The 126,194-nt window shown below is 42.5% G+C and overlaps 10 protein-coding genes across 17 annotated transcripts; 6 read left to right on the top strand and 4 right to left on the bottom strand.

The window, feature by feature from the left end:
- Positions 1 to 8,563: 8,563 nt before the first annotated feature.
- On the top strand, positions 8,564 to 21,393 carry clint1a (clathrin interactor 1a). 4 transcript variants are annotated; one of them, XR_004610027.1, is made up of 13 exons: positions 8,564 to 8,763; positions 12,100 to 12,204; positions 13,404 to 13,500; positions 13,855 to 13,963; positions 14,367 to 14,531; positions 14,660 to 14,843; positions 15,292 to 15,508; positions 15,602 to 15,683; positions 16,293 to 16,358; positions 16,851 to 17,131; positions 18,628 to 18,820; positions 18,950 to 19,373; positions 19,404 to 21,393. XR_004610027.1 is itself a non-coding variant. In XM_034543069.1 (12 exons), exons 1-12 carry the CDS (start codon positions 8,723 to 8,725, stop codon positions 19,309 to 19,311), a joined length of 1,902 nt encoding a protein of 633 aa, XP_034398960.1. In that variant the 5' UTR covers positions 8,564 to 8,722; the 3' UTR covers positions 19,312 to 21,393. The 4 variants fall into 4 exon arrangements, 3 of the variants coding, with proteins under 3 accessions (XP_034398960.1, XP_034398962.1, XP_034398961.1); XM_034543069.1 differs by having other exon boundaries at positions 18,950 to 21,393; XM_034543071.1 differs by having other exon boundaries at positions 14,660 to 14,669; positions 18,950 to 21,393.
- Positions 21,394 to 22,697: 1,304 nt separating this feature from the next.
- On the bottom strand, positions 22,698 to 24,835 carry lsm11 (LSM11, U7 small nuclear RNA associated). The gene is made up of 4 exons (XM_034544024.1): positions 24,363 to 24,835; positions 23,773 to 23,912; positions 23,607 to 23,690; positions 22,698 to 23,296 (listed from the first exon to the last, which is right to left on the bottom strand). Exons 1-4 carry the CDS (start codon positions 24,814 to 24,816, stop codon positions 22,943 to 22,945), a joined length of 1,032 nt encoding a protein of 343 aa, XP_034399915.1. The 5' UTR covers positions 24,817 to 24,835; the 3' UTR covers positions 22,698 to 22,942.
- Positions 24,767 to 31,147, top strand: thg1l (tRNA-histidine guanylyltransferase 1-like). Of its 5 annotated transcripts, XM_034544027.1 has the most exons (8): positions 25,261 to 25,465; positions 25,564 to 25,644; positions 26,132 to 26,335; positions 26,438 to 26,614; positions 26,708 to 26,877; positions 26,983 to 27,071; positions 28,156 to 28,263; positions 30,512 to 31,147. In XM_034544027.1, the coding sequence occupies exons 3-8, from the start codon at positions 26,142 to 26,144 to the stop codon at positions 30,671 to 30,673; spliced, it is 900 nt and encodes a 299-aa protein (XP_034399918.1). In that variant the 5' UTR covers positions 25,261 to 25,465; positions 25,564 to 25,644; positions 26,132 to 26,141; the 3' UTR covers positions 30,674 to 31,147. The 5 variants fall into 5 exon arrangements, with proteins under 5 accessions (XP_034399919.1, XP_034399918.1, XP_034399917.1 ...); XM_034544028.1 differs by lacking the exons at positions 25,261 to 25,465; positions 25,564 to 25,644 and adding an exon at positions 24,767 to 24,872; XM_034544026.1 differs by having other exon boundaries at positions 25,261 to 25,644.
- A 1,461-nt stretch (positions 31,148 to 32,608) lies between these two features.
- Positions 32,609 to 55,387, top strand: adam19b (ADAM metallopeptidase domain 19b). Its single transcript, XM_034543629.1, has 23 exons — positions 32,609 to 32,968; positions 33,216 to 33,328; positions 33,431 to 33,501; positions 40,291 to 40,369; positions 40,598 to 40,674; positions 42,159 to 42,360; positions 42,469 to 42,534; positions 42,971 to 43,042; positions 43,156 to 43,322; positions 43,543 to 43,627; positions 50,402 to 50,541; positions 50,686 to 50,863; positions 50,949 to 51,038; positions 51,237 to 51,432; positions 52,273 to 52,381; positions 52,501 to 52,717; positions 52,914 to 52,991; positions 53,244 to 53,352; positions 53,464 to 53,593; positions 53,687 to 53,786; positions 53,888 to 54,235; positions 54,322 to 54,419; positions 54,496 to 55,387. Exons 1-23 carry the CDS (start codon positions 32,848 to 32,850, stop codon positions 54,500 to 54,502), a joined length of 2,853 nt encoding a protein of 950 aa, XP_034399520.1. The 5' UTR covers positions 32,609 to 32,847; the 3' UTR covers positions 54,503 to 55,387.
- Positions 55,388 to 61,805: 6,418 nt separating this feature from the next.
- gpr151 (G protein-coupled receptor 151) lies at positions 61,806 to 63,095 on the bottom strand. Its single transcript, XM_034544304.1, has one exon. The coding sequence runs from the start codon at positions 63,093 to 63,095 to the stop codon at positions 61,806 to 61,808; it is 1,290 nt and encodes a 429-aa protein (XP_034400195.1).
- A 1,739-nt stretch (positions 63,096 to 64,834) lies between these two features.
- On the bottom strand, positions 64,835 to 102,233 carry ppp2r2ba (protein phosphatase 2, regulatory subunit B, beta a). The gene is given in 13 exon segments (XM_034543263.1): positions 64,835 to 65,757; positions 65,759 to 65,794; positions 66,521 to 66,644; positions 66,727 to 66,818; positions 67,374 to 67,543; positions 69,670 to 69,834; positions 70,003 to 70,108; positions 70,110 to 70,181; positions 72,438 to 72,550; positions 73,444 to 73,525; positions 73,527 to 73,610; positions 74,509 to 74,606; positions 101,851 to 102,233. Coding segments are annotated over 13 exon segments (1,341 nt in total). The 5' UTR covers positions 101,930 to 102,233; the 3' UTR covers positions 64,835 to 65,637.
- Positions 102,234 to 102,941: 708 nt separating this feature from the next.
- rpl26 (ribosomal protein L26) lies at positions 102,942 to 105,985 on the top strand. The gene is made up of 4 exons (XM_034543909.1): positions 102,942 to 103,010; positions 103,672 to 103,843; positions 103,933 to 104,076; positions 105,820 to 105,985. Exons 2-4 carry the CDS (start codon positions 103,676 to 103,678, stop codon positions 105,889 to 105,891), a joined length of 384 nt encoding a protein of 127 aa, XP_034399800.1. The 5' UTR covers positions 102,942 to 103,010; positions 103,672 to 103,675; the 3' UTR covers positions 105,892 to 105,985.
- A 4,278-nt stretch (positions 105,986 to 110,263) lies between these two features.
- atp6v0e1 (ATPase H+ transporting V0 subunit e1) lies at positions 110,264 to 112,443 on the top strand. The gene is given in 5 exon segments (XM_034544287.1): positions 110,264 to 110,506; positions 110,973 to 111,003; positions 111,005 to 111,021; positions 111,764 to 111,887; positions 112,135 to 112,443. Coding segments are annotated over 4 exon segments (246 nt in total). The 5' UTR covers positions 110,264 to 110,402; the 3' UTR covers positions 111,858 to 111,887; positions 112,135 to 112,443.
- A 374-nt stretch (positions 112,444 to 112,817) lies between these two features.
- On the top strand, positions 112,818 to 116,730 carry LOC117737414 (vesicle transport protein SEC20-like). Its single transcript, XM_034543369.1, has 6 exons — positions 112,818 to 112,907; positions 113,891 to 113,983; positions 114,086 to 114,177; positions 114,365 to 114,469; positions 114,668 to 114,786; positions 115,106 to 116,730. Exons 1-6 carry the CDS (start codon positions 112,827 to 112,829, stop codon positions 115,300 to 115,302), a joined length of 687 nt encoding a protein of 228 aa, XP_034399260.1. The 5' UTR covers positions 112,818 to 112,826; the 3' UTR covers positions 115,303 to 116,730.
- A 1,719-nt stretch (positions 116,731 to 118,449) lies between these two features.
- On the bottom strand, positions 118,450 to 119,935 carry nkx2.5 (NK2 homeobox 5). Its single transcript, XM_034543832.1, has 2 exons — positions 119,563 to 119,935; positions 118,450 to 119,060 (listed from the first exon to the last, which is right to left on the bottom strand). The coding sequence occupies exons 1-2, from the start codon at positions 119,933 to 119,935 to the stop codon at positions 118,450 to 118,452; spliced, it is 984 nt and encodes a 327-aa protein (XP_034399723.1).
- Between the last annotated feature and the right edge of the window lie 6,259 nt (positions 119,936 to 126,194).

Consider the following 126,194-nt stretch of genomic DNA (forward strand, 5'->3'; position numbering starts at 1 on the left):
CATTATTTACTTTCATCGTTAGCCAAGGAAGAGGACACTAAAAATCTGTCAGCAGCCTGAAACGCCTGCTCGAGTGTCTGAGCACTGTTTAATTGTGCCATTTATCAGCCAAAAAAGCCTACACACACATAAATAAACACAATGCCTGTGCAAAGGAATTATAAAAATGTCACGGCAAGCCCCCAGTAAGGCCAGTGTTGATGCATATTAAGCGATTTAGTCAGTGAAGGAGTAGACCAAAAAATATGATGGTTAATTTAAGAGTCATTAAAATTGTATGAATGTGCATTGGGCTTGCTTGGAGTGGGATTTTCTCTGATCGGTAACGAAGAGGGAGAAAGAGCAATACAAGCTGCCACACATTGTGGTCCATAAACTCACTGATTGATCATGGTAGAGGCGAGCAGACCTGAGAGGGAGGCCCAATCAATGTTTCTGAGACTGTGTGTGTGTGTGTGTGTGTGTGTGTGGTGTGTGGGCATGTGTGGGTGCAAGTATGTGTGCACTTATGTGCATTTACATGCAAGTGTGCACTATTTTGTCTGTATATGTTTACAACCTTGTGAGTTTCATGCATACTGAAGTAAGTGTGTGTGTGTGTGTGTGTGTGTGTGTGTGTGTGTGTGTGTGTGTGTGTGTGTGTGTGTGTGTGTGTGTGTGTGTCCGTGTGTGTCCGTGTGTGTCTGTGTGTTTCTGTGATTGTGTGCTTCCCTCATTTGAGGAAAGACAATGTTCTACATTCCACAGGGGAACAGAGTCATTACCGAAGCAGGAACTCGAGCCTGGAGGCCACGGCTCTGCATGTAGCGTGAATAGATCGAGCTCGTTTCTTCGCAGAGACGTGCTGTAGAACACACACTCCGCCATTACCAGTGCCCTGCAGTTCAAGCCTCACTCCCACCGCATTTCAGCTGGGAAAAATAGGTAATGTCGACAAAAACAAACAAGTATCTCACCGTGTGGCAGCTCCGAGATGGAGCCATCATTGGTTAAGGGACAAGCACTGGAACATCATTCCATAATTTTAAATATCAAATATAAAGTGATACTTGAGTGGACATTTGTGAGGTGACATGTAGATCTAGACAGTTCTCTGTGAGTCTGATGATGAGCTATTTAGGCCTCTGAGGGACAAACGGCGGCACTGAAGCCCTCTGCTGCCCTCTGTTGGTGGCAGAACCTCACCCACCATTCCCACGCAGTGCCAGTACGGACCCATGACAGCTGTCTATCACTCCATAACAGGTGTGTGAGTGATTCCTCCGTCTCCCACTCTGGCCCTCTGCTTTTGTCAATTTCCCTGCTGGCATAAAGCAGACAAAGTAGGCCTAGGGCTCCGGTTAATTTCCCCTGTTGCTGACAAACACAGGTCGTTAGCATGACCCACAGGAAACTATTGTTCCGTCATAATAGATGGCAATCAGAGGTGAGGTCTGATAACGCCTGCTGTCACCTGACGCTCCGTCTGTTCGCCGCTCCCTCATTCTCTCCCACTGTAGCTCTCTCTCCTTCTCAGCTTCCCCATGTGTTCCAAGTGCAGTTGCTGTGTGATGTACTCATACGTACAGATATATTGCACATTTCACAGTAATTTGTACTTTCTTCTCCCCCTTTTCTTTTTTACTCTTAGCCACTAAATTAAGCATGACATATCTGGGTTGCGATAGCCCTATAACACAATAGTTAATGCCTCCATACTGCACTGAGTCTCTTTTGATAACACAAATACACACATATTGCACCAACACCCACACACACCCACACCCACACACACACACACACACACACACACACACACACCAGCCCTAACGCACACACAAAGCTACTTTCTTTATAACCTCCATCTGTGCCTGTGTAAAAATAATGTTCTCTTTCTTTCTCCATACGTACATGAACTTACTTCATTCCTTTCTGCCATTTTGAGACTTTAATGCCCAAAAAAATGTTATGTCACAGTCCAGATTTCTTTCTGCATTTTCTGGCATCCTTCTAGTACCAACAATGGATTTCCAGGACCTGCATTCATAAACATTCTTATAGACTTCCCGGGTGCCCACGGTTTGACACAATAGTGTTGATTCTGATTGACACCGCTGGTGGTGTGTAAAAAAAAAGATATATATGAATATTTACAGTATAAGTATTAGTCATGGTAAAAATTCCAGTCACATCACATACATACGCTTAAACCAGCCTTGATCTATAAACAGACTGAGAATGAAGGGTCTTGATTGGCTGAGAGAATGATTGACAGGTGAACGAGTGGAACCTTTGAATGTGAAACTCAAAGGAGAGATGGGAAGCGTGTTTGTGCAGGTCCCAGGGGGGGAAAAGCCTGGGTTTCGCACATGCACACACACACACACACAGACACACACACACACTCACACACACACACACACACACACATTGTGATCTTGCTCTACTTTGGGCTGTGCTCCACATGAAAGTGCCGAAGCTTCCTGCTGTTTGAGACGAGCTGTGTGTCGCGCTGCAAAGGAACATGCAGGTCTGTATATACATGTAGACGGACAGGTCTGTGTGGACACCAGAGCAGGTGAGCTTGTATCCATCTTCAGTGCCTTGGCCTTTGTGGAATATCTTTATCTCTATTTCTCCCTCGCTAACGCGTTTCCTCTTCCTCTCATCTGCTCTTTCTTTTTATATTTCTTTTTCCTCCTCTTCTCCTTTCTCTTTCCTTTTTGTCTTCTTCTTGTCCCCAGAGGGGGAAAAATGAATGAGGTTCATTCACATCTTCAGATAAACTCAGGTGACACACACAACAGCAAAATAACATTTTCTATTCAGTTTTCAACACGCATTTTGTCCATTTATATCTGTGACATTCCAGATCATTGATCGGCCATTTAAATTACACACACAACTACAAGTGTAATTACAATCATATTTCTTTCTGTCAGCCTGCTACTGACTCATCATTCCTTCAAAATAATATTTAATATGGAAAGTGAATGTATCGCCGTGTTCTACAAATGGCACTCCACAAATGTGGAGGCACTGTGCCCTTGACTATCCCCCTGCTGAAAGTAAATCTTAGCCAATTAACAACGTCTTCCACTAGGTCCACGTGCACACACGCAAACACACATGCGCGTACACTCACACACGCCCAAACCTTACAGCTCATGGGACTAAACCTCATTAACTGCTCTGAGACAGACACTCTCTCTTTAATCAATCCTTTTCTAAGACTTGCATGCACATGGAGAACCAGTGACAATACAACACAAGCACACACACACACACACACACACACACACACACACACACACACACGCGTACTGTATGGAGAGAGAGAGAGGCTCAGATACATTCACACACAGATCTCCCAGAGAGAAAAAACATGGTCATTTGCCAGGGTGATTCAACTCTAAAACACCCTAATTACATCGACAAAGCCACTTTGTTTTGGTGCAGGATAAAATGTGAATGATTTAGCATATTATTATTATGCTTCTGAAATATTAACCAACCCCAAGGGACTTTATCTGCTCTTTTAAATATATGCAAATTATTTTATTTTGGTTTGGTTTGTTTCCAGTAACTTTTGTGAATTGTGTTTGGATAATTAAATGAGTGCGTGCAGATGTAGAATCGCAGGCATTGCCTACACGATATGATGATCTGCCAGATTAGCATACAAAGTAGGAGCGTTGCACCTCGACTGCTAATCGACTAACTTTTGTTTTCACTCCAACCTTGACCTATTTGAAACATCCACCCAGTGTCTGGCCTTGGAGTGGGAATGTAAACTGACTTTTAATTGATGAGACTCATCTGTTATTGTCCTTCGTTCCGAACATTTTGCCTGTGTCAGGCTCTTTCAATTATGACTCTCACTCTGTGCTGCTTCACACGGCTCCACTGGATTGATGCTGTGCTGCAGATCTACAACAGCAGGCCACTGTGGCTCTACACACTGACTTAGCACTCTTGGCATTGCCAGATTAGTGGGCGAAAACAGCCTACTTCAGGTACAATCATGTCTTATCCAAGGTTGGGAAGTCCTCTCAGATGACGTAGTGGACCTGGAACGGTTGATGTGCAGAGCGCCAACATTTCAGCTCTGTCTTACTTCACTGATTGCCTTGTGAATCCCTGATGGGTTCCGCTTCGTACAAAATAATTTCCCTAACACGGGATAATTTGATTCTATTACTCTAACAACAGCGCAAACAAATTGACTATGTAATTTATTGTGCCAATAATAGCAAAAACAGATGCGGTAATGGTGCTGCGGCTCTCCAAGCTCACGTTTATATGGACTTAAACCAAACTGAATATACTCATTAAAATACATGTATGAACACCCAGCCTCCCGTTTACTTGAGACATGTCCTGTGTCCAAACATACATAATTAAGGTTTGACAATGTGGCGTTACTGTGCCTTTGTACAGCTACAGGGCTTTTTTTCACGACTTCCCTTCAGCTTTTCCATGGATTTCTCTTATCGGGGTGATTTCCTGTGTGGAGGTTCAAGACTCAAACAACATTCATGTATCTCCTCAGTTGTATTATCTTTGCCAATACTGACTGCATTTCCTTTCCCCACAGTATCTCACAGGAACCTCTGCTGTGCTCTCCCCTGTACGCTCTACCTCTCCATTCGCTGGTGTTCCATACGCCCTCTAAAGCCCTCTGCTCTGTCCCATTTCTCCCATAGCCTCGGGTCCTTTTTGACACCCCTGGCATGTTAATGGACCAATCGGAGACACTGTCCTTGAGAATCTCACTTTGGCTCATTTTCATATCCCCCCCCCCCCTCCCGCCCCACCCCTTCTCTCAGATTTATAACCTCTGCTGCTTACAGCTCCAGATGTTTTGTTCTGTTTTTTACTCTCTGTAATTGCTAATTCAATCTGGTTGTAAAGGAGCAGATGCTCTCAGGACTTGAGCATACCTGTGTGGGTTTCTCTGCGTGTATGTGGGCTTTCTGGCCCTTGTATAAAGCAACAGGATTTACTATAACACCCTGACTCATAAACATAAGCCTTCACAATTACAACAAGCTCATTTCCTCATGTAGGGGAATACGAAAACAGCAGTTTTAACTTGCAGAGCAATCGCACACTTGCATCAACTTCCATTATGCATTGAATTACTGTCACCCTTAAATCACAGCCGCTGCTGTTTGCCGGTTAAGCAGGTCTGACACTTGGCTTTGGAGCTCCAAAGTGTGGTGGGAGCCTCTCTCATCAGCCGCCCTGTATTTTTCTGTCCTTTTTCTCACCAGGAAAAAGTGGCTATCCAGTCCAGTTAAGAGAGTACAATAAACAGACTGGTTATCCACAGGAATGTGAATGCTACTTTAGTCCCATTAGGAACATCTGTGTATGTGGTTTGAGATCACAGCGGGTTGTCTTTGCGACTTTGAACATGTGACAAGTGGCCTCATTGTTTTAGCATAATTCCAATACCTACATACTGTGACAGATATGCTCTGTGCACTTGCACACACATCCATGCCGTGCACGCACATATTTACTGCACATTTACATGAAAGCATATGCACACTCAAACATCGGTCCTTGCTCACATGCCCACACACAGTCCACCACAGTGGACCTGTCATGTGTCATGGAGACAGGGGTCAGATACTGTGTGATGTGTGTGGGGGTTATATCGCTTGGGAAAAGGACTAAAGATCTTACCGGGGCTGCAAGAGGGCCAACAATAACAGCCTGAAATATAACAGCAGTGAAAGAACCCTCGCTCTGACAGGAGGAAAGCTGGGCCCCATGCAAGTGACTCCACAGATCAGAACCTCTTCTACGGGCACATAAATGGGCTGGGTCGTTGATTCATAGCTAATGTGCAAAACAAAGAACATTGTTTTCTAATGACATTATACAACTACAAGCAAGAGAAGAAAAAGAGCACAGAGTGGTTCAAAAGATTGGAAGCACATGTTTGCAGAGAAAGCATAATAGCGGAGTTGTAGAGCACATTCCCAAGTCCAGATGATGTTCTGACCACATTGGTCATGGGAACTTCAGCCATGTAAACACACAGCCTCGACCCCCAGTGGTCACACTGACTGACACACACTCACGGCATGCACGGACCCTAAACACATTCACCCTCTGTGCAATTCTCCGGCACCAGAAAAGTCAGAGTGCCCCCTAGTGCTGCTTGTGTTACAATTACATTCTGTTTATGCGGCTTACTTTTTCATCTCCTTCGACTCCAAAGTTGTTAGTGACAACTTGGTCTCGGTAGACCAAATTGACGATCAACCGAAGAGCAAGATGATGAATGGAACGTGGTTATAAAATATGAAATATCAAGGAAGGGCTTTTTTCCCCATATCTAAGGAGAGAAAGTGGGTCTACAAGATTTCTTGCAGAGGATGTTTTTGCCTCTCTCTTTCTTTAAAAAGTAACTGCATAGATATTGTTTGATATTGGGTTTCTGCAATTAAACCTTCTGCTAACTCAATTTTTCCCTGCATTCCATAACTTACTGTATTTAAAACATACACATACATGTGTACAGTCTCATATTTGATCACACACACACACACAGACACACACACACACACACACACACACACATCCTACACACCAGTGTACAGAATTCTGATCTTTAAGGACACAGGAGTTTTTCAATCAAAGCTTTGATTGAATACTTTGCCATCCTCAGCACACACACTCACAGATACACACACATTGTTGACAGAAAGTGTCTTGAGCAACATCATTTACCACTTAGGCTCCTCCCAGAGGACCGTGCCATTCCTAATGTGTGGCAGATAGGTTGATAGCTCTGGTTTCTGTCGAGAAGTGCATGTCAATCAACAGCTCGCGTCAACGTCACCGAGGCAAAGTGTTTCTGAAAGATCTTTTCAGTGAGTGCCTTTCTATCCATCCTCCTCCGACCCACACACTCGTACAAAAACACACTCACACATGCACAAACACACACAGGGCCATTTCCATCTCGGCAATCACTTCTCCTGGAGTTCTCCTCTTCGGACGTGTAACAGTAATTGAGGTTGCTCCCTCGGGTGCAGTGCATTCTGGGCTGTTAAGTGCTGTTTCTTGTTGGGTTTTTTTCTCAAATGGGCTGTATTTTGGCTATTGTGTTGTTTCCTTCTGCTCTCCTATGGAAGTGTAAGCCGTGGGCCATATTTACACGTATCATTAGAGAATTGAGAGTAGGGCATCCGAGGGCTTATTTTGCCCACTGGAATATAAATCAATACGACAAACAGTCTTAATACTTTTTGTATACGCCCAGTCACAGGAGAATTAAAAAAAGACTACTGCCAGTCGATTTCTTTTTCCTCATAAATCGACTCTTGTCTATTGAAGATGATGCTCAGTCAGTCAAGGGTGTTCACTTGCTACGCTGACCTCCCTGCTCTCCACACTGGGACTGGCTTGAGTACACTCTGTGACCTTTCTGCGCGTTGATGACGTTGTCCGTCCAGAAGAGGGAGTGATTGATCTGGATTGACACAAACAGCCAGTGCCCTGCCTGGCCTGTCACACAGCATCACTGGGTCATTGTAGCATGCCTGAATGCCAGATGAGGAGAGATGGAGAACACACAGGGTGGTGACCTGCAGACGAGGATGTAGGCTGTAGTTTTGAGGAAGATGGAACACATTTAGACAGAAAAACAAACAGGTTTTACGATGGAGAACAGTTGGTAGTGTGAAGTGAAAGCCAAAGAATATCAGTTCAAAATGGAAACAAATAATAAATTGGGGATAAAACATTAGAAATAGTCCGTTCTGGATAATAGAGCACGACCAGTACTAGATTGTAATATATATATATATATATATATATATATATATATATATATATATATATATATATATATGTAGCTATTGTGGTTTCTATTCATGTTGGAAGTCACCATATATCCATATATGTATATACACACATATATATAAATGGATATATGGTATATATATACACACATATATATATATGTATATATATATACATATATATACATATATATATGGATATACATATATGTATATGTATATATATAAACACATAACACACATTTTTTATAAAGATTTAAAACAAGACACTTTGAAACATAAACGTTTCAGTGCTCTCTGATAAAAAAAACTGTAATGTAATTACAGTTTTGCAAATGACCTCAAACATATTTGAGCATTTCTGTGCTGTAATTGCTTGTTTCTTATTTACATTTACAGTGCTACCAATATACAACATTATTAATGTCAGTCATACTCAACTAGATATATGGTGACTTCATACATCACCAACATGAATAGAAACCACAATAGCTACCTTTGTAAAACCACATTTTGATTGTCTCAGGTAATGCTGATGAACTACTTTTCCTAACCAATGGCATTATACATTATAATAGGATTTTTGTACTGGGGCTTGATTTTTTAATCATCAACGACTGACAGCTGTGTGCGTGTTTTACTCCATTTAAAAGGGTTAATGTACTTCCAGTACCAGTGGTGGAGACTGGGGCCCGGTCGCTAATTAGGAACTACAACTCCAATGCTGCTTTACGCAAGTTTGATGACGTTACATCGGCATTTCCCGTAGTAACCTTTCCTGCCTGTTGGTGCGTTTGCGCCTCCTGTCTTGAAAGAGAGGTGAAGAAGAGTTTACTTTACAGAGTTCAGGGTTTGGTTGCGGTGTTCGTGTGGAGTAAAGGGTTTTGTCGAGGCAGAAAGCCCATTTTCACGGAGCCAAGATGCTGAACATGTGGAAGGTTAGGGAGTTGGTGGACAAAGCGTAAGTATCTCCCGACTACATGGCGTCCGTGTTGTAGTTTACCTGTTTGCAAGAGACACGTACCCAAAACTTTGACGTCACTCGAACAAGTTAGCTAGCATGTATGCTACTAGCACATAGTGAGTTGGCTGACTTTGACAAACACTATTCGTCTTTAAATATGAGTATCCTTTCTTTGTCACGGTCGGTTTGCCCGATCCTTCGGTTCGTGTGGGATAACATCTATAAGACCACTTTAGCTTTTTGTTTGTGCATTGTGTCCGACAGTTGAAGCTAACTCACTTAGCCGACAAGCTAGCTAATGATCTAACAGCTAGCCTGCTGGTAGCTAACCGACCAGGATATCCAGCTCGGCTAGTTTGGCAGCTCGTGGGCTCAATCATCTATTTAACGTCAATACGTTAGTGCACTCAATAGTACCACCTTTCTGTCTGGAAGTATGTTTTAAAGCTTCATTGAGCTTCACTTTCATGTACGATTGTTATGGCACTTGTAGCTAACTTAACGTTATATCGCTCTTTTTAAAAAGGTGTTTATGTCACTAACTTACCTGCGGTTCAGCTACTGTATATTAGCTTTATTATTTATGTTGCGCCACAACAGAGCACTTATCAATCAGTGGCCAGTGATCCTGCAGTGTTTTGCAACTTGTTGGTGGATGTCCAGCTGCTAACTTAAGTTCAAGGATTTTATGATATGAGCTCCACACAGTAATTTATGTACTTTCCACCAGATTTTGATTGGAATTAATATGGAGTTTGGCTGGCTAAATGTAAAGACATGGCAAAAAGCGTGTAACATATGCTCATTGAATCCCTGGTGCTTGTGTCCTCATGAGTCATAGTTTGATGGCCTTGACAGTCTAAGCCTGCATGGCTAATAGCAGTAATGTAGTACCTGAAAGTATACCAGTCAAGCCTGAACTTGGGCAACACGGTGGGGGTAACATGTCTTTTGTTCTGCTTTGGACTTTACTTTTAGTTGTTGACTAAACGTGAGCATGTTCTCCTGTACAGGTTATTGCACAATCTTTACTCCCTTCAAAGTCGTAATGTCTCATTTTGCAGACCCAGGGAGACAATAGGGTGTTCTTAAGTCCATCCAAGAAGGCATTCCTGCTCAATGCACTTGTCTCCCTGGAATGTGACCTCCTGGAACATGTGTTACTGGGAGAGAGACCGAGAGGTGGCCAGACTAACACAGGGAGAAAGGGAAAGGTGCATGTTTTAAAGATTTGAGGGATGGGCGTTTCCATGTTCAATTTCCTCTAGTTTCTTAAAAATCAATGGTGTTGAAAGTGCTTGTGTTTTGTAACATTCAACAACAATTGTCTCTTTTTAGTATTGACTCAAATTCTAAATAATTTTCATATAGTGTCACCAAGCTGGGAGTCATTCACAATAACAGTGGTGCATAATTCAACATTTCCTGTTGTATGGTTAAGGTGAAGTCTTTGCTAAGGCAGGACATGCAAGCAAAAGTTGTATCCTGTTGCAAGTAGGTCTTGTAATGGAAGCAACATGTATTAGATGAAGAATACGGTACAATTGGATTAATGAGTAACAGCAAAGGGATTTTTTTTTTTTTTGACCTACAGCACTAGAGCGGTCTAACGGAAATCTTTTTGAGTGTCAGAGTATCACAACTTCCGTTTTTATTTGGCTGATATCTAGGACAGGGCCCACAACTACGAAGAGATAAGATGTTGCATTACTTTATCATATCCTCTTGTGTTGTCATTCATGCAAACATGTAGCTTTGTGCAGTGTCGGTAACATGGCTAGAAAGACCCAGGATATGTGCTGTTAGTAACATAGTACACAATGTAATCAGAAAGACTCCTCAAACTAAATAAAACCTGAATAAATGCATGATTGAAACTAAAAATGAAGTCTTGTCCCAGGCTGAAGTGAGTGTAATGTGAAGAACAATGCCATCAGAATTAAGTTTGATACAGGATATTACTTTATGTCTGACTACATGAAGTTACTGTCACCCGAGGTCCTCATCGTCATCTTAAAAACACCTGGCATGGTCATTTGCAAATCATTTTGTCATAGACGAAATTTTACAAACTAGTGCATGTTTGAGTGGTAACATACCATGAGGCTTGCAGAGTAATGCAACCTTTTTCTATAACCACAGAGTGTTTTTCTCCACATCAATTAAATGCTGCTCTCTCAGGCCCTGTGCATTGTATTGCTGATGTGGCAGTTGTGAGGAAGGAGGAATGTGAGGCGCAGTATTCAAATGGTTTGCCTCGCAATGCTTATGACAGGGCTTACTCAAATAATTGGAATAAAGTTCCTGTTTTTTGTTTGTATAGATTATGTCTGCAGTGCTGAAAAACTATTCTAATTTAAAGATAATAGAATAAAAATGTGATGCTCCAAGGCCACTAGCCATGGAGAATGTCTTGGCTATACATACTTTTAGGCCAATGTATTGGCTGTTGATGCACTGCTCCCCATGCAGCACGCATTTTAGTTTGACAGACATTTTATCCAGTCATTGCTTAAAATATATCAAAGAACACATTTATTTAATCTTTTCATTGCAATACACATTTGTCAACATTTCAGCTTCCACCTCAATCTAAATGCGAGTCGCTTTGGATAAAAGCGTCAGCTAAATGACATGTGATGTAAATGTGCCAAAGTTGGCTAGAGAGCAAGTCTTTGTCTACAGTCCCTCGGAAGGGTTAAATTAATGGCTTAATATTATATATATTAATTAATTATAGGGCTTAATATTATCAATACAATCCTACAGTACATACTATTGTCCAGCATGATACAACACAATTTGAGACTATAAAATACAAATCATGATTCTGAATATGTTAATAGGCTGCCAAACCGCCAACTGAGTATGTAATTTAGAAAACAAGTTCTCTATTTACCTGAGATCATAAGTGAGACACCATTTCATACTGTCTGTTTCCGCACTTTTATTTCTTAGTTACTTTCCTTGAATGTCAACCAGCAAGAGCTCACCCACAGTGAGCAGAGCCCTGTTTTACTCGTTTCCATTTGAGGTCTCATTTATGTGTTTTATTTTGAACACCGATTAGCATTTGCTTGTTTAGCCCTCTATTTTTGTTTTTGACAAGTAGTTAGATTCAGAGTGCACACACAATCACTCCCTATTGTGCTTTTAGCCTCTAAAAGGACAAGTGTATGGGCGTGGCTCCAATAGGAGAACCTTTCACCTACTATCATCCATGTTGTGGTTATATAGGAGGCCACATATTTTAAACTGTAATAAATGTCATTCAGAATACTTGCATAGGCATGATTTAAGGAAGTAATGTTTCTCTCTTACCATACTGCACAGAACCAACGTAGTGATGAACTACTCAGAGGTGGAGTCTAAAGTCAGAGAGGCCACCAATGACGACTCATGGGGACCATCAGGACAACTGATGAGTGAAATCTCCAGGTAAGGACTCGTCGTGTTGTACAATATGTCCTGCTGAAAAGCACCAAGGTTATTTGTTCATAAAATCAAATTGCAGAAAGATGTTGTTCAAAGAATACTCAACTACACAATCCATGTTGGCTTGAATTTGTGAAGAAAACTTAGTATCTCTTGAATGCCTCAACAGTGAACGAAGAATCCCAAACTGAGACAATTTTTGAAGTAAATGTGTTGGGGGGGGGGGGCGCACATTTAACAACAGCAAAACCTTCAAGTAAAAAAACATCAACTCTCGCAGAACTCCTGCAATATAATTCAAGTCTCATTTATACAAGTGTGTGTCTGTCTTCCCAAAGACATGCATTTTTGCTGAAAGGTCAGACTAGTAGTATGCAAGCATGAAATTGTTTATCCAGGAGTGTTTTCGAAAGTAAGTGTAAATGCATGCTTGGACAGTAGTGAGCATACAACTGTATAAACGAGGCTTGGATTGTATTTACTTAAGTCTAATTCAATCAAGACCTTTCTCTGTGTTTGCATTCTTCTTTTACCGTAGAGGCGTGCAAGAAAAATAAAGTTTTTCTTCACGAATTCAAGATATCACAAGGTGAGCAATTGATATACAAATGGTCATTTTGGCGTTAATATACTCCTTTTTTGGCCGGTAGTATTCTTCTGCCGGCCAGAAACTACTGTACCACTGTCGTTACTGAACAAGGCTCACAACTGCTACAACAATTACAGCATTCATTCAAGCTGCTGCTATCAGTACTCAGGCAGAGATAGGAATTTTTAGGGTGTTCTGTTATTAACATTAAGTGCTAATTATGTAGCTGACTAGGGATGTGTGAAACTAAAACGTTACTTTGTAATTGTGGATACATACTTAAGCAGAACATTGACCAGATAAAACACTGAAGGTCTCTTTTCTTACATGAATTTAGACATTACAGTATCGGTGAATTGCAAACAACACTGTAAATTATGGTTCGACACTTAGTTCTTTTAGTCTAAATTTCCCAATCCTTTAAGCGATACACAAATGTCCTGAAGAAACCTGTAGCTTCTGAAATGCGTCAGTTCCTTTGGCTCCGTAGTACAAGGGAGTGTTTCTTCAAACGCTGTAAACTGTCATTTGTTTGCCATGCATTGGAAATTAAAACATTTTAACTGAAAGTACAATGTCTGCCTCTTTCTTCTGTCAATGTCTATGTAATCAGAGCCACCTTCATGTATGAGCAGTTCCCAGAGGTGATGAACATGCTGTGGGCCCGCATGCTGAGGGATAACAAGAAGAACTGGCGGAGAGTCTACAAGGTCTGCCACAGTGCTGTTGCGACATTCCACAGACATACTTGATTAGGACTCAAGGCTTGAAGGCCTAAGCACCAAATACTGTTTTTACCTAAAACTTTGGACCACACCCAAATCGGAGCCATCTGTTAACTTTGACGTCCTATTATCTCCATTACATACAGGCAGGAATAATAGATTTATACCAATTCACAAAACAAAAACATTTGACCTTGAAGAGAAACAGCTGATGCGTCACATTGTTAACATTCTATGAATATACTGTTGTGATGAAACAAAGCATTCCCATAACTGAACCAGTTCAAAGGTCCAAAGTTAAGACCTAACACTTTTTGCTTTGTTGTGTCTGATTCTCAGTCCCTGCTACTGCTGGCCCATCTAATCAGGAATGGATCGGAGAGGGTTGTTACCAGTACCAGAGAACACTTGTATGACCTTAGATCATTAGAAAGCTACCACTTTGTAGGTAAGGCACTGTTCTGTGTTATTTGTCTTATTTACACTGTTTTATGTGCATGTTGGATGAGTAGTATCTACAAAAATGGCTTTTAAAAAAATGTTGCTTTGATTTGGAGAGACACTCCACGCCTCAGCATTGTAGAGTTTAATGTTTATTAACAATAGCTTCAGTGTGAGCTGTAATGAATGGAGAGAGGCTTAGTCCACAAACCCTTAACACACACACACACACCTCTAAAGCTGCTTTCACTCTTCCCAACCATGTGTGTATTTGAGGTGCAGTTTACAAACAAGAACATTTCCCTATACGGTGATATTCTTATTTATTTCCCGTTAAGTTAACACAAAGATTTTCTAATTCATTAATGATATTACTGTCAATGTGTCTGTATCTACACATCTGTCTCTAGATGAGAATGGGAAGGACCAAGGTGTGAATGTGCGTCAGAAGGTGAAGGAGATGGTAGATTTTGTCCAGGATGACGAAAGGCTAAGGGAAGAACGGAAAAAGTCCAAAAAGAACAAAGACAAATACATCGGGGTGTCCTCGGACAGTATGGGATACCGAAGATACTGTAAGTTCTCAGGTCAATCTTATAAGTGGATTTATGATCAACAAAAACTTTTGGGTTTTAATTAAATTAATGTCCTGTTTTTCTTGCTTCTATCTCCTTTTCTACCTACTTGAATCCCTTCCCTCCAGCGGGGGACAGGTATGACACCAGCGATAGCCGGGGAAAGTGGGACGACGACTGGGAGAGGAATAAAGGGCAATTCCCCTTCAGCGAGAAATTGGGGGAGATCAGCGACAAAATCGGCAGCACCATTGATGATACCATAAGCAGATTTAGGAAGCAGGATAGAGACGACTCACCAGATCGATTTAGGTTGGAGACAGACAAGTTATCATATATATATATATATATATATATATATATATACATATATAAAAAAATATGTCATTTGGAGCTGAAGGGCACAAACCATGTTCCAAATATGAACAAATGAGAAACCACCAAAATTCAAAATAGAAACACTATTACACTTGGTTTCTCTCTCAAGCTGGTTTCAATAGGTCTTCATTTTCACATCAAACAAGTCAAACCCTTCAAATACATTGTGAATATACCTGTAATTTAAATGGTAACGGTACTGATCGTGCCACAAAGAGGAAAGTACAAATAACAGATTTACTTAAGTGCATACTGTACATAACAGTAAGGCCACATCCAGAACATGGGTTGTGTCTTGGTTCTTCTTATTCCTTTATGGAAATGGAGACAATCTGTATCCTCGCACTAACTGGTTGTTTTACCTGGGCCGTTGTTTCCATAGTGACAATGAGGAGGACCGTAGTCGCTCGTCTCACAATGGCCAGTCAGGAAAAGAATTCAAAGACGAAGAGGAGACTGTAACCACCAAGAGTGTACACATAGTCCAAGCAACAGAGACTACAGCAACACGGAAGAGAGGGGTCCCGTCTAAGGTCGTAGACTTGGGAGCCGCAGCCCACTATGTGGGCGATAAGAGCCCAGTCACCACCACCAAACAGGTAGCAAGAGCACATGTGAACATATAAGACATTATTGATATGTGTGTAGTTGTGCATGGACCCTGATATTTTTGTAAATATTCTTTATTCCAGCCAGCCGCCCCCCAGCCCTCCAGCACTATCCTAGCTGACCTATTTATGGTGGACTCTACACCGAGCCAGCCTGCTGCCACAGGTATAATGTCACTAACTTCAAGTAATACCCTGACATTTTGTGGAATGTGCTTGTTGTTGCTGTATCACCAGCAGTTGGCTGAGAAGATTTGGATCAATTCATATGCTTAAACTACAGAAATGCAACTGATTCATGACATTTTAAGCATAATTTAGCACCTTTAGAAAAACGGTTGGTCTCTTCCCAAAAGCAAAACTACACCTTCCAGTAGTTTTATTTACATGTTTATTCCAACCAGTAAATCCAGGAATAACCTTTTTGTTCAGCGTTACAACATTGTACTAAACAGGAAACCCCACATTGACTGCAGGACTAGACTCTGCAGTCATGTGCCCAGCTGCTGATGCTAGCTTCAGATTTGGGGACAGCAAGGGGAGGAAGTTGATGTATCGTAACTAAGTGCGCCAGATGTTTTTGGAGCAGTCCCTGGTGAATGAAGAGGGCGGGAGCACTGAACAGATGTTTGGTCTTCTCAACCTATCGTCTGCCACGACCCCTCCCTTCCCTCCTACACTTCTGACACTAAAGGAATGCTAACTATGGTAGAATGACACCTGGAGCACCTGGAGCGTTTGAAATTGATGTGTTTCTGTCGATACCTCAATGCAGACCTGATCAGTGGATTTGCTGACTTCGCCTCACCTGCTGCCTCCGTCGGCATCTCCTCAGTATCTGGTTGGTTTCAAGACTTTTTTTGTGTTAGTGTGTGCATGCGTGTGCTGTGCTGTTGCAGCCATACTGCTAGAATATTCAGAGAGAAGCCCTGGCCATATGGAGCCTGCTACCTGCTCTGCATAACAAGAACAGACACACATCAACTCCTGTTATGGATGACAAGGAGACGGGGACAGAGGAAGAAGTTGGTGGGGGTGGAGGGAGCTAAAAGAGATTGAGAGGAGGGATAGAGACAACAAGCAGGGCCAGTTCATTGAAAATTTAAAATGTGGCACCAGTGGTCACTGCCAATGCCCTGGATAAAGCAAGACTGACCTTTTTGTGGAAGACTCAATTGTTCATGCTTAATTGATATGACGGGTCCAAATGCTTTAGTGACTTTTGTTTGCAGTATCTTGCAATAATTTACACGGCTCATAATACAAACATCACTGTTTAGATGGCAAATATAGACTTTCATTCAACTGTCTTTATTTATCTTTCTTGTTGCAGCCGCACCTTCCTCTAGCAGTAATGGAGACTTTGGAGAGTGGAACGCCTTCCCTGGAGGTCAGATGCCAGCATCTGCTCAGACTGACACCGGTGGAAATTACCTTTTTGGAGGCATGACAGGTCCTGCCCCCACCCCAGCTTCAGGCTCTGGTCCTGCCTCAGCCGACCTGTTTGACTTGATGGGGCCAACACAGTCCCTCAGCTCCTCCCAGAGCCTCAACTTTAGCATGAGCAGCGCACAGAGCATGAGCGCCGCAGTCCTGCACCAGTCTAGTTCAGAGGTATGCATGATTGCACTCGTACAAACACGCGCATCAGGCACACACTTTTTAAATAATTTATTTACATACATATCATTACAAGACTCATGATGGGTGCTTAAATTATACAGGTGGAAACAAAATATCATCAGGAAAATAACAATGCACTTTATGATTTTAGTTTTAATGAATGCAGAGCTAGACTGATACATTTTAGGATTATGTATTTTTTATCATAGCTATGTGTTGGTGTATATTTTAGACTAAATATGGCATACTGTTAATAATTTTTATTATTTTTTAATTAATGATTTAAATCTCTTAACATCAGTATAGAAAATAACTCTAAATACCACTTGTACTGTCATCTATTTTGAACATTGTTAAAGGTGCTAAATTTGAATTTCCGAGCATATCTTTTGCCTCTCAGCGGCGTTCAACGTGGCGACAGGTGAGCCAGCGGCTTGCAGCTAACAGTCCAGTAACTGGCAACAGTGCTGACAGGTCTAGCTGTGTAACCTGAGAGAGAACTGAAATGTGTGCTACGGGTCTGCGCTGGTTGGGACTACGTTATCAACTGAAACCAGAGCAACATCCGTGAGCTAACCAGCAGGCACACAAGCGCTTGCATGCACTAAAAGGCACGTGCGGCCTGTTTGATTCTATATCAATTCTATATTGATTCTCTGAATATATTTTAGAGAACCTTTTAAAGCTTTACTAGTTTACAGTTTAAATTTACCCGGTTTATATATATATATTTTTTTTTTTTAATAGAGTTGGTGTTTTGTAATCTTCTGACCTTGTCGATTTGGCCTTGGCCATCAACTATGAGTAATATTGTGGGACCAACAAAGAACCTTTTTACCATGTTGTGCCATTGTATGAAGCAGGAAATAAATTGACGTCAAACAGTTCAAGAAATTCTACATTTATTGTGGCGTTCCACTGCAAATATTAGACTATTTAAACCCTTTACTCGCGGTTTTCACTGATGTGAACCACATTAGTCACTATGCTGTTTTTATAATAAAGACATACCTTCAGTGACTGAAAGATGGCGGACAAGCATGATGGTAGAGGGTTAACATGCAGCCTCACCAGATGCTCATCGCCCCCAGAGACCGCCCACTAACCACCCACTCCTCCTGTTACTGACACACAGAATGAGAAGAATCAGTTTTGAGTTACAAAAACATTAAAAACCCAAGGAAAGCCTGTGGATGTCAGCTGTATTTCCAAGTTAAAATGTTGTTGACCTAAAAAAAAAAAACTTCTTTGTTTCACTAAGAAGACGCCCACCACTCCTTTCCCCTTCGTTACTTTAGATGGTATGTTTTAATGAGCGCAGATCGACAGTCGCTGATTGAGGTTAAGTGGGAGTTGGCAGGCCTTGAATTTTGGCTGTAGCTTGTCATGTATTTCAGTGTTGGGAGTCTTTATCCCTGTATACATCTTTGACTTTTAGCTTTGATTAGCTCTTCCTCTAACGTTGTGTTTGTGTGCGTCCCTGCCAGCACCTACAGAATATGGGGGGTCCTCTTCAACCGCAGTCTGTGCACCAGGAGGTGGCCTCTCAAGGTGCCGGAGCCAAAGCAGCCCTCCCTTCCACCTGGTCAGACCCCACAGTTAACATCAGCCTGGACTTCCTGGGCCCAGGTGTGCACCCACCCAAGCAGAGCCAGCCCACCCTCAACACCCTCCAACACGGTGAGAGGAATGGTAGATCTGGCATAAATGGTGACACTGTAACCAGGCTCTCCTTCAATGCACCTCATCAGTCAAAAGAGATTTTAAAATGCGGTCCTCTTATTAATTGCTCTGTTCTGTCATTTGCAGGCATCCAGACACCTGCCAACCTGCTCTCCCAGGGATTTTCCGGTATGAGCCTTGGACCTACACCAGTCAGATCGCCTGTAAATCCTATGATGCACCCTAGTGCTGGCATGGGGATGGCAACCAACCAGGGCATGATGGGGATGGCAACCAACCAGGGCATGATGGGGATGGCAACCAACCAGGGCATGATGGGGATGGCAGCCAACCAGGGCATGATGGGGATGGCAACCAACCAGGGCATGATGGCGATGGGCATGAACATGGGGATGCCACAGGGAGGTATGGGGATGGGGATGAACCCTGCAATGGTCCAACAGCCCAAACACGATGCCTTTGCTGACTTTGGCAACTTTGGAAAGTGAACTGGAGAAAAAAGATTATCTGGTGGAGTGGTGTCTCTCTTTTTTTATATATATATATATATATATATATATATATATATATATATCTCTATATATATATCTCACTCTCCCCGTCCATTGGTAAAGGATTGTTATGAGCTGCAAACAAAGAGTACTTTAATAATGTCAACCATCACAATATCCTGCAATCTCCTTAATAATTTTTTTTGAAATGCTGTGTTGTGATATGGATCTAAATGAATGAGTTAGTGTTGTGTTTGAACCAATGATCTGTCTGGTCTTGGGTGATAGTCAGACACACACTGATGGCAGTGTGCCTTGTTGGTTACTGAAGAGTCGGTGAGAAGAAGGAAGAGTGCCAGAATGTCAGGGGCTTTGCTTTATAACCTCACTCAAGTGAAATTACCAGAAGAGCGAAACAATATCCCTAGCCGCATAATTTTCTCAGTAACTTTACGGAGTGATACGTTTTGAATAACTTGATCAGCCATTTTAACTTTCTAATGTACATTTAAGAATATCAAGTTACCTCTTTTTATGTCATTGCTCTTCCTTTGACCTGTAAATAGAAATCTGGAGCCCTCGCAAATAAGTTATGATGTTCCTAATATAGGAGGCAGTGGCGGTGTGAAGAGTTGTATCATGCAGACCAAATCTGATATGAATCAAGACCCATAACAAAGCACATTGGCACCTTGTCTTTGTACATAAGTGTCCACACTCCAGATGTGGCCTGTCAGTGCTGCAGTTAAAGTAATGAAGGAGTGTTTGGAGTGAAGGTTATCGATTTAATTTAAAGAGTTTCTCCTTCAACAGACCATCAATTGTGGCCTTTCTTATTGCTATATATATATATCTATATATTTTACTTACGAAGACTATTATAATCAGTTTGCATCCAAATGAGATAATCAGTAGGTAGAGAAGGCCTCATACAGGGGTTGTGGGTTCTTAATTACAGCACAGAGTGCCTGAAAGACATTTGCCTTTGCTCTTCGGTTAACCTCTTAGAAGGAAACGATGTGACTGCAGCGCTGAGGCGACCAGACCGGAGCTTCTGTACTATGTACAAACATCTGTGTTTGTACTAATGCCTCAAGCCACGCATACGTCTGTACAGATATCAGATGCAATCGTAGAATAATTTCGCTCACTGTTTTGATCGTCCCACGCACACTTAAGTGGTTCCACTTCATTCAGGTCAGCGATAAGTTCAGAGCTAAAAAACAATCTGCCAAGTTGAAAATGTATTCGGCTCAACTTGAATCGGCACCTCAAGGGCACGGACTGTTAGATTGCGTCGCGCATCCATCTGTTAAATGTTCCACCAGTTCGTCTCGGCTGCCCTTCTCACCTTCCATCCCGATTTAATGTTGCACATAAAAACAAAAATAAACAGCAATCTTAGAAACTGCGTAGCCGTCTGCATGTTTTGCATCTTATTTATGAGAGGAAGAGCTTTTACCAGTGGGGAAGCCGTTTGTACTCTCCCAGTACGTCATGTGCTGTGGGGGAGCTCATAATGAACGAGCCCATTCAGCGGTACACCAGCTACCTGATGTTAGACGTACAACACATTGGTCTTCAGCGGTTCAAGTGCCTGCCGGTGGTTGCCTCCTGACCCTTGTAATGAGTGATAAGTAAATCTTGGCTGCCTAACGTTTTTAGTACGTCAACGATTACATAAATAATTCACTGACCAGAGAAGGCAGTGGGTTCTGCAGCCCCGAGAGCGTTGGAGTTGTTGAAGCTTGCCTCCTCTCCCGAGGGCTCGAGGGGCGGAGCACACTAACACGTAGTAGCCTTGCGTCGGAGTCTCAAGCATTAAAATGACCAAAATCTGTTTGCTGTTTTTTCTATAAAATATATATATCAGTAGAGGTTGTTTTATTCATTTTGTACTTCAAATTGATTTGATCTTCTCTAAAGTGGGATTGTTACTGAAACACTAGCATATGCAAATGTAAAAAAAAAAGAAAATTAAAAAAAAATCCTTTGAGAAAATGACATTTTGCATTGTTCCCATTTCGATTTGATTTACACATTGATTCTTTATCTACAACATTAAACAGTTGATTGAGATTTGTTAATGGCGTGTGTTATTTGGTGTGCTGTGTCATTAGCCTCATTCAAAAGAGCTTCAAGCAGCAAAAGTGGAGCCACGGCGCTCGACTTTGAAATTACATTTAGTTAATGTGAGTTTGTTAACTTAGTTGTTGGAGGTAATAAAGAAAGGTCAACGATAAATATGCACATTAACACATATCAATAAGGCAGAAAGCCAGGAGAACGAATGTAGACTAACAATAGATGCAAATCAGACGATAAACGATAAGGCAGGATACCACATTCATCGGTTGCCACCGCAAAGTGAACATTCAAGAGCAGAAAGTAGATTCCACTCGGGCATTATGGGATGTAACGGCAAACGCGTCCACTGGAATGAGGCTTATTGACACATTTAATGTAAAGAACTGTTGTTACTTTGTGTCCTTCAATATCATTCAACTGGTGAAATGTACAGTTTGCCCTGCCGGGTGGATGGCCTGATTACGGTGATGGAATACACTCAGGAGAAATATTGTGGCGTCTAATTGTGGCCCGTCTCCTCAGCACCAGGGCCGTGCCCTTCTCATATTGTATCACGGTTTGTTGGAACACTGGTGACAAACACGACTGAAACACAGCTTGCATTAAACAATTGACCCCATTTTTACTCTCTGGAGAGGAAGCCTATTAAATGGGCTACACTAATAATATATAAATGAAAAGTAACAGCATATATATATATGAACAATAAACCACTGCTAGAATGTGTCCCATTTATGGTATGAAAATATATAAAAAGAGGGTCAATTAAACTCTGCAGCCAAATTATGAAAAACTAAAATAAGACATTCAGACCCAGAAACAGCAACACGCAATCATTGTGCCACTCGTCATCCAAAAGTAACCTCTGCCGTTTCGAAACCGAAAAAAAAAGCAACATCTTTACAACTTCCATGAGATGCAGTAAATTGTGCTTTTATGGGTAATGTGCCCATTAAAGAGTAAAAGCAATCTGAGACGTCAAGACAAATGACAGCTTTTGAGTGCCATCTGCAATCTCGAGCTTCACAAACTCAATTATTCATAATGCATTTATGAAGTCCGCTGAGACTGCGCTGTCATTCCTGTTCAAGCTAACGGGGAAAAGCAACATAAAGGGACAAGCTCCGTGAGACGACAATGGCCTCACAGACGGCACTAATGTGTTTATGCTGCCACCTGCTGGCCAATAACCAGAACACAAGCGCACTTATTGACGCCGTTGCACAACGGTGTCAAAATAAATTTCCTTTAGTGGCTGTCAGACAAAAAAAAGAAAGAAAGACAAGACATGCCTATAATTAGAACTGAGAAGCTTTTATTCCTCAAAAATAAAGATAATTTCTCTGGTGGGCGGAGGAAAAAACCTCCATATCAATATGATATAACATTAGTCCTTGTTTTGATTCCCCCGAATCTAATTAAATCAAATCTCTGGCAGTTCATCGACGGTATTTCACGCCTATAATTTCAGATGATCGGCGTAAAATGAAACTTAAATTTAATTGGCTGTAGCCCACTTTTCTTTAATCCAGGGGAAATGTCAGACTGCAGGCAATAAGCAGAGCGGCTGTGGGTTCACCAGGAGAACGTTCTCCCCCCGGATGAACAGCTGGTTGATGTGGCGTGTGTGGACCTTGCCGTACGTCTGGGAGTCTTTCTTCCGACGGCCCTCTGGGCCCGAGACTTTGTGTTTATCCCATTTGACTCCAACAGCGTCGGACAGTTTGGACTCCGCCCCGCTGTCCCCTCTCTTGCTAGTCGGGTGAGCAGACTGGTTTTTCGGGGTACTTCCTGGGTTTGCAGGCTGATGCTTGCTGGCTGTTTCCTGGGCTTCGTGCTTTTTTGCTGGCTCATCACCTCCCGGGTTCTCCTGGAGCTTTAGCTTCTCGAAGAGCTGCACAGAGATTTCAGTCACATTAACAGGAAATTAAACCCCATTTGAATATTTATGGACGTCATTTTTCAGCAATAGCCCACATTCTTTAATTGCCTCTCTATATAACAATAGTATTTACAGAACCAGTGCATGCAGCACCACTGCTAATGAAAACAATACTTCTTACTGCTGGTTCAAATTAAAAGTGGGCCAGCTTTTATTGCTGTGCAGGCGAGAACTTGTTTTGCTGTGCTGGCGTCACCAAATCAACGGGGACCAAGATCGTACAGATATGTCAGTCCGATAGGCATTGAAAAGCAGGGCCTACCCGGGAGATGGTGAGGGCCTTTTCATGGTAGAAGGCCTCTCCAAGCAGAGGCTCTCGGTACGTCTCATCTACATCGACCATTGCCTGAAAAGGAAAAAACAAGTAAGGCAAGGCCAACTTTAAGACATCATCGCATGGTCACAAGTACACAAGTGCGAGAGCTCACCATGTTCCAGAACTTGTCGAAGGCCACGACAAAGCCGGAGCACACTCCCCTCAGCCCCTTGAAGGTCCTGATGTGAACTTTGACCCTTATCCTCTCCTCGACACATCTGTACAGCTCCCCCAATGGACTGCCTTTACACACTGAAGACACATGACCAACAGGTTGAACTTTTAAACTGGATTTGAACAGATAATCTCTGGGTCCAGCTTCTGAGTTATGAGGATTCGCTTCAAAACACTGTCAGTCTTTGAGTCGGGGACTGTTGTTTGAACTAAATGAGAAATTCAAAAGCATCCCATCATGGCCTCAGATTAACATACGTATCGATATTCACAACACGCCTGTGTATTCGGTTGTGCCTTCAGCTTCACGGTAATAATGTGTGGGTGTCCTATTTGAAGAGCAGGACAATGCAAGCTGTAAAGTGGTGACCAGGTATTAGTCTGACATGACCTTATTAAGAACGAGTCATAACCATAGACTGTGACATAATTCATCATTTGAGTGGCCCTGTGCATTGTGTGCAACGTTTAACGACACAAGTATGGTGAAGTGCTGATGTTGCCATTCGCGGTGGTCGATGGACCTACAGGGCATCCTGGTCAGGACGTTTTTCTGGAGCTCCTGCCTCCTCCTCCGCGCCGTGCCGCTGCTCTGCGCCTTCTCCGACACCGGGTTGTTCACGATGAGCTTCTTCAGCCTCTCGATGCGTTCAGGGTCCGCCACCCCTTTCATCGCCTTGAGCCGTCTCTTCTCCACATTCTCCGGCTTGGCTCTGCCCCGGCCGCCCTTCATGAAGCTCTCGTACGCCGCCACATTGTTGAAGCCCTTGATATTTGGGAAAGGCAGCGGTACAGTCGGCGAGTACAAGGCCAGGAGCGGGTCAAAGTGATCGGAGCAGACGTCTACTCTTTCTGCGTCATCGTCTCCGGACCGACTGCCCGCCGCTGCTTGGTGCTCCGGGGCTGATGGCGCTCTTGAACAGCTTGGAGCGGCCGTGTCTTTAGTGTCGGACTTCACACTCCTCCTCTCTCTCTCCTCCATGTTTGAAACAACCGCAGATGAGCAACACGAGCACACGTAAAAGCAGAGAATCCTGGGTAAGTTTCTGCCGTGGTCCGAGGCGGAGCTTACACTCTGCGCCTTTTTCAAGAGACACGAGTTTTTCAATCCCGGAAGCGTTTTTTTATGTTGTTGTTGTTGTATGTGTTTTTTCCCCTGTAATGATTTGATAGTAATAAGCTAATTAAGTATTCGTCCATAACACAATATCAACGAATTTCCCCAGAAAACAGCCGAGCCTTCATCTTAACCACCAGCTCCGTACAACTTGTTTCCTCTTATACATACACGATCTTTGGCATCCCCCTTCCCTCCATAACCACACGATGGTGCTAAAACACAGATTGTATATTTGCTTGCTTCTACATAAGTATGGTACATCTGATTGCTTTGAAATGCATATATACATAAACTCCAAAGCAGAAACACAATAATACATTCATGGACTTTTAAAGAGGGTGAACAAGCAACTGAGAGCAATGCGCTATTTTATTTTGATTAAGTGTTTGTTAATTTAAGGCTTGTGCTCCGGAACCTTTGTTCGGTGGTTTGTGGCTTCACTACGACATATGTCGTTGATGGACTATACACAAACCAACGTGTGTGACCCGACAACTGTCTCAGGATAAATGTAATTATTAGTCGACGACATTGCTTAATTACCCTTCTATATTGAATATTGGTGTTTGTGTAACTTACGAAATAGTAAGATATTAACGCATGAAACAGACAGGTTTCCTCGGAGCAACGTTAGCTAACGTGCTGCTCACTGTGGGTGCACGAGACTAGCACAACACATGACATCCAAGTGTAAGTAATGACTAACGTTATAGATGGCCAGATTATTAGTCATGAGTTGGATCTGTGAATTGACTTCGATTTCAAAATGTAACGTTAGTTGTTGTGGGTCGTGGGCGATAGCACCAACACTACCGTTTCAATATTAAAGTTAATGTGTTATTATATAATGCAGTGAAATAGAATATGCCATGATTAATGAAGTGAATGTAATAGTATCATCATTATTTTTTATTGTCCTAGTCACCATAAATTACTTCTAATCACATGCATGTCTTCCAGGATACATTAACGGATGTCACCGCTGCGCACATAACAGCAGCAGATATATGAATATTGCAGAATTAAGAAGAGTGTTCATATGACCTTACATGTGAAGGGTTCATTTAAAAACTATATATATATATATGTTAATCCTGCTGTAAATCTGTTACGTGTATGTATATTTGTTAATTTGTTAAAGTATATTATATGTGTGCTTATTGCTTTGTCTTTTCAGGAGCACCCTCATGCTGATCGGAAAGGCCTGGAGATTCGGTGGACGCGTCAGGTCTTGTGTCGTCAAACCTCTGGCCTGTCTCTTTACCGCTTCCGGCAACATGGCCAAGAGCAAGTTTGATTACGTCCGCAACTTTGAAACGGATGACACTTGTCTCCGAAACTGCTACATTGTTGTGAGACTGGATGGGCGCAACTTCCACAAGTGAGTTTCCTCTTCACGCTGTGAGGACATGAGTACTGTTGCAAATCAGGAGGATGATGCATCACTCTCTCGTTCTAAGTCGCTTCATGTATTTTGTTTCAGGTTCGCAGAGCAGCACACGTTTATAAAGCCCAATGACAACAGGGCTTTGGGCCTGATGACCCGGAGTGCACGCTCCGTCATGGAAGAATTAGAGGATATCGTTATTGCTTATGGTCAAAGTGATGAGTTCAGCTTTGTTTTCAAGAGGACCTCTACTTGGTTTAAGAGGAGAGCCAGGTACCAATGTTTTGCCACGCTGTCGTCCAATGTCATTCCCACACAAGCTTTGCACGCCTTTGACTTAACTTCTTCCTCTCTCTCTTCTGGCAGTAAGCTCATGACTCATGTGGCCTCCCAGTTCTCCTCCTCATATGTGTTTTACTGGAAGGAGTTTTTTGGGGAGCAGCCCCTCTTGTACCCCCCAGGCTTTGATGGGCGTGTGGTCCTGTATCCCAGCAACCGCAACCTCAGAGACTACCTCAGCTGGAGGCAAGCAGATTGTAAGTGCACAATGTGCTCCAACTATTGTACAGATCATGCATTAGACCTCCAGTTTAATCTGTTCATTAGGCTGACGAATGCACACGTGTCCTTGTGTCTTTCAGGTCACATAAATAATATGTACAACACAGTGTTTTGGACTTTAGTTCAAAATGGAGGACTCACCACAACCCAGGCAGAGGATCGCTTAAAAGTGAGAGACAATCTCAAGTTGATTAATATGTGTTTGTGTGAACATGTACAGATGCATGTGTTTGAACATATATACCGTGTGTTATGATAATATCAAAAGAGAATACCTCTTTTCGTCCCTTTGAATATCTTTAAAGAACCGGATAAGATCAAGAGAAGAACAATGACATCTCCAAACCACGATAAAAAGAAATCTGAAGGACAAAACATCTTCCTATTTAAAGTCTATAAAACATGAATACATTTATTAAGACATAACACTGTCTACTCACAATTAATGTTTCAGTCTTGCTACAGATGAGATGCACATTTATTTTGAGTTTTTTTTTAACTGAAAGACACTTCAAAGACACATTTCCATTACTTTGTGATTCACACTAACAATTGCAAATGGCTAAATATAGTTCAACACAGCTGCTCCCCTTATTAATAACTATGTATTAAACAACTCAATATACACTGTGTGTGCGTGTGTGTGATAATGATAGTAATTTGCCGGTTTCTTACCCATGTTCCACCTGAAATGCCTCTGCGGCCTCTGAATGCATTATTTAGTATTTGTGATTAAAAGTAAGTGAACTTTGATCATATAAATATTTTATATGTGTTATGTTACCAAGAAGCCGTGGTTCTGGATGCCAGGGGAATGCATTTGAAGGTCACCACAATATTTACTCCTGGTTTATTCTTGTTGGAGATGAACACAGCTGTCCTCTTGAAGCCACTTCATTCACTGGTGGGCTCTGCGGGGAGGGACGAGTTGTGGAAATGTTGGCGAGTCATCCCATCAAACTGTTTTCCATGCCGCTTCCTCGTTCCTTTCATCATTTCATAAACATTTCTTTGGAAAGAAACCTGTCCAAATCAAAGAAGTCAATGATAATCTTCCTTATAAGTCACAGATGGAAATCCTTATTCAAACAACAAAACAACAGAGCCGGTGGGTGGTGTGGTCATTTTAATGATTTTAATGGTGGTCTGGATGATGAGATGACTTTTCCCTCGTATGAGAATATTTTTGTTTCCGCATATGTTTGTAATATTTGCATCCATAATACGTCTAACTTTGTGACATTTCCCTCCAGGGAACATTGGCTGCAGACAAAAACGAGATCCTGTTCTCTGAGTTTAATATCAACTACAACACTGAGTCTGCCATCCACAGGAAAGGCACCACTCTCATCTGGGAAAAGGTGAGCGGCTGCAAAGAGTTTGGAAGTCTGCACAATTATTGCAGAGAAATTCACTTGGATATCTTTGCTTTTCAACGTGCGATGATGGGTTTAAAATCCTTACTGCAGCCACATGACAACATTTTCACTCTGTAGGAATACACAAAAACTCAAGCAGCTTACAATACTTTATTAGTAGATCTTAATACATATTGAAAGAAAAAAATATGTCATGCTACAAAAAGTGGTTAGCATCATCGTGCACAATACAGGATGCTACAGTGCTGCAGAGCCTTTACCTCCACATATTATGCATTGTGGCTTATTAACGAGAATTACAAAAATACAGTAACACACCAAACTCAGAAATGCAAGATGTATCACCATTTATTTATATATATATATATATATATATATATATATATATATATATATATATATATATATATATATATCTTAACACCTAGCAGTCTTAACACATTATTTATTGCTTATTAATCTGTACAAAAACAGAAGTGTGAAAACAGAAGTTGTGGTTTTACTGGGGGTTATGTGCTGGACTGTTTCTTGGCCTTGTGCATGGACTTCCTGTAGTAAGGTGGTACCTTCCCCCAAAGATATGGTGGAAATATCACACTTGATATATCATGAAGCCTTTCATTTGAATGAATAATTTGAAAATGTAACTGATAATAGAGTTGTCTGGCCATAAAAGAAATGACCAGTTGATCTTTACATATCCAGACTCCAACAGTGGCATCGCTGCTAGGTCTCTGTGACCTTGTTTTAGACAAAAGACATGCAGCTTCTCTACTGTACTTTTATGTAATCAGGATCCAACTCTCAACTCTCAACTCTCGAGCAATTTTGATCAAATTAGTTTAGCTGAAGCCCGTTTTGTTTTAATAATACCTCTATAATAAGTTAGTGAACAATCACACACTGCACTTACGTACATTAGCTCTGGTGTAGTTGCTCTTTTCTTAATGACATTAACTGACTGCTTCGATCAGCTCACTTGAGCCAGTGCCAACACTTAGTGACTCGACATATGGAAGGTATCGAAGTAACCAGAACATGTTGAGGCAAGTGGTGCGGTTATTTAAAGACGGCATGTTTACATGCAGGGCCTAAACTTAATCCTGTTGGAAAAAAAACACGGAGGAAAGAGTCGACACAGCCTCAATAATATAGTCCTTAAATAGCTTTAAAATATGTCCTGTACTCGGTTCTGATTCGTCACGTAGCTCCTGAGAAGTAAGCTGCTTGTACATCATATTATTGAGACTGCAATTGTGAGCAAACAAATGGGGGGGGGGGAATGTTGATGTAGTCATCACCCACTTGTTGAAAAGAACCACAGAACAACATGGCTGCAAAGCCACAATCATTGGCAGAAACAGCTCAGTCAAATTCATTCAACAATATAATCGATTCCGCGCATTCAAAAGGTGATTTCACTTGTTAAGAAACCGCTCCAAATATTTGAGGCAATTTAGATGGTGGGACTACAAGGCTATCGGTTGGGATAACCATCGTTGAATAATGCATCAACACTCCCAATAGGAAATTTGTCTTATAAACTGGAGATTGGATCAAATGTGGGAATGAACCAGGATAGGATAGACCTACCCCTTTAAGAAATAATGATGAACAAATGCAGATGGTCCTTAAACAACCCCTTTAGATATTTGAATCTTAATATCTTAAGGATCTTAACACCTAGCAGTCTTAACACGTTATTTATTACTTATTAATCTGTACAAAAACAGAAGTTGTGGTTTTACTGGGGGTTATGTGCTGGACTTTTTCTTGGCCTCGTGCATGGACTTCCTGTAGTATGGAAACTGTGTCTGATTCCTTTTAATAGGGCCGTCCTCGTCATTTCTGTTCTACAACAGAACTGGAAACTCGTTTGTTTTCACGTCACAGTTCCCAAATGACAATAAGTGAAATAAGTTGCCGTTAAATAGATCATTTAAATTTGACCACATGGCATTAAGGTGGTACCTTCCCCCAAAGATATGGTGGAAACATCACACTTGATATATCATGAAGCCTTTCATTTTAATGAATAATTGGAAAATGTAACTGACAACAGAGTTGTCTGGCCATAAAAGCAATGACCAGTTGATCTTTACATATCCAGACTCCAACAGTGGCATCGCTGCTAGTGCTGAACAGAAAATGTTTAACATTAATCGTAACACTCCTTCCCTTCAAGTTGACTTTCATTGTACAACCAATATTCCTCATTCTGTGTGTCCAGCGGGATGAAACTGCCACCAAGCGCACAAAGCTACCAAACGGGGAAGAGACGGACGTGGCCGTGACTCGCAGCCGGAGGAGGGTGCACGCCCACCACTGCGACATCATAGGGGAGCCATTCTGGGCGGAGCATCCAGACATCCTGGAGGAAGACAACTGCTGACGGCTCCTGAGCTGCTGCAGAGGAAAACGTACTGAACTGAGTGGAGCCATACAAGCAGTGGACATATGATAGAGCAGCTCGATGTTGACTGATGGAGATGAACAACGGTGTCAAACAGCATGCTACCCGTGAAGCTTAGTGCTCCATGAATCAGTCGTAGGAGTGTTTTCTGAGACTGAAGCCTTTGATTGACAGCCGGAACATATGCCTACATTTACATATTAAACTTCAATCATAATGTTCCCTTAACGTAGGATGTCTTTTGCTTAAATTGATGATGATGCCTGTCGAGCTCAAAGGGAAGCGAGATGATTTCATAATCTTTTAGCAGCGGGTGTTGAGGACGTACACAGCCGGCTGATTCTGCCCCGGACATCTTCCCACTCCTAGTCGAGTGAATGCTCTACTCGGGTTGCTTTTTTCAAAAATATATCCTCATTTGATACCATGAATAACATTTAAATACTACCATCACTTGATCTTTCAGCATGTCTAACACGATACCTCTTGACCCACTGTCCTCTTTTTATCTTTGCTGAGGGTTTTTATCTCTGTGTGGGCTTTTAGAATCTATCCTTTTTGTTCAGGTTCCTAATCTTTGAATTGTAATGCGTCTGCTGAGGCCAATATGCAAAGTGTTCAATATCACTTAGTCTGGAGTAAGAAAGAGCATATCTGAGGTATAGCAGAGTAGAGCAGAAACCAATACCTTAGCAGGAGCAAGTGGCCTTGTCTTGCAGCCAGGACGGCATTGAGAGATGGCTGTGGATTTGGCAGCCTGCACTGTCATCGGTGCTAAGAATATACCTCACACACCCTCTGACATGTGCTCTGTGGCATATTTATCATTGCACTCAGAAATGACCGGCTAAGTATGAATGGCTGCTGGAAGCCTGAAGTGGGACAAGCCAACTGTATTTTGATACTGTGTAGTAGGCTCGGTTACTGTCAGGTATTAGAGCTGTATTTTTGGTCTCCGAGACCTTGTTTTAGAAAAAAGACATGCAGCTTCTCTACTGTACTCTTATGTAATCAACTCAAATTAGTTTTGCTGAAGCCCGTTTTGTTTTAATAATACCTCTATAATAAGTTGGTGAACAATCACACACTGCACGTACGTTCATTAGCTCTGGTGTACAAACAAATGGGAGGGGGGGGGGGGGGGGTTGATGTAGGCATTGCCCACTTGTTGAAAAGAACCACAGAACAACATTTGGCAGAAACAGCTCAGTCAAATTCATTCAACAATATAATCGATTCAGCGCATTCAAAAGGTGATTTCACTTGTTAAGAAACCGCTCCAAATATTTGAGGCAATTTAGATGGTGGGACTACAAGGCTATCGGTGGGGATAACCATCGTTGAATAATGCTCCACACTCCCAATTCAGAACAAAAGGAAGTGTTCCTGTTTTTCTCATTCTGCCGACATTGTGTGAATGCAGCAGGACAACAAATAATTCAACGCTGGACTCAATTCCACACGTAGAAATGTGTTTAATTGTCATGAGGAGCACTCGGGTGGTGAAAACCGTTGTATAATGTCTTCGGTGGTCTGAGAAGGGTTATCTCGACTTGGACTTGGTGACCAAAAACTTATACAATAGGAAGTTTGTGTTGTAAACTGGAGATTGGATAACATGTGGGAATGAACCAGGATAGGATAGACCTACCCCTTTAAGAAATAATGATGAACAAATGCAGATGGTCCTTAAACAACCCCTTCAGCTATTACACTGTCTCGTTGTAGCATCGTTTAATAGAGCTTTCTTTTATCATTATTATAGATTTTAAGAATATAAAAAAATATAGACAACAAGAATATCGGCGTGGTTTTCTTTGTTTAATGCCTCAGAATGCAAAAAAAGAAGAAGACAAGTGGTCCACATTGCCTCTTCTCAATCTAACATCAGGCTGCTGTAATCAGGAAGTCAGTGTCGCTCACTCGCATCTTTTCATCATCTTGCCTCACCTCAGCCGCGAGATCACCGTCCCGTGTGTGTGCGTGGGTAATAATAATAATGGAGGGGAGGGGTCGAGAATGAGAGAGATGTGCGCCCCGCAGGCATCTCATTCAGACGGAGCGGCAGCGGCTCAGCGCGATGTCACAGCGAGGCGCGCTCACCGCACATTGATGTCTCAGCTAAGCAGATTCAGGAGCCGCCGGTCGTTAGAATGCGTCCAGGAGCGCGTCCTTCTCCTGCCGGTGCCGTGCAGCCCTCCCGGTGTCTGTGCCTCGTAGTGTTGCTCCACTGTGCCGGGGCTGCTGCTCTCTCTGAAGGCGGTGTTTACAACGGTGAGTCGGATGGTAATGTGTAGCCTCCGTGTCTTGATCTGTATTGCATTGCGTTGGAATGTCAGTTTGAAATGCAACGTGCTCGTTAGGCATCCATAATTATGTCAATGTTTTTTTTTAATTTTATTAAGAGTGACTCATCCAATGCATAAGTGGGAGGAAACAAAAATCAATAGGTCATTTAAGTACATATGCTGCAAAGCCACCCACGATATTGTCATTTTAAATGTGTTCTTTTTCTCAACAGGAGAAAATAAGCATGGTTCCCTGAGGAGCATCCTTGATCACGTACAGAGTTATGAGATTACTTATCCCACATGGCTGCATCCTCACAGACACGGGAGGTCTGCCGACAAAGAGGTTAGTTTGTAATGATAAAAAAGAAAATGGATATACAAATCTTGGAATATGTAAGTACGCTTTTGTTTGACCACTTCCTGCAATCTCTGTTTCCCCCTCCAGCATCCTGCAGAGACTCAGGTTCTGGTGTCAGCTGAGGGCCGGGAGCTCAAACTACACCTGGAGAGAAACGAGTGAGTGATTTAAATTCTCCTCTGTGTTTCATACAAAGGATTTAAGTTGTCTCTGGTAACTTTTGGTGCATGTTGAGCTCTCCCAGGAGCAGGTACCAAAATGAAACAAAAGCCTCAAAAAACCCAATTCAAATAGACTCCTCTATCAAACTGTTTGAATTAAGTTTTCGAGAATATTCAACACTGAGCTGTGTACAGTATTCTTAGACGCCCACGAGACGCCCCGACTAGTCCTGTATTTGACCAGATGTTAGCTGTCACATAGTACATTTATAAGGTCAGCGCCCTTGTGGGTGCCGAGAGGGGGGACGAAGGGAGGAAAGGAGGGTGATGGGTTTTTTTGACGACAGACGGATGACACCCGATCCGTGTGCCTTGGGCAAACAGGAAGTACGACTCTGCGTCTGCATCTAACATCCTGTAATCTGATGGAGCTGTTCCTGCCCGGCAAAAAACCATCAACTATATTCTCTCTATGTCACTCATTCACTCACAGGCACACACATTAACAAACCGTGACTCCACTGTGTCTGACTGACCGCCCCTGAGGGATTTGCCCCCCCTGCTCTCCCACCCAGCAGGTGGTCACACTGTCAGATTTCCTCCTGGGCAAGGAATTTTAATCAATCACACACACTGTGTGTGTGTGTGTGTGTGTGTGTGGGGGTGTGTGTGTGTGTGTGTGTGTGTGTGTGTGTGTGTGTGTGAGTGTGTATGCTAAGAGAGAGGAAATACAATGCAGAAGAATGAGCAAGACAAATATATTTTGAAACCATTTTGTGCAACTTCTCAACGTTTCCTGAAACAAGAAGCTGTTCAAAAGTGCCAATCACTTCTGCTTCAGGTACATTTGAATAAGAAGATGTGAAATAGGATGTCAAATATAGTACTGTGGTAGAAAAGTACTACAAAAAGGAAAATAGCTGTAGAAACTAAACTGTTAATTGTCATAAAGCATACAAAAGGAGTCACAAAGAAAGTTCAAACAAATTCACGTCCAAGAAACAGACATTTCCTTGGCATTGATCCTTTAATGCACTGTGTCTGAGAGCTTTATTGATGTAGGGAAAAAATCATGTGAATATTCTATACTGCTTCTTTCACTTATGCAAATACTTGTACGCTTGTGTGCCACAATTCACTTCGGGACTGTACAAAAGTCATTGTGAGGGGGTCAGGAAAGGGGGAGGGGCATGTGTTGTTTCTCTTCTAAAGGGAGAGTCGTCTGGATTTATTTAGAAGTGCAGTTCTTTCAACATTCTCTCACCAGATTTATATTTCATGTCAGCCGTCCCACAAAGCTGTCGCTGTGCTCCTTCATTCATTCAGTTAAAGTTGTGTCTGTAATGTTTGCTCAACAAAATGCGCAATTTGGTGGTCCACTAAGAACTTTTTTTATTTTTATTGTACACCCTTTTAAATTTGGTAACATATCTTATGTTTATATGATTGATCGATTTCGAAAGATTAAGGGAGAACGTGTTTTATAAGTCGAGACTTTAATTAAAGATTTTAGTAACTCTTTGGATGACCTCTTTTTTTTGGGTTTAAACATTGAACTAAGTTCAGCACCCCTGTCCACCCCAATAATTTTCACACAGCTCCTCACAAAAAACTACATGTTTTACAGCATGCAAAGAAAGAAGCTCTCTCTGAGGACACATTATTAAGTCTGTGTATTCAACCCGCCATCAGACAGTGTTCTTCAAGACTAAAGAACCAATCCCAGACTGGGTTACTGTTTTTTTTTATTTTAAATGTATCCTCTTCTGGCCTAACAGCAGTTTGTGTCACTGAAGATCGATGTCAGATTGTGGAGAGAAGCCAGAGCAAAAGCTGCCAGGGTGCATCTCTTGTGTCCTGACTACTCCCTCTTGTCCTCGTTGCCCCTGCAACTGTAACTCTGACACTCAGCAGATAAGGGAGGACCCAAACGAGCTGTGAGATGGTCTCGATCCATCTTGTCTTTCTGTTTATTCTCCTGCATTTTACATCCATTTTTTTGCCCTCTCCCTTTTAATTCCAGTCCACCTCATGTACACTTCACTTAATGTATCACTTCATCAAAACCTGTAGAAAGACTTGTTTGTGGCCATCAGTACTCCCAGTGGCTGGAGCACAGACTAAATCATGTTATGTCCTCCCCTACCATGCTTTTCAACGTGCATATGTGTGCGTGGGTCTTTATTTCCGGTTCGTACGAGCACCGCTGTTACTGTCTATGTGTGTCTGCCTGAGCTTTTATCTTAATGAAAGGCCACGGTGCTCCCGTAGAGGGTTGATTTGGTTAAGAGCCAGGCAGCGGCTAGTGTGCTGACTCAGAAGTGCAGGAAAAGGGATGTAAAAACAGGGAGCGAGTGGGGGAGGAAACAGTGTAACAAAGTGAGTGATGGACCGGAGGAGAAGGGTTGAGGTGAGAAAAGTCATGGAAAGTGGCGACAGTTGGGGTCAGTTTGGGTCTGAGTAATGTGCGTATGGTTCAGATATGAATCGTGTGGATGCTCCTGCTTCCTCCTCTGGATGACTTTCTCTGTTCTTCTGTTTGATGGCCTTCCTGCACACCCTTAAGAGCATGAACCTGAATTGAGCACTCCCTTGTGAAATGCACACGTCATTGTTCCTAGTCTCCCCTTCGTCCACACCTCGTACGTCTTCCACTGTCCACTCTGAAAGCGAGCACCCCATTCTTTCTCATTTCTTTCCTCACCTCGTCTGATATTCCCCAGGGCTCCAGTGCAAATATGCATCTCCCACGCGCTCTCCGCGGTCAGGGTTTGTGGAGACTTAGGCCACACGCAGACAGACGACACACATACAAAAATGCTTGTACACACACACAGACACACACACACACAGCCGTCGCCCGAAGGAACACAAACAAGGTTGAAAGCTCAGACCTGATGGATCACAGGTCTGGGGAGGAGAGAGCAGGGATGCATTCGCCTTGTCCTTGTTTCTATGTTTAGACTCACAGTGGCTCAGTCCTGTCTGCTTTGATGTCTTAATGTAGGCCAGTGTGTTAGCCTGTGTGTTGGGGAAACACTAACACACGCACACACCGGGCTTCACACCACAGCACATTGGCCTCCCTGTGCAATAATAGCCTCTTCATCATCTGTTGCAGAGTGGTATTTTGACTTTGCGTCAGCTTTCTCCCTCCCTCCACCCGCTTTCGGTGATGTCATCTGATCCTATGAGAGAATGCGACCCACTGACCCTAATGCATTACCCAACGCCCCCCTCACTATCTCCCAAATGCATTAGCATAACTCCCCCATCCTCATGAGGCTGAACCAAGCCTTTGTCTCAGCCTCACTGCCAGACAGTCCTGATTCGGCCAGTATTGCGCTCCTCAATCACAGCATCTGTCTGAACACTGGACGATGTCCAAACTCTGTTGGGCTCTCCCACCATCGCACAGAGCTGTTTGCACTCTTGATTTGAAAGCTCTCATGGCATTTAACAGAATGCAATTAGACTCAAGGGTTGACTTTTTTTGTTGAGAGTTAGATGGGACAGACTTTTAAGTCTGTACGGTAAATATGAAACTACAGCCAGCAGCAGCTGCTTAGCTTAGCATTAAGACTGGAAACAGGGGAACTCGGCCAGCTCCTCCTAACAGCACCTCTAAAGTGGATGAACACTATATATTCTTTGTTAAAGCCTTGAAAAACATAGTGTAAAACCAATAATTTGTGGGTTAAACGGGGTTGTGCGCGTGACTATGTCTTAGCCATGCTAAGTGACTTTCGGAAGTCTTAGCTGGTTGACGGCAGTCTCACTGTGACAGCAAGATACTCTGAGGTGACTCCATCCGGACAAGAAATAGTCCTCTGCGTAACCCGCATAAAACCGAATTACAGGGTTTGTTAGATCTTTTTTTTTTGTACAGGTAGGCAAATGAGATTTAGGGTGTTGGGCAGTGAGCTGCTAGACACATTTCGTTATCATTTGCAAGAGCCAGGATAGCTGTTTCCACTTGTTTAATGCCTTTCTGCTAAGCTAGCTGACTGTTGCTTCATATGTCTGCGACAGACATGAAAGTGATATAAATTATCTCAACCAACTCACATTGAACAAGCGAACATGTGAATATTGGAAAATCTCAAACAATTCATTTTAGACTTGGCAAGTGATGGTTAAAATAGGTGAAAAACACAGAAGACAACAACCCATGCAAATGACACAAAGCAACAACACACAGCTAAGCAAAACACAATTTTTCCGTCATGTGATCTTGATCAAAGGTAATATGCATTGTGTCAAGTTTTTTTTCAATATTACTCTTATTCTTACATCCATAAAAACAGTTTGTAGCAATGAATCAATGACATCGTGCCTTACTGCATGTGCATTGCAGTTGTCCTCATATTTCTAGCACACAGTTAATGATCAATTTACCTGAACTATATCTTTTTTTACTATTGGAGACACTGAAGAGTCAAATTGAAACTACGTTTTGACTGCACCTGCAGGTTATTTTGGGTGGTTCCTGCGGTTGTTTCTTCATGCCGGATGACAGATGCATTGTTTCATCTTTCATCCAGTTCTTAACGGTTTAAATAAACCACCAGTTGGCACAAGCACAGTGACTGGCAATTTCAAAGGGGTTATTGTCAATGGCATTAACTTTATTTAACCTTGCACAGCATTTTTAGTAATGGGGAAAAAGACAAAGAAGACAAATCTCAGCTGGCATTATGCTTTCAGTAGTGACAATGGCTTTGTTAATAGCATGTTGTGTCTATATGTCACACATGTCATACAGTCTATGAGTGTACTCAGCTGCTGACTGGGAGAATTGGGGAGAATGGAGGACGTCTCATGGAAGGAGGGATCCTTCCTGTATAGCAACCGGGCAAAGCTCAATCAATCATCAGCCACTCTGCCATTAATTCTGCCTGTTAAAGCGACAGAGAGGGTGACACAGATGAGGAGTGCATGATGGGAATATCCGGAGAGTGGAAGAAGCAGGAAAACTGGAGGAAGGCCAGATATAAATGCGGTTAGAAGGTCAAATCCCAATACGGGGGGTTACCCTGTTTAGGGTGACATCAGCCGGATACGTTACCACTGACTGATCCTTTTTAAGTCTCCCCACCCCAGGGTGGTAATCTGTGAAAGGATGAAGCAGACGTTTTCTGTCTTTGTATTGCTTTGTGGCTGATTGCATCAACAGGCTGTCATTGTTTCAAGAGGCTTGTCTCCTTCAGGGCATCTGACGGAAGAGAAAAGAAAAATCCCCATCTTCCCTTCATTTGTCTTCATCTTCCTTCAAAGGAATGGTTTGACATTTTGGGAAACGCACTTATACTCATTTCCATGCCGAGAGTTAGATGATAAGATCGATAATTCTCACATGTCTGTGTGCTAAATGTAAAGCTACAGCAGCTGATTAGCCTAGCTCAGCATACAGACTTGAAACAGGGGGAAATAGGTAGCCTGGCTCTGTCCAACAATAACAACATCCAGCTATCCTCTCTTAAGCTCATTGATTAACACATTATATGTAACTTCTTTAATATGGACAACAAGTTGCAGTCACTGAAAACAGAGCCAGGCCTGATGGTTTCCCCTGTCTTTATGCTAAGCTAAGCTATCCAGCTCCTGGCTGTAGTCTTATATTTAATGTGGAGATAATGAGAATGGTATTGATCTTCCCATCTAACTCGCTGCAAAAAGAAAGCAAATTAGTGTTTTTTTTCCAAAATATTGAACTATTAATTTGCTCCAATTATATCCCACAAAGATGAGAAATAAATAACAGAATACACCGCTATTACCCTGAGGTGAAACCACAAGCTGGCTAAAATGGAAAATAGGTGAAGATACATGATGAATAATACAATCTTGGCTCTGTCTCGTGTTTATTTGAGACTAAAGTGAAGTCCAGTCTTTCGATCAGTAGTACAGACTCGTAGATTTCTCTAAAGCTTGATTCTACAGCAGTTACTGTCTGTTTGATGGATCTGAGTTTGACCGGAGGGGGAGATTTAGCGAGATTGGAGCCAAAGAAAACCAGCTGTGAGGCAGGCAGAGTTTATGAACGAAAACAGGAAGAAAGGATTGAGACAGAGCTGGAAGGAGAAAGACAGGAAAACAAGCATCTGTACGAGATGTAAATATTGGGCCGGTAGGTTGACAGAAGTTTGACAGAAATGGCCTGAGCCTGAAGACACTCACTCAATCACATACTGAGACGGAGAGTAAGAGGAATGTAATGTTTGTCCACAATGAAATTGACGTTTCTCTCGGTATATGTATGTTTCCCTGATTTATCAGCCTCTTCTGCTTAGTCTGTATTGTATACTAATGGGGACATTCCACTAATGGAGAAAAGAATAAGAGGACATTTGTAAAATAATAGCCCTGTCAAACAAATGCAGTCTGGACATACAGTACCAACAAATGTATACTGTCAGCCTCTGGAAGTTACTATCCCTTACTTTAGCTATACTCTCCAGAAAGTAAAAAGGGTCATTTGGGAAAGGTACATATGGATTACAGTCCCAAAACTTTTCCACATTCTTCCTTGCATTTCCTCTTATCCTCTGTGAGGATCTTTGTCTAAATCTTTAAAGCAGTCTGGTTTTGTCTCTTTCAGAGTAAATGTTTTATGAGCTGTGTGCTGCTGGAAAAAAAGTGTCTTCTTCTATCTCCTCTGTTTCAACCAGCTTTTACTATGTATATATTTCTTTTACCATTGTTCCACCATATTGCTGCTAGAACATTTGACAATAGATATATTCTCTTGCAAATTGCCTCTGAGTTTGTGCCATCTTCCACCAGGCAGCTGTTGGCCCCTGGATACCAGGAAATATGGTACACTCCCGATGGAGTCCGCAGGTCATCCTCTCCGGCCAGCACTGTAAGTCTATGAGACAGTTTGATACTCTTGAAATGCAGTGGGGGGCTGTAAGTGAGCATCAAGTAGAAGAGAAATGGATATAAATGCAGTTTATCAAGTCCTGTAGCAGGAGGATAACAGGCATTATGGTCATAAAATATGTCATAATGTTTACATAACAAGGTCCTCTGAATGACCGTCACTCTTATCCCTATGCATGTGTTGAGCTTTAATTGTTTTGTGTTGCAGAGACACTGTTTCTACCATGGGGAGGTTCTGGGCATGAAAGGCTCAAGTGTTGCTGTGAGCACATGCTCAGGACTCAAGTAAGTCAAACTCCACCACGGGCTGTTTTCATCAAGTTTTCAAATATTTAGAGCTGGTCCCAATGGTGAAAGACATTTTTTTTGATGCAATTCTAAGAAGTGTCCCATAAGACTAAATCCCTCTAAAAGTAAAATGCTGTTCTTCAAGAGCAGATAGGAGGACTTTCTGTGAGTTACTTCAGCAAAGAAGTACAGAGCTGCAAGAAACAGAGCCAGGAGAAAAGTTTTCCCAATACTCAAAAGCAGTGAGTTAGTGCTGCAGAATAAATCGTGGAGGGAAGGTATTTGTGATTGATCTTACTAATAATGTGTCAGCAGCGCACGCTCAATGAATTAAAGCCTTCAGCTTCATTAATGCTAATTTTACTACTAAGTTAGCGCCATTTTCACAGCTCTGAACATCACTACTTTCCCTGTTCATGAATGTAAAAAGCTGAGTAGAATCCCCCGATTACAGCAACCAGGTTTCTCCTAAACACACCCTTTAAGAAAACAGATTATTGCAGATTGCCATATTAAGCTCAATACAATACAAATGCATACATCAGAGTCCATGCAGAACTCTATCCCTCAGCTGGGAATGCTCACTATGAATTTTTGAGCTCTTGGAGAGAATCCTCAGATTGTTTGTGAACATGATTTTGTAGATGAAAAGAACCAAAGCGGCACAACGGTTCAGCCTGTGATCAAGCCGTGGCTGAGTAGATAAGGTGACAGGAAACAGTTGTGTGCAGTGTCTTGTGCAAGCCAGTAGGTTAATAGGTCATTGGCTCGGGTTCATTGAGTAGAGCTCAGTATGGAGATCCTGTGTTTTCTCCTGTGTCGATCCAAGGCAGCTGAGCCTTCCTGAGAAAGAAACACCGGCAGCCGTGGAGGAACTGGAAAGCACTGACAGAAATCGTAGCCATATGTGTGTTTTTGTGGCTTCAGAGCTCTGCATCTGGAGGACGACTGAATGAATACATCTTCCTACTAATGTAGATTCTCTGGAGAAATGCAAACGCAGCATAGAGACATTGACATGCGGGCGTCTGACCTCTCCAGATGTTTGCTACAGCTGCTTGACCTGCTGCTGCGTGCATGCTCACGTGTTTGTGTGTAGACATCTGCGTTTATGAGGGGTTTTGTGAAGAAGCCAAAAGATTGTGTACCGCTCTGTCTGCCCCAGCTGATTTTCATTTATAAACAGCAGTAAATGGCTTTATACACTTTGCTCTGCTCCACCCATCCATGAAACCACCACAGCCAAATAAAAAAAGAATCCCACTGCCGTGCAGCCGTGTGTAAATTACCCACGCTTCAGTTTGACAATGCAGGGAAGGATTACTGTTGGGTATTACATTTAATCTGATGTTTTCAAGATGTATTTACAATATCTGCTCTGGATACCACAGTGTGGAAACAGACAGACGGGATCATTGATCCACATTGATTTCCTCGAGCTATGATTGGATGGAACCATAAACAATGTCTTGTTTCCCCAGGGGACTGATTTCTCTGAACACAAGCGTCAGCTACCTGATAGAGCCGCTTCCTGTTTCCATGGGTGCACAGCAGCACGCTGTGTTCAGAGCTGAGAGTCTCCATCTACCCGGAGGTAGCTGCCTGCATCACTATGGCAACGAGGAGCATGAGGAGGGGCTTAACGACTTCCTCCATGGAATGACGTCACCGCAGAGCGTGAGGGTGAGCTGGGACAGGACAATGGACGAAATCACATCCCCACGAAATCCTTTGCAAGTTTTACACAAATCGTGACATTATTGTCACCACAAATTCTGTCTCTGTTTTTAGGAAAAAAGGGACCTGAGCCAGAATATGAAGTACGTGGAGCTGCTGATGGTGGCAGACAAGGCTGAGGTGAGCTCACAGTTGTGGACAAGGAATAACAAACAATCACACGTGGGAGGACAGGTTTCATGAGGTCATGATAGAAGCATGCTGTAGGTCAGTGTGAATCTAAGTGTGAAGGTTGTCTGTCTCTATATGTGTTGGCCCTTCGGTGTACCCCCCTTGTGACCCCCGGGGATAAGTCGGTATAGCTGGATGGATAGATGTGGAAATGTTATGAGCAATTTCATATGCAGTGTAAATTGTATACTTCAGTATTATAATATACTTAAATATCGAATACATTAGTAAATTGCCCCCAATCACTCTATTTAGAGCAAGTTGTGGTACATATAAAGATCTGAATCACATCCTGTTTGTCGTCTAAAGTGTTCTCTTGAGGTTTGTGAAGAAAAAGTGTGGGTGTGTCTATTTCTGTGTACTATGCGTTTCTTGTCGTTTGCAGTTTGAGAAGCATGGGAGTAGTCTCCAGAAGACCAAACAGAAATTACTGGAGGCGGCCAACTTGGTTGACAAGGTAGCATCTGATGCAAAACATGACAACCACAAACGCACTCATCCGATTCATCTGACCCATGTCGAGTAGTGACGAGTCAAATTCTCTGAGACTTTTCCTGTCCACACCCACAGTACTACAAGGCCTTGAGCATCCGCGTGGCGTTGATCGGCCTGGAGGTGTGGACCAGCCAGGACATGATCAGCGTTTCAGACAACCCTCACAGCACTCTGGCAGCGTTCCTGTCCTGGAGAGGCAAACAGCTCCGCACGCTCCCCAATGACAACGCTCAGCTCATCACGTCAGTGTTCCTCTCTCCCACTAATCTTCCCATTTGTCCTTCTACACCCTCTCCAATGTTAGTGTCCCACCTATGTCCTCTTGGACTCCTGTTCCGAGGTGTAGATCTCGCAATTGATTCTATTTTCATTGTGTCAGACAATAGCTATCACCAGTTGTATCCCAGTGGGCCGTTCATTGTCCAGCTGGAACTAATCACCAGTGGCGTTTTGTGTCTCCAGGGGGAGGGGCTTCCAAGGCACCACCATTGGGCTGGCACCTCTCAAAGCCATGTGCTCTGACTACCAGTCCGGTGGAGTGAACACGGTGAGAGACAAGAGTCTAAACAAACGTTATGCCCCCGCACTTGAGTAGATATCCAGATGGGGTGGCTGTAACTCAGGTGGCTCAAGGGGTCAGACAGTGATTGTCCGGTTGGTAGTTTGAGCTCCAGCTCTTCCTGTCCGTGTGTTGATGTGTTCTTGAGCAAGACATGAACCCCAAATTGTGTGCCCAATGTACTTGTGTGGAAACCATTTAAGAACCAATAATGTACCCCAGATAGATGTTTTCATCTAAATAGCCGTGTATATTAGGTTAGTATTGTGGAACGCCAGCATGTATCAATTGTAAGAGTTCAGAGAGTCTCGAGCTACCTTGTGCTTGGAAGAAGAAGCTCCGAAGCCAGAGATATATAATAATCATTATTTAATCATAACAAACAAGAGTCATCTGTATACATACATGGTCCAGGCCCGGACGCGCTCACATGGCTTCGCTTCCACAGTCTCCTGACGTAGCCAACAGTTTCTGTCTGGCGTCACCACGTAAGAGACCAAATTCACGTCTCACAATTAGTTTTATTCGCAGTCCATTCGCTGAGCTAAGCTCCCATTGGTTAGTGGAGGTATTCATGCAAATACCTTTCAGAGACACAGCATGCTACGCTGACCAGCGAATAAGACATAAGGTTCACACCTGAGGGTTAGTTCCATTGGCCACTTCAAAGAATGCCTCAAATCGATAAACTAGCGGGGGTCAAAGCTCACACTTCCGGTCAAGGACAGGAAGTTCCCCTTCAGAATAAAACCCTATTATCCTGCCTACAGAATAAAAGCAACATCTCAGGTTTCAATCGGCATCCCTTTAACTATTGTCTAAACAATAAAACATCCATTCATTCCCATGCATCATACAATGAATCTTTACATTTGTCATTAACAAACAGAATAATAAAACAGTGATCCTCTCTTATGCTTCATAATACATTCCTCAGAATATTCCTCAAATTAATGATCATATCTTTCTTTATGTATTAATTTAAAACATAACCTCTCTTATCTACATGTGCAAGTGTATATAAAATCCACTACAACTCAACAGTCCCTCCTTTTATACTATTCCATAGTATAAACAACTTGTATTGGATTTTATTTCACCGCACTGTAAACATCACTGTAATACAATCTCTATTATCAATACCTGTGGAAGAAAAAACAATATCACTCCCTCCTTTTGACCCTGCTCTGCAAAGTAACTAAAGTCTAGGAGTGTTGTGATCAGATATGTGTCTATCTGTGCATATGTCTATGTGCATCTTCTTCCTCTGCACTCTCATCTTCTTGATGGTCTTCTTTCTCTGCACTCTCATCTCCTTGATGGTCTCCTTTCTCTGCATGCTCATCTTCTCCATGGTCTCCTTTCTCTGCATGCTCATCTCCTCCATGGTCTCCTCTCTCTGCATGCTCCAATCCTCGATTTCCTCGGGTAAAAGGAAAACAGCAAGTTCAAACACTATATTTATTTTATTATCATCATACTTCTGTGTTTTGTTATTTGAATCAATGTGTTAAAGGTGCACGATACTCCTCTGTGGGCAGCTCATCTGTTGGTGAGGTCCATCACAGCAGGCAGTCAGGTACACGATGAAGGTCGACGATGGAGACAAGTGTAGCTGTGGAAGAGAATTAAAAACACACAGAGCGGCTTTCTGCGCCGGCTCTAACTAAAGTTGGATATCTGAAATATATTTGGAAATAATTTTCATATTTCCCGAACCAATTCTCCAACATGTCTGAGAAGTAGTCATTCTATTTCTATGTTTTCTTTTAATCTTCTCAAAAATGATCTCTTAAGGAACTGAATTATCCAGGTTCGGACTAGCAATCTCAAACTAAATTATCAAGGATCAGCTTCTCACCCGTGGGAGGAATCAACTATTAAATGCGCTTCTGTTGTCCAACGGAGTCTTAATTACTCGTCCAATCCCTCTCTCTTAAATTTATTTCTCTCTTAATTTATTCATCTCTGCGGATTATATTAAATGTAATTGATCAACTCTATGTTCTTTTAACTATTTCAAATCCTGCTAGGATCTGATTGCGAGCTGGTATTCGTTCGGCTCTCCTCTCTTGCTCGAACACCTAGATCTATTTCTGGGGGGAACAAAACTCTTGCCCCTGGGGGTGCAGTTAATGGCAAGTCTAGTGTAGTGAGCAGTGCGATTCAGTGTCGTTTGTGAACATCTTTCTGTGTTGCGGTCCTAACTCTTGTGCCAATGTTTCACTGCTGCACCTACCACAAAAATAAAAAGTAATACCAATATAATTTCCAAAACTATTGCGCCTAGGCAGAAATGTGGAAGTAACCTCACATCTTCTCCTAGTTCTACTTCTCTCTGGGTCTTCCATTCTACTCAGAATTACCCTCCTGATTCTGCAACTCTTCAGCAGCTCGTTGTGATTCTTTGGCCTGCGGATCTGCAAATACACAATATGTTATAATGGTGCCATTTTGTTTTCATGAGGCCTCTTACCTGGAGGGCGTGTGACGTTTTATCAACGACTTCAAACAGCCCTGTCCACCTTCTTTCGTGAAGCTAGGACTTTCTCCTAGCTCTCTGTAGAGTCCACATGGGTCTCCTTGACAACTCTCATGGCGAGAGAAATGTTCTCCCTCCTTTTGGAAGATATTTAGCCATTTTAGAATTAATTGTTTAACTAGCTCTCTTGACTAGGTGATAGACTGCTCTATGTGAATGTGTTCCATCTATATATATTTCTTAACTTCTTGTCGGTGTTTGTTTGCACAAAAATGTGTGTGTGTGTCATTGTCAGACCTAATTCTCCTTAGAACACCATATCTCAGTATCAATTCTCCTTCCTCCCTCCTTTTCTGAATCAAATCCAATTGATTCAGAAATCTGAAGGAAGGGATCGGTGTCGTCGTCATTGGCTGGTGCCACATTTCTCCATGGCTCCTGCAGGCATGTGATGCTAGTTGGGGACATCCTCTCCACGTCGTCTTGTTCCATAAGGTCGACTGTGGCAGTCCCTAACCCAGTGTCCAAGCTTCCCACAATTATGACAGGTTAGCCGATCTGTGCTAACTCTGTTGTTTCCTCGTCCGTCTTGACAAGGCTGGTCTCTGTGATTTTGTTCCCTTTTCTTCTCTTGCTCCAGAGCATTGGCCACTGCTTCTTGGATCTGGGTGGCTATGTCACTCACAACAGTCATCTGGTTCTGTGTTCTCAGTCCTCTCCTAGTAGCTTCCGCATCTTCTTTTGCTATCTGTAGCTTCAGCAGTCTTAGCGACAACTTCTCCTTGTTCACTCTGTCTTCTTCCTCATCCTCATGGTGCAGAGCGATGTGGTGTGTGACGTGTTCCTTCCACACCTCATAGGTGGCATTTTTTATGCCCACTGTCCGTTGCATCTCTCGCTTCAACTTTGCAGGGAGACCTGACACCACTGCAGCCTTCCACATGTTCAGGTAGGTCTGGTCCCTGTCATGTCTGGTGCCTGTAGCAGATTCCCAGGCGTCAGCAGCTCGCTTCAGATACACCATGGCTTCTTTACATGGCTTGAGTCTGATGCTGGCCAGATTGTCCATATCTGGAGTATAGGGCCACTTGGTTCTGATGGCTCCAAACAGATGAATGCTAACAGTGTCTATGTCCTGGCTGTCCAAGGCGGCTGAACAGCCAGCAGTTCTCTCCAACTCCTGCAGTTCACTCAGGCAGGAGCACTTTGCCAGGATGGCTCTTAGGTCACCCACTGCTAATGGAGTCCCACTGGTGGCCGTGTTGAGTGCCTTGATCCAGGGGGATCCTCCACTCGTCAGGGAAGGCAGCTGGTCGACGAGGTACTGCACATCCCTGGGATTATATGGCTTGTATTGTGTTAAGCCATTGCTCAAGGTTATGATAGGGGCCTGAATCTGGTAGCCCTCTTCTTCACTGTCCTCTTGGGCAGCTCTTCCTACTGACAGCATTTGTTTACGTGGACCTGTAGTCCTGTAGTTAATGTTGGATCTTACTTGGCTCTTGAGTCTACTTGGCGTGAGGTCAAGGCGGGGGAAGGGTTCCGCTACGGGTAAAGCGGGAGGTGACACAGGATGCTGGGTCTGTGGTGTGACTCCACCACATGGTGATGGAGGTGGGGGTGAGGGGCTGCTATGGCTCTGTCTATATGCACCCATCCCCCGTTCTTCGGTTGGTGTTTCTTCCTCCAGCAGGGTCTTCACCTCTATGCATTTCCGGGCATCGATGGCTTTACTCTTTGAAATTCCATATAGCAGCAGTCTTGCCGACACAATGGCTTTACCAGTTCTGGTGATGTCCGCTGAGCGGGACGTGAACCATCCTTTCCCCTTCTGTTTCTCCCTTGCCACGTCGTGCCTCAGCTTGAGCACTGTCATCAGCTGCAACTTCTGGTCTTCTGTGGGCCCCTCCAGGGTTGTTACATCCAGTAAACCCTCGGCATTCCATTTCTGGATATTTCCCATCAGCTTCATGTGTGTCTTCTCCCTCCTTCCTGGATTCATCATGTCCATGGCGGCATGGCATGCTGCTTCAACCCATGTGAGTGGGGTCGTGGTTGAAGAAGGCTCTGACATTGTTAAAGGAATCAGGTCCTGACTCTGGCGCTATATAAGAAAATGTAAATGTAGGAAAAAAAAAATCCTAAAAGTAAAATAAGTGTCTAGACGTGCAAGTGTGGTGCAATTGGAATAAATTGTTAGTTAGGGGAAAACAGAAAAAGTTACACACTTCACAGACAGTAACTGCACTGCAGTTCCATTGGCATTTATCATACAAATCAATATATTGACAATAAAACTGGAAAAAAAAGGTTATGTCATTACTATCATCAACATACTAATGAATACATCAACAACAGTAATGCTCTGGCCAAATGTTCCAGCGAGTCAATGAGTTAGTTGGTTAAAGGCTGCAGCACTCTGGCTGGGGGATTTTCACACCTGGTGGCTATTCAGCACTCCCCACCCCTATTCAAATGAGTGAGTTTTAATGGCTGCAGCACCCTTTGTCTGAAAACTCATTTTCCTCTATTTTAACAAACATTTCTAACGTAGTATTTACAAGACATTAGCACACTGTACTCTATTTACAACGCGTTTGCAGTAATACAGAATGGCAGTTCAGCGACTCCATCTGGCTCTTACTGTGTTATATCAACTGGTTATCCAATATTTAATTGTCCGCAAATTTCGTTGTCTAGCCCGGAGCTTTGGGCCCTCAACCGCAGGCGTCGTCATAAGCAATTTAAATTTCGGTTTCTAGCCATGAATTCCTTGCCTAGTAATTCATGCGTCGTCTTTTCCAGACCATAATTTATCCGTGCATCCAAACAGAACCTGAGAATTAGTATATAGACACAACAGAGCACCCGTCGGTATAACTCAGCGAACTTCCAACCGTTTCCCACTGCAGACCGCTAACATCTTAGCTCCTACAGGCATATCAGACTTCAGTTCTGTTGGAACTCAAAACGCACAAGTGTATGGAAAACCAGTATCTAACATATGGAATATTTTCGCTTCCCAGCGAGGACAACCGGCATGCACAAAACTTCCAGTCAACATATATTCATCCATTCAACAAACAAATATACTGATGACCCCTTCACCTCTTAGGTAATAGTTTAGAATCTATGTCGTGTTTCACGCTAAATTTAAAACCTCGCACAACCAGCTCTGACATCCCCACACCTAAATGTTTCCTGTATAATCTACACAGACTTCGGTCAAACGGGCTCTGCAGACCGTGATTAATCAGCGCTGTGTGTGGGAAAGTTCAGAGAGGCCGTCCGAGAGGCCCAAACAAAGTTCAGCCTTCTCTAAATCATGCTACTCTGTAGCCTCGAGCCACTCCTCAAAACACAAGGCTCACTCAGAGGCCCCACGTTGGGCTCCAAATTGTAAGAGTTCAGAGAGTCTCGAGCTACCTTGTGCTTGGAAGAAGAAGCTCCGAAGCCAGAGATATATAATAATCATTATTTAATCATAACAAACAAGAGTCATCTGTATACATACATGGTCCAGGCCCGGACGCGCTCACATGGCTTCGCTTCCACAGTCTCCTGACGTAGCCAACAGTTTCTGTCTGGCGTCACCACGTAAGAGACCAAATTCACGTCTCACAATTAGTTTTATTCGCAGTCCATTCGCTGAGCTAAGCTCCCATTGGTTAGTGGAGGTATTCATGCAAATACCTTTCAGAGACACAGCATGCTACGCTGACCAGCGAATAAGACATAAGGTTCACACCTGAGGGTTAGTTCCATTGGCCACTTCAAAGAATGCCTCAAATCGATAAACTAGCGGGGGTCAAAGCTCACACTTCCGGTCAAGGACAGGAAGTTCCCCTTCAGAATAAAACCCTATTATCCTGCCTACAGAATAAAAGCAACATCTCAGGTTTCAATCGGCATCCCTTTAACTATTGTCTAAACAATAAAACATCCATTCATTCCCATGCATCATACAATGAATCTTTACATTTGTCATTAACAAACAGAATAATAAAACAGTGATCCTCTCTTATGCTTCATAATACATTCCTCAGAATATTCCTCAAATTAATGATCATATCTTTCTTTATGTATTAATTTAAAACATAACCTCTCTTATCTACATGTGCAAGTGTATATAAAATCCACTACAACTCAACACCAGCGATATGACACTGTCTCCAAATTGCAATGAGAAAGGAATAACTTAATATATTTTTAACCACCTCCCTAAAGAATTGAAGTTTTCTACAGATCTTTAAATAACATTTGACTCTTCTCTTGAATAGGACCACTCAGAGTCAGCTGTGGGTGTAGCTGCCACCATGGCACATGAGATGGGCCACAACTTCGGCATGAGCCACGACAGCACAGGCTGCTGCCAGGCGAAGGCCGAAGACGGAGGTTGTATCATGGCGGCTGCTACCGGGTACGATACGCAAGTGTCCTCCAACCAAACCAATGGCCGCTATTAAGCTAAGAAGGAACCGAAAAACTGATGATTTGAAAGATGACATTTGATTTCAATAAAGTTTGCATAATGTGTTTGTGCGTCTTCCCCGTCACACACCAGGCATCCATTTCCACGTCTATTCAATGGCTGCAACCTGAAGGAGCTGAAGAGCTACCTGAGCTCTGGAGGAGGGAAGTGTCTCTTCAACCTGCCGAACACCAGATCCATGTATGGAGGGCAGCGCTGCGGCAACGGTTACCTGGAGGATGGAGAAGAATGTGACTGTGGCGAGGAAGAGGTGTGTTTGCGTTTCCTGAATGTTGCCATACATGCTTCCCTTGTATGTTTTTGCCAGGACTCCTGACTCTCCACTCTTTGTGCAGGAGTGTACAAGTCCCTGCTGCAACGCCAACAACTGCACTCTGAAAGCTGAAGCTGAGTGTGCTCATGGCGTCTGCTGTCATAACTGCAAGGTACTAACATCATCTACCGTTCACAACGATCTAAATCGGATGATCATCCCATGATGGATGTGTCCCCTGGGTTAATTCTCACTATACAATGAACATTTTAGCAATTGAATTATAGCTGTCTTCTGTCTTCATATCTCTTGTCATCCTCCTCTTCAGTGTGTTTCCTAACCGTTCTTCCTCCTCTTCGTCTCTGTCCAGTTGAAAAGCCCAGGTGTGCTGTGCCGTGCTCCCTCGGGCTCGTGCGACCTGCCAGAGTACTGCGATGGGAAGGAAGAGTCTTGTCCCGCTAATTTCTACTTCGTGGACGGTACGTCGTGTGCAGGCGGGCGGGCCTACTGTTACACCGGCATGTGTCTGACCCTGGAGCAGCAGTGTCGCTCCCTCTGGGGACGAGGTGGGTAAACTGAATGCTTATAATCTGTAAATATTTTGTGCCAAGAGGGCTATATATATTATATTTTGATCACACGCAAGCGTATACAGTATTGTACATGTAGCATATTTCATACATGCGTATACACTCAATTTCCACTTTATTGGATACACCTAGCTAAAACTAATGCAGTCTAATTTCAAATTAAGACAAATTCTTGATGCAATATTCCTAAAATACACATTGACAGTTTCCAAGAATGTTTGGATTCCAAATCTTTTTTTCAAAGATACCTTGTGCCACCTACTGTCCTGACAGCATGTGACATCTACACAAGTTGTGTATTTGTATGTACTGTGTGTGGTAAAAGATTAAGTTAGATTTTGAATATGTAATACTGACACCAAACATGTTCTTTGAGTTGAATTAAATCAAGAACCCTGTTCTCCTTCTTCAGTGTTCATGGCATGATGGAATGGTAAAGGTTTCAAAGAGATAATCAGTTAATATGTGAGTAAATAAATATCTCAAAAGAACATTCACACAATTTTAAACATCAAGCAATCTCATACTTTATCTTCAGAGCAAATACATTGAGTTTGAAGTGGATGTGCCGGGTAGAGTTAGAGATGATGCCTCAGTGGGTCACAGGATCAGGGTTTGTTATTGGACAGTGTTCATATTCACGTTGCGACACAGCCTCCCTGGAGAGCCTTTGTAGTACCACAGGAGTAAGGGATGCCATCTGTTCTCCATTAGGTGGTCGCATTACACACTGTGCACACATTTGTGTGTGTGTGTGTGTGTGTGTGTATAGACTCATTCATATGTTTCTGTGCACTTTCTCCCCTCCGACCGCAGATGGCCGCCCAGCTCCTGACCTGTGTTTTAAGAAGGTAAACGAAGCTGGAGACATGTACGGGAACTGTGGCAAAGATCTGTTTGGGAAGTACAGGAGCTGTAAAGAAAGGTGAAAAACTAAACAATTTGCTTCATATACTCCATCTATCACATTTGTGTTCATCTATATTTCCTGAGAATGACCAGTCTCACCAAACTGATAGTAGCCTTTTGTATTATCTCTGCCAGGGATGCTCAATGTGGGAAAATCCAGTGTTTAACATCAGCATCGAAGCCCATTGAGAACAGCGCTGTGCGCATAGAAACCACTGTCAACGCGGGCAACAAGAAGATCCAGTGTATGGGAACACATGTGTACAAGCCTGGGCAGGGGGACGAGGAGGGGCAGGGGGACACTCTGGACCCAGGCCTGGTTATGACGGGCACCATGTGTGGTGTTGACTCGGTGAGATTTACTCAAAGGAATCTATTGTTGTGGCACTGTTTGAGATGATGGTTTGTCTATCACCTGTCAGAAAGCCACATGTTATTTAGTAACTTTGTGGCTCCAGTCTTTATGATGTGCATAAAGAAAAATGGTACCACTTATAGGAACCACTTGATTCTTCTCTGACTCATCTTCACACCTCTTCTTTTAATAGATTTGCTTTAATGGAGAATGCCGCAATGCATCTTTCCTCAAAGCTGATGAGTGCAATGCCAAGTGCCATGGACACGGGGTAAGTGTGTGTGCGTGTAGGTGAATGAGTGAGTGAGTGAAGACTATTTTCCAAAGCGTTTTGGGGGAAGATTTGGCTGCCATCCCAATAATATGAAAAAGCTTGGCAGTCGTACAAGAAGCGTTTAGATCTTTAACTTAATCAATAGCAATATATATATATATTTTTTTAATGTACTTCTCTAGTGTACTTTAGTGTCATTCATTCTGCATGTCAATGTAATGAATACAAAATGTTTTGTTCTTTTATCAGCTGTGCAACAACAATCATAACTGCCACTGTGACGCTGGCTGGGCTCCTCCTCTGTGTGACCAGAAGGGGTCGGGTGGGAGTGTAAACAGTGGACCTGTCATCAGCCACAGTGAGACACTTCATATCATTCATACATATCTTTTCTTCTACTGACAGTTTAGAATATGTCTTTAAAATTATGCAATTTTCTGACTAGTGTCTGATGTTCTGTGGCCAACAGGCAATCTCCTTCCAGTCCTGGTGGTCCTTCCCCTGGTTCTCTTTGTGGTTTTGTGTGCTGTTGGACTCTGGTGCTGCTACAGACATAAACTCCACCCACTGAAAACCTCTGCTCCATCTCAAATGTCAAGGTATGGCATCTGGGGGGTAAAGTACTAATGACAATTTACTTTCTATGTTGTGTGGCTGTGTAAATACTTTTGTATTCATGTCTTAACCCTCAGTTGTTCAGTCCCGGTCGAGGGCAAGCCTCTGGCAGACGGCCATGTGAGCGGTCATGCAAACCCGATATTCTTGCTAAAGAAACAAGACTCAGACCACCTGGTAACGAAGCCCACTATGACCCAAACAATACTGCCATTCTCTATTGTTTGTGAATATTAGAAGAAACCACTGAACTTTGTTACGGTTGCTTTCTTCCACAGGGGAAGCCCTCTCCTCGTCCAAGCCCGTCCAGACATGCTTTTGTGCGTCCGGCAGTGAAGCCGCCTCCCGTACCCGCGTATGCTGCAGAGCAGAAAGATCAAACACCTCAGCCACAGATCCATCCCATAGACAGACGATGCTCTCCTCAGGGTTACACTCCACCTTCGGTTAAATCAGCGCAGCTCACCGAGCAGAGACGAAACCAGGCCCCTCCACCACCTTCAGGACGCCCACCTTTACCTTCCTTGGATGCCAAAACCCACCCGCAGCAGTCAGTGGAACCCAAGCCCCGACCAGACCCACCAAACAGACCTCCACCACCTTGCCCTGCCAACAGACTATCAGGGGTGAGTAGGTTTGTATGTGTTTAAATAAAGCCAAGTTTGCTCTAGTTTACTGGCTGTGAAATGTCTGATTTGTTATTTTGATGCAGGAACAGCAACAAATGAAAGGCCTGCAGGTTACCACTAATGCCCTGCAGAGAGGGAAAGCTGCTTTGGCTCCATCTGCTGGACAGAAAAAGACAAACAGGTAATTTATCTGCTGGCGTTTTCTCATGTAAATCTGTACAAACCCCTTGTTAACTCCTCTATTTTTAATCTTATAGAAACTAAGAGCTCAAGGAGACGTTGGGGACCACCACTTACATCCAATAATGGACTGCGTCAAACTGTCTTTTTCAATATTCGCAGCTGACAAGGAAACTGTAGGATATGATGTATACTTAACACTCTGTGGTTTACAGTGTACTTACACTCATGTATTGAAGGAAAAGTCACAGTACATATCACAATGAGTACATTTTAAGACTTACATTTTTTAAGATTCATGCTTAATATGTGTTTTGTAAATTAGCGCTATGTGTCTGCTTTCACAACATGAAACAGCAAACCGTGTGAATTATTTTCCCAAAAGTTAAAGGAAATGTGAAGTTGTTCCACGTGGGCAGCAGTGTTGAAAACCCGTTCCAGGAGTATTTATTTGCAAAAGGAAAATGCCTGTTTACAATGTAGCCTGTGTACTAGACATGGTGTCTCTTTAAGAGCATCAGCTGTAAAGGGATATCTTATATTAAGAACAGATGCCTATATTGAAGTGCTTATGCTTCTTATCTGTGAAAAAGAATGGGATTGCAACTGGACTAAATGGGACCAGTGAAAGCCCTTCATGCATGCTGTAATATTTGCTTATGATAAGAGAGATATATCTGATATGTAGCAGGAAACGGTAGGGTTTGTCAGTTTATTAGTTTTGTTTTAGTGATTTTATAATGATGTGGTCTTGCACTTTGAGCAATCATTTTAGTGTAAAATACTCTGAAAGCCTGCAGAAGGTGAGTATTTGATGAAGATGGTGGGTGATGTATCACTTTAAGGTGACCATTTGAACACACACTGATTCTTAGTTATGTCACTGACTTCCTCTTTGTCCATGGCATCATTTAAAATAATTTCACGTTGGTAAACAAATGTCAGGTAAACATAAAAATTAAATTTGAATCATTTTGCATGTTTGTCCTACAATGTTACTGATACTGTTCAGTGGGAGTTCCCTTGTGACCAAAATGCTATAAAGTTCCTCTATCGGAGAAGACTACGTCATGTATTCCATGCTGTGTTACAGGGATAACTTTGTAATTACTGTGAGGTTCTGTTAAAAATCGTGGTCCATTTGACTACTTGGGGGATGACCTGGTTTTATCCGTAATATGTAAAAACAGCTGCCATGTTGTACCTTCTTATCAGATCTATGCAAACCCTGACACTGTGCAACACTGTGTCCTCAACTTGAATTCAAATGAACACACAGGGAAATAAAAAAAAAAAAAGTTATACATTTGAACTGGTTGTGTGTTGTCAATGCTTGTTGTTCAAACACTGGTGGAAATAAGTCCTCGCAGGACTGTATGAATGTTAAACTAGTTTTTTACAGGACATGTGAATATGAATTTGTGTGTATGAATGTTAGCTACTCCTGATGGGCAGGTGGAACCTTAGCCTCTCCCATCAGAGTCGTCGGAAGACTAGAAAAGTGCTGTAACTACAGGTCCATTTACCATTTAAAAAAAATGTAAAATGAAACACAGTGTCTCTCACTGTACGTTTTTCCTCTGTTTTCTGCTAACCTTGTTTGGTTAAAATATGTACATTGTTTGACTATAATAATTCCCGAACAGCTGAATATTGCATGGACTTTGTGGTTTGTGTTATTGGGAGAAGGGAAAAAAAGGTTAGGTGTAATCCACGTTCTGGCCACTTGGGGGCAGCGCAACAACCTGGAAGCACAACATGGAGACATCACATTATAGTGTTGGTATGGCGAACATGCTAGCAAACTGTTGCTCATGTGCACTTACAGTCTATGATGTGCACACAAGGCAGAAGCAGAGCAGCATTAACACCCACTTGGAGTCGTGTCTTTAGCCCCCTGAAGAGTGTAAGTCTCTCATTGACTCAATGTTTAGTTCACGTTGAGAGTCCCCCCACTATGGGGAATGTCTGACCCTTTAGCCGCTAAATGGTGACCAACTGTTCACCTGCTGGTTGCTAACTTTGTCCTGTCTGCCGGTTGGTGCCAGATAACATGTCATGTGCAGTGGGTTTATCAGAGCTTTTCCACTTAGACGTTAACCTTAAGACTGATCTAAAGTAACTACCTTGTTGGCACAAACTAAAACAAGAGGCTAAAACGGTCTGTACAGTTTAAGGGAACAGCAGAGTTGGATGTCACTCGTGGGCTTCAAGTGATCGGTCTTTATTTGTTATACCGATTTATACCAAATGAAAGTGGCACATTCAAATCACTTCCTGGTTTCCCCTTATGGGGAATTGTTATTGTTGGTTGTGTATGAGGCCTTTGATGTCATAGCGCATTTCATCTGCTTATTAAACTATCGATTATAGATCGTATAATGTAAACTAAATAATGTACACTCGTAGTATGTGTAAATGACATCCCCTCCTAGCACTGCTGGAAATGTCGAAAGGAGCCTGCCCTTTAGATCTCCACATCCTTCACTGAGATGAAAGCTGTCTGATTTATTCTAATCAAAAGGCTGTTAAATACCAAGGCCAGACCCCGTGAACCAACCTGCCCCCAACACACACACACACACACACACACACACACACACACGCACACACACACACACACCACACACACACACAGCAGTCGAAAAGTCAAAAAATGTACTTTTCCTTGACGCCATCAAGGAAAGATGTGAAGGAAAATGCATGAGGAATTAGAAAGAGCCAACCGTTGGTGCTTGGAGAATCCGGCCCAATCCCAAACTTCGCATTCACGGACATTGAGGGAGCGCCCCGCAAAGTCTGTGAGGGTTTAGGGCTCTTTCTCTCAGACATTTTTAGCCCTTTATGTTACCTTTTTCCATAAATAAGCATTTCTGTCGACTTTGCCTACAAGTTTATAGATAGGCATGTGTCGTCAAACAAGCGGTTTACTCATGAACATTAAGGATTAAAGATGGAACATAAAAACACATGATATAAAAAGAATAGAAGCAGAGATTATATTACACTGATTTATTCATTCACTCATTTCATTTGGTCATTGAAGCCAATTTGGACAAAAACGAGTAAAGACATATTTTAGCCTGGAAGACAAATCAGGGAGTTTAAATATATACCCACAAATGTACATGATTGTATTTGATGTCATTGTAACCTGACATGTTGCAGCAAAGTTCTGTCCCATTCATATTAACACCAATTCAAGCCCTTAAAAGCTCTCACACTCAACCATTCACCAGGTGACGTCTCTGAGGGTTCAGGGTTTAAGGCCTTAGGGGGGACATTGAGATCGGGCCTCCGACTACACTTTCTCTAAGCTACGTAACAGGTCTGCCGTGGCGAAACTACAGCTAAAACCTCCCAACATGAAGCGTATTATTCTGTTGCATGCAGGCTATATAAAGAGCTTCTTTTGTGAGAGGCTGCTCCCCTCGTGGTGTGAAGGAGAGAAACCGGAGGTCCTTCTTTCCTGTTGCTGTCTCACGACAATCATCACCGCCTCCAGTAAAAACTGACAATTCAATGAAACTGTTCAATATCAATATTTATTTGCCGCAATGAGATTCAACAGTTCAGTTATATTTAGCGTTTCAACAGTTTAATAAACTATCATAGGTCCAGCTTGTTTTTGTTTTTACTAATGCTTCTTGTTATTGAGAATTACTTCATTGACAGTTAGCTATATTTAATGTTCATTTTATCTAGTATTCTTGTTTAATTTGTTTTAGTTATTTGTTCGAAATAAATAAAAACATAAAATGAAACAAAATGGTTGCAACTGTCTATTCTTAAACGCATCCGTTTTTCGGCGCTCTAAAACTCCGGCCTTGTGTGGACGCTCAGTGTAAATGTAGCAAAAGACACGCGTTTCAAAATGGAAACGTAGTAGTGTGGACAATGGCCTCAGAGGGAGACGTGGCATTGCAGGTAAAGGTTTTAACATGTGGCCTAATTGCAGCCAGCCTCTCCCGCAAAGCATAATTAGTGTTAGCTGGTATGTGACTTCATGTGGAGTTTCATTTATTAGAGATGATGATTGGCTGAGAGAGATAAAACACAGGGATGACACCCCCGCCTCCCCTCTCAGCAGGAGGAGGGCAGTGAGGAGAGGATCTCACCTGCTGAATGCTCCCCTGCTTTGTATAACGACCTAATTAAGCCTGACTTGTTTTTCAACTCATAATGATGATTACCACACTTGTTTCTTCACCAATTTTCTCTCAGTCCCTCCCTAAGATTTTTTTTTAATCTTGAGTTTCATCATTAGTCTCTTCATTCTAACTTTTTACAAGTATACTTTTCATTGGAGATGCTAAATATTCTGCAGAGAAAATATTTACCAATACTGATACATCAATGTATATGCAGCTTAGCAGTACTATGCTGAACTACAACTTCCTCCAGGGGGTTTAAGAGCAATAATCTACATGCTGATACAATGTAAAATATTGTGGTTCAACTATAGTTATTTGTTGTACATTTTCAGTGATTTTTTTAAAGCAGAGCTTGTGAATCGAGGACCTTCAGCTTACCCGCAGGAAGTCGTTAGTCACACTTTGACCTAACGAGGTCCAGCTTGCACACCTGCATTCTGCTGATTACACTCAAGTTGTATGTCGGCAGAGCTGTGCAAAAACATTAGCCCAAAGATTAATGTGACTGGGATTTTACTTGACTCACTTTCTCTCACTCACAAGGTGATTCACATTAAATGAGTTGAAAACTGGCAACGTTAGTGTTAACCAATTTAACATTAACAATAGACAAGGGTGACTTCCTTATTTATAGCTCCACGAGACACAACGTTAACAAGCGCTCCGCACATGAGGCTTTTTAACAAAGGAAACCTGTGAAGGTGAAGTTAGCTGGTTAACAGTATGGTTAAATTACGCTACTGCTGATGTTTCTTTAAGACAAACAACAATAAATAAGATTATCATTCAAAATAAGCAAGAGGCACATAGATATGAATGTACAAATACAAAGTTGCCACAATGTATTTTATATGACCACAATAACACAAAATCGGACGTATTCTACCATGTTGTTACTTTTCTTTTTATAACAACAATGCAAGGATCCATAGAGAAAGGAAGAGCTAAAGAGAAGGAGACTGAATATAGTCATGTGGGGGGTACTGCGGGAATATGAGGGACCAAGGTCGTTGCTACGAGCCATCAAGTCCTTGTTGTGAGAGCTGTGTCTGTATAATCAGCTCAAAGTTTTCAATGCCCGTTGGCCTCTGCCACCGAAACCTGTTGGTTATTTTCATGGGACAATTACATGATGTGGTTCTGTTGGCTCCATCAAAACGTTACCTTCAGCACCCACTGTGGTGTTTTGCAGCCGAGTGTGAAGAGGTCGGGATGAGAGCCGGCACCTCAGAAAACGGTGGATTGTACCCTGTGGGTTTGGAGTGGGTCTTTTCCCCAAGCGTGGGAGTTAAGTATCTCAGGGTCTTGTTCACAAGTGAGGTTAAATTGAAGTGTGTGATGGACGGGGCGGTTTGGCATTAGCATTAATATGGGCGTTGTACCGGACCGATGGGGTGAAGAAGTAGCTGAGAGGCAAAAGCTCTCAATTAATAGTCCAGCTACGTTCCAATCATCACTTATGATCATGAGCTTTATGTCGTGATCGAAAGAAAGAGCGGCTGAAATGGGCCTCCTTCGTAGGGTGGCAGGGCTCGGCCTTAGAGATGGCTATTAATGCCCTAAATATGGGACGGCCTGGATTTCCCTCGTTGTTTAGCAGTGATTAGGAGCTTCAGGACTTTACACTTAAATTGCAGATTTCCTGGCTCATTTAACAGAGTAAATGCTTTAGGTGTCAAACAGTACCGGCTTTATTTAGTGGTCACATAGTTTATTTAAAGATAGTATCATTAATGTTAACAGTTACTGTTTTTGTCGTATTCTGGTACAATAACCTTTAATAACTTTAATAGTTGTAACAGCAAAGGTTAAAACTGCAGTTCAACAATGAGTGCATCTTTTTTTGCCTTCAGTGTTTATGGCCGGGTCACAACCCGAGGGATTGATGGTGGGTTATATAGTTAAGTGTTGCTCTGATTGAGGTACTTGCATCTGGCAATAAAAGGTCAACATAAATGATTAATGAAAGGAAAATGTCATAAGGGAAGGGGAGGGAGTAAAAAGAGGTGTAAGGTAACTTGGGGACTCCTTCCTATCTTCAGTATACTTTGTTTATTATATTTTACACCATGTCAACATTTCGAGATCTTTGATTAGATTGAAAAGTATTTGTATTTACATGTGGCTTCATTGTTCATCAATGACAAATTGCTGTTGCATCAGAGAGACAAATCGATCCCAGATCAGCTCAGGCATGTTGATTATCCCTTTAATTGTGAGGTTTTGACCTATATTGCATATTCAGATCAATGCATGGTTAACTCCTTATGAGACTCCTACAGAGGTGAGCTCACTGACGCAACACTGAGTTCAGAAGAAAGCGTTTACCTCTAATTAGAACCCTTGGCAATTGTAATGGATGCCCTTATGAAACTATATTTAATGACCTGATGTCAGCAGGAGACCATCCGCTAATGTCTCATCCATCTCATTAAGACTCTACTAGTGTGTGTGTGTGTGTGTGTTTGTGTGTGTGTGTGTGCGTGCGTGCGTGCATGCAACATTCCAACAACATTCCTGACTTCCAATCTACATCATTTTTGACACCGCAGAATAATTTTATCACACACATGCAACATTTATAGAATTGTCTTTATTGTAAACACTGGTCATTGATGCACAATGAATACAAAATAATCTCTCACAAAAAGAGGACAGGAAACACGGATATTACCTCATCATCACTAACATCCAAAGGCTACACGTAAACACTGATTGCACATGATTGCAAATTACATGTTGGTGTTAACATCTACCTCCAATTAAGATGCACATTTAAGATTGTTCCCAGTGGATTTCTTGCAGCACACACCAGTCAACAACAACTTAAATTTAAGGTGTGTCCGAGTAATTCAATAAATCTGTAATTTCCAATGTTAATTCACACACTACTGAAAATAGATATAGATTACTATGTATTGAATTCACATTGCCATCCTTCCCAGAGCCTTTAATTTACAGCCACCAAAAGCAACCTATCTAGTTATTCCTCATTAAACAGTAAAAACACAATCAAAAGACAATACTATATATCATGTTTATCATATATACAGATGCTACTCTGGCTTTCCACTCTGATTGCACGTCTTACCTTTGAACAATATAAACACAGTTGACAGAATACAAATGATTTACGGCACAGCACTCAGCAGAAGCCGCAATTCTTAAATCGAGGTCTGTTGATGAAGCTGCTGCTGTCGGAAGATTGTATTATAGATCAGCAGAAAGGTGGTTTATTTGTTCTGGTGCTCCCACGGCACAGGATCATTTTCCTCTGTGTGCAATCCAGACTCCCTCTCGTGCCAGAACTGCTCCACATCAGGCAAAACAATCCCATCTACGTCTTTCTCTCCTCCTTGCTCCGGCTGGGGCTGAGCCTCTCTGCTGGGACCCTGGCTGGAGCTTGACCGAGGGCTCTTGTTCCCCCCCAGCTGGCCAGAAGTCTCTGGTCTGGGGCAAGGTGACTGGAGAGACGTAGGGGTGTGAGGTCCGGGTTTTGGCTTTGGTGGAGGTTGCTTGCGCAGGGTGAGGCGTCGCCACAGACCCCTGTAGCCCTCTCTGAACTCCTCGGAGAGGGAGAGGACGATGAGAGGGCTCACCAGGGAAAGAGAGAAGGTGAGCAGCTGAGCAGAGAGGGTTAGAAGAGGGGGAAGAGAGGAGATGAGTGGCTGAGCTCCTTCGATTTCCTTCTCTGCCATATGACGCTCCCAAACCCACAACACCCATTGCGGAAGCCAGAGAATAGCCATGGCCACAGTCAGGCCAAACAGCATCAAGGTGAGCTTCTTGGATCTGATCTGTGTGCGCAGGTTCTGAGTCTTACTGGAGCGGCGCTGGCACTGGCGGTAAGCCCTGCAGAAATACATCAGGGCAAAGCTGAGTGGTGCACAGTAGACCCCCAGGGGGTAGGCTTTGACGTACACAGCCATGAAGTCCCGGGCTTCAGGAGGAACCATCAGCATGCAGACCAGCCCGCGGACGTCTCTCTGCAGCGTGGCAAACAGCCAGTGAGGGATGGTGACCGAGCATGCGGACAGCCAGAGGAAGAAGAACACCACCAGGATGGAACCCAGTCGGATGCTCACCTGCTTGGTGGGGTTGGACACATATCGGTAGCACGCTTTGGCCATGACAGCCAATGTGAAGCTCTTCGCTGCCATGCAGGACTGGAGGAACCAGTCGGCCGTCTTGCAGACTGCCCAGCCCAGATTCCAGCTGGCTTTGGAGTAGGAGGCAGCCCTGAAAGGAACTGTGAACAACAGCACCAGTCCGTCAGCAAACATCAGGTTGAAGATGAGCGAGTTGATGAGAGACAGTTTGCCCCTATGAGCGTTGGAGAACAAGATGACCATCGCAGTGAGATTACAAGCCACACCCAAGACACAGAGGACTCCTAGAATAGCCGGCACCAGGACCCTCAGCTCCCCAGGCACCAGGTGTTGCTGGGAGCCGCGTTCATTGAATGGCCACTTGTCTATGGAGCTGTTCACCACGGTTGCATTGTTCCCACTCCACTTATCCATCTTTTCCAAAAAAGATAGTCAGCTATTAGAAATAAGAGGCAGCCAGTAGAAGAAGGAAAACGATTTTTCGCGAGAAGATTTTCCAAAATTGAAGTGCTCAAAAGAGAGATTTGCTTATATCGGGCAATACTAACAATCTGAATCTAAACCTGTTTCAATCATCGCATCAGAGAAGGTATTGATTGACAATAAATAATCACAGCAGAGCTCCTGTCTGTCCCCTGGTTTATCCTGAGACAGAGATGCAGCTTCTGCGGCTGGTTATAAAGAAGCTGTTTGATTGACAGCTGCTGTCCCCAGCTGACAAACTGTGTGTTGACTACAGCCTCTCGAGGCCAATTAGAAAAACTCTGCATCGTGTGCACCGTACAGCAGATGAATGTATTGGATTTCTAATTTATGTGAATGTTTGTGAATTTGTCATCATTACAGTGCATTTTGTATTAGTTAAGAGATACCATTATTGTATTATAGCAAAGGCATTTAAAAATGTGTTACAGGCAGCAGGTGAAATATATCATCTGAACCAGCAATCCAGATGGATGGAGTTATACGAGTTAAAGTTGGTCAGAAACTTGCATTTGGAAGCTGGATTTCTGTCATAATGGTAAAGTAGTATACTATGAATAAACATAAATAAGCTAAAGAAGTTAAGAAAAGTGTGACAGTGTCTAGTAATTTGAAATCAACCCTGTCCAGTTGATGAAAAGCATCGTCTCCCTTTTGTTTTGGAACAGCCAAACTGCCTTTATACGTCTTGCTCTTCATCCACAAGAGGGCGCCGTTACACCACAGCAGCCATGAATCATTTCATGTACTTTCAATTTGAGTCAGCGGCATTAACACAGTAAGTCAAACAATGTAGGCTTTCAACTTGTACATCTTTATTCTTTTTTTTTATTCAAAGAAAGTCCAGTAAGCATAGACTGCATGGTAATTAATTGCATTTCAATACATTCTGAGCTATAAAAGTTTTTTTTTGTTTCAATTAGAAGTGTCACAAAGGAGGTTGTTTAGAAGACATTATCGTTTAAAGGAATCACACTTAACAATTCCCTGATTTCACAGAGTTCAATTAGACCTTTGACTGGTTTTCTTTGTGGGAGTCGGCTCTTAAAACAAATCTGAGATGAATGAGGATCTCCAAACTGACAAGAGCCGAGTGCTGAAATACAAACCTGCTACTGTTTCACGTTACCCATCGTCAACACGAAGAGGAACGTGGACCGCAGCATTCTTAAACCAAACATTTTAAAACTATATTGTACTCGCATATTTTACTCGCACATTGACTCAAATGATCTGTAGATGTTAAATATCTATATGCAGGCTGTCAGTTTCATCCGAATCAGATCTAACAAAAAGAGCTGTGCCTGTTAGCATTAGGTTGCTCCAAGAAATCTCAACATTTTGACATGAATAGTTTACAGTTCTACCATCTACAGATCATTTTTGGTACAATCTAAATAAGGTAAAAATGTGATGTGAGTGTTTTTCCAATAGGGATTTTGCAAAACCAAATGTACTGTGGCTTTGTCGTGTCTCAGACTGACTGCAATGTGACAAGAGCAACAATTACTTTGTCCATATCACAGCGTCCTCCCCTGAACTCATAAGCATGTAGCCGGTGCTATCATGTAATCATGGTTACATCGCTTCAAGCACTTTTTTCCACTTGTTTCTCGTCACCACCACCCCCCCCACCCCCATCCCGCTCCCACTACATCAAACCCCCACATACCAAAAGAAGGCACCACAGCTTCTAGACGGACTCATTGACCGAGCGAAGGACTCAATAAAACAACAGCATTAAATAAAACCATTGACACGGCCTGGAAGGGCTTCATTTACATTACAGAATACAGCAGTCTCACCAGGGAGACACAGAATTGGTACTGTGTTGTGTCACAGGCAGAGACAACTCAGTGTCAGACATTAACAGTCTCTTCCTCCGTCCTCTTAGGAAATCCGCAGCATGTTGCACTGTCCAAAACGTGGCCTCGGTTGGAGGCCGCAGGGTTGATCACATGCACTGTAGCATGAGCAGGTTGAAAGAGAGGGGGCACTGTTGCTACACGACAATGAGCCTCCATCATGTAAGCTAGGTTTCTGTCAGTGTGCTCTACTTAATGTTCAGTGTACCCACATCCAACCCCTTTCTCTAGGGTCCGGAGGGCTGCTACATCATGTCATTCATGCAGCAATCCTCTTGTCGCATTAATGCACAGGATTCACTTCTCCAGGTGTCCACATGGCTAAATAAATTAAATAAGAAGTCAAATTGAAGAATGAAAGGCCATCCTCGCTTTCGAGGAACCGTTTTTCCTCACGCTATATCCAGGTTGTTTCAATTTCCCCACTAACCAAAATTCCCATCGTTCACAATTTCAGTCACTGGATAATTATCTCTGCTATTCTTCAGCAGAGTGGCAAAATTCAAGACCGGCAGCAACAAGGCAGAGGGAGAGGAGAAGGATGTATATAAGGGCTCCATCCCTCTTTCTCCAACCCTGCATGGGGTCAGCAGGGGTCAGAGTGCTCTTTAGTTGACCTTGTCTTGGAAGATGTAGAGGTTGTTGGTGGCCGCTACTGCGATGATGTTCTCATGCGGGTGCCATGTAGTGTGAAGGATCTTCTTGCTGAAGTCGAGGCTGTCTACACTGAATCTCATCCTTACGGCGCTTCCCACCCACACACACCTGGAGGACAACAGTAGGGACAGAGAGGCATTAGGATATGAGTTTGCACAATTTTGAACCCATAAGTTCACACAGAATTCAGTGATTTTTAAGCATTATTTATTTATTTTTGCCCACCTGGAGGCACCAGAAACACACTGTGAAACACAACACTGATACAGACCTCATAACTGATATAAACCTAACCTCATGAAGTAGATGTGGTAAATAAATTGGCAAACAGTTGCCGACTTATACATCCAGGAGACACAGAGCAACATTAGCATTCATTTGGAGTTGTGTTTGGCTTTAAACTCTGTTTTGGTCTCAAACCCCCAAAGGATATAATTGGCTCGTTAGCCAAATGCTAAATGCGTGTAAAAGAAACAATGTTAAAAGAGAGGCTCAAATCTAATATTAATAAATCTAACTCTTTTTGAATAGAGTAATTAAACCTAAACAAAACTTAGTAAAAAGTTGTGTTATTTGTTATTTGTCACATTCCTGCTAGTAATCACAGCTAGTACAGTATGGATTGTACACAGTTCTGTCTTTGTGACTGATAATGCAGTATTTGATAGGATAGGATTGGATAGAATCATAATTATACTGTAGCTTATCTATGAAGATTCACAGACATCAGGATATCTAAACAGGACTAATTTGAAGCCAAGTGGGGGCCCTGGCAATATATAAACACATCCACATCCAGACAGAAATCAGGTAAGTTGATGAGCAGTGCTGTACCTTGCGAGGCTTCAGAATGGCTCTGGGTTTGCTATTCTCCCTGGACGCCTCCAGTGTGACGTCCCGTTTAGTGTTCCGGTCAAACATTCGGAAGAAATTGTTATAGGAGCCGGTCATTATGACGCTGAAGAGGAGAGCGGAGGGTTATTGAGATAGTTGGATGAATGGATGGATGGATGGATGGATGGATAATAAATACATCTCACCTATCTGAGCCGTTCCAGACACACTCAAACTTGTCGAAGATGCAGTCATTCTCATACAGAGAACAGAGTTTGCCACGTAAGTAGTCATGCACCTGAAACACAAATCAGAACATGAAGTAGTTGGTGGATCACGATGACACTTTCCCAGCACCCAAAGTTCGTCACATTGCCTTTTAAGTGAACAACCACAACCTCAATCTGCACTGCCATATGCTCTAGTTTCAATAATCCTTCCAGACCTGGTGACCCACGCTAAGATGCTGGTGGCAGGTGGAATTGGACAGAGAATCCCTTGAGCCCAGCTGATAGCCTTATCAATCATGACCTGCCCTAAGATGGCGCCCCCTGATCAGACAGAGTGGATCTGACCCCAGTGACCACACAGTGGGAGGTTTTGCCCTTCAGGTTGCATCGGCACCACCACTATCTGTCTTTTTGCGGACAGTCGGCTCAATAAGCCCTCTCGGGGTAATTGCAGAAAATGACACGGTTACAGATTGGCAGGGTGACAGTGAAACAGGATTATGTTGAGTGATTACTCTGAAATCAATACGTTTTGATTTGATCTCGGCCTAGCCTTTATTTAGGATTATCTTTGGAGCCTTTGAACTGTCTAACAGGCACATTAACGCAAGAGGAAGGCTTACCTGGTATGTCTCTATTGGTTTGTTCTCCATTTGAAGGTCCCACACCTTGACAGTGAGGTAGTCTCTTGTCATCAGGTAGCGCCCGTTGTGGCTGAACTTCACGTCAGAGATGGATGAGATGATTTCAGAGAAAAAGGAGCGAGTGGAGGGATCCTCGGGCTCTTCAAAGTCTGCGAGAGAAAAACAAACAAATGGCAGTCATCTTCTGACAGAGAAAACACGTTTTACACTGCGGGAGGTGTAAAACGTGCTGCTTAAAATAAATGTATTTTCTCCTCCCGCAAGTCTTTTTTAATCATTCGCAGGGAGAAAAAAACAAAGCTGATAGTGTTTGGGTGGTGGGGGCCGTCATTAGCGAACAAAAACAGCCACAACAATGCCTGGATGTGGGGTTTGCTGCAGCAGCTGCATCTCTTCCTGGTATTATTTCTCTGTGTGTTTAGGGAGAGAGTTGTGGGTCAGCATGCTGGGTAAATATTGGTTATGATTCATATTGATTCTGGCAGCTGCTGATCTGTGTGCAGGCCAACACACTGGGGATAAGAGCCAGGCATTCCATCGTTAGCTGTCAAGTTATTGTTCCTCCTCCTCCACCTCCTTCCTTTCTCTCTCTCCCCTCTCCATCGCTCCAAAAATGCCCCCACCATCCTCCCCAACCCCTCCCCTCGTCCTCAGCTGAGGCCTGGAGAATGGCTCTGTGTGATGTGTCAATGGGGAGTCTAACAAGGGTTGCGGCGGGAGAGATGAAAAAATGGGGGGATGAGGAAGGGATAAGAAAAACAAATCAATGTCAAAGTGCTGGGCCCATTTGGGCCCCGCTGGATTTGTGTGTGTGTGTGTCAGTGAATGAGTGTTTGTGTATAAAGTGGGTGTGCGCAATATGTGCATGTATATATGTATGTGTTTGTGTGTGTCCCTGCCCTCCCTCCTGTCCCAATCCAGGGGTATCTAATAGGGTCTCTGGGGAGTCGGCATGGTCCCTCTCTTTCTGTCCTGGGGCTCAGCGCTTTAGCAATCCTCCCCTATCCCTCCATCCATCCTCCATCTAACGCTGACTGATACCAGCAGCCTCCCAGGTGTACAGGTATGGGAGGGGATGTGATATTCGTGTGTGTGTGTGTGTGTGTGTGTGTGTGTGTGTGTGTGTGTCAAGGGAAGAAGAAGCTGTGTTTTTGAGTGTATGCGTGGGAGGGACGGCATAATACATCGCTCTGAGCCAAACAGCGTTCATGCAGTGAGACAGTAGGGCGGTATCAGCAGACCGTGTCCTGAGGCTAACGAGAGCACCTGCCTGCTCAGTGTGTGTGTGTGTGTGTGCGTGGACTGCGAACACCTAATGGCACGTACATGTCGATCCGCTGTAAATAGCACAACTTAAAATGAACACCAAATTCCAAACATTGTATATTACTTATATACTCATTTGGCATCATGTAAAATTCAACAGGCCGTGTTAGCGCGTGGTCCAGTGAACGCATCAATATGAGGACGTGACTGACGTTATTGAACAACAAGGTGTGTCCATGAGGGACTAATGCGATTGCTCTTAAGCCATTGATTTTCCAGATAGAATGTCAATGTATTCATTATTCATTTGACCAGAGTGTACGCACATGATGCTAAGCTTTAGAAAAGGCCATTCATTGTTTGAAACACACATCAAGAATTATTGATGGGTTATCAATGCTGGCATATTGAGCCACACAAAGGTGGAGCTGAAGCAGTCTTGATGAACCTGCAGCCATGTCTTCTGTTCACACCCTCCCATTATGGTTGGAGCTAATCATACTTATCATAACACTACTCAGCGTCACTGAGGGCATGTTCTTTGTGTTGTTTGAGAGGATTTGATGGCCAGGAAAATAAGTTACAATACAATAAAAACTCAAATTACACTCAGTGGGTTTCAGAAGGCAGGCTCTAATGTATTTTAGCCTAAATGTGACCGTTATTAAAAATAAATTAAAGGGATTCTGTAGTTCAATTCAATACAGTTCAACTATTTATCCCAGTTAGGGATGTTCTATGCAGAAGTTTCCTAGAGAGAAGGCTTTGAAGCAACATGTAGCTGATACAGAACATATAAACAGTTAAATGAATAAAGCAAAAAAAAATCAAATAATCAGTTTTGCAGCATTTTTTTGGTGGCGAGGTAAAAAGGAAACACAATGAGGAACCATACAATAAAAGAACATAGATTTATTTTCACATGAAAGAAAATGTATAAAGATAACTATTTGATCTTTCTTGTCAATATTTTATCATTTTTCCCATGACGCACTCTACTTGTACTCACATTTGCAGTGTTTGTCGCAGAGCGCAGCCTCTCTCATGTCACAGAGGCGTATTGAGCCCTTGCTGCTGCTGTAGGCAAAGGTGTGACACTGCTGGGGATGAAACTCTGCTGAGGTGATCACCTCCGTCAGTTCCTCCATGTTGGCTGGCTTGATGTCCACAATGTCTGAGAGACAGGCACTAAGGAACAACTACGGTTTTAAGACGGCTACTATGGGCATTTTTGCAAACACCTTAAAAGCCCAAACCCTCAGTTTGAAACAGATTTGGATAACATGGTTACTTTTCCCTTATTTCTTGTTCCTAAACACAAATGACCCGAGTAAGAGGATACTGAAGCTGTGATCGGTGATCTCCAGGTTCCACAGGTTCACCCTGAGGTCGTCGGTGGAGATGTATGTCTGAAGATCGGAGTTGACAGAGATGGAGTTGATGTGGTCAAGTGTGAGCATTGCTGAATACTCGCCTCGCTGTAGCCTCAACCATCAAGTCCATAGGCTGCAGCACCGGCACCTAGTGGTGAAGACAGGTCAGTTAGGTATGAAGGAAAGCTCATGGAACTAAACACAGAAGAACGTGCAATAAACCCATCTCGAAGCATTGATGGTTTTTGTAACACTGATTCAGTATCTTCTGTACATTGAGGCTGGTTTCCTCGAGGCCTTTGTATATGTTTATCTGCAGATGTACACATGTACATTTGTGTGTGTGTGTGTGTGTGTGGTGTGTGTGTGTGTGTGTGTGTGTGTGTGAACCTAAAACAGATGACTCCAGGGATTCACATGACATTTACTCCACAAATCTTAATGAAACAGACACAGTGACTGAGGGGCTCAGAGGCTGTTTGATGAGCTGGTTCAATCACTGTGTATATCTGTTTGCCACACGGCTACTCGGAGATCACACCTGCCTCCCTCTCTTTCTCCCTCCCTCTTGCTCTGCCTCCTGAAAGTGTTGAAGAAGTCACTCCTGCTCTCTTGTTTGCATGTAAGAGAAAGCAAGAAAACAGAGAAAGCAAAGGAGGTGGAAAGAGAGATGGCCCGAGGGCATCGCTAGGCCCTGCTGAGCAATGATAACTGAACTCTGCAGAATTAAGACGAGCTCACACACACACACACACACACACGCACACACACACACACACACCCACACAAAGTGCTGCTCGGGCTTCAAAGCCACCCAGCCCCAGTCTGCAAGCAGCCCCCCGTTGGCCAGATAAAACACAGACAAAGAGAGAAGGGAGGGGAGCGAGAGAGGAGAACAAATCGACTGCTTCTTCCCTCTTTCTCTCGTCCGTTGCTGGCACTGACAGAAAGCCATGGCAGCCCAGCAGGCTGCTGTATCTCCATGGGTGTCACTTCATTTCCATGTCTTTCACTTGCCGTCCAGAGAGACACAGACCGTATTAACCCATAACCCCCAACACTGACAGTTACACTGTTCAGCTGGCTCCTGCATCTTCGAAATGACCTCATAGATTCTCCTTTTCACAATATTTAAAGCCAAATATTGTAATTTGAGATATTTCTGCTTTACAAAGTAACAAATATTCCCTAGAAATCTATGCACGACATCCTTTTAACCACCTTCCTCTTTTAAAGCAGATAAAATGCAAAACAATACAATCATTTGTGTTTTAAGGAGATACTGAATCATAGACTTACATGATGCAAACAAAGAGTTTTTATTGTTTGTTCCTCTGGCTACATTTTTTAATGATTTTTTTCGAAGCTCCTCCCTTTCCTCCGCCCTTCTCCCCCCAATGCGCTGATTTCACAGCCTCTAAACAGGATTGCCACAGTCCTGGCCTGTCCTCCAGGTTGCTATGATCCCCTGGCCAGCGAGACAAAGAGGGACGACACGCTGAACAGAGTGCTAATCTACAATGGCACACACACACACACACACATACACATACACTGTCCTACATGCCTGCCTGCTTTGTGTGAAAATTAAAGAGGTAGTGGAGTGATAAGACTGAGAGAAGGGGGTGGGCGGGGGGGGGGGGGGGGGGGGGGGGGGGAGACAGAGAGGATGATCCCTTCATGGTCTTCACCTCAGTGAACATAATCGATCACTCATTCTCACTTTCTTCTGCCAGTGTAAGTTCAAAATTGTCCAACGATTGTGTGTTTGCTGGTGTGAGTGTCATTGATCAGTGTTGAAAGCGAGCATATATTACAGGGAAATCCAGGTGTCAACTTTGACAGATAGGGTGCAGTCGGAGTGAATGCCTTGCTAAGAAGTTTATGTAGGATTAAAGGCTATCGCAGCATAGTGACTGAATTCTACATTTGTATTTAATCACCTTATCTGAGCTGTAGGTAATTGGACTATTCAATGTGCAAACTGATGATAGACCTTTGTCACAGAAAGCATTTTGACATGTCTCAGTCGGAGAAGCAGTTGTTAATCAGAAACCTAATGATGGCAGCCAGTAAGCTTAGCTTAGCATAAAGACTTAAACCAAGGGAAACCGCTAGCGTGGCAAAGGTAACAACATTCACTTACCAGGTGGGGCAGGGCTAGCTGTTTTCCAGTCGTACTGCTATGCTAAGCTAACAGTGCGTCTCTTTAAGAGGCCATCAGAAAGTAGCTTGATTTGGGTTTTTTCAGATCAACCTGGAATTTTCCGAAATGTTCCCCTTCTTCACATCATCACCTGATATTTGACAACATTTACCACACCGGCTAGACGAGCCATTTCCCTGACTCCATGTGACATTCAGGGTGGTGTTAGACGTGAGAGTTTTGTGTGGCCCCTTTTACCCGTAGCGAGGTGATTGTCGACGGGTCTCTGATCCGTCCATCGTCATCCTTCTGGTTGTAGCCCTCCGGACGCTTGTCTCTCTCGCTGATTTTCCACAGCTTCACTGTCTTGTCTGGAATGGATACATCACACACACACCACACACACACACACACACACACACAGAGACACAACACAAAATACAGTTAGATCACAACAGTGAATCTCAGATACAGGATGGCTGTAGGGGTTGGGTGCCCAATCTGGCATGTAGCTGGGGCAGGAGCCAGCGGGAATGATGAATGGTGCCCTCCTGTGTACGTTCAGATGTCACTTATATCAATCTACATGTTGACTACATTTGCAGTGTATGCTCTCCCTGAAAAAGCCATCTGGGCGCTTTTTAGTTCTGCACCACACACAACACCAGTTACATCCCATCTTCTCCAGTCCGTCTGGAGAGGGGGATGGCGGCGGCAGTCAGGTTGTTGCCTTCTTTTTTTTTCTTCTTTGAATTTCCGCTGTGAATATTGGTATCAGAGCAGCGAGGCCATCGCCACAGGACCCTCCACCATCTGCTCCAGCCACCGCTAGCACTTCTGTAGCAGCCATGCATGAAGCCCACAATCTGCAAGACGTCTCTCTCGCTGATGTGTGTGGGCTGGCGTGCATGTATGGCGTGCGTGTGTGGTGTAAGTGTGTGTGTGTGATCATTCTGTGGCAGCCATGCATGAAGTTCTCAATCTGAAACGCTTCTGCTGGTGGCACTTGCTCATCCAAGCGAAACACCAATACATTCACACTGACAGTCAAAAAGACATTTTCAATGTGATATTAATAACATCTCTTACGTCAGCTGTATATCTGATGATGCTGCAGAGTGAGGAATGAATCATGCCTTTACTTGACACTGTTATGGAGTACCAACAACACTCTCCCCACAATCCGAACACGCTCTCATGACAGATTAATGGTGCGTTGACCATTTTTCCCACGCAGCAGCGGCGCCTGAGCTAACTGACTGACCGTTTGTGGAGAGCAGGAAGTAGGCGGCGTTCTGCTGAGGAAGCCATTTGATCTTGTTGATCTTCTCCTCAATCTCCAAACCTCTTCAGGTAGTCAAAACTCTGGCTCGTGGCTCTGAATGTGCTGTAAACATTGTACTCCCCTCGACGCTGGGGCTGGCTCTTACTCTGGAAGAAGAGAAACACAGTAAGACATTGACCTGTTTCCTGCTGACTACAAGATTACATGTTTCCCACAAATCAAGAATTGTATTCCTTAACAAGATGTGCAATATTTGAGAAGTAGCTTCAAAAGTAAGATCAAATATTGCCATGTTACCAGGTTGAGTCTATATTACTTTAGTTTATGATCACATACGTGACTCACTAATGACAATCTCATCAGCTTCTGTTTCACTTTGTGTTTAGGTTTTAGTTTTGCAAATACCAGCATGCTAAACTACGGTGACCATGGTAAACGTTATATTCATTGTTAAATATCAGCCTGTTAGCATAGTCGCTCTGATGTGTGCTCGTACAGACCCATAGAGCCGCCAGCATAAACACACATACTGTATATATGCTTTGTTTTATTATCATTATTTGCTTGTTCTAGCACTCCATAGCAGCTACATTGTTTTGGCATTTACATTCAAACAGCCAGTTCCAAGATGCTATATCTTTATGTCTTTATGTCCATTAAATTAAATTAAATATGTGCAGATGTACAATGTACATCTGCACATATTTCTCTGTTATTCAGCATGGCATAGTTGGTACCATTGGAAACCTTTGCATCTTAACTGTAAATCAGACTACATTTAGGTGGTTTTAAGCAATGCCCCATCATGTAACATGAGTTTGTAATGATGGCCCCACCGAAGCTTCTTGAGTCTCAAATTATTTTTGTTGTTTGTGGTTTTTTGATATTTACTGCTGAATCTACAACTAGCTATCTTTTTCAAATAAACCCTTTTACTAGCTAGTTAACTTAAAGCAAAAAAACTCAACTTTATTGTTTTAAGGCTGTCAAATCCTCTCAGCAGAAGGGCGGCATAATTAGTGTTGCATTGTTGGCATTTCCTACCTCCTGCTCCCTCTGAAAGACAACCACTCTGCCTCCTTTATCCCCGGTGGCCAACAGCTCCCCCGATGAGTTAAACTCAACCGTTGAGATAATGTCAGCTGCAACACAGGAAGCAGAGCAGAGAGGGGGAGAAAATGTCAGTGTGGACGTACACAAAGCTGTCAAGGTATCAGTCAAACAGAAAGAAAGACCTTTCAGTGAGATCTGGGAGAGTGAAAAAGAAGCATGTCAGGGGAAGGGAGGGGGAATCTCGAGACACAATCACAGAGGGACTCTCCAGGCACCAGAAACCCTACTTTGGTGTAATAGGGGTTAGGAATGAGTCACTGCATGATATCAACTAATTCAAGACCCTCGTCTGACTGAAGTGAGCCAATTTGTCTCATTTAATTGAACTCCTGCTTTTTAAAGGACGCTGCTGCACACTAATAATGCCTTTCACCTCTCTCCTCCCAGCTGCAAGACCCCCGTGGTGCTCAGTGACTCTCCTGCTCCTTCATTAGAAACTAAACCTTTACACCATTCACGTTTTGCAGCTGATGTATGTCCATGCATGTGTCGCACACTTTTGTTTTAACTTTCCACCTAGGCAGTGCAGTCGAAAGGGTAACAATATGATATATTTGCTCCATTATACTGCCAACGATTTGTAATGTAATCTGCATAGCTCCAGTTCCTCAAAAGGTAAATAACAGACACCCAGTCTAAGGTAGCTCCTCAAAAACATACATCTGCTTGGATATAGGAGAGGCTAATGGTGACTGTAATTATTATACAGCCCCGGGCTGAAAAGGCATAGCATAATATCTGACAGACACACACACACACACACCACACACACACACACACACACACACACAGCCCAGCACACAGAGTCTAGCCTCTATTTAACAGTGACAATAATATTAGACAGAGAGAGAGAAAGAGAAAGAGCTTGTTGTTTTGTACCCCCCACGCCCTCTGTGGACCTGCTACTGGCGGAGCGCTGAACAGGAGAGGGGAATGTTGCCATGGAGACCGTTTCCTTCTCTAGCGGCAGTCGGAGGGGTGTATGTGTGTGCGCGTGCCAATAGCTCTCAGACTTAGTTGCTGATGCTAGCTGTAATTCAGCAGACAGAGAGAGTGCTGCAATAGAGTGAAAACCTGCTACTGCATCTGGGGGAGTGTGCGCTGTTCAATGCAGCACACACCTTCAGACAATAGAGTCTCTGTAGACGGGCTCATCTCTTCACATGAAGCTGCTGTGCATGGTGGGAATGACTAAGTGTCCAATATATGAGTGTGTGTATGTGTCTTTCCCTTGTTTCATTTAAATGTTGATGGGAATGACACCAGAATGACACCAGAGGGATTCTTATGTCTATGTGTTGATAATGGCTTGACGGGGGGGGGGGGGAGACACATACCCTAATCATATTTGAATCTAGAAACTAATTAACGTTTCAGACAAGACACATTCTGACCTAATTACATCCACGGAGTACCCCGCTGATGTTGTTGCACACACAGACGCTGTAGTTATCTCTCTTTCTGTATCTGCATGCACAGATATATGCTGTGGCCCCCAGCACACACACACACACACACACACAATGGTCACTTCCAACACCATCAGGCCAAATCCACTGCTGTGAATCGAATGGAATTCTTGAACCTCTCTTCTCTTTCTCTCTCTCTTTTTGTCCTCCATACTTTTTTTCTGTCTCCCCCTCTCTCCTCCCCTCATCATTAACCCATTAAGTCACTGAGGAGAAACAGTAATTGATGGGTGCCATTTAATGAGTTTACACACGGATACGTCCTTCAATCATCTCACTGAATAAAGAATTGGTGGGAGGCAATGAAGCTGAAACTTCCGAATAACGTGATGGAATGCTTCCCGAAATGAGTTTTTCCTTATGCAAATGTATCAAAGCAGACAAGGCAATCTATTAACTCTCAGTCACTGATGGAATTGGTTAAAATGGCAACGTACACTGTTTTCAGATAACTTTCATTAAATGAACAAGCTGACTAGCAGGTGGGCGTGGTCTGTCGTGATTCTGCTTGCACCAGATCAGATTTTTATTGCGTGAGCATCAGCAAGTTCAAAGTGAACTGGTAGCAGCAGGTTGGTGATTCGGCTGATCACACGTGTCCCTTCTCACACACACACACACACACACAACACACACCCACCACACTCTCTCTCTCTAACATACAGCTTCATCAGCAGACCATAACCAGATTAGGCCCATAAATCCTGTGGCCAGCCAGGTCTGACACCGACAGGTCAGCGCTTCTTGATGCATCAGAGGGATACTCGAGATAACGCGCATCCATCACCAGTAATAACACAGACAGCCTGCTAGTGTGTGAGTGTGTGTGTGTCTGTGTCTGTGTGTGTGTGTGTGTGTGTGTGCGCGTGCGTGCGTGCGTGTACACGACTGAAATAAACAGGCTCCTATCTATTTCTGTTCACCAATCTGACCTGCAATAACTCCCCTTCGGCATGCATATAGAATCGAGACTCAACCCAGTTGGATGGAAACATAGATATGCATTGATTCTGGAATGAAAAGCCAGAAACAGAGGGCGGGGAGTGAGAATATTGAATATATTATAGACGCCCGTGCATGCAACATCTATCACGCATAACAGAAAGGGCCACGAAAAGAAAAGAGGGGGAAGTCTGGGGAGGTAAGTAGGTCGATAAAGTCCATAGAATACATGAGTACAGACTACAGCAAAGACCAAAATAGGAGCACCCTGGCTAACCTTTAGACAACATGTAATCCTGTTGGGGGTGGAAAAAACCCCACCAAATAAACAAACTGAGGCTTGATCCTGTGGCATTGGAGGGTTGTGTAAGACAGTCAGACACAAATGGTCTGACTGCATGGAAAGCTAGTTGTGTAAGTGGTGAGCAATAATTCCAGGTAGAGGGGGACGTGAGCAACACGGTGTCGTGTAGATGCGTTGTTAGCCGTAGACGTGGAGAGGAGAGGATTACAGCACTTGTGCTGAGCTGCCTGCGTCAAAGGATCAGGCCGGGGGATAATTCAGGTCCGTTCTCGCACTCTCTTTCGCTCGTCGCCCTTGTTCCTCCCATGATAATCAAGAAAATGAATCAATCTGAACACCCATGTATCGCAAATTCAATTCACCGTTTCCGTGCTGAATAGGCGAACGATAGCGGCTTCTTTCACACCACAACAATGTATATCAATCAAAAAATTTGAATAAACCCCATCACCTACTGGTCCACATGGCCAGCCATATGAGTATGGGTTTATTAGGCTGTAATAGCTGCACACAAAGCAACAGAGCACAATGCAGCTCTCTTCATCTGAAGAGCACGACTCTTTGTAAATCCGGAGTGAACAAGCTAATTAACCTGGTTTTCTCCAGGATCAGCCCCTTGAGAATGAGACTGTGTGTTGTGTGTGTGTGTGTGTGTGTGTGTGTGTGGTGTGTGTGTGTGTGTGTGCGTGTAGTCTCTCTTTTGTTGGTGATGTGTGTGCTTGCTTTTCTGTATCCCCTCACTCCAGGGGGTTGAGGGTGAATTGGGCGAGACGTGTTACTGCTTCACTTCTCACACTTCATTAACACTTCGGCGTGGCACACATCTGACTGCGGACACAACGCAGGACAGGGCGAAACGGACAAGACGTGGTGAAAAGCAGTGAACTCGTCGATCGATTCCTGCATGTGCGAACATGAATACCAAGTGAGATGGTTTCAGATGCTCGTTATTTGGTATTCTCTTAGAAATTGAAGATGTAGTAGGGGGATGGTGGGGAACCGGGGGTGCATAGAATTATAATCCAGCAAAAAAACAAAAGCTGTCTTCCCTCTCTGTCTGTCTGTCTGTGTTGCTTTGGTGCAATCCCTTTCATGTTCCTGTTGTCAGGGCTGTAGTGAATCAAACATTAGATGGCTGCTGTACAGACTGAAATCCTGTATCTGCAGTGACCTTATCACCAAAGCATGAAAGAGGCCGAGTGACGCTGTTTCCTCGACAGGACACAGGAATTAGCTATGAAAACGTACAAGTGTTACAACCATTATAAGTCCAGAAAGGTCAAGCACTGCTTACCCTTCCGGCTAGACTGACTCACGTATAGTGTATCTATTGCAGTAATGCCTCAAATGACCAAAAAAAGCCAGTTGAGAAATATAGGATTTTTTTTTGCAATCATCCTACAGTAGCAACACCACGGGTATTCTTTAATAATTCTCATTAAATTTTCATCGAGCTACAGACTTAATAAGAAGCTAATCAGGGGATGAAACAGCTGCTGAATAAGGAGTGTGACTCGCCCCAACTTCACAGCTTGCCATTAAGCACCCGACACCCCCACACAAACCCCCATACACACACACAAGGACATTATCTTTCTTGCGCTATGTGCCGAGGCGGGTTTCGGCGTTTTGAGTGTTTCGCAGTGAATAATGGATGGGACCTGGGGGTACGCTGGGCTAAATCTTTTTATGCCGGGGTCCTAAAGTGTGGCCCCAGGCCATTTGCCTTGGCACAGGCAACCATAGGCGGTGCTCTGCTCTCATCAGCAGCTGCAGTAAAGGCGGTGAGCTCTGTGTTACGGGACTGCATCAGTATTCAGCAGGTCTAGAGGGGTCACATCACACACAAGCTTGTACTCGCATCAGACAGACATATAAGCAGCAAGGGGAAATGAGAGAAACGGGGGGGGGGGAGGAGAGAGAAGGTGGAAGGGATTACATGTCCTACCAATAGATCTTTAGTCATTGTTCCGGTAGCTAAATTGTGAAGGACCAGAAATCAATACCGAAGCAGACATTAGGTTAGGGTCTTCCTCACAGCGAGGAAGCTATTTACATTTCGACACCCAAAGTGGTGTTGTGCTAGTTGACAATTCCATCCATTAAAGGACATCCAAGGTGCAGATTATGAAAATTAGCTGAGGCTCATGTTGTAGCCGGGTAACAGTCCATTGACTCAACACACACTGATATACACAGCAGCAGTGTGACACGCACCATCCATTTTATCACCATTAGCAACGTGTCATCTGCAGGCTGCTGGCAAATGCAAATCAGACTGTAATGCCATTTTCTTTCATCTACACAACGATGATGAATATGATGTTTACATTAAGAGAAGACTTTTTATTTTTTATTTTCAACTATGGATGATCAGCACAGCTTTACTCCCAGTGTGTGCACATACAAACCAAGTCAATGTAGCCACCCACAGACCCACTGAGGCATGAGATTGGTACAAACCAAAGGTCAGCATGAGTGACATCATTAAAATGTGACATCATTAAAGTGTCCTGCTGCTGTGGGCAAGCACGGCCTGAGGGAAATCCTTACCAACCCGCCGCCACTGGGACCTGTGTGTGTGTGTGTGTGTGTGTGTGTGTGTGTGGTCTGAACGGACCGGGCCTGATGGAGCATGTGCACTTTGGTGAATTTATGAGGACCCATACTGGGATGTATGAGCTTTGGCTTCAGACGGACTTCATACCACTTTAGGAGACAGGAAGCGAGTGTGTGAACACACACACACACACACACACACACACTCATTCATGGTATATGAGGTGTGACGAAAAGTCGTAAATTACAGCAATAAAAATACAAAAGTAGAAGTTCCTTGGTTGAAAAGCGCAGATGGGCCGCAGACCAGCCAGTCCTGGCTTTTAGGAGACGCATTTTACACCCTGGGTAACTCTCGGCCACTTTCTCCTCCTCAAATGAATGAATCAGAGAGACAGGAAGAAGCTGGAAGAGGAAGATCCCTCCCGTTTTTCAATCTCAGCACACACATCAACAAAGCTATCCATCACACCCAAACCCAACCCCCACTTCACTTCTTCTCGCTCTGAACCAGTGACTGTGTGTTTAGCGGTGACGGGAATCATCTGTAAGAGCAGGAGCGGAGCAAATGATGATGCTCTCCCATATTTAAATTAAGAAAATAAAAAACTCTGAGGAAAGCATCAAATGTGAGACTGAGATTTACTGTCTTCTGAGCTTTGACTTTGTCTTTTCACCAACCTACAGTAGCATCAGTAACCTGAGTAGCATCAGTAACCCCCCCCCCCCCCCCCCCCCTCCCTCCTACAGACACACATAACCCTCCCACAACCCATTCTGTATGTACCCTCCAAACCCCTTTTTCAATTAAATTCCATCAAATTACTTATCGTTTGTGAAGACGTGCTATTTGGTAGTTTTAATTATGAGTTGCTTCTTCATATTTTAAACTGAAATATGTTTATTTTTTGTAAAATCTTCAAACCTTAGGTAGGATGCTGAAATTAATGAGTGGATGGCTGCCCCAGTGCTGCAGAGACAAATATTAAAACGGACTGCACTGCAAATAAAACTGTGGTTTAAACTTAACAATAAAGACCACCTGTCTTTATTCTAAATACAGCACAACATTTTAAAAAATCGAATATTTACATTACAATTAATGAAAGAAAGCGACATCGACATATACACAGAAGAAGTTGATTGAAATTATGTATTAATCTGGCAAAATTAGAATTGAGGTGTAATTTTATATATTTAGAGGCAATGTACGCTAGCACATGACAGCCTGTTTGGCCTGTTTAAAGCAGGTCAGTTTTCTCACTGAGTATGACAGTTTAATTTCTTACTATCTTACTGATAATCAGTAACAGCAGTTAACCTTTAGACCCAATCTGTATAATAAAATAAAGCTATTGTATTCAGTGAACCAAATATATATATATACACACGTGTATATATATATGTATATATACACATATATATACACATATATATATGTATGTATATATATATATGTATATATACACATATATATGTATGTATGTATATATATACACATATATATACACACACATATATATATATACACATATATATACACATATATATATATATATATATATATATATATATATATACATATATATATACATATATATGTTATATTGGTAAATCAATGTTATATGTTGACCAGGGATCTAAGCTGTTTGTGGGGCAGAGGTGGAGCTGATTGGTGGAACTGACATCAGGGAACTATTTTGCATCAATTAGTTAACAGGCTCATCAAGGGGCTGATGTGTGGTCAATGAGGAGGAAACACGCACGTGCAGGAGCAGCTTATATATGGTGCTGCTGAAAACAGCTATTGTTCAAAGCTCCAGTTATAAGCATGTACAGTACAAAAAAACATTGTGTGTGTGTGTGTGAGAGAGAGATATAATTAACTGTACTGCCGTTTGAAATTAGGGCACCTTCTCTGTCTAATTATTCCAACTAGTGAACACAGAATGAGGAAAACACGTTTCTTTCATCAGTAATGCATTATTTTGAACTGATCACATATATAGCCGGCAGAACCCGAATAGGTTAGGCTTTACCCCATTGCTGCTCATAGTCCACACAGATTAAAGCCCTGATTCCCCTCGGTCAGGATGGTCATCCTGAAATAGCAGCCGTGACGAGAGCCACCTCATCATCTCCTGCTATTGGCACCACACGCTATGTTACAAGCTCCATGTTTATGACACATGCCCGGAATATTCCTTTAATAGCCCTATCGCATATTATATTGTATCTGAGGTGATTAAATGCGCATTTACGCACGGTATGGGGAAAACAGCGTCGCTATAACGCCTAATATAATATATTAATTGTATCACCTGAGCCATTTATAGAGGCCTATGTGATATTTTCTCAATATTATTATGTTTCCGATACCTTTAATCTGCCTTTGCATTGATTTATTTGCTGTGAAAGCATCCATAGCTGCAGCCTCATGTTATTTCATGTGCCGGTAAAAGAGCTTAAAAATGAGTATTTCTCCCCACCAACATCATCTGTTTAAATACCTTCGGTTGCATAGTTGTGGTCGCGAAGGAAGCTGTTGTTGATTTTCCGGGTGTCACTCTCCTCCTCCATTTATAAATCGGCTGTTTCGGGATCCTGAAAGCGGCAGACCTGCTCCCATCCTGCCCGGTACCGTCAGCAGGCGGGCTGTGAGACCAGCGGGGGGCCTGTCATGGCTCCAGATCTCCGGTGTAATCAACACAGTCACGATCAAATACCTATGATGATGATGATGATGATGACGATGAGGATGATGTACGAGCAGGTCCTGTCCACACCTCAGGGCGCATCCAACCGCCCACCGTCCGCGACGCAGTGACAGTGCCGATTCCAACAGTGGATTGAATACTCTAATAATGATAGCGCTTCAAATGCCCGTGTGAGACAGATGCACCTCGCCAAAATATTAAAACTATGCTGATTTTCACTACAGAGCTGGTCAAAGAGAAAATAAGTGTCCTGACGGTGGCTGAACCCGCAGCAGCAGCAGCAGCGCACTTCGTAAATCTCTCGTGGAGGATTTGAGTTTAGGAAAGCTAGATTTGCCCCCTCCCAGCGGGGCGGGCGGGATTATGCGTCAACAAGCTTGCTCCGATCACTTCACTATTTCCATGTCAGCCTCTCAACTCCGCGCATCCCCAGAGTACCACCTTCGCTTCTCCGTATCCAAACACTGCAGGGTCTCTCCTCTCTCCTCTGTCTCCCTCATTCATTCACCGGCGGTTGTGATCCCGGCAGCTTAGCTGACTCACTGTGCGCAGAGCAGAGCAGAGCTGTACTGTACCCACTGTGCTGCTTCTGCTGCTGCTGTGCTTCAGAGAAGGAGGGCCCCTCCCATGCTGCCTGGCTCTTTAAAAAGCACGAGCAGCAAATGTGACGCTCCCTTCGAACCACCGACACACAGGAAGAGTTCCTATTCTGCTCGCTCACAGCTGGATGACCACCTCCAAGGTCCAAGCATGGAAAGCCGACAGCTGCCTTCTGGCCTGGTAGCAGGTTGCCTCTTAAGCCCGGATCTCTGTATCACCATCCCTCCGTCCTGCTGCAGAGGCATCCACACATCCTCACAGCAGATTGAGCACTGGGCCTACTTTCTGTGCCTCCCAAAGAGCAGCCGCCCACAGAGAGAGGACAACAGAGGCTTTATAAGACGTGTTATAGGAGGCTCATGACATGGCACATTTCTGCCCAATGCTTGAGATGGGGCGTGAAGTTCAGATTCAGAGAAATCTGGGCAGAGAGGCACACAAAGGAGAGAGGCGACGAGGATGAGTTGTGTAAGGGAGAAGACTGGTGAGCAACAAAGAGGGACAGAAATGAGGGCAGAAGAAAATGAGAAATCCCAGACGCTGATTAATTAGATTAGTAGGGCCGCCGTCTGCGCCTCTTACTGGAAAGATCTAATTTCCATGCTGAGTTTTAATAACAGCGCACACAGCAAGCCTTCTTCTGGTCAAACCGTAAGCTTTGATGTGTGTGTGTGTGCGTGTGTGTGTGCATCAGTGTGGCTGTGCGAGCAGTGAATCCCTGCCCTTATCTACTCACATTACCCTAAATCTCTAAGAGTCCACAAAGGGACAGGGTATCTCCCCTGCACGAGCCTCAATACACACGCACACACACACACACACACACACACACACACACACACACACGCACACACACACACACAGCAGCGGTAATAAAGAGATTGTGGAGCCCCCTCTCCTAAATGCATTAGCTCTTCTAATCCATGGGTCCATTTGCACATTCAATCCTTTGCTACTGTACTAATGGGATGTGAGGGCGGCAGGCAGCTCGTTGCTGACAAACAGGGCCTTCCTACACATGCTATTTTACACCCCATCACCCTCCAACCTCCATCTCCATTGGAATACATTACAGGGCGTTATCCATGCAGCAGGATAATGAAGGTTGCTCGAGCGTCTGCGAGGGCGTGTGATTCACATGCTTCCATATTTACAGTCCTCTGCCCCCTTAATGAAATCTGCAGAGAAACTCTTCCATCCTTGACCCTCTCGGATCTGACTGAGTGGTCAGCGGTGCTTCCCATCTCTATCAATATTGAAACAGGATTTACAAGCACAAAAGAAACACAGAGCGTTCCTCTTTCGCAAAAGACTAAGTTACAGCTGAGCAGCAAGACCGGATGAAATTGAAATGAAATCAGTGAAAACAATGGATTTAGTACAATGAAGCGGCATGGATGAGAGGTTCAGGGTTGTCAGATTGTGTTCGGAGGCGAGGGGGTAAAATATGAGGCGGAGGGACAGACAGATGAAGGGCTAGGGTGGCAGCTAAAGGCACCGAGATATTTGACTGTATAATGAGGGAATAAGTGGCAAATGCAGCTCAGAGCCAGAGCCTGAGATCAATCACCGTCTCCCTCCCTGCCTCTTTCCCATTCCCCTGTGCATATATGCCATCCTCTCCTCTTAACCCCCACCCCCCGTCTTTCCTGCCAAGTCAAAATCTGACCACCCTGGCTCATATACCTATGGAAAGCATCTCGGAACAACTACCTTAACCGGAAAAAAACATTCACTCTCTAATTGATTCACGTGACCTTGCAAGTGAGTCGATACAGGCACGGTCTGAGATCCCTCGCTCATTATGCCTCAAGTTTCTGCACCCTACGGCTCATTTAATGCTCCCTTCCTCTTCCTCCAGCTACTTGTACTCCTCTGCTAACTCACTTCTCTTGCTCATTACACCCCGTCTCTCACTCCGCTGGGTAGGAGACCAGTCACGGCGCGTCTACAGGCCAGCTGCTGTGTCAGGCTTGCAGGAAATGCTCGGGGGGCCACCAGAATTGGAGAGCGTGTCCTCAATTCTCCTCGATCGTATTGACAAAGTGGGTTAAATTAGGCTCTAGCACCCTTAAACATAGAGACACGATCACATGGCAATGATATTTTAGTCATGCCCAATTGCTTTGCTTGATGTGTGATAATTGCTTGACCTGGGGATGCCGTTGTTGGGCTACAGGCAGCAAAAAGACGCTGTCTGCATACCAAGCAGCATACATGCACACACACATGTACACATGGGTATAGATATTTGACCACACAGCACAGTTATACTCCACCTTCATTGCAATTTCCTCATAGTTCGAGATTGCAGTAATTGGCTATATCGACCCCTGGAGAATGTCCGGTTTAAATAGGTTAAAATATTGATTATTTTCCTCCAGTTAATCCAACAAATATGTGATAAAGATAAATCATCACAACATTTATTGAAGAGTCATATAGTTAATCATATTTTGAGATGAGTATGATACATAATAGAAAAGTTAAACAGTTAATTGCATTTCTATACGCAATTCAGTTCTTGAAGATACCTTTGAACACGAGAGATGCCACTAAAAGAAAAAGAAATGCCCAAAAAGATATGTTTTGTAACGGTTTGTGTCACACATTCCACCACACCTTAGATTGTTTCCATCCCACCTGCCTGTTTACTAACTCTCCTGTCATTTCAGATCCTCCCACAGCATCAGCTCTCATTCCCCTCACCTGGTTCTCCACATCCATCTCACCTGCAGCACATGACCTCATCAGTCCCTCACTATTTAAACTCTCATTACATAACATTACATGTCATTTAGCTGACGCTTTTATCCAAAGCGACTTACAATAAACTCGCACCTCGTTTATTGACAGATTGTTTTGTGTGTCACTGCCAAGTGCTCAGCCCTAGTTCCTGTGCCTGCCTTCCTTCCTTCCTTCCTTCCTTCCTTCAGGATTCCTGCCTGACCCTTTTTGGATTTGCCTGCCCCGTTGATTGATCTCCCGGTTTTGACTCCTGCCTGAACACAAGTAAAAGAATAATCCTTACAACTGTCTCGTGGTCATGCTTTTAAGTTCAGTATTGTAATCCCCACAGGTATGTATAAAAGTTTGATTTTCAAATGTTTTCCAGACAAAAATAAGCCATAAACATATCTTCTGTAGCATTTTTCAGTGTCTATGGATAGGAGAAGGGGTTTGTGATATGTGGAAATCATGACATCTAATCTTACATTATTAGCACTAAACGCAGAGTACATTCGTTTTTTAGGTATTTTAGGTACTGAAGGCTGTCTTTAGCTCCCTTTATTTCCAGGTTTATTGTAAATGTCTTTGTCTGGCACAACATATATTACTATCTTCAGGACAGGTCAGGGTACTCATAAATGCCACAATATGGCATGTGAATGATGTGATGCTGCGCTGTGATGAATGCTCTATAATACTTTTCATGAAAAGGGTATTTCAACTCAATTTGAATCCAGATTGTTAAAAATAGTGATGGGACTTTTAAAAAGTCACTTTCTTCATCTTTGCTAGACAAAGATGGATGAAATCACTCTGTGAAAGATAAACTGCAAAGCCTATTTAGTGGCTGAGCTGACTTAATATGACGTCCCTCAGTGAGACAAGCTAGCTGAGCTACACATTTCACCATGGCTATAATTTGCACTGCCTGTCCACAGCTTTTAGAGCTCTTCAGTTAATAAACAAATAGATATCATTCACAAGAATGAGATTCTCACTTCAAACATGCATTGCCTTCCATTAGCCATGCAACCAACCCTGGCATTAAGAGGAGCTAAACACATGGGAGTAATAGGATTGCCTGGCCGTCCATCTGTCAGGGGACGCAGCACCCTGGCCTGGATGCACCTGCTTAGTCTGCCCTTTCTTTTGGACTCTCCTCTCTGGAAAATATTAATTCAGTAATAAAACATAACCTCTGTTGGAGTAAAACACGTCCATTCAAGTGTGTAAATGCCATACGGAGTAAATAAAATGCTGGGGGAAAAAATACGCACTCTGTGAGAGTTTATAACCTTCTGGCTTTAAATATTATATATTTAAATGCAGCGACTATTCTGTTAATAGAGTACAGATGGAGATGCATGGCAGTAGCTGGTGAATGAGGCAGTCAAGGCAGGGTGGGGGAGGAACAGAGAGGAGAGCGGAGGGGTAAGGAGAGAAAGATAAAAAGATGGATCTATAGTTTTGGGAGAGGGCATTAAATCAAGCCTAGAGGCTGTCCTGAAATCAGCGGGCTTTACTCGTATTGTCATTCCAATTACATCAGGATGAGACTAATGCTTCATTGCTCTGCGACTTCAGACCAGCAGGATTGGATTTTCCCCCTGACTCTCCTTTCCCATCCCCCAGCCTCCCCCCCTCTCTCTACGTCCCTTGATAATTAATTAATTGAAAAGAATGCATGTACAATGATTAGCTCAGGACGGAGCATGTTGGATGATCATTAATCAGCTGAAATGATTTTGTTTGCAGCAACACGCCTATTTTATTAGGCACTGACACACCTCGAGGGTATACAGATACAACTCATATGGATGTCTATATAAGTAGGTGCCCAATCACAAAACACACACACTTGCGATTTTTTTCTGCTGCATTACAATGGTGTAAGCAGTAAGGCATTGCGAACATTAGGTGAAGAAGCACGCACATATTGCAGATTCAGATGTGTTATGTGAACATACAGTCTGGTGTTGCTGAGAGGAAATGGTGCCACTTAACAGAAAAGCATTGCATTGTACCTCTTTGGTTGCTAGGAAACTGCAATTGAACTGGCATTGCAATGCAGCACAACAGCTGTCTACATAATTGGACAATTAAGATCTTAAAATGTCATTATTTTGGTCATATCCATCTCAATGAAGGTTCAAGCTCATCCCAACACGTTTTCTACCAGTTGGGTTAATGGGCCGAACATGAGGAGTTCATGTTCGGAGTAAAGCTGGATTTCATTGCGGAAATGATCAGTGATGCATTTAGGGTAAAGTTACAGAAATACAACAAAGCATAGTATCGTCCATGCTGCTTGGAAAGCTTGGACGGACACTGTGTGTGTTGTTAAGTATGCAATATTTGTCGTGCAGCACTTTCCTCTCTGTGGACAGAAAGTAGGTTAAGCAGGTTAGTGAGCGACTACAAAGCCACCTGCCCATACATGACCAGGGATCCATGCACAGCTTATGTTCAGGACCGCGGACAGCTCTTCACAGAGCAGAGGCAAACAGAAAATGGGTTAAAGGGAAAATCCAAGCGTAAAATGTTATTAATATTGTATAATGTAGCACAGCTCAGTTTTAACTGCTTCATAGACGAAAGAAAGATTGAATAAAATATTGGGAAAACTCCTATGATATTGTAACAGCACCCATGAGCATCCGTAGGATCTTTTACGATAGCTATAAGTCCTACATTTAAATAAAACAAATGTAATTGCCTTATATCAAATAAAAACTAATTTAATGGCAGTGTCAGGAAGTGGACCAATTCCAAAAGTCACATCAATTTAAATATGATGCTTGGTGAGACACGACATTGTCTTTATGTGCTATTGTAGATACTGTCAGAAATTATTGTCATAGCACAGTGGAATTTTTGATTGATTTTATCAATGTTCCCTTTTCCTATTTTGAATTAGCTACATATCATACGACTGAAGAACGACTGAAGAATTCAAATGATAAAATCCATTGAGACGGCAGATCTTTTGCACTTTGAGCTAAATGCTAACGCCAACATGTTAACACGCTCACAATTAAATGACTACATGCTGATGTTTTCACAGATATCATGTTAGCATGCTAACATTTATTAATTAAACAGAGAGCACAGATGAGGCTGATGGACATCTGCTTGTGGTCATACACCACGACCATGGCTTTTAAATACAATTCAATATAAAATGTATACATTGAACAATTGACACACATTAAAAGCACTGTGTTCACTACCATCCATCCACTCTAGCTATGTTCAGAAGAAAGATGTATACAACAAGGGTTATTGGTTCATGAGAACACATCAGCAGTGGATCTGACCACACTGCTGATGTGTTCAGTCCCTTTCCCTGCGTACAGCGGGCCAGAGGGAGTTCAGTCATGTTCCAACCAGCCCCATGTGACAACAGAACATGGTCTCGGTGCACCTCGGCTCAAGAACCCCACATACACACACACACACACACACACACACACACTTAAACACACACACACTTAAACACAAGCACACAGAGCTTTATTACAATAGTCTTCACACGCACTCCGTCAACAGCAAAGACAAACACATGCAAGCGTGTCACACTTAGAGGCTTTAATCTCCAGGAAAATCCCATTTGGCAGAGCAGCTGCCAGCGTGGATCACAGATAGACTGTTGTTGAGCTGCCACCAGGGTGGCAAGCTGTCCATCCACGCTATTCCTCTAGACACACACACACACACACACACACACACACACGTTTGAAGAAGAGCTTAAGGTGGGATCAGGCCCTACCACTGAGATGATAAATTCATGCAACTTGTTTTAATGGGAACATGTCGCTTGGCTCACCCAGACAGTTTCTCATTTGAACTGGGCTTAATTTGTATTGCTCAATGTATTGATCTGGCATTAGGGATCTCTGTTGCAAAGTAGCCTCAGGGACTCACCATTTCTGACATGTGTGGGGAGAGTGACTGGCAAAAGTGGTCTGTCCATCTTTGTGCTTATCGTGCTGTCTGTCTGCATTATAAAGTCTTAATGGGATCTATTGTCTTCTCATACATCTACATTATGAAGTATACGGCTGTGTATATAAGGTAAACCCATTTATGTATCGCTGCTTAAGATGGTACAGCATACATACATGCATACACATAGAGTAAATTCAATTGAGGGTATTGACATACACAACCTCCCTTCAGCATTAAAAGAGCTGATCTTAGAGCACCACCATCTGGCAAAATGGAATATTACATGTTTAAACCTGGGTAATATGATCAACGTACTGTATATGATGCATGAAAAACATGCATTAGTCTTGGCCAAGAACTAGCTGTCAGCCTGTCAAATATACAGAATGACTCACACGCATAGTGTCTGTCTTTGTCGGGATTAGATTCCAATTACATTGAAGGGTTAGGCGTATTTGGTAAACTCTGAGGATCTCCAAAAACTCAAAATCTAAGGCAACACAAAGTATAGAACTCCAACAAAACTGGACTTGTGGATATGCAAGAGTAAGAGCTGATAAATAAAATTACATTTGCAATCACAATACATAAGAACCCTCAATTGGAGCACAAAAGGGACTTTTAGATCTAAAAAGACAAACTTTTTAATGACTGCAAAAACATCATGTCTCTCATAAAGGGCTGCAACTGTACGTATTTGATTTATCTGAGATAAAGAATGTGCAAGTGTAAGTGTGTTTGTGTGTGTGTGTGTGTGTGTGTGTGTGTGTGTGTGTGTGTGTGTGTGTGTGTGTGTGTGTGTGTGTGTGTGGTCAGCCCTATCAATTTCTTTCTAAAAATATTGTAATATACTTTCTGGCAATAATATGTAACCTTAACTGGCAGTGAGTTAAATAGGAACATAATCAGGCTCAGTTCACATTTCCATCAATGCAGGAAGCGTTTTTTGCATCCCAAGACAATCTTAAACCATGACATCATAGATGAAGGACCACCAGAGGAGGATGCGGAAGGTTTTTTATTTCTGTATGTAGAAACAAGCTCATGTTTGTGCATGTGTCCTGACTGAGCAATGTATGCTCTCGCTGCATGTGATGTGACAGAATCAATATGGGGATCCATATTTTGTCCACCCCTGGCCTAAGACACCGAGCAGAACTAATTACACTGGCAACAACCTGCCTGCCGAGGGCCCGCAGGAGAGCTCTGAGCTGAACAATCTATGGGAGGTGGAAATGTGGGAGCAGCCCCACAGTTAGAGTGTTCGACACAGACGTATGACATATGACGTCGTACACGTGGGCATAAGATGTCCTCAGACCGACGAGCCAGTGAAGCAGCCAGCCTGTTGTGCTCGACAGACACGCTTCAGTAATCATACAGTGAGCAAGCATACAGAAGGGAGGTTTCTACATGAAACAGCCATTTCCATCGTCTCCCTGGTGCAAATCCAGCTACCGGAACCACACCACGGTGCTTCACACAGAGTGCTTTTTCATCAGACAATCACAAATTAAACACTTTTTTTCTACCTGTTGCCTAGTCATTCATCGTTATCCCTCCCTATCTGAATGTGAAACAATTAGACAGACTCAATTCTGATGTCACACACACACACACACACACACACACACACACACACACACACACACATGCACAGATACACAGAAATCTCACAGGGAATGTTTTAAGTTTGGGGTAAACAGTAAACAACCCCTGTGCCAGGACAGCTTGGCCTTGCTGCACACCATCAATACTAATGACATCAGGATACAAAGTATCACTATGGAAACCTGGACGCTCTTGCTCTATCCCACATCCCTCTGTAGTACCGGAAGGCTGAGGGGGAAAAAAAGGTGAATGGGGTGAAGATGAAGAGAGTGAAGGTAAGAACAATCTAAATGAAAGAGCGAGGAAGGAGTGAATGAGAGTCAGAAAGATGAAGAGGGCGAAGAGAGGGGGAAGCCAAAATATCAAGGAGAGAAAGAGAGTGTGCGGGTGGGATGTGCATGGGTTCAAATGCATTTCGTTGGTCAGGGCTGGTTAGGAGCCAGAGCCGAGTGCTTGGTGTGAAAACAGGCAGAGCAGTGTGCCGCAGCCAAGCCTGAGATTCAACGCTGCCGGAAAGGAGCTCCTTTCCTCCCCAAATCTGCACTCTCATCTTCTCCCCTCCCCCTGCATCCATCACCCCATCCATCACGCTCTCTATTCCTCCGCCTGACCGCCTCTCTTAGAATCAGCACAACACTTTCAAACAGGCCAGATGGGCTCAATGAAATACACCCGAATGTCTGCAGCCGTCTAAATCTCCGTAATGATAGTGCTCTCCTGAGCTGCTTTATGTCTGGGTCCAGTTTTGTCTACAACAAAACCAGCTGAGCGCAATGTCACTTTGAGGAGGCCTGGTATGAGGCAATGTGTAGGTCATTACAAACCATAGCGAAAAACTTAATGGTTCCCTTGATAGATTGGCCCGGTCGAGCCAGGCCGTGTCCCTCAAAAACATCTACTGTAAGTAATTTCCGAGCGTTAAATTGGCTGCCGGTGGGAAATCTAATTTCGGCTCAGCATTGTACTTTGTCACACACCAGGCCTCCAAACACATTTAGGTGGGTCACAGAGCCATTTGGTCAGATCAATGGGAGCTAATCACCGAGAACCAACTGAACAAAGCACATTTTATATAACAGAATGGGAACAAAGTTGTTCTTATCGACTCCTTTTTAAGTTACAATGAGACTACGGCTGTTGGAGGTTAATTAATGCCAGGTTAATGTTATTCTGAATAACCGTATTTTATCAGCCTTCATCTAATCATAATTTTAGCTGCACATAATCTGACACTCTAAAATCACAATTATTTGTAACTTTGTAACTTTCTTTATTGATTGTAATGGCTGTTGTGGTGTTTAATGTTGAGGGATAATTATCTGGTTTATGTAGAGGTTGGAATGAATGACCTCGAGCTCATTATGTTACTGAGACTAAGATTTTCATACATTGTTGACCCTAAGTATTTACTCGATTTATTAGATTTAATTTGTGATGGAAAGTGACAAAAATCAGCATTTCTTTCCTTTTTGAGTCCTTGACCTCTGACTGAAATTAGCACAGGAGTCTCTGTCTCTGGAGGCTGCCTGTGAATACGTCGAGTACTGATCCCACAGAGTCTCGTTCAGTCACGTCTGCATAATCCCACTGGAGACGAGGGAGACGCGAGTATGTTTACAATATCAGTGGTGGGAATTAAAACCTGATTAAATTCCAGTGAGACAAAGCTGGTCAACTGGGCTCCATGCCAAATCAATTTGTTTAATTTAATTCAGTTTTCAGCTGCTATCTTTAAAGTTACACACACCTAGGCTTGATGTTTTTCAGCATCACAGCTTGTAAAATTCACGTGTGAATTGTGTACAAAAGTAAACTTTTAAGGCATGAGCCTGAATGCTAAACTATAAAGACTATGCCTTAAATTCTATGGAAATGAACATAAATTACTTTTAGATACGTTTAGTATCCAATCAGGTATAAGGAAACATTTTGTTCTCTCATACAATGAGTTAAATGACTGCAGTACTTCAATAGTGGTGTTGTGAAGAGCAGGTCTGCAGGGGCAGCTGTCTGAGGGGGAAGTGGGAGGAGCCTTTATATACCGGATGTCCAGGTGTGAGACCTCTGCACTCTTGCTCTTAGACCTATTTGTGTTTGCAGTACCTTGATGCTTTAGTTACTTATGTTAAATCAGAATGATTGTACATTGTGTTAATTATTGTCAGTTATAGGCAGGCAAGATATTTGCATTAAATGTGGAGTCTGGTGATAATACATATTCTCATAACATGCATCATAACATACCGTTTTGTATAATCAACATTTGCTAATTAGCAGTACAGCTGAAGATGACTGTAGTCAGCTTTATAGGCATTTGGGCATAAACCAAATTATTGGACACAATGGAATCCCAATCAATGATGGATAGCATATAGAAGTCAGGGAATTCAAAATGTATTACAAGTTATGCTGGTAGGACCATGAAGTCTGTACCATATTTCATAGCAATACATCAAATAGTTATTATTTTAGTCTAGACCGGAGAAGTCTCTGTTTAAAGAATCTACATTGTCAAGTGGCAAATGATTGTTTTCATACAGTATAGATGGAATATATCTGGATCAGAGTTTATGATTAAAACTATTTCTTACAAAAAACAGAAGATATAAATTGAAGCTTAGTAAAAAAGAAAAGTGTCACATGTGGCGGTATGAAACTGGATGCATGTTTTTGGGTCTAGGCACTACTTCCTGAATCTTACAGGTAGTTTACCGTCTATTATACTAGCTTAGGCCTTATGACTAATAAGGTTCACAGAGGGGAACTTCACCAGCTTCCTTTCCTGCATAACAATGCCGTCTGAAAATAAGGTGAGGCTCGCAGTTTAAATCGGTATAAATAAATGTGCTGCATGTAGACGCTGTTTATCACAAATTGTGCCTAAAACTAGAAATGCCCATCAATATAAAAAGACGAGACGGACAGAGACATGGTTTTCTGATTCATGACTCCTCATGTGCCATCCATCCATTCAGAGTTGTCTTATACTGTGTGTGTGCTCACACAGGGCGAAGGGGTGTCAGAGGCAGACTGGTACTTCATGTACTGCTGCTGCCTCATACATTAGCAGTAGGCTACATTATTTATCCAGTGTCATTACTTGTGTGGAGAACACCATTCAGACTGAACAGTTAAAGCATTCACAGCAGTATGGCCTGAGGAGTGATGTGGCCTCTCTCTCACACGCCACTGTACTCTGCCCATGGTACTGATGACAGACAGAAAACACAACAAACTCCCAATGAACAGCTTTCTATTTATAGCCATCTTTGCTCCGGACTGTTTTGGTTTGATCCCTACTCCGTATCGACCCCATTACTCAGGTTATAGTGTGCAAACAGGGATGTGATGACTCTGCAAAAACTGACGGCTATTTTCAGAGAGATATTGAAAAACTATGCTGGGAAACTTTAAAAGAGCACCTAAAGCAAGACCTAATTGGATCACAGCCATTGCCCCTGAGGATGTGTTTGGGTTTCTACAGGCAGCTGAGATAACCCCCACCCCCCCAGCAAATCTGTTTCTCCACTCTCCTGAAAGCACATGCTTTACTTCTATCAGCTTCTTTATTCTTGATCAGGAACATCCTGCATCATATTCCCAACTTAACTTTTACATCCGGGACCTGTCCAGTACGACCACAGTTCTCACAGGAAGTGTTACTAATTCATTCTCACACCCAAAAAGAGTTGTGAACTTCTTCAATGCCTCCTTCTGTCTTCAGCTTTTACTTCCCATGGATCACAACATTTTTAGCTGTATAGACATGGAGACTGTAGAAATTAAAGCCCAACCTAAGCCCCACTTGTAATCCATTTATTTTCCTCCGAAACCCAAAGGCCAAAACAGTCGAGCTACTCGTCAGTCTTTCCAATTACAAAAAGTCAAAGTATGCTGGACGATTCTGTATATACCCTCAATCAGTACACATGCTGATCTAGATAAGTATTAATCTTCATCTGCCTGAAGATAAAAAGCTTGTTATCTTTCTATTGCATTATTTCAAATATCTAAATATTGCTGTAACACTTTGTTTTACCATCTCCAGCACCATTTGTTCTTATCCACTGTATACCCCCTCTGCTGCTGCTGCACAAACCTATTAAAGTTTCATCCAAGCTACAGTATAGTCTGTTTCTTTAAAATTCACTTAAAAAGGCTCAGATACAAACGAGAAAAGCTTTTCATCCATGTGTCACCTGGGTATGCTGAGCACTTGTTGTACCTAGATTGTGTTTGTCTAATTCTGATCATTTAGGTTTTATATGAAAAACAAAATAAGAATAGAGACCAACATAGAAGCATAGAGTGCTCGAACCATTGTTGCCTCGAAACTAATAGGGTCGGTTCACCGCATCAAAGCATTCATCCCATTGAAATAATATTCTGTCAGTTGCTGTTTTGCTGGCTATACAAAATAAACTGAATTGAATTGAATTGTTATTTTGTTAGAGGCGATTAATACAAGATGCAGTCCAGGATATAAAGAAAGGCTTTTATTGCACCAGTGCAAACCTGCCTCACTCATCCCATCGGGATCCTTTATGAAAACCACAGAGACAGATGGGCGGAGAGAGAGAGAGAGAGAGAGAGAGAGAGAGAGAGAGAGGAAGCCCATCCTGATCTACACATATATATATATATATATATATATATATATATATATATATACTCCAATCCCAATATTTGTCTCTGTCTCTGTGCTGCAGTCTGCCAGCACGAGCAAAGGCCCAGTAGTCCGGCTCGATAAGGAGCCTCTTTGTCTGCCTCTACAGCTCCCAACAGGAGTATAGTCGGTGGCATATAACAACACATGGGGCTGGAACACTGAGGCTTACCGCTGAGCTACAGCCCACAGGTGAAACGTTTGCACTGGTGCTGACATATTGTGAAACAGTGATAAGGGAGTGAATGAGACTTGCGTCACTGTGCTGTAATGATACACTGCCTCCTGCGACGCTGTCGGTGTGAAGGGAGTCTCAGTGATACTGTACCGACGCTTCGTTCCTTGTTTTTCGTGGAGACTCACCGTGGAGACTCACCGTGGAGACGTGGCAGGAAGTGTTTGAGGTAATGTGATACTGCGGATTAGTGCCGTATCAGAAAGTGGCTGGTCTGTTATGGTTGTTTTTCGTCTCGCATTGCAAGATGACGCCAGGTTCGTATCCGTGCATGAGCTCCTGAGATCCAACTAGCGTGATTCAAAGGACACGTTTTAGCCCATTTTGCTGCTCACCATCGACTTTTATGATGACGTCCTTTACCACAGGTAGCCATCTGCTTCCCCTTCATTTCATTTCAGTGTGAAAATTATTGAATAGAACAGAGTAATTCACCAATAAGACCATTATTGTCACGTGGCAATACAGCTAAATGAAGGAGAGTAGCCAAACTGCTGGGAACTTTCCCCCCATGGCATTAGCATGACCTTAACCATACTAAACCCTACTTGAATTTAAGCTAGACTATAACCACCTCTAACCGTCTATACATAACCATGTCTAATCTTACACCTAACGTAACCATGTGGCAATGCCAATGTCACTACCAACTCCCCCCGTTAGCCCGGAGTGTACGCGCTATATTGCAGAAATGCAAATGTCTGATGCAATAATACACACGTAGTCACTAAACCGCTGCTTTTCACAGACCAGTGAGGAGCTTCACCACGAGGCTATAACAATTGCCTCAGTCCCACCATGACAAACATAAGGGGTCTGATGATGACCACACAGGTCTACCAGCTGCATACACCTGCATGCTTTTTAGGGTCAACGGACATTACAATCAGACTGTTACGACATTGTTTTGTTCCAATCTTATGACCACTGTGAGTCCGAACACATCACTTAATGTGGACTGGACGGGTCACATCTGGCTGATAAATGTTCTTTTTAGTAAGGTCAATAACGGCATAGATACCGGTCCAGTTTATAGGGTTAGTGCATCACTTAGTGAAAACATGGCCATTATGGTCGTTTAAACCGGCGTTCATTGATAATTGGACCAATTAGGGGCATCACAACAAGCTGTAAACACAATGCATATTATCATTTTATAAAGTTGATATGGCATGTCAGCCCTGCAACCTTTCCAGGGTTTACCTTTACATTACATTACATTTTTATTTAGCTGACACTTTTATCCAAAGCAAATTACAATAAGTGCATTCAACCATGAGAGTATAAACTCAGAACAACAAGAATCAAGAAGGTACCATTTCTTCCAGAAAGCCAAACTACAAACTGCAATAACTAACTGCCATTTATGTGCTAATTAAAATGTTGCTTTATTTACCAGCTTGTTGCTTACTTTGTTAGTTGGTGGTCGGAAAACCAAAACAATTAACTGAACAATGCTAAATTCCTCCATAGAACTCCGGGTGATGGCAGAGTCATGTGATAATTCTTTGTATGTTTGTCACTACAAAGGAAACCTTTTTTATTACATATAGTTATTGATCTGATGTTAATATAAAATGATTTATTCATGCAGCTTTAAACTTTACAGCATTACAACAACTTTAGTTTAGTATACAGAACCATTGTGCTTCATGTGGCTCCTTGACATGCTGTCTTATTATAACCCTTTTTCATTTGTTTTAGAAATGTATAAATAAATATAAAATTACAAAAACAGAAACATATTTCTTCCAACTACACCACAAGCTCTGCGGCAGAAGTCCTGAGGCAAGTAGTCATGAAAGTGTCTTGCTCAAGGGCACTTCAGCAGAGCAGAATGTGTATTCCACTTTAGAGAAGCATCTTACACATCAAGTTAAGTTTACTTGTCATTGATATTCAGCCTGTGAAAACCTTTGTATAATATCTACTGTGGCTCTGGAGACGCTTTTCAAATTCTGAGGAAATAGCCCGTTGATGTCATATCGATGTCATCTTTGCTTGGCCAACTATTAACAAAAAGGGTCTAAAAAGCAATTGGGTTGCATTATGGGAAATGTAGGTTGTTTTTTGGAGCTTGTCCCATACTCAAGATTAAAAGTCAGGATATCTCTGCCTCTGCTGCTTCGATGTAATACTCCTTCTCTTGCAAATCTACCAACTATATGGTATAGTACGACCTCAGAGTAGCCAACCCCTTTAAGGATTACTTTGCTTGTCAGGGAGCTAAAGTATAAAGAGGACTGACACCTTTTCTCTCTCTCTCTGGTATACTTTGTATCGCCCTTTTGTTTGGTGTTCTCCCGTCTTTCTACCCTCTGCAAAGAAAAGCTGACCAAGCTGAAACAGAACAGTCCCGTGTACGAGTGTGTGGGTGTCTCATGTGTGGGTGAGTGTATTTAGGGTGTTTGTCCCCGGCGGCATGTGAGAACGGGACGACTACGAGGAGTGTGTTCTGAGCTGTGAAGTGGGTGTCTGTCAGGATAACAACCACACAGCAGGATGTATGATAACGGCGCACATACACACCAGCATACGCTGTGTTCCTCACACACAGAACTCCTCAATTCAATGTCATGCTTTGACTAAATGCCAACAGAAGTCCCCCTAAGGCGCTGCCATGACAAGCTTGCTGTTCTTCTTATGAATAATATCGCCGGGTAAAACTGCAAAATGCAAAGACATACACACCACAAGACAATTGTCAACTATAGCGCTTGATCAGAGTCTTTCTTGGAACACATCTAATCTTAAATATTCACGACTCTGTTCTGCTTTTTCCTGGCACACTCGAACAAATAATGTATCGCCAGAGTTGCCCTCAGACTCTACAGGAACAGGAAGGAGGAAGACAGGGAATCTGAGGCGGGACTGGCTGCGTTGATTGATGGGAGCGTGAGATGTGGCGAGGTGTCAGCTGGAGACACGCATACAACCCCCCACCCCCCCCACCCCCCCCCCCCCCCCCCCCCCACCTCAGAAACCTTTAAGACTGAATCCATCACACATACATAAAAAAACTCACAGTGGAACCCGACCACAAACACACACATTTAAGTCCGTGAAAAGCTGTCTGTGTGTCCCTCAGAGACTGGACCCAGGTGAATCTGACTGATGCTGGCACACTGCTCTCAACAATGGTCCAGATAAACAAAGACAAAAAAAAAACACACACACAATATGGTCCGGCACAGGGCTTATATAATGTATTTTCTGCCAACATGGTAACTGCATACTCATCTTCCCCGGGGTGATCTCGGCTCAGCTGGGCCGGACATGAATGCTGGGAAATGTTGAAGGGAGGAGGGAGCTGCATGAGAGGAAAAACAAGGGCCTCGTTGACGCCTCCTCGAGGACCAGGGGGTCTTATGGAAGGGCGAAGCGCGGTAACAAGGTCCAGGAAGGAAGTGCCAACACAAGCATAAACAAACACTGACCTGCCGAGCAACGCAAACACGCGTTGAAGTGATTTACTGGCTTCGACTTTTTGCTATTTCTTTAACACATACACAAACAGTAGATTGCATGCAGATGAGATGGCCTCTGTTATTTTCGGACATAATATTTCCAAGGTCATCTCACCCTGCCGGCCTCCAGCACGTGAAATGCATCGTCTCTCACTTGCGTTCTTCAGTTCCACAGTTCCACATTTCTCCACACAGAGAGCAGCCCAGGATCATGCATCACACTGTGATGCGTTGCAGCTCCATGTTTACTGATCTATCACTTCCTCTATTACACTCCCTTATCTCAGGCAGAGGGAGAGAGAGTCTGAGAGAGAGCGAGGAGAGCCGGAGAGGAAGATTGTGTTTGTTGGCCTCACCCTGAAGGCTTCCACGATCATATCTCAACATTTGACACGGCAAAGAATCTTTTTGGCCGTGTATGTATAAAAAGGTGTGGCGTATTCATCGTTCAAATTTCACCAGAGCATAAGCAGCTGTTAACATGGTAAGAAATATAAACAACATACAGTATATGAGCAACATCACGCTTGAGCGAAAATACTTTGACAAAAAAAGATTTAACTCAAGCTGCGCTTACTTCCGTTTTTCCAGAACGTTCAACCACATCTCACTTTCTTTCTCTCTGGATGGCGATGGCTCAGTCGTCATGGAGACAATGCTTTAAGTTAGAAGCTACTTAAGGATGATATTTTGATTTTGTTATGATGATTGCAGCATGTCATCGGGACAATTTGTCACAAGTAACTCGAAAACAAAGACTACTTTCTTTAATGTTTTACACTTTTACTTAGTCCTGTATTAACACATTGTTGGCTGAACCTCCAAGTGTGTTAATCCCTTAAGACTTTTCTTCTTTAGACCACAACCCCAAAAGGTTTAAGGAATTAACTAACACACTTTGAGATTTACATAATGTAAATAAAATATTTTATATATTTATTTTAGAATGTATTTTCTCTTCTGTCGTTCTTTTGTTGTAATTCCAATTTGTTGTCAAGCTCATGGTATCTTTTTGACACTGTATTCAATATTGTGTCAATAAAATATATTTACAAATCAAGAGCAATTGTGTCCCAAAGGATAGTGGAAGTGAGTGCATACATGACTTTCATTGTCTTCCTCCTGTTTACTAAATACATACAGTATATAGGTCAGCTCTACAGGCTGTGAAGGGCCCAGACTGTGGCCACCACATACTTTACTGTACACTGTCTTCCTTCCTGTGCCAGGGGGCTGAGGGCAGCGCTTGCACAGGAAGGAAGACGACCGTGCAAAGCTAAATAATGCAGTGGCTCCGTCTCCACATTATGACCTAGTAAATGGCTGGTAATACAAACACCCGGACCCTCTTGGGCCGCCCGGCCTGACAGCACAATCAGAAGGATGAATGGACCAGCTCTTATGAACTCATTTATTGCTGTCTCGACATCGGTCAGTTCAGACAATTCAACATTTCAACTCATGTACATTTTCAGCACAATGACTATGTATACACTGGGTGAGTTGACATGGTCAGGGTTTTATTGTGTTGGTCATTTTGAGGAAATGTCACCCTCTGAACTGAGTGAATTGCAGATGAATTAAGTCTGATTGTGTCTCGGAAAGGCCGATTGCCACCCGATACGAGTTGGAAGCAATGTGTGAAAGGGTGATACTTGTCATGCAAATCAAACACAAACTGAGTGTCCTCTCTTGGCATCATGACGTAAGCCTGTGTGTCGACAGCTCTCAGGAAAGCAAAAAGAGTTCAATGAGGAGGGCTATTTGCCCCAGAAACGCACACACAATCACATCCTCTCAGATTATTTGCATCTTTCTTTTCTCACATCTATACATTTGAGAACGGCCAGTGACAACTTCCTGCACTGTGACACACATCTGCAGCGGGTTAGCAGCCGCACAACTGGACAATCTAACTTCTGACAACACACATGCAAAGGCCCACTGTAGAAAACATTCATGTCACACGCTCAAAGTAAGCATGAACTCACAGCCCGCGGCAGCCCCCTCGGCGTCCCACCCTACCTTCGGTGTGGCAAGTGGAGGACAGGATGGTGCTCGGAGGGCGGAAGAGGTACGGGAGATAACGGGAAAAACATTTCATCTTCTTTTCCGATGCTTGCCGACGGGTGAAGAGCGTTGCGTTGCTGGGCTCCACATCCGCACTGCCGCCGCGACAGCAAGCCAGAGAGGAACCGGTGGGGTGCGGGAGGGGAAAGAGGCTCTCTGTCCGCGGCGCAGGGGGCTATGACAGCATCACTTTCCGCAGGGAGACAGCGCAGCCAGGCAGGCAGGCTCCGGTGAAACTGCGCGCCGCCCGGGGAGCAAACAGCGCACAATGTCAGCGCACCTCACGCTTCCGTGTCCGCAGCTCACTCCGTGAAGAGAGTTGTTCGTCTCTGTCCTCTCCGAAGGGAGGTCAATGTATGTGTGGTCTGCCGGTGTAACCCCCCCGCCCACACACACACACACACACACATACACACACCCTTCGTGTCTGTGCCAGTTTATTGGAGTAAAAAAAAAAAGAAGCTATTATAGATGAGTATGTTGTTTCCGCATGAATCTGAACTGTTAATTATTAAATCTATCATCCATAAATATAAATAATATATTCTAAGTGGTCGGAAAACCGCAGAGAGTAAAACACAGTAGTTTACTGTGTGTGATGAGCATAGGACATAACTTGATGAATCACAGACAAAACTTGTTTCCAGCTGAACAGATTATTGATTGATTGTGTTGGCGCCATCTTGTGGTCATCTGGATGGACAGCAAAGTATAATGAGGCAAACAATCAAATATAAATAAAAAACAGTGATCATAATAATCATAAAAAGTGATCAAATCATAATACCAGTGAAAGATGTTCTGGTCAAATTAATGCTTTAAACTTTAACGTGTGGTGATAATGTCATACCATAAAACGTTGTTTTTTTATTGTTATCAAAATGTAAGAAATTGTTTAAAATCCCGACTCGAATTCAACTATTATCACTACACGCAACATTGTTGAAATATTAATGATAAAAAGGTAAATGCTCGTGTTTTTTATTTTTGACTGCGATAAGTGTGTATTTTCTTTCCATTCTGAATGAATCTCGCGAGACTTGAGTGTGAACTAAGGCCGCCGGAAGTACTTTGTGACTCTCTTTTCCGCCGGCCTTAGAGGAGCGAACGGCAGGGTAAGATTTCCTGGCAGATTATTTCACTAAAGTTATCGCCATCCATCCTCCTTTCGATGTCGCTGCGTATCCATGTAAACGTCTAAACACCTCGTGAACACTGTCTCCATTAAACGACGGCCACTATTGAACCCATATTGATGATAGATGGCTAGTTAAAACCTCTCTACTTGCTTCCCCTGGTCGGTCCCAGTCTCCGCATGTCGGCTCCGGCTAGTGACGGCGCTCGTTTCTTGGTACTCGCGACTCTCACTCGGCTCCTTCGCGGTTAATGTTTATTCTGTGTAGTTTGCAGCTCGCTCGGTTGTGTTACCGACTTACTGTCGGTACACAAACGCGTTCGCTCCTGTCCGTCGGTTGTATTGTGCTAATCAAGTAGCATCCTGTTTGCTAGTTTAGCACACCGCTAGCAGACCAGGAGCGTAGTTGTTTGTGTAGTACAATGATTTTCGGTACTCTTTAGGGTTCAGGTGTGCAGAGAAACTACAGTTCCTCAGACGTGTTGATACTGGCTCTTTGCAGATTAGCATCTATTTGCTCCTTGCGCTTGCAGGAGCCACGTTTTCACCAGTTTCGGAGTGACTTGTCAACAACCGCATGTTGTCTATCCTGTAGATGTAGTCCTCGACTGTTTAATAACCTGTGTTTTTTTTGTGCTCAGCATCATGAAGCTCAATCCATTCGTAACATCCTCCCGCCGCAAGAACCGCAAGAGGCATTTCAATGCCCCCTCACACATCAGGAGAAAGATCATGTCTTCTCCCCTGTCCAAGGAGCTCCGCCAGAAGTACAACGTGAGGTCCATGCCCATCCGCAAAGATGACGAAGTCCAGGTATTGTAGTTTGAACTGCTGAAAGTGTGCCATAAGTGTCTTAAGAGTATGCTGCACATGCTTGACTTGATTGTGTTGTTCACACACAGGTTGTCCGTGGACACTACAAAGGCCAGCAGATTGGCAAAGTAGTCCAGGTCTACAGGAAAAAGTACGTCATCTACATTGAGCGTGTGCAGAGAGAGAAGGCCAACGGAACCACAGTCCACGTCGGCATCCACCCGAGCAAGGTGAGATCCCTTGTGTATATCCTCACATTGGCGTGCCGCCCCCTGTGTACAATGTTATATTATTCAACACTGTCGGTTCCACTGTGAAAGTTAATAGAATCGCAACCTTTTGGCTGTTTAACACTCATCCTTCTGATATGTGTCTCTGTTCCCATTTGACATCTCATTGAGTGAAGTAACAAAACGTGTTACACAAACTGACGTGATTAACACCATTTCCCTGAGGAGAATTGTGCTACGTTCCATCTAATGTTCTTAGAAGTAATGGAGAAGTTTGCTTGAATTTATGCTTTACAAGTTGTATGTCTGCTCTGAAAAGCACTGCAATAGAAGTGGGACTGGCAGAACAATTGTGTTGATTTTACCAGTAGACATAAAATGGAGGACCTCACTTTATTTCATATTTTTAACCCAATTTATATCAGGTGAAAGACTTGCAATACACAGTCTTATTTGGTTCATAACACTGAAAGGTTTAAATTTGTGATGGTCTGAGGCAGTAATTTGCGATGGAGTTGCAGTGGACTTCATAATGAGTTTCGGTACATTCTTCCCATTTGTCTACAATATTTAAATCACAAATTCCAGACATGACCTCTCTTAACGACCATGCATAACTAGGAAACTAAGTGTATCGTGCAGTGATATAACACAAATTAACTTGTCAGATTGAAAAGATTACTTTGCTCAAAACCCGTCTGAATACAGGAAAGTCAAGAATATAATATTTAAGGAAACGTGTTTAACATCACACATTTCAGTGTCTGAAGTTTTATGATAGTAGGGAATGTAAGCAGTAATTTAAAGATGGGGTGTACATACTCACCAGAAAAGTTGAAACCTTAGTTCATTATATTACGCAATAGAGCACTACTCATCTCAGTTTTCTTTGAGAAGCCTGTTTGACAAGATATCTTGACTGGTCACTGCAGAAAAGTCACAGGTATCAATAATGAAATTATTGATTGCTGCGTTCCATTTAGCTGCTTTAGGTTGTAGGTCCTGGTATGCCTGTTGGCTCACTTAAAGACTTAAAGTGTTACTAATAACATAAGGACAGAGGGGGGTTGTATGCTTAACAGATTGTAAAGCCCACTGAGGCAGATGTATGATATCGGATATAAACTATTGCCTTGTACGATCTTATTGTTCAACCCACTGCAGCAAACTTAAATTTCCTTCCGTTTGTGCTTTTCCAGTGTGGCTTTTTGGACCCTACCACAACTTTTTCTTGTATTTCATTAATTTAATATTTTCCAAAAAAAACTAGTTGTGTTCGGTACAGCCGGCTTATATTTGTGTATTAATGGCCAACATCTTAACATGAAGAATTAGACATCAGGGGAACGTTGTCCAGCAGTTTGGACTGTTTGAGCACCAAGCATCATTGAGTCACCAACCTCCCGTTGCTGGGTTAGCCTGACCTTTCCGGCTAACAGACATTAACCAGGATCAGATTGGGTAGTTGAATAGCCCTCAGTCCTAGTGGGGTTAGCTTAGCTTCCATCTTGGTTTTCCTCCGGTTGACAGTCTGGGGTGGTTTGACCGCAGCCGGTGTTCGTCTCCCGGTCTGCTCCCCACGTATTGGTCAATCCAGACACTTCCTTCTACAATGTTGATGACTATATTCTGCAATGTGTCTCGTTATAAGGAAATGTGTTGTGGGCGTAACTTTGAGGTTAAAAGATGTATTTCTACCAAAATGTCGTTTCCTGAACAACCTTCTTTCTTTCCTTTTGCAGGTGTGTCATCACCAGGCTAAAGCTGGACAAGGACCGCAAGAAGATCCTCGAGCGCAAAGGCCAAGTCTCGTGCTGATGGGAAAGGAGAAGGGCAAATACAAGGAGGAAACCATTGAGAAGATGCAGGAGTGAAAAAGATCTTTTGCTATCAATAAACTGTATAAATGGATCATACTTTGTCTGTCATGGTTTTTAGTTGTGGAGGTGGTAAGGTTTTCTCTTTGCATGGTGTCAACTATGTTTGGCCGCGAAGAAATGTATATTTATAACGTGCAAACCTTGTTTTTGGTACTTTTTACACCAAGATTGTTGTATGTACATCACATGTCAGAAGATTTGAAACGGTCTCTTTGTAGCCCACAAACGCAACACGGCAGTGCACTGCTTCTAATCCAGTGCAGGAAACTGTTTTTATGAATTATAAATTATGCCTGCAGCAGTTTGCTCTCCAGAGAATCCAAGTATGAAATCTGATAAACTGCTCTTCAGTTCGAGGTGTAAAGATGTCAAAACTCAGCTGGCTAGATAATACAAAGGCCCCGGTGTGATATTTGCATAAAAAATACATTTCACTGAAATTGGCCTCTTGGTTGAAATGCTCCCGGTGGGTTCATAAATGTGTCGCTGACGTGATCATATTTTTTTATGGTCGCACACTAAAAGGAGTATCGGCGCATTAGCTCAAGTGATGCAGATTTATTTGACTTACATTTTTGTCTATTTTGCTCCCGTAACATTCAGTCTTTGTTCAGCTTAGTGGAAAGAAAATTCAAAATACATATTTAGGTGTTTATTTTACTGTATTTCTTGGGATATATCCAACAATTAGCATTATAGATAATTCATAATTTGCATCTTCAAATCTATAAAATAAAAAATACCTGAATCACTTGGAAGTGTTTTTCTATATGTACTTGTATAGTACAGAATATAGGGCTTTTTTCTAATTTTTTTATTTCTCAGACATTATGCCAGAATTCTCCACTTAGAAACACAAAACCCTTAAGTGTCATTACTATCAATATTCTAAAGGTTTTTACAGAAGGTTTTGTTCATAGTCTGATTTATAGAACTTTGTCCACAAGATCGCTCTCCACAAAAACCAAAACGGCTTTCTCCAGACGTTTTATTGAAAGGCACTTCTTTTTTTGCCAGCCAAATGGGATTATTCATCCTACGCTTTCCCATTCTTCTTTACCAAAATCATGACGTGAGTACATTTTGAAGCCATTTCCCATAGTGCACTGCTCATAAAATAAGATATTCCTTTATTAGTCCTGCAGTGGGGAGATTTACATAAAAGTATTTCCAAACAGTACATCCCTTAAAACACAACCATCATCCATGGTATTTTAAAGCTTTCCATCAGGAAGAATAACTTGAAAGTAAACGTCATCCTCCATGATACTTTCCTCAGAAAACACTTGAATAAGTTTTCCAAGAATCTGTCCACGATGAAGAACAATACTTTTTTGATCGGTCAAAGGCATTGACCATGATGTTTTAAGGCTGAGGCTCCTCAGCTCAGGGCTCTCTGAACAAGCGGTCGCTTGGTTCACGAGCTACCTGGAGAATAGGTCTCAGTGCATCAGGTATGAGGGACTATCCTCTGATATTGCAACAGTCTGTAAAGGTGTGCCACAAGGCTCTGTATTAGGTCCACCTTTATTTACTGTTCATATAAATAATCTGGACCAAAATGTGGTGGGCGCTAACTGTCACTTTTATGCTGATGACACTGTGATATATATTACTGTGCGTCAACTCTTGTGCAGGCAATTGATCTTTTGCAAAAAGCTTTAATGTTGTTCAAAATACTATATTTCAACTGAAACTTGTTTTAAATACAGATAAGACAAAACTTATGTTGTTTTCAAATGTCGGAAAACTCTTGAAGGAAGTGAAATAGAGGTTGTTGACTCTTATAAATATCTGGGTATTTTGATTGATGACTCCTTCACTTTTAAGCCACATGTGCACTACCTGGTGAAAAAGTTGAGGTTAAAACTGGGTTTTTATTTTCGAAATAAGCTGTGCTTTTTCAACCAATGTAAAAAAAAACGATTAGTTGCTGCTACTTTTTTTACCTGTGTTGGACGATGGTGATATTCTTTATATGCATGCCTCTGCTAACTGTCTTCATATGGTGGACACGGCTTACCACGCTTCACTGCGGTTCATTACCAACTGTAAAGCTCTGACATCACCACTGTGAGTTATACTCTCGGGTAGGATGGCCAGCTTTGGCCACCCGTAGGCGCTGTCATTGGTACACCTTCATTTATAAGGCAATCCTTGGGTCTGCTCCCAAATGGTCCTCATCATGAAGAAAAGTGTGGGACAATACTTCTTCAGGACTTCCTGATGCTCACTGTCCCAAAAACCAGAACGGAACTGGGAAAATGGGCTTTTGTGTACTCTGCACCCTCATCCTGGAATATGTTGCAGAATCAAAGAATTCCACTTACTGGTTTTAAATATAAAATGAAAGCAATGGAGGCAGGTGTTCCCAAAAATGCCAATGTTTCTTAAATTAACTTGGTTATGTCACTGTCTGTTAACTTTTAGTTTCTTTTAACTTGTCTTGTTCTGTGTTTTTTTGTTGTTGTATGTGTTTCTTATGTTGCTGCCTGTCTTGGCCAGGTCAGCCTCGAAAAAGAGATTTTTAATCTCAATGGGATTCACCTGGTTTAATTAATGGTTTAAATAAATAAATTGTCTTCACTCTTTCTCTCTTATCCAAAAGACGGTTCCTGAGAGAGGCAAGGTATCAAGACCAGAGTCCTCCATCCCAGAGAGGCTTTCTGTGTTAAAGGTACAATTCCACTATCCTTAAAGCATCCACATGATAATGTGCAAACTAGATTTATCCTTTGGGTCAACTGTGGTGTAAAGAAGGGAAACACACTGAATAGAAACCTAAGAGAGCTAACTTTATCTTTGCATACAGTTCCCAGAGTGATACTATTATCTAATGAAAAGTCTGATGAATCAATGTGAAAATCGGTGTGGCTCCCCTCTGCATTTATTCCACCTGGAAGAAACAACAGGGCAGGCTTTTCAATCCAGTTCTGTTTTGTACTGTCCTTTAGGAAACTCTCTTTTCTGGTTCTTCCACCCTTTTGGCTTTAAACGTGAGAGCTGATAGCTTAAAATAGTGATAGCTTAAAGCAGCAAATCCCCTTGTGAAAAGTATTTGTTACCCTGCTCATGGTGGAGAAGTCCCTCTCACAGTTTACACTGCTGACTGTCTGGGCAATGGAGGCCACAGGCTCATTGTTGGGTACAAGAAACCAAACTCCTATTTTGAGGACAGTTCTGACAGCTGTGTTTTGTTTTGAAAAGGTTCAAAAATGATATCAGTAAGACAGTATATTGTGTATGATAATCCATTTGTGTCTTTGCATTGACTTTGCATGGGATCTTTGATCTTTTGGTGTGAACGCAGCATTTGACAAAGTCGGCATCTAATGCTGACTTACAGAAAGGGTTCATGAAGGGTTCATTGAAAACACGCGACCATAGAGACAGACATTAGATAAATAACATAAGGCCATTTAGTTTGTATAATAAAATAACCAGGTGTGTACCTGTTCTATAGGAAAGTAACTGTAAAGTACACTATGACACGGGCATCAATTTACAATTAAGTAATACTTTATTCATTTTAGGCCAAGTGCATTCAATTGTAACAGTGAACAACCTGCATTAGCGACACCAGATATATACAAAGCTCTTCCAAACTTTGGGTTTTTTTAATGTTTAAGTCAAAATTAATTATTTCCTATATTGGCTTCTCCTGTTCCATTTGCTGCGTCTCCCTCAGGCACATGCCGTGACCTTAAGTAGTATCTCATATTTTAAACTTTCTATCTCATAATTATGACTCTTTATCTCATAATTAAAATACATACAAAATCCTCTATAAAAACCTTTACCTGAATGTTCCCCCTGGTTTCATCCAATGCTTCACTTTCTGTTGTGGAAATGTATACGATTTAACGCATATTAAATAAAACAATGTCTCTTTTTTATATTTCAACATTGCATTTCAGTAAACTTGTAATACATAACAAATAATTGTTTTAATGTAAACAACTGGGGAAGTTCAAATATAAATAGTTGGATACTTTATTATATATATGTATCAGTTAAAATCGGATTTAAATGATCTTTAGCAACATTGTTTTTAACAGCAGGGAACCGTTGCTTGTGTGGTACGAGTCATTTTGTAATTTAATCAAATGACCGATAGGTGGCGCTATTTTACCACAGACTGAACTTTCCCAAAAGAAAAGTACGATATTGATATTGTACGAGCTAATTTACTATTTTTTTCTTCCCCATTAAATGTAAATGAAAAAATGAAATACTTCGCTGAGTTACAGAGGGAAATAGTCCCCGTCGACGGTCCGGACTTCAACCAGATGTGTCCGTGTCAGTCCACACGCGTCTGACTTCCTCCTCGCTGGTTCGTGGTCATGTGATGCGCTGCTCTGCGGATCCTGTCTGGCAGCTGGTCTGTTACTGAAGTCGTCTAAAGTTTGTACTTGTGAGGTGTTCTTGCTTTTAAAGGAAGGCCGAACCATGGCGGATCTCGGGTTTGTGATCGCCATGTCCGTGGTGACCCTGTTCTGGGGCGTCGTCGGCGGAGTGGTGCCCTGGTTCATCCCCAAAGGACCCAACAGAGGGTGAGCGGTTAGCTTCGCGTTAGCTTCCGGCTACCAGCTGCGAGGAAAAGTTTGTTTGTCTCGTGACTTTCATCGGATACAAGTCGCTGCGTCGCTTCCAAAGTGGCGACACTTTAAAAAGAAACGACGACGTGTCCACGTTACTTGAGGAATGAATGTAATGTCAACTTTGTGGGCGAACGTAAGTCGCTAAGAAGAACAAGTTATCGTCAGCTAACTGAAGCCGACTATCACTTGTTAATCTTTTTGACATCTGGCTGCTACACATCTATATCGTCTGTTCCCATATATTAAGTTATCAATGTAAATATACTCCATCTCTGGAAAATGTGCAGAGGGAAACTTCCCTTATTTTCCTGTGTGTCACTCGCGTCACGAGATCGAGCTATGTTATAAATCTGCGGTGCATTTAAACCCATTTATGTATTAATGTTGATCACGTTTACATGTTTCTCCCGATCCACAGAGTGATTATCACAATGCTGGTGTTGACTGCAGGTTTGCTGCTACCTGTTGTAAGTAGTGTCTGCCTGGAAATGCTCCAGGATGTCTTTAAGCATGTTCACCAATACCATATTTAATCAAACATAAGGCCCAGTAAGAATCTAGTCTATAATATATACATCGATGATTAATCCATTGCCATACAATTGATTGCCATTTATTTTTTTATATCAATTAACATAAATCATTTATGTAATTTGAGCACATTTTAAGCAAAAATGGCAAACTTTATAAATGTAACGACTTGTTTCTTTTCTTTGTCTTTGGGCTTTAGAAAACTGTAATGGGCGTTTTTCATAATTATTATTTTCTAACATAATATTTGTCTGCAACATTAATGTACATCATATATATTAGAATAGCTGACCCTGGAGCCTATTGTTTATCCTCCTTTACGCCAAAGTAATGTGTGTACATTATTGTCTTAATAAAACAAAGCTTGTCATCGCAGTTAGTGATGCATCCATATAGTAGTTCGGTTCTTGTGATAAGTTATTTATATTCACAATTAGGTGCAAGTGTGCCTAAGGTGTCATGTTGCATGTCAGATGGCCAAAAGAGCAGAGTAGTGGAGCCAAGTGAAGTTATTTCCCCAAAAAACCTTAGTTTGATGTTGAAACTGTGGCTCTGAATTGTATTTTATTTATTATAATTTGAGAATAAGAAATGATCCACATTACTGAGCTTTAGATGAGTTTTTTTTTTCGTTCTGTATTGACAAACGTGATCTTAATATCCTCTCTGGTCCCTCAGCTGGTTGATAGCAATTCTGGCCCAGCTGAACCCACTTTTTGGACCCACTCTGTCCACTGAGATCATCTGGTACCTGAACCTTCACTGGCAGTAATCTACTCTTCTGGGACACCTGACCATGCAGGTAAACTTCTTCCTCTGAAAGAGGAAAGTATTGAACCTACATTTAATGTTGTGTCTTTTATACAACTCATAGAGAGCAGTAGTCTATCAATAGTAGTAGCCTATCAATAGTAGTAGCCTATCAATAATGTATGATTGTTGTTTGTTCTTCTAGAACTTTTGTTTATTGTCATTTCTGCCAGCAGGGGTGTGTGGGGGGGACCTGACACAGCTGTATACCAATAGATGTTTCTTCTTATTTCATGCAGAGATCATTCCTACTGAATCGCCTTAAACGCAGACTCCTGTGTGATTACTGAGTGATCCTCCACACTGGTGCCTTGTACAAAATGTTTCCCAAAGGACTTCTGAGAGATCTCACTGGGTGTGCTTTACTTTAAATTAAAACAACCTTCCCTTGTGGTTTGGTTTATATGTTATGTATATCTGGTTTATTGCTGTTGTTAATATGAATGGATGTGCCTTGTGATGTGTGTTTGACGTGATCTTGTTTTGTCTCATGTTAGTGATGGTTGTAATGCATTCGGTAGTTGTTAATAAACCAATAATCAACACCACTGGTCCATAACTTTTGTAATTGTATTGCCTATTAGATGAGCTCACCTTTTTAAGTGTTTACTGTTATGACCTAATTTTCCTAGTCAGTAGTGTCATCTCATCGTAGATAAGATAATTTCTCCTCATTACGTTGAGTTGCATTACTTTATTGACAGTACCATATTATGTATTTATTAGGCTGTTGAAAGTTCTTAACACACTTATTTACATTATTTCAGACTTTATATGAAATACATTTAATTATTTATTGTTTTATGTTTTTTGTTATTCAGTCTGGTTGGTTTATAGTACCATAAAGTGTCGTTCGTATGGGCAAAGTCCACAGTCGACGTTCAAAACGGGCTTCCTGCTCGCCGTAGTTTGAGCCGACTACTTTGGCAACATGGCGTCCTCAGACGTCCTCCTCCGAATATGTGAACAAGAAATACTCAAATATGACCTGGAAGTCAAAGCTCTCATCCAGGTGCGAGTATTTATTTGGTAAGATTACTTGGCGCAACACCGAAACACGCTGGTCTTTGAGCTTGTCACGCAGAGGAATCGTGCTGTTGTCCGGTAGCATTTATTGCTATCGCCTGCAGCCGGTGAACCGGGAGCTCGAGCCGCTCTCTGAAGATGAGCTGCGGCTGTGAGCAGAGCAAACGGGCTCTGACGTATCTCTAAAATGTGCCTAATGTCCTCACCGACAAGGTAATTGTACTCCCGGTAAATGAAGAGGGCAACCGGACGAACGTTACCGTTGTCGTAGATCAATAATTAAAGATGACGTTATGTCCCTCTGTCGGTGAGCGGACACTCACATTTAAACATATTTCCAGTAGGATCAACGTGCTTTACGTAAGAATAATCTTTTCCAAGTTTTTTCCGAATTATTCTGATTATTTATTTAGCTTTCTTTAGTATCTTTGTAATAATACATCGTGAATGATCGCTTTTCTATTGCAAACCAAGTCTACGGGTACAAATAAAAGTATTTTATTATTTAAAAAAAAGTTTTCCCACTGATAATTTTCTTTATTGATTTATTATGCACTTAATCGCATAACAGTCGATTAAGGGCCATTAAAAGACACATCAGTTAATGGTTGAAAGTAATTATTTAAAGCAGAAATTCCAAATATTAACAGACTGAACTTCCCTCCTTTCTCTGTTTTATATTGTTTCACATCCGAAACGTTTCGGTTTTTTAACTGTTCTTTCGGAAACAAACAAGGACTCTGAAGGCCTCTTTGAACTGTGGGAAATTGCGATCAATCGGCAATGAAAATGTTGCATGCCGACATGGTGACAGATTATTCCTTCCTAACAGAATGAGTCCCAATATTCCAGTCACTGACTTTGCAGTTTTAAATGAGTGCAACATGGATATCACAAGCTTCCCCTTACAGTGACGATCAAAACATAAACGCCCGCCTCGTTCTCATCCGTGTTTTGATGTCTCACCAGGACATTACTGGGAGCACAGGCCCTCAAAGCAAGCTGACAGAACTGAACACAGATTTGAAAAAGAGTTTCCACAATCTCAGGTTGCGGATTCAGGTAAGAAACGCTCTTTTTAAATGTCTCTGCCAACATGACGGAGCCCCATTACGGGGAGTATCATAATCAATCGCTCCGAAATTATTTGTGCCACTTTGACAGGATTTTGAGCAGATGGCTATGGAGCAGGACAAAGAGTCAGACAAGCAAGCTCTGATCAGTCAAGTAGAGGGACACAGAAAACAGATGCTGAGGTAATGGCTATACATTCGGATAATTTGCCACTCCCTGACTTGTATACATGTGAGCTGTTGTCACATGTCTGCGTTGATAATGCTGCCAGACTGGTGGGGTAGAAGCATGTGCACATTGCCTGCTTAAACATGTATAATGTATACTTAATGAACATTTTTATATGTATTATTTATGTCTGTTTTGCAGTAACCAGACAGGTTGGAGGAAAGCCAACATGGCCAGCAAACTGTCCATAGACAATATGGAAAAGCAGGCACTTCTTAATGGAGCAGATAGTGGTGTGAGGCAGAGGTGAGCTGATGTGTGTTCCTCTTAAATGAGACGGGGATTAACTTAATGTCTTGGCAAAGTAATTTTATAACAACAAACCAAATCCTCTACAATGTTGTATTTAGAAACAAGAATTGTTTTTACATCCTTTTAGTCCTTTTAAAAAAAATATAATACATGAATTTAGTTTTATGGTTGTATCGTCTATGTTGTTCTCAGGAAGATGACCAAGGAGGACCTGGGCCAGGCCACCAGTGACATTACAGAGAATCTCATGAGCATCAGCCGGATGATGGCGCAGCAGGTTCAGCATAGCGAGGAGACCATGACGTCACTAGGTCGGTGAGGAAACGCCTGATGTAAAGAGTGTGTGAACAATCTTTTTTTTTTTTATACCGTGGGCATTTATTTACTTAACATGTGCTTAATGTTGAACTTGTTTGATTTGGATATAAAAGGCATTAAGGGGGAGCTGCTCTTGTGGTAGTTTACTGAGCCTCCTACTGTGTCACTCTGTTGCATGCCCAGGATACATACTCTCGGTCGGGGTAAAAACTTCATGGCCACCGACTTTAGATTTACAGATTTTGTGTTAATGCACACCGTCTATATAATATCCATCCGTTTATATTAATAGTGTTTTCTCTTCTTTTGCAGCAACCTCCTCAAGGACAATCCAAGAGACCAACGAGGAGTTTAAAACCATGACGGGGACCATCCAGCTCGGGAGGAAACTCATCACCAAGTACAACCGCAGAGAGCTCACTGATAAACTGCTCATCTTCCTGGCGCTCGCCCTCTTCCTCGCCACAGTGCTCTACATCCTCAAGAAGAGGCTTTTCCCCTTCCTATAGACCAGGTACCTTCCTGGGGAGCTCTCCTATTACAACATGCTGTACTTTCCATGGTAGTGCAAAGGATTTAAACAACCCCGACTGCTGCGTGTCGTATTACACACACCAGTGTCTGCCCGGTGGAATGTGGACCGCTCATTCTGCTGAACTAGGGTGACATATTGTCCACAAAGGGTGAAGATAAAACAATAGTTCCGTGCAGTGTTGTATTTATCGAGAAGGTTTTGGTTCAACTTACAAAGAGGAATCATTCGTTTTCGTGGAAAAAAGAAAACCTACACAAAATGTGTCAGACATCCATCTTTGGTTAGTGTGACAGTGATGCTGCGCATCACTTTTAATTAAATCAATTATGAGAGGAGATGGACGACCCATAATGATCATTTCTTTTTTACATTCCTGTGGAAGATATCCAGTACGGTTTTGTTTTCATTAATATGTATTCCCATATCAAAGGTGTGCGTGTGTGTAAAACAGCACTTGATTCTTAAGTACTGGAATTAATTCTCAGACTCCTAAAATATTCTCTCACCTTACTTGAATGATGAAGAATGAACTGTGTTGTCATGGCTGCATATAATGTACTGAATGCAGAAAAACTCATCAGATGAAAAGAAAGAATAATAATGTGAATAGATGATCACAAAACAAGTGCTTCTCATTTAAGCAATGCTATTGTAGTATACCATACTTTTAATTATCAATCAACTGCTGTTAAATTTCACAATATTAAGGACGTATATTATGGGAAAAATATTAGGACACAGAAACAGTGGCCTCCTTCATATATTCCTCACTAACAGATGTTTTAACCAAACTGTTTTTTGTGCATGATGTACAAGCACTATGTTTAATTGATATTTATAAGGTTTAGTTTGAGGTATAATTTATGACAGTATTATAGTGAATTAATGCTACTTATTACAAATACAGTAATTTAAAGGACTTAACTTAACTTTGAATACAAGCCATACTGTAGTCTTGGTGTGTGTTTCACCAGCTGGATAATCAGAACAGTGTTTTTTTATTGTGTATGTTCACTTTCCATTGTCTCCATGTTTTATGCAACAAAAAAAAGAAAAGAGAAAAAAAGAAGAAGAAAAAAAACGAGTTTGCACACCTCCCTCCATCTCCGTCCGTGTCAGCTTGGCTCTGGTCTGCAGCGGAGCAGAAAAAGCTCAGAAAAGCAGCCGTGTTCATCACACTGGCAGAGCTAGAGCAGCATGCATCCCTGCCTTTCTTCAGATAAGACCCGGAAAAGCAGATTATTCCGACCCGTTTCCCCTCTCCCTTTCCAGTGTGGGTGGAGGGTGAGGGGGGATATTTTTAGGTTTGTGTGGTGCCGTTATCTGACGTTGCCTTTTCAACACCTCGGAGGAGAGGGTGGCCAGAGGAGCTACATGACCTTGCTACCCTCTCTGCAATTGCCTGCCATTGCCTTTCTGTTTGATTTATGTCAACGTTGTCAGTATTGATCATCAATAAACATAAAGTCTTCTGGCTTGATGTTTGACATTACATTACATTATATGTAATTTAGCTGACGCTTTTATCCAAAGCGAAAATCATGTCCTTGAGCAAGTGTCTTGCTCAAGGACACATCGATTGAACCGCCAACTCCATGATTGAAAGACGGACCTGCTAACCACTGACCCACAGTCGCCCATGTTTTGTCAGACGTGCGTTTGTGAGGGCGTATTGTTTAAAATGAGATGGGACAACGCAGCGTGTGTGGAGAGACCCGAGAGATGCCTAAGCGTTTCTTACTGGTTTCAAGTGTTAGTTGGGCAGAGCTGGCTTGTTCATATAACTGCACACTTAGACGAGGCCTCTGGCTCTCTGTCAAGCAAATTGGACTATTCTTGCATTTACATTACATGTCATTTAGCTGACGCTTTTATCTAAAGCGACTTACAATAAGTGAAGCGACTTACAATTTAGCACTGTGATAGTGTCAATCAAGTGTTTGGGTTTGTATCTGGACAAGTGTCAGCGGAGCGTAAACTGCACCACACTGATGCCATAAAGAACCATGGCAGAATCTCTCCAGCGCCGCATTCATACGGCTGAAGTTGTTCAGTTATTTATCTGACTGTTAAATACATTATTTGTACATTCTCACTGTGAGCCCTGTGGAACTTGATCAATTCTCAAATACAAGACAGATTCTTTTTCTTCAAAACAGGAGTCTTTAATATTCAAGTATACTGTCAAAAAATTGAGTGATATCTTGAATTTGTCGTATTTACAAGTACAGAGAAAAGGTCGCTGGCTTTTGGCAGATTGTATATTAAATGCTTGCACACAAAATACAGTAAATAGAAATCAAAACATTTGTAGTTTCACTGAATGAATTAAAAACAGCATTTCCTCAGCAGAACTTGATTTAATAACATTGAATACAGGTCAAGGTCATGGCTCACAGCCATCTGTCAGCAACTTAAACACGCTCGTGGAGTGTACGTGTGGCTGACAGCGGGTTGTTAAAAATGTAAACTTTTTACAACCTTTTAACCTTGTTTAAGCATATTGAAGGAAGCTTCCTAATAGCCACTTCAACATTTTAACCAGACACAAACCACATGAGGGCTGACAGATTTTATGGTCCAGTTCAACCATTATGTGACCATATAGTTCACTATGACATTATATACTTTTATTATATTTGTTTAGGGATTGAAAGTCAGAGGCAATTATTACGTGAAACAACTTTAAGCATTATAATTAAATAGTTGCATGTCAGGAATATTAACAAAAACAATAATATTAATACTAACAGTAGCCTTGTATAATTAATGTTTGTCTTAATTTACAATTTGTCGAATTTTTCATCGTAGCACACTGAAAATACTGTCTTAATTTTAGAGGTAAAATATTTAGGCATGGTGTGAAGAAGAAAAAAAGCATTAATAAAATGAAAATTGTTCTAGTTTTGACATTTACAATTTACACAACAACTGTTTGCCAACTAGTTTTTTTTGTGCTAATGTCATTGAAATAAATAAAAATGGTGCTGAAAACAAAACAAGAAAAAAGTACCAAAAGTAATTAAATATAAGAAGTTACACAAACTCCGCAAAGTCATAAATGCATGCAGTCGTAAAATAATCCCGTTCAACTGAATAGGGAACGCACTTATGTCATAGTTTACCATGTCCTAATGCCATGTAACGAAGACACCCCATTACTGGAGGAAAATGTGTTCTGGACATTATTCAGGTCCCCGACCCCAAAGTTCATGTAATTCCCGTTGCTGGGGGACCCTTGCATCGTTTGCATTGTGGCTGCAGGATAATTACACGCATAGTTAGTGTTGCAGCCGGCGCCGGTGTAGTTACTGAAAGCTGGATAGTTGTTATAGGAGAAATGGCCGATGTGACCCATGCTGTAGGAGGGGTTGTAGGTGGCTGTGTCGGCCGCCAGGCAAGGCTTCCCATCCCGCACCAGCACCGGCACCGACACCCTCCTGGGCGGCGGCAGAGACACCATCTCCAGGCTCTGGTCCTGCCTCTGCCGCTTGCACTTGTACCTCCGGTTCTGGAACCAGATCTTCACCTGGGTCGGGGTGAGTTTGAGCGCCCCGGCTAGGTGGTCTCTCTCCGGGGCGGACAGGTACCTCTGCTGCTTGAAGCGGCGCTCCAGCTCGTACACCTGCGCCTGCGAAAAGAGGACCCGCGGTTTCCTGCGTCTCCGGGGCTTGGCTCGGTCCGGGTCTTCGGGTTTGATGTCCTCCAGGGGCTCGTTCAGAAGACTGAACTCTCCTGATCACACCAGACAGAAAGAAAGGATGAAAAAAAAATACATATATCTGGAAAGGTCACTTGTTAACAAAGGGGCTGGATGGATATTTATTTTCACCATTAGGCCTAGCTATGTTCACTATACTGCTGACCAATAATAATAGTAATAGGATCATATTTTGTATCATACTACTTAGGCTACTGTATATGGTTAATTTGGACCAATTCTGCAAATGTTAGTAATTCCTTTCCCTTGGCCGCCCATGATGCATTCAGTGTGTTTCGAGAAATAAACATCTTGCAGGCCTACAAGAAAATGATAACCATGAACTCAACTTTTATATTAGAAATGTAATAAAATCCAGTTTCAAAGCCTGCCAATAAGAGTGTGTCCTGTATGCGTTCTGCTTTAGTGGAGATGTGTTTGGAGCATCAGACGTTCCGCACAAATCAAAGCGCTCGAGCCTGCGGGCCTCGTTGCAGAGGCCTGCACGATCACACGTTGTCCTCCTCAGCTCACCTTTTCTGCGTTTCGCCTCAAACGCGTCTGATTCCCCATGTTTAACTATATCCATCTCCACGAGGGACTTCCCATACATGGCAGTGGCAAAGTTCTGTGCATTGCCTCTGCCGGCTCTGGACTCGTGGAGGTCTTCTCCAAACAGCGAGGCGGCGGCGGACGACATGTCCCGGAGAGGCTCCTGCTTCAGGCTGGCCAGCATGCAGGAGGAAGAGGAGGGGGAGGAGGAGGAGGAGGAGGAGGTCGGCACGGTACAGCAGTCCATACGAGAAGAAAAGTCCAAAGAAGACACCGTAACGTCATGACTCTGCTCCAGGTTTAATATATCCTTTACAGAGAAGGGAGTGGACGTGCTGCTGTGGCTGGGAAACATGACCAAGAACTGAAAAAAATTAACTATTAACCTGTCATATGGACGTAACAAAGAAGACGTCAACAAACTCCCTCTCCTTCCTGGCAATATTTACTAAATGTAAGTATTAGTTTGGCATAGCAGACTGATCTTGGGTGAAGTGTGCATTTTGAATGTCAACTCTGTCTCCAAACTTTTTTTCTTGGCCTCCCTCTCCTCCCGGTGACGCGGGGAGGGAGGGGTGAGCCAGTGGGACACTCTGTATGGAGCCACTGGTACTCCCATTTCGTGACGTAAAGTGATGTCTGGTACATATACATACATGTTCAATCACTGCAAATGTACCACACCAACAGCCCAGACCAGATTATTCTATTTCCAAGGCAAATTACCTTGCTGGAAGCATTTGCTGAATCCGCCATGTGCTTGATCTTGGTGGAAATAAAAACTTCATAAATTGAGTGAAACTTAATAAGTAGCTTTTTAGATGGATATTTTCCGTTTTTTCAGTCATTACACTCCAGTTTACAGTATATTCTACAAGCCCAGCGTTTGGACAGATGTTTACACACACTTTCAAGTACCAAGAGAAATGATGTATCCAACTGCGTGAACATCAACGATCTATAATAGTGCAATGAGTCAAACGTGCATCATTTAGCTCACTGGGAAGAATTATAAAAGGGCTTGATGTGCCTGATAAGCCTGATCGTGCATGCGCGTGAGTGTTTGTGTGTGTTTGGGGTGTCGGCCCGTCCCTCATCCGACGGGAAACGGAGCAGACGAGCGTCAAGAAAGAGGGGAGCAGACAACAGGTTGTGGGTCCCTCAACACGGAACCTGAAACCAGAAGCGACACACTCTGCTGTCTGCCTCCAAGAGATTCTGGAGCCACTGTCTGCGTTATCAGCACGTGATAACAGATGACAACAAACCTGCACACACACTCCCACCCACGCTGCAGGCCCTAAAGACGTGTCATATATGTGACACCCACGTTATGAACCGGTAAAACAGCCCAACTTTATTGCTTTTTAAATTAGCAAATTTCACAGACTTTTTGGTTCAATTCCAGTGAACAAAAACACGTCTCTCGCCTCTCCATGCATTCTTAATAGTGAAATGAGATGTTGTCAAATTAAACATGCAATAAGTAAAGTATTGATTACAAAAGACAAAGTACAACTCATTTCGCCAGACAGCAGTAAAATGGAGACAACTGTGCGTAATGACGCATGAACCACACGTGTTCCCCCCCCCCCACCGTTGGCACTAAACCTGCTATTAATGCCTGTGGAGACGGTCACAGGAGACAGACAGTATTATCGTTTGTTTTATCTCCAGCGTTTAGCACAGCCACGGGGTAAATGGGTCCCCCTGTCTCCGACCTAGCGGTGGTGTTTATAGTTTTAAAGACTATTTGTGCGCCTCGAGAGCTGATGAATGGCTGTGCAATCCTTCTCAGGCGCAGCGAGAGTCAACACTGGCCGGGCTCTTGCTGTAATAATTGGCGAAATAAAGTAAACGCAAGGGGGAGGGGGGGAGCAAAAGACCCCAGGGAAATGTAAGACACTAGGGAAATGTGTTCGTCGTGATTGATTTCCACTGCTTTGCGCGTGTTGACTGTAACGTTTTGTATTGTGTTCTATCATTAATTGTCGCGAGAAATTCAAAAGACGAAATCTCTGGATTGATAAATCATCCCCCAAATTAAACACGTCCCCGGTTCTACGGGATTCAGTCAACTGTAAATTGAACATGACAGGTCTGGCATGTGTTTCATATCCCTAATGCTTCGTCCCGCAGCAGCCCCGCGGTCCCCTTTGACCTGTCTTTCTGCAGCACATCTCCAACTCAGATAAAGCTTTAGATAAGGTTGCTTAAAAACTTCCGCTGCACGAACGTGTGGGTATTTTGAGGGTCGGAGCCTCGCTGTGTGTGCGTGCGTGCGTGCGCGTGTGTGTGCGCGCGCGCGCGTGTGTGTGTGTTTGACCCAAATTAAAATGTTTGTCTCTTGCCTAAACCTTCCCTGTGGCTCAAAACGCATCTTTAGAACGACCTCTCTCTCTCTCTCCCTCTCCCCCCTCCCTCTCTCCTGGAGGTCTTTTGGTGATTTAGAACCATTAACTGTTTGGTGATTACACTGATTTGGAGGCAACAGGATCATTAGGATGTAATCCGTTTAAGAATGACTTTCTCTAAAAAAAAACTGGTTGGCGTCATTACCTTTTCAAGATATGCAGTGGGTTTGCAGAGGCCTATATCTAAAACTTAGCAACATGAAATCCCTGCTTTCAAAACGTTATATGAAAAGGTTTGATTTGTGACAATTATACACTGTGAAGAGCTTAAGTTCACATTCTGAAGGATGACTGAATCGTGGATGCATTATTGTTTTATATGCTGCTTGTTAATGTGTTGGTCTTGTAGTTGTAACTTGTTCTATTGGCTCAACAGTTTTACAGTTTTATCTCATATTTTATGAGGTGTATTATTATTTTTCAATATGTAATATTAAATTGCAAGTAGTAAACCTAATCTGTCAGAGATGAGAACAAATATCCATTATTTCCCTTAAACTAGTGAATGAAGAAAGTCTCAGGAAATGTTAAAATAAAGAGCCAACAATTCCCACCATGAGCAGGGCGGTGGTGGAACAACTATCTATGAGAACCTGTTACCTTCAACCCCCGATAGACTGTTGAGAACATAACAATAAAACATAAAAAATAAAAATTATAACACATGACTAATAACCCCCCCCCCCCCCCAAAAAAAGAACTAAACAATAAGAGCATTAAAAAAGAAGCCAGAAATACTATATATAACTATTCACATATATACACATATAAATATATATATATATATATATATATATATATATATATATATATATATATATATATATATATATATATATATATATATATAAACGGATACACATTATATGCAAGTTCATCTAAATATATGTTTTTGTATTTAACTGCATCATGCTAATGTGTATAAATGAACACACACAGACATACAAATAGAAAAACATGTCCTTGCATACGGCAGTGAAATAATGTAGAAAACATTTGAATAAAGTGGTATTAAAATAATACGTTTTAACTTCAGAAATTCGGAAAGAGAAAGTGAGTTTTAAGAATTTAAATGAGGACACAATGAACTTGCCTGAGCAGATGAGCTCTTCCAAAGTCTCGAGGCTAGAAGAGAAAAAGCCCACTCCCGATGTCTTTAATCTGGAGCTCTGGACAGCCAGAAGGACCTGTTGGAGGATCTTACAACGTATAGAGTTACAAGATCTGTGATGTGGACATTTTCTAAATCTGTAATTTCTCTAAACTTCATTGGCAACCGCTGAAAGCATGTTGTGCTCTGTTCTTTTGGAGATAACGCAAATCTGACTGGTGAGGAAATAGTCTAGATGAGAGAAAATACGGCTTTCTCTTGACTGTCTGTGGAAGTTATAGAGGAAATGGAGATCTTCTTTTAAGACAACTCTGAGCAATTATTGCTTTCTATTTAAAATAAATGCATTGGATCAATTTGTCTAATTTCTTTCAGTCAAGTGGAAACTCTTATAGTTTAAGGAGACAAAAAGTAGAACACCAATCTTTGTACAACAATTTTGCTGAATCCAACATGACATCATATCAAATTACAAACACAAACTTAAAACAAAACAAGATAGTTAGAAAGGGCATCCGACAATTCAACAAAAATCCATAAATTTCACATAAAGAGTATATGCAAACTTGTGGACCAATACAACGAATCTGACTGATCATTAGGGTCCAAATGGGAACTATGTTGAAATGCACCAATCTTTAAAAGTAAATAGGTAAATACAATTTCAAATTGAATAGTGGGATTTTATCTACTTTTTGATTAACTTTCTGATCTGACGTACATTTCTATAGAAAAAATAAATACAAATACATTTATATATATTTTGTATATGTTTCTTCTTATTTTCTTTCTACATGTCACATTCGCTGTAATGCAAGCAGCTCCAGCCTGACATATATATTAACAAATATACAAATTACAAGTTGAACTTACATAACACAACATGAATACTGACTCGACCTGAAATCCAATACCTTCAAATTAAACATAAACCGTTAGCTCCCGATTCCCTTTATGGTCACATCCTCACCCCAGACAACTCGTGTGTGACCCAGCAGGCCTGAAAACACGATACGTTGTAAATCCATATCGCCACCTGTTGTTCCATCTTTTGAACAAGAGATCATTATATATTATATTTCCCATATGCCTCCTCATTAACCTTACGTGTCAGTTAATGGTTGATACTTTCCAATTTGCTTTCAGTCCAAGGCCAGGCCTCGGCAATGCAGTCTGTCGCTGTGTCTCCATCAGCCTGGATGTTTCATATAATATTAATAACTGCAGTGGAGATGTCATGAACTCATTTAGACGTGACTGATGTGGTTTACTAGCTGAGGAGTTAAATCTTTATCCCTATGTCCTCTCCACCACTCCCTCATGAGTTACACTACCACCATGTGGCCATTGAAAGAACGCACCCAAATGTTGGCCTAATCCACTACTAATATGCTATTTATGGTGACAATGTGGATTTTTATCATACGAATGATTGTCGCAGAGGTTCTTTTGGGGCAAAGATGGCTGAAGAGTCAGGGGGCTGTGTCATTTATTGCGTGACTTAAGCATCCGCTGATCCAGAGTCAGCGTATTGTAACTGGATACTAACTGAATATGGCAGCAATGTCAAGTGCCATCTGTCTGTGCATCGTTTGTCTTGTCTGTGATGGAGGGAGCAGCATCCCCTTCATCTTCGCTCCATCCTCTGCCTCCTCCCGCCTACCCCGCCACCCCTGACAAACACCCCCCAGGTCATGTTCACAGGCCTGGCAAGGCTTCACACAGTCTGCCACTGAGTTCAAGGTGATGTTCGAGCACCCCGGTGGAAATACGATGACGGGTTTGACTCTGGGGCTGCTTTAGTTTTGTCTACAGCTGATGTTTGAGGTCAGCGGTAGGATACCGCTGTCTTGGAGCTCATGAGCTGATGAATGGATTTTAAGGGACAGGTTGTGCCCTGTTGACATTTGCTAACTGGATACGAAACCAGAATTTTAAAGGGGTACTCCAGTGATTTAGCATTGCACTCAAAATGGAAACAGCCGAGTCCGAGATATCCTTATTTTTACTCATCTGTATGAGTCATGCTTCAGAACCATCAGATGCTTTAAATCAATAGCCTGTTTTATCAGACCTTCTCATCCTGTCTATGCCCTTGGATGGTGAATGGATGCTGAATCAGACACATATTAAATCTGAACCTTTTGAGTAATAGGACACCTGAGTTGTATCTGATGAAATATTTCCTCAAAAGACTGATTCCATTCTCACTTTGAACTCCCGATGTGTAAGTGTGTGAATTGTAAATAGCTTTGTTAATGTATAGAAAAGCACTACATTAATGCTGTCCATCTCTTTAAATGAGAACCATTGAAGTCCCAATGACATCATCTGAGTTATTTCCTCAGACTTTAGAAAACTCCCTCGAGAGCAACCGGAAACATTATACAACTAATACATCATCAAAATGATATTGTTTCATATTTTAGCTTGCACAGCATTTGCAACGTTCTGTTCAACAGGTTGCCATATTATTTCACTGTATTTGTATACTGTTGTACATGTTGGACTGTTGCACTGTAGAAGTGTTTTGCAGGTACTTGTGGTTTTTTGCTGGTATTTTGGGGGTCTTCTCCACCTGTGAACCCCCAGTCACTAATAACTTTCCTTATCAAGTGCAATGTGATCTGCTGCACATTTATTAGTGCTAGTACACAAAGTGACCAGAGGAGGGCAGCATTACACAGTAGTTTATTAACTCGCCGAAAATAGTACCTCCAACTCAACATGTCTTTTTGGATGAAGGAGCCATCATTGAATATTTGATCACATCGTTACATCATATTCAGGTTGTAGAAAACAGATGTTTTCCCTTTCGTAACTCCTTTTGAAAATGGAACATTCCTGCAATCTTACTTTTGTTTTCACAGCAGGTGATACCAACCTACGCATGGCCGCCAAAAAGTGTTGAAGTGATCTGTTCATCTGAGCTTTTCCAAGTCTAAATTATACTGGTCTGGTGTACGAAAAGCTATGTCATTTTCCCTAATGCTCAGCCTATTTGTAAATATACAGTATAGCCCCATGTCCTGCCATGTCCCCTCTTTAAATATGAGTTTTCATGATCATGAGCTCATCATACCAGAGTT

Source organism: Cyclopterus lumpus, chromosome 10 (genome assembly GCF_009769545.1).
Source record: "Cyclopterus lumpus isolate fCycLum1 chromosome 10, fCycLum1.pri, whole genome shotgun sequence".
Taxonomy (NCBI): domain Eukaryota; kingdom Metazoa; phylum Chordata; class Actinopteri; order Perciformes; family Cyclopteridae; genus Cyclopterus; species Cyclopterus lumpus.

Bases quoted from the DNA above. Each gene is read 5' to 3' on its own strand.
- clint1a (XM_034543069.1), top strand. From the start codon at position 8,723: ATGCTGAACATGTGGAAGGTTAGGGAGTTGGTGGACAAAGC. The intron at 14,532-14,659 runs GTAAGTTCTCAG...CCTTCCCTCCAG, and splicing joins TATGGGATACCGAAGATACT to CGGGGGACAGGTATGACACC. The intron at 15,509-15,601 runs GTAGCAAGAGCA...TCTTTATTCCAG, and splicing joins CAGTCACCACCACCAAACAG to CCAGCCGCCCCCCAGCCCTC.
- lsm11 (XM_034544024.1), bottom strand. From the start codon at position 24,816: ATGGAGGAGAGAGAGAGGAGGAGTGTGAAGTCCGACACTAAAGACACG. The intron at 23,913-24,362 runs GTAGGTCCATCG...ATGTGTCTTCAG, and splicing joins CGTCCTGACCAGGATGCCCT to TGTGTAAAGGCAGTCCATTG. The intron at 23,297-23,606 runs GTAGGCCCTGCT...ATCTCTGTGCAG, and splicing joins AGGCCCTCACCATCTCCCGG to CTCTTCGAGAAGCTAAAGCT.
- thg1l (XM_034544025.1), top strand. The intron at 26,878-26,982 runs GTAAGTGCACAA...TGTGTCTTTCAG, and splicing joins CAGCTGGAGGCAAGCAGATT to GTCACATAAATAATATGTAC. The intron at 28,264-30,511 runs GTGAGCGGCTGC...CTGTGTGTCCAG, and splicing joins CCACTCTCATCTGGGAAAAG to CGGGATGAAACTGCCACCAA.
- adam19b (XM_034543629.1), top strand. From the start codon at position 32,848: ATGCGTCCAGGAGCGCGTCCTTCTCCTGCCGGTGCCGTGCAGCCCTCC. The intron at 40,675-42,158 runs GTAAGTCAAACT...TTGTTTCCCCAG, and splicing joins AGCACATGCTCAGGACTCAA to GGGACTGATTTCTCTGAACA. The intron at 52,718-52,913 runs GTGAGATTTACT...TTCTTTTAATAG, and splicing joins CCATGTGTGGTGTTGACTCG to ATTTGCTTTAATGGAGAATG.
- gpr151 (XM_034544304.1), bottom strand. From the start codon at position 63,095: ATGGATAAGTGGAGTGGGAACAATGCAACCGTGGTGAACAGCTCCATA.
- rpl26 (XM_034543909.1), top strand. From the start codon at position 103,676: ATGAAGCTCAATCCATTCGTAACATCCTCCCGCCGCAAGAACCGCAAG. The intron at 103,844-103,932 runs GTATTGTAGTTT...GTTCACACACAG, and splicing joins GCAAAGATGACGAAGTCCAG to GTTGTCCGTGGACACTACAA. The intron at 104,077-105,819 runs AGATCCCTTGTG...TTTTGCAGGTGT, and splicing joins GCATCCACCCGAGCAAGGTG to GTCATCACCAGGCTAAAGCT.
- LOC117737414 (XM_034543369.1), top strand. From the start codon at position 112,827: ATGGCGTCCTCAGACGTCCTCCTCCGAATATGTGAACAAGAAATACTC. The intron at 114,178-114,364 runs GTAATGGCTATA...TCTGTTTTGCAG, and splicing joins CACAGAAAACAGATGCTGAG to TAACCAGACAGGTTGGAGGA. The intron at 114,470-114,667 runs GTGAGCTGATGT...TGTTGTTCTCAG, and splicing joins GATAGTGGTGTGAGGCAGAG to GAAGATGACCAAGGAGGACC.
- nkx2.5 (XM_034543832.1), bottom strand. From the start codon at position 119,935: ATGTTTCCCAGCCACAGCAGCACGTCCACTCCCTTCTCTGTAAAGGAT. The intron at 119,061-119,562 runs GTGAGCTGAGGA...TGTGATCAGGAG, and splicing joins TGAGGCGAAACGCAGAAAAG to AGTTCAGTCTTCTGAACGAG.